The sequence below is a fragment of the Neopelma chrysocephalum genome, unplaced genomic scaffold, assembly GCF_003984885.1.
Source record: "Neopelma chrysocephalum unplaced genomic scaffold, ASM398488v2 Primary Assembly neopelma1_104, whole genome shotgun sequence".
In the NCBI taxonomy this organism is placed as follows: domain Eukaryota; kingdom Metazoa; phylum Chordata; class Aves; order Passeriformes; family Pipridae; genus Neopelma; species Neopelma chrysocephalum.
The window spans coordinates 703,691-847,869 of NW_020897768.1; the positions used below are offsets into that span (position 1 = coordinate 703,691).

Consider the following 144,179-nt stretch of genomic DNA (forward strand, 5'->3'; position numbering starts at 1 on the left):
AGAGTTCTGCTGGGATGCTTCTGATGCTTATCAAGCTTGTGTTTTTGTTCAAATTTAGATATTTTTGAGAAATATATTTAAAGCAAAATTATTTTTAAATTTGATTCACTACCTGACACATATTTATTTTAATATACTGAGTTTATCTCCTTGTTGAACAGCTGTTCATAAATGACTCTGCGGGTGAAAATCTGGGTTCAACCCGTCTGTCCTCATCCTCTTGGTTTCAGGAGGAAGAAATCAATGTTGATAAACCTGGCCAGGAGCTCTGCAAAACTAAATATACCAATAAATGCCTTTTAAGACGACAACATTAAAACAGATAGCTGACATGATTTGCCCAAGGGAGGTAAAAAGCAGAAAAGGGAATGGTTCCTGTTCTCCTGGTTCATGTGAGTTTGTCTGATTCCCAGCCATGTGTATGGCTTGGAATGGTATCACACATGATGACTCCTTTAACTCACACCTTGAGGACAAATTATGAAATTCAACAAGGACAGACAAAGGCAAATAACTTCTGACAGTGATCCTGGCTGAGGTCTGGCTGCCTGAGGGGCAGCTCTTCTGAGGAGACCCTGGGGGTCCTGGTGGGCAGTGAGACAAGCCTGTGCCAGCAGTGAGCCCTGGCAGATGGAATGACCAACAGCATCTGGGGCTGTGTTAACAGAGCATGGCCAGTGGATCAGGGACAGGTTTATTCCCCTCTGTTTAGCACTCATTAGATCACATCGACAACATGCATCCTGTATGGTGTCCCCCCCATAAAAAGCCAATCACTAATTGACTGGAGTGATTTGGGGAAAATGCACCAAGACTGTCAGTGCTGGAGCACTTGCCTTTAAGGAGAGGCTGAGAAAGATGGGCTTTTTCAGCCAGAAGACTGAAGTCCAGGAGAGACCTACAGGGAAGTTACTTGGGAGATAGAGTCAGGATTTTCACAGTGGGGTATCCTAGGAGCATGAGAGCAAATATGAAACGGGAGGTTTGGAGTGGATATAAGGAGAAACTTTGTCACCATAAGCACAGCCCAGCAGTAGAGCAGGTTGCCCAGAAAGAGGTTGTGCAGTCTCTCACCTCTGAGGTTTTCAGACTCACCTGAGTAAAGCCCTGAGTAACCTGTTCTGACCACAGCTGATCCTGGTTCGAGCAGGAGGCCTGACTAGAGACCCCCTGAGGTTCCTTCAGACATGAATTATCCTGTGATCCTATGACACTGACTTGACTATTTATACCTCAAGTTAACATTTCGTGCTGACAATAACTCTAGAAGTCAACTCACCCATATCATGCAGCATCCATGGTTTGTGCAGTATTCTTGAATGTTTAGTCACAAATTCAGACGAACAGAAGTGAAAATATAAACTTTAAAATATTAGTAGTATCTGTAAATTGTTCAAGAAAAAGAATGTTTTTCCAAAAGTTAGCATTAGAAAAATGCATAATTAACATTGATTTAATGTTCCTAATAAACAGTAACTTAAATAATTCCATTAGTAATATTTTAGGGGTACCCTTCTCATGTTACTTGGTACATCTATTGGGTCTCTGCTATAGAAAAACAACACTCTGTTGAAACCACAGTAAAAACACAAGTTTACTGACTGTGTTGGCAGAGTTCAGCAACATCCAGTTACAAAATACATCAGCGATTGCACCACATAATTGTAGGTGCAGTAGTGGTAATATCCATTTCTATAAATGCTCAACTATGTTGGCATTGTTTTTTATGACACACCATTTCTAACAATTTTGTTTGTGTCATTTTTTTTAATTGAAGCAACACGTATAACACGTATGGCAAAATCCTTATGGATAGTCCCAACTGATGCTTCAAGGGTAACATGGAACTTGTTTGACAGAAATTAATTTCATTCTCATGCAGTCCAAAGCTGCTTTTAACTCTGAGGTCCAGTTTCAGAGAAAATCCCTGCAGGATTTTGTAGCTGGCAGAAAAGGGCTTGAATTTGTGCATTTCTGTTAGTATTAATTTTATATTGCTCAGGCTTATAGTTCCAAAAAGCAACTGTTGCAGTCCTCTTCAGAGATACAGCCCATGATGCCATGAATAAGCAAAGGTGAACTCTCCTTGTTCAAATCTACCAGATGAGGATTCTGACATAGCCGATCCACAACTGTTCTTTTGTGACTCATTGAAACCCTTTGCTAAAAGCTATGACGAAAAGAGTGGCTCACTACTATATCTAGAACTAGAATGTATTCTCACACATCTGCTCAGTGTACCTGCGTGACTTTCAACCAAATCAGACCACAGTGGAACCCTATGCAATTCTGGTAATGACTGACCAGAAGCTGTTGATTCTGAATACATTTATATGTAAGCTGAGACACAGTAAATGAGAAACTCAACATCTTCATGTGATTACCTCTCATTGTCTTTCTCTTTTATTTTTGTGGGTGTTCCAGAAAGCTATTAACACTAGTATAAAGAGGGATTAATCCACAATAGTAGTGACTGAAATACAAGACTGCTTCTAAGCTAGGGCTTCTGCCTTTACGCTAGTAGCCCTATGTATTTCTTGTATCAGGCCGTTGCACACTCTACTGCTTAAATCTTTATCTCTTCTGATCTGACTCCAATGGTTATATTTATCTAATTTTTGTTGCTGTACAGTCAGGTGAATCAAGAAAATCAGTAGTGAATATATAATTTTGGCTAAGTATAGCTTTAAAATTAACCTGGTTCCAAAATGCTATTATTAGTCATAGGGGATTGTGTCATTTGGGAATGTAAAAATGAAAAGACTGAGTCTTAAAATTCTTATTATTTCAAGTGATTCACCTCAGAATCAAACTGACATTTGCATACAAATTAGTTCTTTTTTTTTATGTCCCCTTCCCAAAAATTTCAATGTCAATTCAAAGCACGACGATAAATTTGTAAAATAGTATGTTTGCTTCTTTTCCCCTTGCAAGAAGACAGCAGCTTGAAATATGTCTAAATTTAACTCCTTTCCTTACATGTAAGCTAGCATAATGACAAATTCACCTAAATGTGAATGATTAAGGGGATTCTCTGAATCTCAAAGAAAGGACATGGCACATTCTCTGTAGTATCTAAAGCCTAACATACTGCCCCTGTCACTTTATGCTGGGGCAGATCCTATACAAGTGTTGATTAATTAATAAGGGATAGATTTTTTTAGGTATCTATAATCCAAACCACCCAAATACAATAGTATTAAGTGGCCAAATCTATTCCTAACCTGTGTGGCCATGTCTTTATACATCCTTTTTTAAACACCCGATGCAGCTTCCCATGTATCAGAACACATATGGAGGTGAACAGTGGAATTTTAAACTGTGGGGAAAAAAACCCTATATAGTAGGGAACAGAATACACATTTCTACATACCAAAACCTTGTAAGAACAGTAGGAGAGTTTCATTTGCACTGATCTTCCATGGCAGATAAAGATCAGAAGGAGTGTTGGTATCTTACAGCTTTTGATCTATGTTCACTGAAGTAGTCTTGGAAGGGTTGGCAGCATATCCCTGGATATAAAACTGTGCAGAGGGATGCTCAGGAGTCATTGAAAACCACTGTAAGCCATTATTTTGATCAGCATACACAAAGTCTTACAGTCTTACATTTTTTAACAACTTGAACCAGATTTTGGCCTTGGATCCATTGGGATATAAATTGTGTCTGTTCATACAATCGTTTTGGAGACTTCAGTGTCAAGGTGGTTTTTTATTACTGATAATAGCCATATGCATATTACATTGGAGGACTTCATCAAAGCCATGAGGTGCACCAAAGGAAACTCTCTTTCCTGGTGTCATATATGTGACATGGTCTTCCCAGAGACACTGATAAAATGGGAAATTGCCTTGGGAAATGAGTCTGGAGAGATAAAATAAAAGTGAATGATGAAACAGGGACAAAAAGAAAGAAAAAAAGAATTTTCCCTTTGCTATTAGATACCTGTTGTGACTTTGTTCAAAGCAGCAGTCTTCTAGTAGTTCCTTAGACTTTAAAAAGTGATCTTTTTATCCAAGAGAAACATAAGCACCTCACAGCGAACCATACTTACATGGGAACTTACAGGCCCTTGCAGCATCACCAGCATTTCATTCTGCGTAAACAGTCAGCTATGCTGCAGATGACATGTAAAACTTGTAAATGTAAAGCAATCGAAGCCTGCACAAATATATGCACTGGTCGTGTGAATAGTCCTGTTAGCATCAGCTAAGTTTCCTGGGACTGGAGGTGTCAGAGAATGATGCCTGGGGCAGTGAAGTATAATAATTGTGTTTGCAATGGAGATGAAAACAGTAATGTTATGCCCACTGAAGTTCACACTCTCTTGAAAAAAGACATTCCTTAGCAAGAAACAGTTCAGAGAAATGGCAAGAGACTTATTTTTACTGAGAAGTTATAAAGAAAATTATAAAGGACATAAGAACCTGAAAATAATCAGAAGTTATAAATAAAGAACATATTTATTGGGGGTGTCAGATCTCCCAAGAGACCAGGTCTCATTTATCGGGGGTGTTAGATTTCCCAAGAGACCAGGTCTCCTAAGCTCTTGCTTCCTATTTCTGCTGACATGCTGGCAGCAACAAGGGCACAGAGAAGGTGCACCTTAGCCAAGCAGCTGTGTCCTTACACAGTTACTGTGTCTTTCGAGTCTCCTCCAGATAATGCTGGAGTTTCAATCCGCATAAACCACTTGTGAGATGTAGGCCAGGTGTATCAGCCTCACTCTCCACAGTTGAACTGCAAAAGTAAAATGGAGAAGCATATTCAACCTTCCCTAGTAACATGAGGAAAAAATGGTGGAAAAGGAAATTTAGACATTTTGCCAGAAGAATACAGCCAAAAGTACATATGGAAAAACATTACGGAGGAGAAGAAAAATTACATTCCTTGGCATGTTTAAAATCATTCATGCTGGTTTTACTGATAAAGCTATTTGTATGGAGCAGTCCTACATTGCTGCAAGGTGACAAAACGACCTAGTAATTTCTTTCCATTTGCATATTCTTTGACACTAATTTGTGCTACTTCTGACCAATTTTAGACATCATCAAAATATATTGCTTATTCTGAGACTGCAAGTAAGAACAGAACTGCAACCCAATCCTCTGATAACCCATTTGGTAATATGGAGTTTTGTGTGTGATTTTCCAATTGCTCATCTTCTGGACAGAAAGTGTTCCTTTCTAAAAGCTGCAATGGCTGCTAAGAATGGATAGCTCATACCACTATATGAAAACTAGACATCTGTTACGAAAAAAAACCTTCTGTTGCTGAATGTCTAGGAAACTCAGCTGCACATGTGTTTCCATACCCTGTATGAACTGTATCCATATCTAAGAATCAGGTAAAAAGGTGGCAAAGGGATTGACAGTAATAACTTTGGCTGCCCTTATGTTCCACTCTCTTTAGGTGACTTCTTATCCTTAAGGACACTGTAAAAGTGACAGGTGTAATCTGACCTAATAAAGCTCAGTTTGCAACAAACAGCTGTTTGAAAGGGCAGTATAGGGGTGTATGAATCAGACAGTCTCAGAATCAGACAACCCCAGATAAATAACCAACAGCAGTAAGAGCTAGTGGACCATTTCTCAGTTCTCATTTTTAATAGAAGTCTGTTCTTTCAGCAGCAGCCGATGGCTGATGGCAAACAAATCTCTGTGTGTCATGCAGATTCTTCCTGATTGTTTTTCTTTGTCTGAAATAGAGATAATTTCACATTCATCCTGTGTATTCTAAGAAAACAGAACTATTTACATTAAATTTTCTTAAAGTAATATAATAATTTTGTATAAATAGCACAAATGAAAGGTGAGTTCTCATTAAAGTATTAGAGCCTGCCCAAAGTTTTTTGGCAGCCTACATTATAACACATGGCAAGTTAAAATGTTTTTTCCTTGTGCTTGGTTTGTTCAGCATTTGCATTCCTACCTCAAATACACCGATTGCCTAGGGCTTTCCTCTGATGATGAGGACTCTTCAGCCATTTTAAGGATTTCTGTGGTGTCTGAAGACTTCCTACTTGAGGCCAGAAGTGAGAAAGCAGATATGAATTCCACACTCAAACCTTGGGGTTGAGAGGTGGCTAACCCATGGTGCAATTTCCTACTGTGTAAGAGAGGTTGGGCAGAATATGCAAACCCAGCCTGTGGCTGCTGCCTGAGAAGGCCTCCTTTGTAGTCTAAAAGCATATATAGGTTTAGTGCCACAGCAGTCTTTCCCAGAAAAGGACACATCATCAGTCAAAGAGATTGTATATTAGAAAGTAGACGAATTTGGCTTTATTTTTACATTGGCAAAGAAGATAAGACTGCAAAATCAACATGAAGAAAAGATTATTGCTTTCCAACCATCTGTTTTGTGTCATTCCTGCCACGCAAGGCACTCTAACCACAAAAGTCTGGATAAACTGTCTCTGATGACCTCCCACAGGTGAGACTGATACACTCTGCTCATGATGGGCACACTCATTTTTTTCTCTATGAATGATGTCATCAGGAGATGATTTCAGGAAAAAACAAGACCATAATTATTTTTAACAGAAATACAGTATTTTTGTCAAAAATTAAAAAGAGCTGTCTTCCTCAGTTTCTTGAGTAACAGCTGGTTTTAAAAATAATTACCTGAGTTCAGAATATATGATGTTATGAAAGAGAATAGACAAATACCAGATTAAAATACAAAAAAAAAATTGTGCAAAATCAATTTGCAATTTATTGTAGTTCTTCCAAAATATTTGTAGCGAATTGTGAACAGTACTGCACTAAGGTCCTAAAGAACCTCCAGCTTTAACATAGGAAAACATGGGATTAAAGACCAAATTAAGTAAGGGTGCTTATTTCTGTGGATTATGAAGACGAGATTTAGCTTGGAGATATGTGTTTGGGGACTGCAGAGTGAGGATCTGATAGACGAAAGCAGAAAAGATGTCTAGCAGGATAGAAGGAAGGAAGCAAAGCAGATAAAAGCAGAAAGAAAATTAAAGGATTGGGCAGAACAAAAAGAACAAGAGAAGGAAGATAAAAGCAGAGGTGAGGTGATGAGATATGCAAAATTCTACTCAGACACTTATAAAATTAAAACCACACCCTGATGTGTACAAAACTTACCCACACCTTCTTTTCACGCGCAGATCACTTATGCTACCTGATAGTCCCATAGATATGCACTCCATTTCACTAATATAAAGGCATATAAAATCCACATCCAACTAACTTCCAGTCTAAATCAGATACAACCCTCATCTGAGCAGCAATTTATATACACAGTGAACTTATTGCCATGAGACATCACATTGATTATTAGCAGGACTATACACCATCCTGAGGCCTGATGTGTAAATAGCTACACTTTGAGACCTCTAAAGTGTGTATGCTTCCTTCTTTATTTCCAGTCTAGTGCTACGCCTATTACTAAGAACCTAGGTGTCATTAAAAAATATAAGAGCACACTGCTGGTACCCAGAGTGACACACCATGTGGAAGTGTCATCCTGTGAGATCTCTGGGTGGTTAAAGAACTGCAGTGATAAAGCCAGGGAGTGGTGTTTGAGAGGCACTGCTTTCATGTACACTCAAGGCTGTAGATATTAATGTTTGGGTAAGGGTTTTCTTTTTGGTTCATTTGGTTGAGTGGTCAAACCGATCTTGCTCCAAGGGCCAGTTGGTGGCAGGATACCAACTGGAAAGAAATTACAAGAGTGAATTTATAGACTGAGGGGAGACCCCATACCAGTCAACAGCTTCCTCATGAGGGGAAGCAGAGGGGCAGACACTGAGCTCTTCTCTCTGGTGACCATTGACAGGACCAGAGCGCGGGAAAAGTCAACTACTAGAAGAAGCAGCCTTGAGCAAGAACTCGTCTTTCTGGCTGCATGGATGTGCACTAAAATCTGAAAAGGGATTTGAAAGCTTATATAAATGAGCATGGCGAATGTTAACACAGACACACGTTCATGTGGGTATACACAGTCATCTAAAAAGAGAGACATACATGCAAATATAATAGTTGAAAGGAGTGATAGCCACAGCAAAGTATATACATATTTTAATCCTAGGAGCATTTAATCAGATGCTTACAGCTCTGAGACCTCCATTTCTATTGTTAGTGAACATATAGTCTGCATCAGGGCGAGCTTGCACTGCAAAAATCTGTCTTGATCTACCATGCAATCTAATACAGAATAAGCTTGCATGAAAAGGTAATACCCCTCCCAAAAGATTCCTGCCTCATTTAGAATACCTATTTTCTGGCTGCTAGAGTAAGGAAAATAAAGTGTCAACAGAGATGGTCAGCTTCTCACAGTCTGTCATATTTCATGGGTCTAACCAATATAATGTTTAATTAATCTAACAAATCCTGTCACACTTGACCTGGGTTTGCATTTCTCTCCAAGCCATACAAATACAACAGTATCCTCAGTGTTGCTGTCCTGCTGACTCACTACCAAATAAAATTGTCCTGCTGGATGAGTTTGCAGAGGTCAGGTGAGGGTAGATGATTAGTTCTTTTCAGCCTTACTGACCCTTGGCTCCTTTCCACATTTTTTGCTACAGGGAGGGCTTAAGATATCATCAATCTGGTGTATGTCTTTCACGCACTGAAAACAAGCACGTTAAAGGTGTCAGTGCTCCATACTGCTGCTACGTCTTCCTCAGCTTTAGCGTTTTTCTAGCAATTACCAGGGGATGTCTATTGCACTGATTACAGGTACTGTCAAGCTGCTACTTCCCTTCATTATGTGCATTACTGCAACACCAGCGGCAAGGGCGATAACATCACATCCTTGTTCTCTCTCCTATCACCACATCCCAGATTTTTACAAGCAGTTTGGCATGCTTTTAAGTGATGGTGGCTAAATTCTGTAAGAGCTGCAGCAGTAGACATTAGGAGGAACAACTGCAGGAGCAAAAGAGCTCTTATTTTAATCTGTATCAGATACTGGCTTCCATGGACAGCCTCACTGCTTGTTTGGAAGCCTTGAATATGTCCAGAATGTCTATTTGGAGATCAAGAGAAAAACCATGGCGGGTAACTCCATCTCCAAGTAAATAAAAGATGTAGAACCATGAGATGTCTGTTCCAGAAATGCAAAATTGGTTTAATGACAACTACAGTAAAAAGTGTGGTACTAGAAGGTAGGAAGGGAGTGATTTTGTCATAAAATTCCTAAAAATTGCATATTAAGGTTCAAAAGTGACTTTGGACAATTTCAGATTCCGACAACTGTTCCTCTTCGAGGAAATAATTTTTTGAGGGCTTTGTGGTATCTTTTTAGTGATAGTAGTCATACCACTAAAAATGGAAAACTATTGGCAATGAAGCCTGTACTGTCATCCTGCATATCCAACAGGTTTCATTTAAATACTTGAGAACAGAAATTTATAGGTTTCTTTCAAGTAGCGTTTTGTATGTCTATTACCCCTTCCTTCTCTGTGCTGTCAGAAGATTTGACTACCATTGCATCACCTTGCTCAAGTAGTATCATGTTGCTGGGTTAGTATCTGCAATAGCATGTAAATTAAAAGCTGCATAAAAGGCTAATAAAGAAAATTACGCTGTCCATAGCGAAACAGTGTTCACTTTATCATGCTGTTAAAATGTTCGCATTTATGTGCCAACATCATGAGATCTGTGATTTCAGTGGAGGTCACCAACTGTTGGAATCCAGTATTTTTTACCTTTTTTGTACTCTTGTTTATGAATCAAAAGTTCAATAAGACTTATTGGTTTTGACAGCGTCTATGTCTATTTATCTTTTTTTAACTACCATACAGTTCTGCAATTCTCAAGTTTATTTCTGGTTGAACTAGATGGCTTTTTGTTTTTAAGGACAGTTATAGGTTTATTAAGCAGGCCTGTATAATACAAATGGCAGGGGAAAAATGTATATACAGAGGGTTTAAAATAACAGAACTTGACAGGCAACATTCATTTACTTGGTACATGTAATTTCTATCTAACTTGGATTCTACTTTAACAACAAATGAGAATCTCAGGTCTCCTCTTTCAAATACAGAAGAATTGCTATCAATGTAGATATTTGCCAATTTACTGTTTGGAAAAGTACTAAAGTAGATGACATTACATCTGAGGCAAAATATTATAATTTTAATTTAGTAATTTTCAGCTTAAATATATTATCAATGTATTAAACTTTCCTCCAAAACTTATGTACTTTTTAAGACAAAGAAGAATTCTATTTCTGAAGGCAGTGAGGTCTTCAAAACATTAATAAAGGCATTTAAAATCTTTATTATTTTCTATATTTGACTATAGCATTGCTCTAAATACTCTAATGTTTCCATTTGTTTTAAGTTCAATTTCTTTCCCTCATTCCAGTAAGTCATACAATGTGTCATAAAAAGTGTAGTATGTCCTGGAAGCCCTTGTTCAGAACTACGAAATTGTTAGTATTTAATTGGTGCTATCTGTGTTAAACCTCCTGTTGTTTGTATTTGAATTGTTACCGTGTTGTCTGTGTGATATTAGTGGCTGCAGGATAGAATTTCAGGTTAGGGATATATTTACACTGTTGGTTTTTCTGTGACTGAAAATGGTGCCAACATACCTGAGTGAGGCTGCAAAATCCACCAGGAAAGCCGAATAAACAGTTAAGTCAACCAACACACTGCTTCACGCTGCTGCACTGCACTGATAGCACCTGAGTGCCAATATCCATCTTGTCCATTTAAAATCAGTCTTTTGAGTCTGCAGCCAGCTTTCAGAGTGCACTTCATGTCCACCTCTAGAGGAAGTATAAATAGTTCAGGAACTAACATGCCCGTGAGCTTGGTAAAGTAACCAGTGATGTTCTTAGTGCAACAGCGATGGGCACTCCTGAGACTGCAGCCTCTCAAACAGCCTTAAGGTTCATCAAAAAAAAGAAGCAGAGGGAGCATTAGGCCATTTCATAGGTGTTAGACTGAAGCAGCAAATCCCTACTTACTGAGAATCAAACCAAACCAAACCAAAGCAGTAATTTATATTATATGACCTAACTTCAATGGGATTGATCTGATATTGATGCTGAGATTCACAGTCCTCAACAGACATCAGCTAGTATTCCAAATCAGTTATTACTTTATTTTGAATTGGGAATTAAACAATTCTGAATAAGCATATTCCAATTACATCGCCAGTCTTTTGAAATTGTAGTTTATAGGAGCCTTATTACCCTCAGCCATCTATCTCTGTGACTTTAATGAACATAGGCCTTCCTCCTTGACTTTTAATATTAAAAATTATGGATTTCCAGTGAACTATATTCTTTGTGTAAATAATATTTAATAGAGATTTTTCTTCTGACTTATTTCATACCAGTAAAAGCACAAAACTTAGAAAGCATGAATGGTGATTTCAGAGCCCAAGGAAAATGGTAGCTGGTTGTTTTCTGATTTCAGAGAAAAGCTATGCCTACTGTTGTCTGTGACAACTTTACATAATTCTATCAAAGAGCAGCATAAACTGGGAAATGCTCTGTCTGTCAGAAGCATTCTTTTCCTGTTCTATATTTCATACAAATTTCATTTGCAAATTAAACTTATTTCTTAACGGATTAGCAACACCCAAACACAATTTCAGCCTGACACAAGCAGTGAAAGCCGTGTGTGTTAATTCCAATTTAAAACTGAAACAAAATCACTTTTAGCCTCACACTGTCATTGGATAGGTCACCTATTTGCCTTTGTAGATATATGACATCTCACTCATCTATTATATCTAAAACAGTATGTCTTCTCACATCGTCTCAATGTGTCAGCAAAACAGCACTTTTTATCACTTTTATCATCACTTAAAAAGGGTTCTAAACTCCCAAAAACATCTAACATCCTTTGGACAATTTGTTCTTCAAGCATTTTAAGCTTTGATTAATATCTTTGAGGTTAGACAGGCTTCCACTTTAGAGATGTTTCTTCCAGCTTAAATTAAGCTTGTTTCTTATTTTGCAATATTGGGCAAAACAGAATTCAATCCTACTCAGTATTTACACAAGAGAGCACAAGCTGTGGAACAAGTGAGGCTTTGATTTCACCACTCTTAATACCAGATGTGCATGACCACATCCCTGAACAAGACAGACTTGTCCTGGATCACACAGGGGTACACTATCACACTGCAGAGGATGAATGGGCAGGCAGCCACAAGACATGATGCACTGATTTGGTCAGATTAATGTTTTTAATTTTGGCTTGAAGCCAACTACAGGAAGACAGCTGATAACTTATGGTGAATATCTACATTAAATTCCATGTCTCATTGGATCTATTTATTGAATAGTAGTGTCTTTTCATTACTATATCATTATAGTCAATTAAAGCAAAGTTTCACAAATCTCTGCTCTTAAGAACAGCCTTTCTTAGTGTTGACTTCCTTTGAACTTAATAGGAATGTTCATCTTGCTTCGGCAGGCAATATTGTCTTTATATCCTTGTGAGCTTGTAAGAACTGAGAAAACAAAAAGATCTCAAAATTTTGTATTTCAAAATAACAACTAATCAGCACTTCAACACTGCAAAATCATCACAAACAAATCTTTGAATAATTGTAAAACATTTGTATAATATTTGAATTTCCTTTTAATAGCAGCTCTATTTTAGCTTTCACCAGTACTGGTGAAAATAAAAGTATTTGCTCCAAGTGGGATAAAATATAAGGTTCTTATTTATGTGCACTGAGAATCTGAACCATTCTCCAAAACTCCTGAATTCCCAAAGAGTTCATTTGACAATAGGAAAAAGGCTACACAGATAATGGGCAGAGTCTGAATATAGCACCACCTGTTATGTGTTGACACTTACACACAGGCTCAGAGTTGTTTACTCATTGATGGAGATGTCAGTTGCTGGTAATGCATTATGTTATTTGAAACAGCCGAGCAGTAAGCTGGAATACTGGCCCTGAGTGACAAAACCTGTTGCCAATGTGAAATGCTTCTACAAGCCTGTGCTTGGCAGCTAGAGGTGAAATAGTCTTTCTATCAACACAATAAGAATGCAATGGAATTGTATATCTATAGATCTGTACAGTCTTATTTTAACTACATAAACCTGTGCCACAGTATATCTCAGAGACCTGATACAAGCGCAGAAATTTAAAGTAGTTGACACAGAGAGGGAATAATCCACATGGAAATTAAATCATCATTTTACTAAAGCCCTGTCAAAAGTCTTGGATTGCGATAATCAGCCCAGATCTCCAGGCCTGCGAACAATCCAAAGCGCAGAGGTGGCTCCAGTGGTTCTAAATATTTTTCCAAGTTCTATCTTGCTTAAAAATTACTGTACTTTGGCAAAAATTATTAAGAACAGGACAATGTTAAGTTCCAACAACCTGGTATTTCTGAAATAAACTCCAACTTCCGGCATGTCCTATATTTAACAGCCTGGACACAGTCAGTGTTTCTGACCCTGGCAAAGCATCAAGGCAGCTCTGATGGCTGTAAAAGATTCAATAGTCACTAAACACCCAAAAGTCTTCTGGTATTTTAAACAAGATACAAGAAATAACTCTGTTATTATGTGTCTAATATGCTAGTGTGACATTCCTTTTTTATTAACCCTTTCTGTACTGGACACTGAACTAGTGCTAGCACCAAACCTGGCCAAATCCTTGGTAATGGCTATTGCATCCCCCTATTGTGCAACAACTCAGATATGATCATTAGAATGTTAATAATACCACTGTTTCTTATCAGTTCTGAGAGTGGGTTTACCTTCACACTGATTTTCAGAGATAAAAGCAATTCAATAAGACTCTACAGAGGAGAGAGCTAAATTAGGCTGATTGCATAACATCATATAGGCTTAGCAACTCATTATTTAGAAACATATAAAATGAAGGATACCACAGGATATTTATGGAAAAAAGTATCACTCCCAACTTTTTTATGCATTGTCCCCAGTGTCCTCATGCCCATCTACATGCAGGACAGGGAGCTGGGGACAGGAACCAACCTTGCAAGACCTACATTAGGTCAAACAAATACAGCAGTTAACTTTGGGTGACACTGGAGCTATGCTATTATTAACCCAATTTAGGAGCACAGGTCTTAAGCTGAGATGTAGAAAGAGGTAAAGAAGACCTTTGTTTAATTTTTCACAAACATCATGCAATAGTGACAGCTTTTTCCACAAGGAAAATCAAGCTGTGCTGTAAAAAAAAAGGATGTAGGGATGGGTTCAGAGAAGAGCAATCCTTGAAATATAGCAACAAAATCCTTTCTTGAGATGGTATGCTTCAATATGGCCCCTGTCCTGGTAAGCTGCCAACAGCACCATGTAGTCAAGGCTATTTTGGAGAAGGAACAAATAAAAGGAGGACTACTTTATGTAGGAACACAATGCTATGTTACAAGGATAGAAAGAATGAGAAATTGTAACAAAAGTTTAAGTCAATGGTAGACATGCTAAATATCAAAACATTTAATGGAAAATACATGTAAGTGAAATAAAAATACAGAAGAAAGATACCAAATGCATGTTTATCAATCTAAGAGACCTTTAATCATGTACAATAAATATATGGAACGGTAAGACACAAAAAAGACAGGGATTTAACATGGTTACTAGTACAGAATTATAAGAAAAAAAAAGTAAGGAAAATAAAGGAAAGTAAAACTAGTAACACCTGAAAGTGATAAAACAAATTTGCTAAAGCACCATAGTAAGAAGACAGGGGGCTTCTTACTCTTGAAAGGAAATAAAGAAGCTTATAACTGACAGAAAATACTTTAACTCAAGGTTGCATTCAATTTCCAAATTCAGGAGATATTTCTTCTCCTTTTCAGTTACAAGAATATGTTTCTATCACTTTTGCTTGTAATAAAATTTTTTCTGTGAATAGATCTGTCATAGAGAGGATTGCTTCCAGGCAAATCATAAAAGCTGAAAAGGTCTTCTACAGCTGTATGGTGTTCACATCTCAAAATAACTGAGACTGTTCATGTGCTAACATAATTAAGGATGTCTTTCTCAACTTAAGTTTAGACAGGTTGGACAGTAGTTATCAACAGATCATCTCTTTCAGATCAGTTACTTTAAAGGCCCCAAAAGCAGTAAAACACGTACATTGTTATTAAGCTCCATACTAATTTATTCAGAAAGCATTCTCCATTTACCTGCAAATTTCCTCAGCAGTAATTTCCTGATATACGGCTTCAACTAAAAAAAAAACAACACCCAAACCCAAAAACCTCACCCAAAAACCTATATCTTCTTGGCTTTTTTCCCCCTTTCATTATTAGATTTCCAGTTCCTTAGTGTGACTACAGTTTACTATTTTGCACTTTAGAGGTGCCAGCAAGTATCTATCTACAAATCCTAGACTTTGGGCAGACCTTAAGAAAGCAGCTGAGATTATTACACAGGATGGAGCCCTACATAGGACATATGTAAGGAGCCTTACATGGGACACATATCCACTAAATATGAGTTGCAAGAAAATCACTCCTAAAGAATCATTCATAAGGAAATAAGAGACCTTGGTTTTGATTCACAGAAAATAATGGATTTTCAAATACCATGACAGAGTTGTTTTGCAGACTACCCGGGGACCTTCGTTATCTATCGTATGCACAAGTCCTGTTCTCACTACTGATACATTCAACACCAAAATAGAAGAATTAAGTATGGGCACTGAAAGAAGATAAACTTGACAGGGCTCTAAGCACTTGTAATGGTAGAGAGCAGCATGAGTTCCGGGACTTATGGAAAACTAGGATGCTGGACTACAGATACGCTGTTGTGAGGAGGAACAACAAAGCGGCATCAGTCATGATTAGGGTAAGCAGGCACAGATGTTTCTATGGGCAGCCTACTCTGCTAACAGAGTGAGACAAGTGAGCTGGCTCCCAAACAAGGTAACTACTGCCATTATGTTATTGTGTGTGAGCTAATTCATCCCTCTGAAAATTGGGGCTTGTTACTAGAGGTGTGTCACTATGCTGATATAAAGACACCACTTATCTGACAGCACAGGAACTGTGCTTGTGTTTCCTAATATGTATAGCATCACGTGAACGTTTCAGTTCAAGTGGTACTATCTTAGTATCTCCACTTCATACAAACATGTGCCCAAAAGTATAAGAGCATGATCCCTTCAAAAGTCTAGAAGAGAAGTGAAGCAAGGTCATTCCAGGAAGAGTAAAATTATTTTGGACAGAAAAAAATAGCCATTACGTGTTCAGCAATTTGCATTTTGAATGCAAAGCATGTCTCTTCAGTCTTAAATTTTCCCGTTAAAACATACCAGGGTTTTGCTTGCTTTGTTTGCTTGCTTGTTTTTTAAACCCCCAACTCTTCCTGGGAAAAATTCTACAAAACCAAGCAGTATAAAATGTAAACAACTTTCCCTTTGGAGGAAAAGGAACAGATCGAATTGTATCTGCTGTTTCATATACCATTGACAAGGCTTAGTCAAAACGTTGTGGGGTGATGGTGGAAATGATGAAGGATAAGAAATTAGATCTGTATTGATTGTAGTATGTTTTTTATATAGGAGTATTTAATGCAGACTGTAGTACATATGCATTCAAACTTAAATATGTATACTAGCATGAAAAGTCATTTAGTATCACAGAAATTCCAACACAACTAGGGTACAATATCTGAAACCTAATGCTCTCCAATGCGCACAAATACAGTAAAATACTGACCTTAATTCATGACAATCTTTCCTGCATTAACATCTTTATTTTTCATCTTAATAACTAATCTTAATTTGAAGAAGAGCTATATTCCAAGTATAAGCACCAGCAAATTTTGAATAAATGTGTTCATTTAGTTCAATTCATAAATTAATTACTGTTTTCTTATTAAATAAACCATCACTACCACCTAATTTTCTTTTTAAAAATCTTTCCTTTTCAATAAATATGCTATGCACCTAATTTTGTGTTACATTTGCTGTCTGGATATTTTGAGCTCCATATGGATTAGCTGTATTTTCAACCGTATTTCCATTTACTGTGATGCTCATTGGAGTAATCTGCTCAGTTTCACTGTGACAGCTCTCCTCAAAGTTGCCAGTCACTCATCTGTATTTCTCAGCATTCTGGTTAATACATGTCCAGAATGCATTCACTAACAAAATATATTCCAGTTGCTGTTATGAATTATAATACTGAATCAGCACTTTTATTTTACACTACACAGAATTAAAAATTCTAAGAATCTCCTTTCTCCCTATCTTCATATTTTCCACTCTCAAAAGCCAAGATCACCCTTACTGCCAGGCATTTTCAGAAATCTCTCAAGGCTTCTTCTATGGATAGTATGGTTCCTATGTGTCTGCTGAGAGCATGATGATCTCCACTGTGCTATTTTCTACCTGGCAATGGAGTAAGAAAAATTCAGTCAAACTCAAGCACTTCTTACCATAAATACTACTGATATTTGTTGTACCTGGCTTTCTGCAATGCCCAATTTGAAATTAAATCAAAACTTATAGGCATTGTATGGAGCTATGTGCATTTCTGCACTTAATTAGGCTATGGAGGAACATGCAACAATAATAAACAAACCCACTGAGGAAAGGAGAATGAAATTGTGGGTTTTTTTCAGGAATAGCAGGCTCTATCAGAAAACTGTAGGATGACAAAGAAGAGAGCAAAATTCTGACAGCGAAAACTACATTGCAAAGAAGGTATGTTAAAACAGTATGTATGTGCACATTCAGGTAAGGGGATAAGTGAGATTACACAGGTGGCTATTAAGTTATTTGCCTATAAACTAGCCCTCAAGGAATACTTCTACTCTTATCACATCTGCAATTACTTGTATTGATACTTCTCATTCATCCTTTTTCTCCCACTCTGTTTTACTTTCGACATAGGCAATAGTTTCCCAAACTCAGAACATGATTCTTTACAAGACACCTTCACAAATAAACTATTTCTGCTATGAATAATATAGCAATTAAAAGCCTAATGTTATTGCCAATTTGGAGGTTATTGGTCAAAAATCTAAGTGGTGTTGTTTACTTTTCTTCCAACTCCACTGTTCTTTTATTGCTTCCTACTACCAGGATATGCATAATAACAACTGGACATAACCTTGCATTTGTTGCTCTTCCTATGGGTGTGGACATGTTGCATACTGGTTCATGATGTAGAAGGTCACCAGCCCTTCATGTTTCTGAGGTCACCGGAAGCCTTCCTTACTCACGGCAGTCTATGCACCGTCTCCTCTGATGCACTCTGCTCGTGTCTCTGCTGTTTATTAACGTCTCGAATTAAAGCTGACTGAAGGAAGTTAAATTGGGAGAATTTTCTTTCATTTCACTGCAAATCACAGTAAAAGAAAACTGAGAGGACTAGAGCCAACAGAGAACCTAAGTACCTGAAAACCTGCTGATCTGAGCATCATGTGGGATGTGAGAGGAGGAATTCAAAGCTTCTGGATGTTGATCAGGTTTATGAGTTAGGGGTGAAGGTGCACAGGGGGGGTCAAGATCCTTGTATACACAGGCACAGAGCAACAGGCATCCTAGAGTTTTAAAATGGAAAAATAAGACCCTCTGGAGCCAGTTTAAATAACAGTTGACAAGAGCTTATTTGACAACCAGTTTTCAACACAGGAGCCTGAAATCTTGTGTTAGTCATCAAAGCCCCTTGTTAGAGTTGAAATCATATTGGCTCCTTCATTCAGGACTTCCTTAGGCTTTGATAAATTGAAAGGATAGCATTTACTTGATTTGGAGCAGATTTTTACGCTGTCTAACATTTTCAAGATAGTGTGCCTCATTCTAGCTTGCCATACATTTATGGTTCAGCATGACTGAACTTAGTATATTCTCTAGCTTGTAAACACCTTTTTTTTTCTGTATAAATGATTCCATTTAAAAACAAGTCCAATTCTTGGCAAGGACAAGTGCCAATTTCCATGTTCATAACCCAGCCATTTTACTCAATTACTCCTTAATCTATGTATTTTTTGCCCTTAGTTGAACTACCCTTATTCATTTACTAATTAAGTATAAGTAGATTAAGATCGCCACCTAAATGTTAATGTATTTGTTTGATCAAAATGAATTGCAAGCACATGACATCTCATAATTGATGAACACATGATGATAGCTCAAATCCACCTCTAGGCCTACATTGTGAAGGTTAACATTTCAGGTAGCTGAAGGGAATGGAGAGAATCCACAAACATTTGAATTTATGAGTATGTTTTAGCCAAGATACTGTTCAAGAACTACATTATTTCAGATTAACCATCACATACCATAGAGGACTCAAGGGGTTGAGTTGTTTCAAACAAGATTTAAGATAGACCTTAAGGACATTAACAGCTCGCTGAAGACTACAGTGTTGGGAGTGAACAGTTTCCATTATTCTTGCTGGTTTAACTCCAAAGCAAATTTAAGTATCAGAGTTATCCATTCCATTATTGATAATATTAGTAGACACAATCAGATAATAACATTATTTCATAATTTCAAGCTATTACTTCTCACTATTTTTCAGTTAATTCTCATATGAATTAGAAAACTTCCCCAGTTTCCTAGAGGTAACTTCTACAGTGCTCTTAAGTGTCAATAATATAAAAATTGTAAAACAAAAATTTTGATTATCACCAGCTTATTGCAGTTAAAAATTGAGGATTATAACCTAATACACAACAGAGAAACATAAAGGAAAATTGCATTTGAGCAAAACTCTGGTAAGGACTTCACCATTCTAAGGAAGTAAGCTCTGTCTGAATCACAGCTGTTCCAGGAAGGAAAATAAGGACAGATTCATAGTATCACAGAAAAACTAGGTTGGAAAGGGTTGCTGGAAGTCACCTAGTCCAACCTCCACCTCAAGGCAGTTTAACTGAAAAATTAATTGAGGATATCCAAGGCCTTGTTCAGTCATGTTTTGAAAATCTCCACAGAGGTGGATCCCTCATGCTGTCCGGGAAGCACATCCCAGTGCTTAACCACCCTCACAGAGAGGAATTTTTCCGGTGGCCAATTAGAATTTCTCTTGCTGCACCTTGTGATTGTTGTGTCTTGTTGTCTCATTGGCACAAAGAGCACTGCCTAAGTGGCATTACAATGCATCTCCTTCCTCCCACAAACTCACAGCAAGAATTTTTAAAAGCATTCTGTATTTTATCTGCTTGGGATTTCAATTATGTTTGGGTTTTCAGCACACTTTGGGGATGATAATGATGGGGATCCATCATCCCCAACTCACATATGCCTCTGCAAGAGCCAGTAGCTGAAGATGGGAGACCACAAACTCACACAAATATTTCAATCTAACCAATTACTGTCAGAGACATGATGTTACATCAGATGAATCTAGTATAGCTACTCCTGTATTTGTATGTTCTTCCTTTTCTGTAGTTGAAACATTTCCAGTTCAACTCAGAGCAATTGTTCACAATTTGTACTTGGATTTGAAGTTTGCTGTGTCTGTTTCAGATTTGGAGAAGCTTCAGTGACCACAAGCTTGTGTGCTATTAACAACAATATTAGCTGATTTGATGAAAGATATTACTTAAAAATCTGAATCATTGATATTCTTAGTTTATCATGGTCACTACTACACTAAGACATTAATTCTTAATTCTGAAGACAGCTTGATAAATGTAGAGTAAATTATGTTTGTTTCAGTAATTGTACCTGTAAATTAACAACTTCACACTGATTATAAAGCAACAAATTAATGAGAAAGCATTTGCTGAGCTCATGTGTGAATTCCAGCATTTGCTTTGTATCATTGAGCCAATAAACGTTCCCTAATGATAGGGCATTTGTGTTTTCTGGACAGGTATGTGAACATTTAAGAAAACCTTGTATTTGAGGGCAAAATATTTCTGGCACTTGTTTACCACTTTTACCACTGATAATAAGTTTCCTTGGCTGTAACTTCATTGGCAGTTTGTGAATCCACCCAGGAAAGAATAAACCTATAATTTCTAGTAGCTGGATTCAGACTTACAATGCTGATACTTTGGAACGTTAACATAACTTTCTTTGTTGTTCAGACCTCAATGTGATTTTATTATTCGATATTGGCTGCTATTGCCTGGTTTATTTTTCCCTTCTACTAGAATTACTGTTGAGGCTCAGAGACTTCCCAAAGGTGCTTTGAAACCTTGAATCCTCCCCAGATTGTAGCATTAGAGAAAGGTTACAAGAAAGATGAGCTTGGGTTTATAAAGTTCATGAGGACCATGAGCACACAAGCAAACACTAGGATAACATTAAAGGCTCCAAGTTACCAGCACTAGGAAGAAAACTAGCTTCTGGGATTGGAAGGAGACAAAGACCTTTCATCCTTTTGACAAGCTCACCTCCAAGAAGAAAGGTGAATACTAAGTCAAAAGTAGGTCCTTGTAAGTGCCAACATAGGCCTCAAAGTGGTTACAGCTTTGAAAATAAATCACGTGCAAATCAAGCAACAATTTGTTCCCCATAGCCCTATTTTATTTTCCTCTCTCTATAAATTTATTTACAGGACTAACCTTTTTTCTCAGTCAGAAGCAACCTAGGAGCTGTGAATTCTCCTTTTGATTGGAAGATCCTTATGGCTGTGTAGCAAGAGTCTACATGAACCCAGAATACTGGTTTTGGTGATGGCCTAAATGGAGGAGTTCAATCTGCAGTTCATTAAAACATTCAGATCAAATGACAGCAGACAGCTTGCCATTCCATAGTGGAAGTATTCTCCCTTCCTATGTGGAGCTGAACATTCATGGAATCTGTACTGAAGAGAAACAGTTTAAATAGGAAGGGGTATTTTCTAATGTGACAACAGCAAACTAGATTTTAATGTACTCAAAATCTTGGACCAACTGGTGTAAGGCTAGGTTTAATAATTTGATTCTTATACACAATGTGAATTTGTATATAATAGTTTCTATAATATTAAAAATATATACTTTAAAATTATTTCTGTAGGTTTACCTTTTACTAAATTAATATAAAATTTTCATTATTGATCTCTGCATTACCCCAAAGTATGTCTGGCTTAAAGACACAAGTATATTCATCCCTAATCTCTAAACCTTTAAGCCCTGACTCTGGATCACAAAATCCATGGTTAAGATTTTGTCATTCAAACTCCAGCAGTGCACCAGCCCTTGAGAAGATGCAATGAGGAGAACAGGCTAAGCCCAGTAAGGAAGATACCCCAGAAAGTTTAGTTTCTTGGAGAACAAGAAATAAAAGAATGTTCCAACCAACTGAAAAAATAGATGCATTTAATTTTTTGTGCAATTTTTGTGGTCAATTTTGTATTATTGTCTGCTTGTAGTAGTAGTACAATGAGTACTGTTTCCAAAGTAAGTCAAAGGTGGATGTTAAAGTAAGGGTAAGTGAGCAAAATAAAAATAATTACAAGAGTCACCCTCTCTGTGTCTTGGAAGTTGCAACAACAAAATGCATACCACCTGTGCAGAAAAATTTCTAGGAGTCTGAATCACAAGGACACAAAATTTCAGAAGACCTCTGAGGGTTTTAGGTAAGCTTGAAGAAGATACCTAACTGTGTAACTATAACTTGACAAGCCATGAAGAAAACGGTGAAACCTTTTAGTAGTTGTGCAGGCATCTTTCCCAAAGGCAGGGGCGGAACCATGTTTAAGGGCACACACAGATATCTAGTTGCCTGTAAGAAGACCAAGAGGAGCTACCTCTCTGATTCACAGAGAAGGAAGTTAATCAGAAGTAAGAAAACCACGCTCCTACAACTTTTTTATACATTGGCCTTAGCATGCTCTGAAGGAATACAAGAACAGCTGTGTGAAGGTAGAACACAGGTCTGTGTAGCCCTGTATTTGCCCTTCAACGACTAGCGGCACAAGCAGACATGTGGTAAAGAGGAAAGGGAGAGGAACGAAGCATAGGGATGGAGAATACTTTATCAACCTCCATGAGTTTGGAACTTCTTGTCTCAGAACCTCCTGAGAGAGAGGTATTATTCAAGGGTTGGACTTGATGATCTCAGAAGTCTTTTCCAACCTGGCTGATTCTATGATTCTATGATTCTATATTAAAGTGGACCTCAGAGGATTTTCCTTCTCTGTCTTCAGCCTTGTTGTACATCGGAGCTACACATCATGTGACGAACCACACTAGGAAGCCTCAGTCACCAACTCCATGCCACTCTGGAGGGTCCCAGCCTGCGTGATTCTTCCTCAGATGGCAACTGTTCACCTTTGATTATCCAGAGTGGCTGGAGAGCAGCCAGGCAGAAAGGGACTTGGGGGTGCTGATCGACAGGAGGCTGAACATGAGCCAGCAATGTGCTCAGGTAGCCAAGAAGGCCAATGGCATCCTGGCCTGTATCAGGAACAGTGTGGCCAGCAGGAGCAGGGAAGTGATCCTTCCCCTGTACTCTGCATTGGTGAGGCCACACCTTGAGTATTGTGTTCAGCTCTGGGCCCCTCAGTTCAGGAAGGACATTGAGGTGCTGGAGCGGGTCCAGAAAAGAGCAACGAGGCTGGTGAAGGGACTTGAGCACAAGTCCTATGAGGAGAGGCTGAGGGAGCTGGGGTTGTTTAGTCTGGAGAAGAGAAGGCTTAGAGGCGACCTCATCACTCTCTTCAACTACCTGAAGGGAGGTTATAGCCAGGCGGGGGTTGGTCTCTTCTCCCGGGCAACCAACAATAGGACAAGGGGACATGGGCTCAAGCTCTGCCAGGGGAGGTTTAGGTTAGATGTTAGGAAGAAATTCTTTACAGAGAGGGTTATCAGACATTGGAACGGCCTACCCAGAGAGGTGGTGGATTCACCATCCCTGGAGGTTTTTAAAAAGAGATTGGACGTGGCCCTTAGTGCCATGATATAGTAATTGGAGTTGGATCAGGGGTTGGACTTGATGATCTTGGAGGTCTCTTCCAACCCTACCTATTCTATGATTCTATGATTCTATGATCCCTCTAACCCTGCTATTTCACCCTATCTCTCAGCAATTTATATTGAGGGCAGAAAATAAAGACTAGGGGATTTTTATTTATTTGTGTCTTGAAAATAAGATGCTTTGCATAATTTCATTCATCTCTTACTATAAGTTCCTTACAGGAAACACTCAGATTCTCTCCACAATTGAAATTCCTGAAGTAATTTCAGTAGGCTTGCACAAGCTTTTCACACAAGACCTGACCCAGGACAAAATTCTACCACAACTACATATATATATATATATATATATGTATACACCCCTCCACACACATACCTGGTATATAGCCCAGGCCCACATATTTGGGTTAGGAACACTCTCTTCAAGGAAAAGATCTTAACTTTAATCCTTTGTATTTCAACTGCTGGCCATTTCTTGATAGAAGCTGTGAAGGTAATTGGTAAACTAACTGGTATTTGGACATTGCCAAGTATTTCCTTTATATCACTAGGACCAAATTAATTGATTTAATGATGATACCAAAAAAGTAGGTTGTGATTATTTAATTTGGAAAAGCAAGTACTCAGAGTAGGACACCTGTTTTTCCACACTAATTTGTACTTTTCTGTCTCGTTTTTCTCTCTGCTGTGTTTTGAAAGGTGTTGGGTTTGTATCAGTACTCATCAAGCTTTGTATAAATCACAGAATCACAGAACCTGCTGAGTTGGAAGGGATCCACAAGGATCATTGAGTCCAACCCCTGGCCCTGCACAGGACCACCCCCAAGAGTCACACCATGTGTCTAAGAGTATACTCCAAACACTTGAACTCTCTCAGCCTTGGTGCTGTGACCACTTTGCCGAGGAGCCTGTTCAGTGCCCAACCACCCTCTGGGTGAAGAAAGGGTGAAGAACCTTTTTCTAATATCCAACCTAAACCTCCCCTGACACAACTTCAGGTCATTCCCTCAGGTCCTGTTGCTGGTCATCACAGAGAAGAGATCAGTACCTGCAATCAGGTCTGATCAGACTGCAATGAGGTCTCCCCTCAGTCTCCTCCAGGCTGAACACATCAAGTGACCTCAGCCGCTCCTCATACGGCTTCCCCTCAAGGCCCTTCACCATCTTTGTTGCCCTCCTTTGGACACCCTCTAACAGCTTAATATCTTTCTTATATTGTGGTGCACACAATATTCAAGGTGAGGCCGCTCCAGAGCAGAGCAGAGCGGGACAATCCCCTTCCTCGACCAGCCAGCGATGCGTTGCCTGATGCCCCCCAGGACATGGTCTGGCCCTCCTGGTTGCCAGGGCACTGCTGACTCATATTCAACTTGCCATCGACCAGGACCCTACGTCCCTTTACACATCACTGCTTTCCAGCATCTCATTCCCCAGCCTGTACAAACATTGAGGATTGCCCTGTCCCAGGTACAGAATCCAGCACTTGCCCTTGTTAAACTTCATATGCAGTGCAGCTCCTTCTATATTCATATCTGTAACAGCACATTTTCTCTAATTTTAAGATTAGCGTGTAAAGTCTCTGTGCTTATGCTTTAGATTAGATGGCCACTGATTAGCAAATAGTATGAGTCTTCAGAACTGTACTCTTTCTTCTGTTTAAAATCTAATAAAAGTTCAATTCATAGATGTCATGAATTGTATAAATATCCACTGCTTCCAAATCAATGTTCCTTTAGTAAATCTAAATGAAATCTTAGTAAGCATGCAGTAGGAATATAAATAGTAATTCATATAAATATTTATCCTTAATAATAATTCATATCATAAACTTCCAGACTGCTGTCATTGTATATGTGATAATAATCTTCTATCTCCTGCTTGCATTCAGCTAGACCATACACAGCAAGATGATCTGTCAATACAAAAAGAAGTCTCAGAACTGGAAACTGATGTAAGTCACAGAGACAATCATCCATCAGCACCATCATCTGAGTACCCAGGTCACTTAAGACAATCATTCTCAAGATGGTGGTATCAAACATATTGAGTTGATTCTTTTATCCCACGAACAAGCTATGTCTACAGTAAGCACTTTTTCTGTAGTTTTGAGGCTTCATGAATCACATGGATTACAGTAAAATGATTCCAACCAATAGGATGCTTCAACTGGTCCCACCCAATGTTACATTTCCGATGGCAACAGGAAAGACTGTTTAGGCAAATGACAGCCTGGCCAGTTTCCGCAGTCTATTCCCCTCAAACTGTTGCAGTTCCATGACTCTAGGAATAAGGATGTTGAAGCACATATCCCTGCCTTATCCTTCTACAACCCAGTTTTGTACCTATTATTTAAGTATTTGTCTTACCACTTATTGAGCCTGCTCATACTAACTGCCTTGACCAACTCCTGCGGCTGCAAGACCCAGAAGTTTACTACCTGCCAGGTAAAAATGTTCTTTATTTTGACCGTTAACTGTGGATAGCTGGTTTCCAAAACACATTATCCAAGCTAGGTTTGGTCTGGTATAGCTGATGGGCTTCAGCTGATAAACTCAGGCAGCTCTCAACTGTGTAGAAGAATCTCCAATAGCATTTGTCATTCCATTTTTCTATTGTCAGTGCAAAGGTTTTCTTAGTATTTACAAAGACCTGTTTAAGCTTTCTTTTGTATCTTCTCATCACTGTGTTTATCTGTTAATTTTAAAGCTGGCAAGATAAATAGCCATGTACTGGCTATTTAAGGAGCACTTTGTTCTCTTTAGTAAAAACAGCAATAATAAAGCCCTATTATTACTGATACCAGTGTTCCTGGTTTATACTGTATTGGTCATTTGTATTAGATGTGTGTGTGCATGTTGCTTAAGATCTCAGTAATAGATTGGTTTCCCACTGAGCTCGGCACTGTAAAGGAACAGAAAAGAACCCCTTTTCTTGTAGGCATACTAATGTAGCAAAAATATCTAGGTCCTTTTTTTTTCATGATCTCCTTATTTAGAAAGCTATTACTGTTCTTATTACAGATTTTTGGTTATGCTAAGCCAGTACTCAACCACTGACTTCTCTAGAAGAAAGACACAGTAATACTTGTATATTTTATGGAATAAAAGTCCAATCAATTCAGTCCAGGTCAAAAGTGGTTTTGTGATCATTCATCTACCTTCTTACCCTTTCAAAAATAATTTTAGAGACTAGATCTGCTCTTTTAAAAATTTACATAGCCCCACCTCTTTGGACAAGTTTCCACAGAAACACATTCTTCTTCCTGACCACATATTTTCATGGGATAAAAAGTCCTGTGTACTAACTAACTATTAATTTCTATGTACATTTTAAAAGTTTGTTTTTAAAACAGTTTTTCCTCTGCATTTTTCATCAAAACAGGGAAATTCTTTTTGGGCACAAGAAGAGTCTAACCATTTAATCCAGATGCTCCTATGTCTGTAAAGGGTAGTCCCTGAGTATATCAACACCAGCTATTTCCTCTTGTGCATTCCATTACCTGAATTAACTGCACAGAAAAAGTCTCTCCCTGATGGTCATCAGACTTATACATTTATATACATATATTGTAATGATACTGCATATTTTTACTTTTTTTTTTCTTCTCAAGGAGCATCATCCAAAAGCCACAGTAGAAGCATACTTACCCTCACAAACAGGATGTATCTCACACTTACTGTTAGGCAGAAAGGTTAGGAAAATAGTTTGTGCTTAAAGCCGGACTGGATTAGTTATTGCTGATAAAAGGATAACTGTCAGGGTTACACTGCATTGTCTTAAACGGCTCAAGGAAAAGCTGGTTGCAGTTATGCACTACAGAGTATGACATGGACAAAGCCTATTTCTATCTACTGCCATTAATTTAAAATGACAAAAAACCCTCAGTGTGCTTGTTACGCACATGTGATGTGCTGATCTGTTGGTGGTTTCAAGAGCCTAGTAAAGAAATGATCGTGTTTTAGAAAAGCCCTCCAGAGAGTGCTGTCAAACGTTTCAAAAGGTGGGACTGCCACGATGGCATGCCGAGCATGGGGCGGCGAAGAGATCGACACGGGCTGCAAGACGGCCTCGGCAGCACCGCAGCCAGGATAGGGGTCTCTACCTTTAGGTCTGTTTCTCTCACCTGAGACATCAAGAGCAAAAGAAGAGCCTTTAAAGGCAATTAAGCTATGGAAAAAAGGCTCGTCCACATAGCCTAATTGGAAGGTCTGAAATGGGTATTGCTCCCTTGCCATGTCTTGCTCCACCGGAGTTAACCTGGAAACCGTGACTCGAGGCTGACGGGTTTATTTCTTCTTGAAGCCAACGTTTGCTTCGGGTTTAATCTCCCACGCACACCCCGCTCCCGGGGCCCCCGCGGGCTGCCGATGCCGCTGCTGCCGGCCGGCCCAGCGGGCAGGGCAGGGCTGGGCAGGGCAGGGCTGGGCTGGGGCGGGGGGTCCGCCAAGGCCCTGGGAAGGCGCTGCCCTCCGCTCCCGTGCGGGAGGGCCGGGCTTCCCCAGTTCAGACAAGTCCTTGCCCCGCTCCCGCGGCGGCGGGTTTGGTGCGACACCGTTCTGACATGTTGTAACTGGTTTCCACACCCACCGCGCCCGAGAGCGACGGGAAGTACCTGCGATGAGTCCTGCGCCGCCGTGACTCGCCGCCGCGATCGCAGCAGCCGGGTCGAGCCGCTCCGGAGGCGAGACCCCACCGCGGGGCACCGGCGCAGTAAGTGGGTGTGTCTTCCTTCAGTCTCCCCCGGGACGGGACGGGACGGGACGGGTGGGGGCAACGGCGGCGGCAGGGCAGCCCCCGCCCCGCCAATATCCCGCTGGTGGGCGCCGAGGGACGCTTGGAACGGGGACGCGGGGGTCGCGAAACGGAGGCGGTGGCGGGGCCGGTGCACGGGGGGAGCGGGCGGGGTGGGCGGCCCGCGGGCGCGGCTCCCGCGGCTCCCACGCCGCGCTCCCTCCCGGCGCCGCGTTGCGCAAGTGGCCCCCTGAGCGGCCGGGCTGGGGGAGGTACACGTGCGGTGTCTCCCAGCGGAGGGCCGGCTGTTTTGCCCGGAAAGTTAACTTTCTGGTTGAACAAAAAATCACAAAAAAAAAAAAAGAGGAAAGAAAAAAGCATTAGGAACGCTTGCGGTGTTGTTTTTCACTTGGATTTGATGTCCTTTGCATCCTCAGAAAATACTGTAATGTCATTCATAATGAAATAATTGTCACTGCTTAATGTAGGTAATTATTATTTATTCTTGATACAATTCTTTAATAGAAAGGGTGGTGGAAAGCGGCTGTCGTAAAACGCCTGTTTGTTCTGTTAAAGGCTGGTCATGCCAGGCCCTTAAGCCGTGGGGAGAGAGGCTCCTTGGCTGAGCCGTGGGCCAGAGGTAGTTAGGTGAATACCCCAGAAACCATACTTGATAGAGGGGCTTGCAGCAGGCTGTTCCCGAGGTTTAAATTTCCTTTAACAGGAGTGCCAAGGTTGAAACTTGATGCAGAAACTGTCAAAGCAATCACATTTCCATTGAAAAAGAGATACGGTCGTCCTGAGGAGAGCACCATGGCCAGGGCCTTGCCAAGGACCGGCTGTACGAGCCTGAGGTTAGAGCTGCTCCCCAAAGTTGCTGAATAGGATTTTTTCAAATCTTGTGAATATTAGTAAGGCAGGGAAGTTCCTTGTCTTTACAACTAGCTTGGAGGACTGTGATCCTGGAACCCATGTAGAATGTTGTGTCATTTTCTTTAGTGGACATTTGTCATCTGCTGCTTTTGTGAAGTCCAGGATACTCTCCATATCTTTCTACAGAAAGGCATGTTTTCTTCTTTGCCAAAGGAAAAGGGCTTTTCTTGCTGGGTTCCTGATAATGGCATTAGAAAGGTCTGAGCATCTTGTTAATAGAAGGACAAGATGATTACCTCAGTGCAGGACTCAGAATTTGTGTTCTTCAGCAAAAGTTTCAGTTTTAGCAGCTGCATTGGAGTTCAAATTCAGTTTAAGCCCTTTAATGGATCTTATTAAAAAAGTGATTGATCCCTGTGTCCAAGCAGAGAAGATGGCTGATATGCTGGGCTGGGATTAACAGCCAAGTCTATTTCTCAGAGGATGAACAACAACTTTACTGGTGCTGGTAAAATTTGTGATCATGTACATGAAATCTGCTAAAGATCTGCAAGCCTCCAAAGGTGGGCCACATTCTGCACAACCTTGCTAATATAATTGTTAACCTGAGGAGGACCTTTGAAGGCTCAATCTTATTATACAGAAATCATAATAGAGGGTTGAAGAGAACACCAAAAAATTTATTTAAGAATTTTATCTAAACCTCTGTCTCTCTATCCAAAATTATATTGTTTCATAGGTACAATTTCTGCAACATAGCTCTTACCTTATAAGGAGGAAAATACCTGTGTCAAGACATTGAGAGCTTTTCTCAAATAGACTTGAAGCCATTGTTTTTATTTGGGAGTTTTCTTTTGTTTCATACGAATATATCTCATGCTGATTTCCTTAATTTCAAAAACCAGGATTAAAATTTTTTTATTTGTCTCAAGTGTTCTGTGATTTGTTTCCATGCTGACAAATTTTACATCTACTTTCTTAAATAAATCTGCACTGCTTTAAGCTTCTTTTGTAAACAGCACTTGTTAATCAAACATCAACTTCAAAGATGTTCACTTTAAAATGATTATTCTTGTTAGGAAGATGCTGCACTGGAAGTCTCACCTTTCCAAGATTACATATGTTTATACTCTGCTTTCAGCATAAGTCTGAGCATAAGTTGCTATATTTGACCTATGCCACAATTAATTAATTAATTCATTAATTCATTATATTCAATGAAAAGTCAAGCAATTACAACTAGTATACTATTACGAAAACAAATCAAAGAACCAAAGCAAATAAAAGAAATGCAGGTGAGCCAGAACACACACACATGCAATCCTTCTTTGCCTTTTATTTGTTCATAACTTTCAATATTTGGTATTGCACAATGTTATATAGTAAGTATAGTCCTGTTCCCTTATATTATTTTCAAAGGAAAGAGTGAGAAGAAGAAAAAATGGATTTAGACAAGCTTTTGAAATAAACACTTAAGTCTTTCTCAAGTGTATATATTCAATCAGTAACAAAATTTCTATTTGAAAAGTATATCCATTCTAAAGTAGTAAGAGTTTTAGAAATATCTTTAATTTGCTTTTGTAAAAAGCATGTCATAATAAAACTGACTGTTCTACTAAACTGGTTAGAAAGTTACTTGTCCTGGAAGGCCCAAAAAGAGGATTGTATTGGATTCTCAGTAAAGTCGCCTGTAAGTGTTCAGACTCTTCAGAACAACTCAGCTAACTACATTTTGTATCTTGGTTGTTCTTCATTCTTGAAAAGCTGTTCCAGATGATTGGCTTCCCTGGGACACTGAAGTGACTGTTTTAATTTTACAGTATTCTAAGAGTTTAACTTCTGAATTGGGTATCTGTCACAGGAATACATGTAGTTCTCAGTTGGAGGGAGAGCAGTCAGATCCCTTTGGCTTGCTGCTTTCCAGTTCACCACAAAGAGCTACTCTGGAAGCAGCCAGGAACACTCCTTTCCCCCAGGCTCGAAAGCAATCCTATCTGGGAAGATCTACCTTGCTGCTTGGCTGAGAGACACGATTCAAATGGAATTATTTCATATAACATGCTGATGCCAGCCTCAGATCTGGATTTTTCTTTCTTTGTCTTTTTTTAACCTCAGTCTTCCCAAGTTCCTTATAAATCTTGATTTAATTGAACATTTAATTGATTTTTGAAGTATCAGTAATTATGGAGATCTCTATTTTCATTCCTTTAGGTTAATATAGCTAATTTACATTTCCTTTCAAAAAGATTTAAACTGTTCCCAGCAAACAGTGGAAAACAAATGCACTTTTTGCAAAAATATCTGAAAGGTCTTGATGGGAAGAGGGAATTGTGTTAAATTTATATGGCAGTAAATGAAATCAGAATGCCATATGACTGTTTTTTGCTATTATACTGCTATACTATTTATTTAGGTTTGTAGGGAAACCCAGCATTAATTTTCAAGCTATCCACTGTGAAAGCTTTTTCTAACTATTCTACCTTTGTTGGATCTTCTTCCTATTTCTGCAGGCTTTCACTTAAGCTTCATGCCCTGGAAGCTGAAACAGTGCTACCATGTATCATGTTTTTATTTTACATGGCCACGCTGATGCCTGAAATACCACCCCCCCCCCATTTTTGCGGACTTACTTGCCCAGTGCAGAAATCCAGTGCAGTTTAGGTTTTAGGTGAACGATGGAGTTGCTGTTTATTCTCCCTCTGTCTTAAATCCCACATTGTTACAGATGAAAATAAATTTCTCAGCCCTTGCTAAATGAAATTAAAAAAAATAAGAATAAATTTATCAAACATCAGCAGTAAACAACTTATTATTAATGTTTTGGAAAAAAAAAAAGTAAGATTAAAGCAGCCACTCCTTTTGGCAGAAGGAATGAACAGGGTGGAAACTAGACATCAAATTGCTGATTCAGAGTTTGATCCCAGATGTGGGAGGATAAATCTTTCTCGAGTTCCTCATAACTCACTGAAATGAGGTAGGCTGGTCCTGCTTGGGAGCAACAAATGGATTAGATCAGCATGGGAGAAGAGATACATAAGGAGAAGTACCTGATTGACTGTGGTTTCAAAGAAGCCAGAGAAAAGGGATGCATTGCAGAGAAAGTAATGCATCAAAAAGTAGGAAATTTAATTGGTTTCTGAAGTGTTTCTTTCAACACTACTCTGTCACTTGTTACAAAGAGGGTTTTGAAACACAACTTATGATAGCGTATTGGAACATGCATCAGGTATGTGTTGGTGTTACTGGTACAGATGTTCAGTGTATTATGAGCTCTGATGTAGGACTTCACCAAGTCACCTAATTATGTGTTTAGTTTTGTCTTATGTAAAAGCTCTTTATCTACCTCTTTAATATTCATTTGGCAATATTAGTCCCTGAGCCTTTTCAAAACATTTTTAAATTCTTGGAAGATGCTAGAAAAACTTAGAGCAACATTACTAGAAAAGTATTTTAGTTAATATCTGTGTGCGTCATAGATCTCTAGAAATATTCTGGTCGTTTTCTTACTTTTTTCTCTTTGCAGATACATTTCATCAGCTCATGAATGGGAGCTTAAGAGACTTTATACAAAACATATATGAAAATGGAAACTTCGTCTTTGCTGTCCTCCTTACATGAAGAATGCAGATCAGACAACTATATTGAACCACATTACAAGGAATGGTACCGAATAGCTATCGATGCTCTGATTGAAGGAGGTTTAGAAGCCTACAAAGAATTTCTTTCCAAAGAGAGATGCTCAGAGTTCCTAGCGGATGAGGAAATTGATTATATTTTGAACAATGTTCACAAACTTCCCCAAAACACAATTTATTCCTCTAACCATGCCATTGATGACACCTCTTCCTCGGGAACCTACTGGCCCATTGAATCAGATGTGGAAGCTCCAAATCTTGACTTAGGTTGGCCCTATCTGATGCCTGGAATTTCTGGTGGCACAAATATTGATCTGCTTTTTCATCCACCACGAGCACAGCCTTACACTATAAAGGAAACTATTCGGAAGATGATACGAGATGCAAGAAAGGTAAACATGAAAAATATTATTGGAAAAAAAGTGGCAATAATAATCTAGTTGTTGTTTAATTACAAGCTTTTATTATTATTATTTTTTTCCTAGCAAGAAAATATTATCTGTCTGCTCTCAATTCAAACAGAAAGATTTTCCCAAACTGATATCTGTTCTTTGGTGTCACATGCACCAATGTTACGAACCTTAGTTCAAAGGGAGCAGGTGTTAATTGGAGGGATTAATGAATATTACCATTATAATGAATAATTACTATTTTACTCTAATGCTGACCAGTGCATGAGAAATTTGTAGATAATCAGCACACTTTTTCTTTGACCTCAGTTGAATATATATATTATATATACCTCAAGTGATACAATTCTGTATAACTTCAGGATATATACTAAAGTTTCTGTCTTGCATCAGTGGGAACATGCGTTGGTTTGGTATGGCAGGCAGTTATTATGAGAAAACAACACTTTGATGTACATCCGACTCATGTACCTTGAGAGTCTCAGGTTTTGTGATTTTCGCCTGTCCTTGCAGAAGTTAGAGAGCTCAGAAGAAAAAAAAACTAGCCTTAGGCAACAAGGAAATAGTTTTCCTTGGGTACCTTACCTTCATTTCTGACTAACCACTAGAAATGTGGACACTTCTCCAAATGTACTTGTCTCCACTTGTCACCTTCAGATTCCTATGGCACACCCAGCTTACAATTCAGTGACAGGGTACTGTATGTACAAACCACCTTTTGCTTTCATTGTGTCAGTCTGAAACTTTTTAAGTTTTAAACTTTTAAGTTTAAAACAGTGTCAGTTAGAAAAAAGAAACACCAAAAACATATTATCATGCAGATCTGTTTAACACTGTGTCACTTTACTTCTAACAGATAGGACAGGACAAGGTTTCAGGAGTATTCCTAGTAAGTACGTCATGCTCTGATTTCTTCCCCATGAAATAAAATTGTATTCTGCATGACTATGAGCTTTAAAGCAGTAGGATGGGCTCTAGCTTGCATGCATCTGTAAACACGTCAGTGGCTGAAATATGCATGTAAATGTGTGCAGTAGAAAAGGCTGTAAAGGGCGGGGAAGGGAAGGACAGCGTCTTTTTACACTGTCTCTCCTATATTGAGATAAAGCATATAATTTGTTGTGGTAATAGAGTTATCGCTAGGCCTTTTACCCTGCAGTTTATAGTTTAGAATGACTGTATGCTCAAGGAAGAGTTAATTATTTTTCTCCCTCTTTGTCCATTTCAGAGTGAGAGTTGGTGCTTTCGGTTTTAGTATGTAGTGAGACTTGACTGTGCCTTGCCCAAAATACTTTTTTTCAACTGCAGCTCCTGACCTATCAATGGACCCACTGTAGGGGAAACCACAAAACCACAGTTGATTCTATTGCAAAGATTAGTTCAGTTTTGCTACAAGGTCTTGAAATGCCATGAAGAAAGACCATTTCCCATTAGTTGCCATGTTTTTTGTGACGATCTGCATGCAATCCAGTCCCTCCCAAATGTCTCTTTGGAAGGAAAGGTGGTGCTGATTAATACCACTTTAAGGAGTATGCCTCCTTTGAATGCAGATATAGAAAAAAAATTAGGTGTGATTCTTGCTTCACTTTGCAAAAAGATTGGAAACGTAGTATATTGGCTCCATGGTGTGTTTGTGGTGCTTCAGCTTTATAAAGAGGATATTTTGTGTGTGTCACTGTAAATCTGACAGACGAAAGGTTTGTTTAGTTGATCAGCACAACCTCAACATCAATAACTGTAACACTTGATACAATTATATAGGTTGATTGCTTCAGGGAGCCACAATTAAATCTAAAGACATAATGTTGTTCAGCCTCATCTGTCTGCAGATCCATAGAAAAGTTTAAAGGATTTCTAAGTAAGGTAAAATAAGGTATTTAAAACATGCTTACAGTAGGTAAACGCTTTGTAAACAGGCTAGCATACTTCTTTCAAACCACTTATAAAAAAGCAGTTATATTAAACAGGGTTCTTTGTTATGTAGTTGTGGAGATGTGTAGTCTTATGAAAATATTCGAAGGCAATAGGAAAACATTACACATGAAAAACAGAAACCCGGAAAGAATAAGTCGGCAAATCATGTTCAGCCACCACATCTCTAAGCAAAATCTATGGGAATTTCGGCAAGCTTATTTGTGAAAGTAAACAGGCTGTTGGAGGTGGGTATATTCATACCACCTAAACTTTAAGCACCAAACCTGAGTGCCTGAATTCAGGCACTGATTTCCCTGGGCTACTTGAACGCTCAGTGCAGTAGGAACCCAGTTCCTACAAGGGCAAAGCAGAGAATGTTTCTGTGGTGATTGACCCCATGAAGGAACACATTCGATACATATTTATATGTACAAACTATCCCAAAAATTCATGAAAGAGACTGAGCCAATATATAAGGATATATATATATCCTTATATAAAGATATATAAGGATAAGATGACACTATTACCCTTGACCTCTTTAGTGCTTGATGCATCACAGTGTCACTCCTTAAAATGATTATTACATATGTTAATTTTGACCTTAAGAAGATGTGTTGTAAACAACATTAAGCAACTTGCTTGCTGACAGTGATTTTTTCCTGACTAAAGAGGAAAATCATTTGTAAAGCCATGCTACAGTAGATTGAAACCAGCGACTATGAAAAAGTGGTGTAAGAAAATCTTCTCACGTGTTTCTTAAATACATAATCAGCATAAAAATTATGCACATCACCTTCATCGTAAAGTACAAGAGATATAACTATGGAATTTTTCTTACAGAAAAGGATCAATACTGTTAAGTTCTAGAAAAATGAGCTCACCATTTTAAGGAAATGAATCCTTTCTTATGATACATGTTTCTGAACTTCTGTTAGAGCAGGGAAACTGCATTGTATATAGCATGGCATTACATTGCCATCTATACTGCAGCACTTCTGTGGGATAGGTGTGATGTTAGCGGAGTGCCTTAGGTCAAACCAAGATGTCAACAAAATGGGTTTACAATTGGTGTAACTAGACCTCATCTCCAGATGATACAGCTTGCCAATCACCTGCCTCTGTCAACATAACCTGTGTTCATGCAAGGAGGCTGTTTGGCGTGACTGTGTCAACTGGGGAGACACGAGTCTTTTTCCCATGTTGATACAACCATGTGAGGAAAAAGGACTTCAAGGTCTGTCTGACCTTAATGATGGACAAACTTTTGCAAACAAGCCAGTTGCCTTGTTTCTCTTATGTTTTGGAATCTTCTACCTTTAATCATTGGCAGATTTCCGGCTTCTCTGAAGCTTGAGGTGCTCCTACAGGCTGACTCATCATGGCTGGGCTGTCTGAACAGCAACTGATAATGTTTAGCAGTTTTTACTGAGAAGATTATTCATCTGCGAAATGATATCAAGATAATTACTCACCTGTGTCAGGTTGATGTGAAACTTCCTTCTCTTACTATGAAGTAACACAGAGACTTCAATAATGAAGTGTCCTCTCTCTGTATGGCTTTTCATAAGAGTTGCCTCAAAACCGTCAGTTATGAGGCTTGTACATGTGTGCAAGAAATATCTTGCACTATTCTTCTCAGGTGTGATTGACAGGGTGAGACAACAGGGGAAGACAGGACAGAGCACCAAAGGGTCCTTCTGGCAGTGTGTTTTTCTCTTACTTCATTAACTGGATTCCCCTGTCGACCACAGAGACGTTCCTACACAGTTTTAGAGAGAATGCTCAGCTGAGTCTTTCAGGCTAATATCAAAATAAGGATCTGCTCTTTCGGGAGAGAAGTAAAACCTGTTTCTTAAAGAACTATGTTGTTTAGACAACCCAAGGATTGCTGGTTTGCAGCACAAGCTAGAAAACATTGAAAGACTTTCCTGACATACTTTTGGGATTTATGATGGATTGTGTGAAGTTACACACTATTCAGTAAATATGAAATACTTTTCACTGATTTTATTTTATTCAGATAGACAAGCAAGCTTAAGCCTGTGTTCATACAGTCAGGGATAGTTTTAAGACTTTTTAAAAAACATAATTGCTTTGAAGCTTAAATAAAAATTTAGGTGGTTATTTTATCATTTTGGAAAATTAAAAAAAGGCAGTTGTTTTTGCTGAATTACTCATGCTTGGTTTTTTAAATGTGAGAAAAGGTTGCAAAACTTGGACCCTTGGGGAAGAATTAAGTTATACGCTATAAACGAGTGTAACTTGTTATTAGTCGTGCTGAACACAGTGTAGGTAGGCACTTAGTAAGTCAAAAACGACTTCCTTTGAATTCTTGTGAGAGAGAGTTATGTACAAAATATAATGTCTGTGTTGTTTTCTAAAGCAGTGGACTGAGTGAAATAAACAAAAACAATTGACTCACTTTACAAATATATAAGGAAAATATTTAGTTTAGGGGGTTTTTAAATTTGTTTTGTGTTGTTTCAGGCAAGAGTGAGAGGTGTGTTACAGCATAAAATATTCACTATTAATTAACTATTAATCACTATTGATACATTATTAATAATCACTATTAATCACTATTAATAGTTCACTGTTAATCTCATTTGGTCATGTGTATAATACAGTAATAGTCTAGTACTGGCTGCAGTCTAGTATGAAAGAAAATCAAATTCTTTACATGCTTATATGAAGAACAATGTTTCTGTACAGAAAGAAACTTGTAGAATATGGGTGTGTTGAACAATCTTTTATTACTCTCTCAGCAATACTCTTTGCCAACTATTTTAAATGTAATTTGAACACAGACTGGAACAATGATAATGGATTCTGCTTATGGCAATGCTTGTCTTAGCTCATTAATTGCATCAGTAAGGGCAGAAGAGAGAGAGGGGCTGTACTTTTTTGTTCATAAAAGCCAGAGCAATCTGCTGAATTTGGGGAGAGGGAAGAGATAATGCAGTAGTTGTCCCACTCAGATATTTTCTATATTATCCATAGAGTGTTTGATAACAGGTATAATTTTTTTAAGCTGAGAATAACACAGAAATACTCAGTTTTCAGCCAAAGACACATAGGCAACATTTTCCGTGGCAAAATATTCCATCTCACTAGGATTTCAGCAGGTTCCTTTTGGTTCAGGTGCTCTGCTGAAGGGTCAATTCATCATTCACTTCCACTCAACTTCCGTTAAATGGCTTCCTGATAGTTGAAAACCAGTATGGCAGTCGTGTATGGTTCCCAGGTGAAACATAATTTTTAGTTTTTGATAGATTTATTTGAGAAAGTGAGGTCATGTCCCAGCTTTTCTAATCACACAGAGTATATGCCATGTGTTGGAAGAGGACACACGCCTTTCTCTTGATGCTATTGTTGTGTGACCCAGTATCAATTTTTTGTCATCACAAAGTAATGCTGCTCACAGCAAGTAATTATTTTAGGTATTTATCCTCTTGGATTTGCCTTTGGAGTCTTCACAATATTTTACTTGCTTGTCCCTTTCTCTCCCTGCTGTCCTGCTCCCTCCATGTAAGGATAGTCCCAGAGCAGTCACAACAGCACATTCACAGTGCAGGCAGAGAGGGCTGCCATCGATGGGACACATCTGCAAGCACTTTTGTAATCTGGAAAGCCTGGGACTTCTGGAAGTGCAATTCTTATACACAATTGCTCTAAACATGAAACCCACAATTTTTTGTGGTAGCCCTCCTGCTAGGTGGGAAGGATCCAATTCTGAAAAGCAGTTAGAGACTCGGGCTAGCCTGCGGAGTGGGAATTTTTGATAACATAATTTTTAATCTGTTGTGGTGATTTTTTTACTCACAGGCTTCTGTCTTTGCAAGACTTTTGACATCTTCAGTACTCCTACATTAAAAGATGTAATTAAATAATTTGTAGGTCACGAGTCATTATGTCACGAGTGTGCTAACGTGTTACCAAAATATCACACCTCCATCATGAATTTAAAAATGGAATAGGGAAAATTAAAGGCCAAATATTGCAGGCAGCTGTATTTCTTTATTAATGTCTGTCTCATTCACATATATATGAGAAGTAAGCATACACATATGCTTGGTAGCAATTCTTTTCATTAAAACATTTTCTCTCATTGACATAAATCTTTGTCAGTCAAAACAAAAGTGCTATTAAGAAGTCATTTACGGATTTTGCACGTTCAGTAGATTAAAGCGTTCTTTATCAAATTCAGCAATAACTTTGTACTACAATATGCTGAAGCAATTACAGATCAAAATATGTTATAAATACAAAACTGTTGATGTAAAATAATTTTGCCCTGGCAGAATGCTCCTTTCAGTGCCCAGAGTACTGTATTTGAGCCTTGTCCCTCTCCTTTTCTTGCTTGTAAAAAAACCCATGATAATGTTTAAGTGTTATTTTTGTTTGTCTGAATTCCTATCCTGAAGAGATCTCTGTTTTTCTAATTTTTTTTTCAGCCAGGAAACAATCTTGCCTGAAGAACTGTAGGCTTAATCACTTCACATTCATATTGCCATAAGCCTTTTATCATGACTTGCAGTTTTAGCACAGCTTTTGATCTCGTGATAGCTTTCCAATATAGCCAGTGATGCTCTGTGGGATGGGGACACATTGTGGGTGATTTTAACCTTTAAATTTGTTTGTTAGATATCAGAATTTGGAAACTAAAATATTATGCTGTCTTTGGTAGAATTTTAAATGAGCATAGCTTGATGTGCAGATACCTGTAATACTGCAACAATATTTGTGTATCACAAGGTGGTAGAAACTACATGGAAAGTGGAGAAGTGCTGACATGGAACAAAACAAAAAAGTTCAAAATTTCCCATTCTTCTGTTTGGAAGGAGTGGGCTTGAATGTCAATGAGTTACATGTATGAAGTTTCCTCATATATCAGATCTGAGTACAAGTATCTGCTTCACTTCAGAACAATTTCCTTAATGCTGCATTATTTTCCTTGAGGAATACTGCAAGTATTTCAGTACAGATGATAGAGGGGTCAAAGTACACTTTATTATTTACCTCTCTAAAAGAAGTGCAGGTCTTGCCATAGATAGCAGCGCAGTCATGCCTTTCCTTTTAGTCTGTCAATAAAGTATGTCTATAACCATTTTCTAATAAAGATACAATAAAATAACAGTAGAAGTTAAAATCCACTTTTTCAAAAATGCTGTCAGCATGCCTGAGACCTTAGAGGGCTTTTACTCATTAAAATCCTACTGTATTTACCTTTGGAAAGGAGGAAGCAGTGGCCGTCACAACAGTAACAGGGTGTAACTGTTGCTGAGCTTACTACTTTACAGTTGGATCTCCAGACATCCATAAAATGATTCACCTCAATAGAGCTGTTCAAAACAAATAACTGCAAGATCTGGCTGTGGCTTGCTTGATCAACAGTTCATAATTTTTCAGCATACAGTCCACTGGTCAGTTAGCCAGAAGTTATAGTAGTGTTATTTGCATTAAAAATACAGAAGTGGAAGCAACCAAACTAGCCATCTCTGCTTTCCTTGCCTTTGTTTGGCATCTCTTCCTATATCTTGGGTGTTTGTTTTCTGAAGCTGTAAACGTCATTATGTTTTACTGCATGTCTGCATATCATATAGGTTACTGGTGTCTTAATCTTCCTGATTGGTACCAGCCAGTACAGACTACAATATAAACAGTAGATTCAGAATTTATATACTCTCCTTTATCCTTAGCCAGCAAAGAACATGACCAAAGTGTGTGCAGTTTCATAGATGAGAATATTGAGCCACATTGAGTATTAAATGAATATAAATCACAATTCAAAAAAAAAGGTACAGTTATAAACAAAAAGCATAAGAGTATTACACATTAGCAAACAGTACGCAGAGCAAGTAGAGGCCAGTTTTTATTTTCTTGCCTCTCTGGTTTTGGTTGATAATAAAAATCACAGTCGTGCATTTAGAGTTATGAAAACAAATTTCTGATGAACATCAGTACTTCTCCAAAAAAGTTGCAAATCATAGATTTGTAGTGCTTACTTTTCAAAAATATTTGTAAAAGCATAAAGTTGTTTCTTATCTTCAGATAAGGAGGGTGTATCTTTAAGACAGACACAGGGTGTTCTCATACCTTATCTAAGAGCAGATTATCTTAACCAGTTCTGTCTCTTGGTCTGGAGTGTTTGTACTGACTGCCCAAAAGATGTAAAATGTGAGGGAACCAGAACAGATTCCTCAAAAATAGGATCCATGGTGACCCCTGCTTTCCCCAGCAAGGTGTGTGGGCATAAAGCTGCCTTCAGAGAACTTTTATCCAGGGATTTTTGCTAGCTGCAGCACCAGATCTCCTCAGGCCTTTTCACTTCTGCCAGTGATCCCGCTGTCAGAGATGAAGCTGGGTGATAGGATAATACGAGAAGTTATGCACCGTATCTCTTAGAGATGAAAAGAAAAGCTTTGATAACTGCTTCATCCACTAGCAATCAGGCTCAAAGAGTAGCACAGGATTGTGTGTTCAGGTAGCCAAATAGGTGTGCCTTCAGTTCAAACAGCAGATATAACAGCCTTATTTTCATGCTGTTTCCTGGGGCTGCAGGCACTCTTTGCCAAGCAGGGTGCACTTCAGCTCAATAAACTCCCTTTATGGCTTAAGAACTAGGTAAAGCACTGGACATCGCCTTCAAATTCAGGTGAATCTGAGTGGCATCAGCCCACAGAAAGTGTTGTAGTTAGTGTTTTACTGCTAGGCTTTTGATGCTCAGTAAGCCAGAAATAATAATGAAGATGAGATGAAATTAGCAGCACAGAAGAAAAGTATGATTCTCAGTGGGACCTTTCTCAAGAAATGCCCACTAAGGAACTAAGCCCTTTAAGCTGTTCAGAATTCGTTGCTAGTGAGCTGTACCTTCTGATCAGAGACATCAGAGGCAGCAAAGAGAAGTGACAGTGTCAAACCAGCAAATCTGATTTGCCTCAAATGCCAGCAAGATACTGCTTGTCAAAACAACAAGTTCTCCATCTAGCATGACAAAGCACATTAATATCTGAAGCTGTCTTCTGTTCTGATAATTTTTTGGCTCTGACTAATGGTGGATTAGCACAGGTAAGCAATAATCGCCTGAAAAGTCACTGTCAAGGGTGTGGGTTTCTTTTAAATAATAGACAAGTATATGTGGCAGCACAGTATATGTTTGATGGAGATCAGTAACCTGTCTGCTGAGGATGGGCCTAAAAATATAACCATCTACAGGTCTACCTCTTACAATAGTATGTACTCTTACAAGTCTACAGAAAGTTGCTTTGGAATGTTAACAAAAACTATATTATTTTGCACAAAGGATATACTTTTGAAATGAGAAAACTAAGCATAGAGATGAAACTGGAAATTATGACTGATTCTTCTATTTGTTTATTATTTGCTATCACCTTTTTCATGTTTTAGCATTACAAGAGAACCAGTAATATTATTATATTTTCATAATAGATTTTATGATGCACAATACGATTGCAGTATATCATCATCTATTCTGTTAATAAATTCTAGACTTACTGAATGTCAGTAAGCCACTTGTGCCAGAAATCTAATTAGTCAGGTGATTTGATTTCTTATGTGTAATTTTAATGTTGAAAGTGGAGTCCAGATCTGAAGTACTGTGATACAAGATTGCAGTCTACCATTACATGATTTCTGTCACGAGTAAAGGCTTAGTACTTTGTGTTGTCGTAAGAGGGGCTAAGCAGTGTCTTTGCAATGAGTTCTTGAGACGTCAGAAAGCTCTTCTGTGTAAATGTCAGAGCCTTGCAAAGCCAGGGCTCCAAGTGCTTTTTGGAGGAATAAAAAGGAAGGAAAATGTGTGCTGTTCTTGGGTGTTGGGAAAGAGGCATATCAGAAGAGCAGGGATCTCTGCTAGTCCTTTCAGTTGATTCCTATTGGAAACCAGTGTGGCAATTAAACCCTGTCTAGACCTTCTGAGGGGTCGTAGCACTCTGGAGCCTGCACCCAGGATGAAAGTGCTTGCAGTTTGAGATTACAGGACTCTTGCAGCATCATGTGGAAGGGGACAGCTTTAAGACATACACAGGTGGACCAGTATTCAAATCAGCTGAACTCTACTCTGTGGTGGTGTGCATCAATTAGAAGTAACTCCATGAGAATCCGTATCAAAGAGGTGGAAATAAGGCATGAAAGTTGTCCATACGGAGGTGACCATACTTACAGTATGATAGGAAACCTGTACATTTTTGGTTGTAGTTCCTTTTTCCTACCTTCCCTCTTTGCTCCCCCACTCCAGCTCTATTCCTTGGGCAGTCCTAGCTCCTCTGTTCTTTCTCCTTTCATTGTGCACCTCAGACAGGGGAGAGAGTTTGCTGCCTGCTCCAGACACTTCTGGCATCTTCCTGGAATGCAGTTCCAGATGTGACATCTGGGAATGTGATGTCCCTCATAAGTCGATAAGGAAAAGTGGCTGCCTTGGAGGATGCTAGTACACCTGAAGCCAATGCTTGCAGTACTGTTTGTGTCTTTTCCCTATCCTCTGTCACTCCCAGCAAGAACTTGTAAAACACCACCATGATGTTAGAAACACAGCTGTGCTTTTGAATTGCTAGTCAAATTGCTTAATTTTATTGCTAGGTTTCTGATTTTTGTTATAAATTGTACATCTAACAGATTAAATATTAGAGGATGTATATTTTCTGAATAGGACTGTCTTATTGATGTTGTTTGGCAACAATTATGAAGTTTAGAGATCTAGCACGTGTATCTCAGAAATGACAGTACACTATTTAATTACAACGACTTGTATACACAATTAATTTTCATCTCATTTTGTCAAATAATACATCTTGAAACTTGAAAAGAATTTTTTGGGGGATATTTAGTAAAGGGCAGAAAGACAAAAATACAATACCTGCTCAAAGAAGACACTTTTTTTCTTCTTCAATCAAAATTAGATCCCTAATCCTGAGAGGATTTAAACACTCTAATTTGTGTACATGAGAGGTTCCATTAACTTTACATGCATATGTGTTTGCAGGATTGATACCTAGGGATATGACCATATATCATTAAGAATATGATTTTAAATGTTTAATTAATCTCTTTCTCTTAAGTTGTGCCACAGTACACTTGTACTATGAAATGAGCTTCATCTTCTGTTGATTGTATCCACTGTGAGCAACTAAAAAAAGAATCATGTGTTTCCAAGCAGACTCCTGTATTTTTTTTATTCTAAATAAAAACTGTTGTATAACCGAATATCAGAAACCCAAGCAAAGCACTGAAACTGGTGGAAGGCTTTACCTTCCCCAGATGGTATTCCATCCCTCAGTCCTCCTTTACTGATCCCTGCAGTCAGGCCCAGGTCCTGCAGAAGCCTAACCCAAAGGAATGGATGCACATGTGAATGTTATAGAAGATAGGCTGGTCCCTTCAAAAGAAATACAAGAGTGAGACTAATTTATCATGTTGATACATAAAGAGTAAGAACAGATTTTGTCAATATAGAATATCTGTCAAAGAACATTTTTTTGAGTAATTTCCTATAAATGGCCTCAATCAAAATTATTGAGTCCTCTGCTAGCAAACCTTTACAATTTATACTGGGGATAAGGACTTTGTTGTGTCCTGCTACATTACACATGCTTAGTGAGTTTATATACACTGCAAGGAAAATTCCATGAAGTTTCTCAATTGTATTGTTAAGACTTTTGAAATTATTGCAAAATATATATTGGAAGCACACATGCACTTTTTCATGCATACTGGCATGCAAGTAAGAAAAATCAAAGAAAAAACTCTAAGTAGTGAACATCTGGAATTTAGTTACTGTGATAGAACTGTCCAAAAATAGTTTATGGATTTTGTTTTTTAAATGCTCCATATTCTTAAATTAAAACAAAAAAAAACAATTACCTTGAGAAATAGTTTCATGGACAGTTATGACATTATGTTGATACAAAGTGGTGTGTACACAGATAGACATACCTATTTTTACTTTTCTTAGTGGTGTTTCAAAGAATTCTAGGGATTGGAATTTCATAATCTGCTAAATTCTATGGAGAGACATTGCTCATACTATTGAGGAGGTTATTCGTTACATTTAATAATACAAAGTAGTCCTTTGAGATTCAAAGAAGAAAGCACTTCAGTTTAATGTGTTACTGTCTACTTCATAACCCATATGTCTATTTTTAAGATAATGGACTGCACATAAAAAAATACAGATAATTAGAAAAGGGAAAATACCTAATTTCTGAAGTGTGTTAGTAGTACTTTAATGCAGGCATTGAAGTTACAAAGCTGAGTACTGTATCTGAAAGCAGCATTAGAAGATGATATTTGACAGACTTTTTTCCATAGTGTTTACTTTGAAGATACCACAAAAAGCTAGGTGTTTGAAGATTTTTGGGGATTTCCAGCAAAGTACATTGACATTCTAGTAGCACACCTATATGGGGATTATCTGTTGTGGAAATATGATCCTGAATGAGAAACAAAAAACTGTGGCATTTTAATTCTAAATACAGACATTTTTCTGACTTTTTTAAAGAACTAACAGTAACATTGGCTGTATTTCAGTTCATCCTGATATTCATACAGGACTCTATAGTTTTAAAAACTCACATGAAACTTACTCAAAGCTGATTGCTGTCATACAGTTTGTATAGAGATTCGTAATATATGTAGTACATGTACAAGGAAACAGACATAGGTTTAAGCATAATTTTTCCTTGCTCAATAGGTCCATATTTGGGCAGACTCTGATCAGTCTTGGCTCAATGTGTGTCAAAAATTTTAGGAAGAAAAATCCCTGATATGGCACAAAAGGACACAAAGCTTCTTGTTGATACCTCTTGTGTCCTAACAGTGGAGATGTTACTGATAGTTATGCTAAATATTCTCCTGTTTGAGATTATGACAGAAATCACCTTGACCAGAGTTTAAGCTAAGTCTCTACTGAGGAGAAATTTGGAAGTATAGAAAACATTGTATATAGAAAGCATGTAGTAACATACAATTTAAACATAATCCAGTAATTTTTTTTCTGAATTAGTGACTTCCACTGACTGAACTACAGTAAAAATTCACTGAATTATATTTTTTATTTCAGCAGCTATGAATAAAGTCAGTAGCAATTGCAATGTAAGTAACATACATTGAGCTGTTCTGGTTTTGTTTTTAAATTGCTTGCCTGTGGCTCTGAATTGGATTTGAGCTTCAAACAGTAAAAATATAAAGTATCCCATTTGGTCAATTTTATGACTATAAAATATATAAACCACATAGGGGAAATCTCTTTACCTATTAAAAAAAGAAAAAAGGCAACATTAAATATTCTTACATAATCTGTATTAACATGTTACAAAATATTTATATAAATAAATAAGCAGACACACACTGAAATTTCATTTAAAAGCTTGCTGTCAGCAGCTGCCACAGTAAATATTGCACCACAAGGCTGAAATGCAGAACACCTGTGAATATGATGTATGCCAAAAATCTTTCATGGTAATTTTGAACATACTTGACTAAATTAATGCATTATTAAAATTGAGAATGATATTTCACTTAGGATATTTTAATTAATGTCAGAGTCGTGGTTGGCTCTTGAAGGTCAGCAGGTTGTCCAGAAAGGATTTTGATGTTAATCAGCTATACACTCTTTTTCTTTCCGTTCTCAAATTTGCTCAAAACCACAAAACCAAGACAATCTCATATTAAATGTTTCATTTGTTTTCAAGTTGTAAAATATTCCTCAGTGTTTCAGAGAACCATTCATCTGCAGTTTTTGCTTCCTTGGTTGGTTTTGGGTGCTTTGTGCCTGGGAATTTGAAGTGAATGACCCTTTGTGCTGTATCCAGTGAGAGTTCTTATGCTCCAGGTTCATTCCCCTCTAAATCCCAGTGTCAGGGCTTTAGTTTTGAACTCATTCATAAGACACATGATTTCCCCCCATGACTATCAGTAATTGGGATATTTTAATGAATGCCTTTTTTTTAGAAATCAGTCTTCTTTACTTCTTGATTATATGCTGTTTCTTGTACTGTGTTTATGTGTCCTCTTCATGAGCCCTGTCATTGCTTTCCTTTTCAGGTCTGATTTTCTAATTGATTTTATTGGAAGTTGTTTTGAAAGAGAGATGGGTAAACATGTGCCTGTAATCAATGTTTGTATCCTTTAGAAACTCACTTCATAGGGCTCTCCCTATTGCAGCTGTTTCCAGACTACAAAATCAGCAGAGGTTGATAAATAGAGATTCATAGGTTTTGATGTCAGAAGGGACCATTATGATAATGACATCTTACTCCCTGCACAGCACAAGCCTGACAGTGTTGCATCTTCAAAGAGCTGATAGTAAGAATTAATCTGACCTTAAAACACTCGAGTGCTAGTCTTACAGTCAATTGTTCTGGGTAACTAATTAATAATTGCTCAGGAGATCGGATTTTTTTTCAACAATCACTTTTCTCTCAGTGATGGAATTTGCTTGAGGAAACCTGTGTTGCAAGATCAGACGAAGCCTGCTTGAGCTTTCTGTTTGTGTATCTCATCACTCAACGTGATAGTCAGACAAAAGAGAAGGCGCAGAGAATTTTAAATGCAGGACTGGATGGTGAGGTGAGGCTTTGGCTGCTTCATAGCCACAGGGATTGCTTTCACAGGGACATTGGGCTGCTCAGCCTCTCTATAAATACAGGCCATTAGCCTGTGAGGATCTGTTCACATAGCAGGATTCAGTGCAGTGAGGAGATTCACGAGGAGCAAGGCATCTTCACCTTTGCGTGACTAGACTGTTTCCAGTAACAAAGTTAATTAGTAATGGGCTGACTCAGATGCCCTGCACAGGACAGCAGTGTGATACTCACATACACACCCTGTATATTTTCTGTTTCCCAGATAAAAATAGATGCAATATGTTACTCCTGCATTAATTAAATGGTTTGCGCTTTACAGATGAGAAGCTTTCTGTGTGCACTAAAGTGTTACTGTAAGTAATTTAAAAGGAATTTTAAAAGCTCCTTATTTTTTCTGGTAATTTTTCCAGAGTCTTTTATGACAGAGAAGTAGCAGAAGCAGACTTCAGTAAGTTTCTGTTCTTTTCGTTACTCCATGGATGATTTGGGAGGCCATAAATGGCATTAGTCTATTAAAAATATATTTTTATGCTAATATCTTCTAGAACTAGGTAATATGGGAGTGATTCACATGCTTTTCTAGTTTCATTTTTCTAGTTTCATGCATTTGTATCCATTCAAAGATCTTTTACATCTTTTATGTTATTATTTGTATGCTTTTATTTTTGCTGAATATAAAAGTTTTATTATTAAATACATTGGTATAGTTAAGACTTGGAGAACAAATTCCAAGTAGAACACAGACTCCTCATCTCTAAACATGAATATTAGCTCAAAGTGATTTGTGAAGACATATACATAGTTTGGGGTACTCATGTACTAGGGGTTACTGAACACAGTTCAAGAGCTTAAGTTGAAATCTGCCTTCTCAGGTGCTTCCAGTGGTTTAAAACTTAATATTTTGCATCAGCCTTTTGAATATTCCTTTCATCCATGAGATTGTTTGTTTGCTTTCGAAGACTCAAGCAAAAACATTTCACTAACATCCTAATATGAAAGAGAGTTATTTGCTTCCCGTGTTCTTATCTGCCCATGTTCTGATGTTACATTTTTCTCACAGTGTTCCCTCTATGCAACTGTGAGAAACAAGAAAATACCTTTTTTTGTTGTTCCCTTGAAGTAGTATTTCTGATGCAGGTTGCATTTCAGCAAATGCTGTCACCCCCATAAATGTCATGAAAGTTTTACCTGTTCCATGCTTGACTCTTGTTTCATAGCAAAATTGTTCCTGTGTCAGTTAAAATGATATATGCTGCATTTTTTATGATTGAAAAGCACCTGGAGTACCTTTTAATTACCAACTACTGATCACAGTTGGCCAAAAATTATAAAGTCTCTGAAAAATTCCTTCCTGACAGCTGTACCTCATATCTCTAGTGAGTGCACACTGCACCAACATCTGAAAGCAGATTCAGAATTACAAGGAAAGACTCTGAAGAACAGGAAAAGATATGCACCTTTTTAAGTGAGCAAGAAAAAAAGGAACAAGCTGTCCTGTTATTACATCTGAAACGAATGTTCTTTTTTCCCACTCATTTGTCAGAACAGTGCTGGTTTGAATCTTTTTATCTAAAGGAAAGAGGTAAATGTAAAAATATGTTTTTTTCAGTCAGCATGCGTGCACATGTGTGCAATCCTGTACATGCACATGTACACACTGTGCTACAGAAAGCATGGATTCTAGGCATGAACACGTGCACAGGATGCATAGCAGTCTGGTACAGAGAGCCTTATTGTCATGAATTTGGAGTAAGCAGGTTAGTCAAGCGAAGATCTTTCCTGAGATGAGAGAGGTACTTCATAAGAAAAAATATTTATTTGAAAGGCACTAGTTTGCACCAAAAAGCAACACTTCCCAAAGTGTTCTTGGAATAAAATGTTTACTTCTTCTCCACAGAGGTGTATTGCAGGTTCTCATCTCCATCCTTATTTCAAGCAACTAAAGTTATCTAGTATATTAAGCTGTTAGCATGTTTGGCACATTTTTGAAGAGCCAGTTTTCCAACAGAGCATGGCTTGGTGTAAATCCATGGCTGGTCTGGTCAGTTGTGTTTCTGCCTTTTAAAACCTTGATACCTCTTAGAAGGTTCTGCTTTTGATGGCAAAACACGTGAATTTTCCTCTCTACCCATCACGTTTGCTAGCATACATAGCCTTAAATTACATAGCTGTTCAACGCAGGAATGTTTTATGGCTGCAGGGGACTTACTGGCACAAATATGCAGCAAATCTCACAAAGGAGGCCACTGAAGAGCTGCAGTAGGTGCCTCTGACACTGATTTTCTTCTTTCTCCATTCTTAAATCCAGGTATCTGCTTTGATGTTTTGGAGGAAACTCCCTTGCCCTAGCAGGAACTTTGTATTTCTTGCTAATGTTCAGCATGCTTCCTGATTAGATCTCTTATTATCAATACCCAAATGGAGATTAGGTGTGTGTGTGGGCTGGCATGCAATGCACATCAGGAGGAATATTTTGTAGAAAGGGGAATGCTCTCACATACATGAAGCTGTTGTACAATTGAAGACTTGTGGTAACGTTTCTCTTCTATCTGCTTAGAAAACCCTGTTAACTTGCTGCGTTGGTCACTAGCTCAGTATAAAGGATTCAGCTTTGCACACTGATAACTCATTTATTTGAATAACTGTTCATTTTATTCATTTATGAATGATTGCTTCATTAGGAGTCCTATCCTTATGAGAAGGAGAAAAATGAGAGGAGCAAACCATAAGCGCAGGATGACAGGTGGAGGCTCCTCCCCAGATGTGTCCTAGAAGTGGCCTAGGACTGATTTAAGAAAATACACTGAATAAACTTTTAACCATTAAAAATAAACTTTTACATTTAAATAGAAAGACTAGTAGATATCAAAGATGGAGTATTATAACTATCTGATCAGACTTCATCGCAAAGATCAAATAATCTTTCCTGTGATTTTGCATAATTGCAGTATCAAATTGCAAATGATGAATTAATACTTCTGTGGCCTTGTGGAGGAGCTGTATGCCAATCAATGAAAGCTGACGCTAACTGCATTTACAAAAAAAGTAAAGTGTCACCAAGATAATTCTTACACCCTATGCCTTGTTATCTGACAAAGATGATTATTCAAGAATCAGGTCACATAGAGACAAAATATCAGTTGAGCAAAAACCTGGCAGAAAGAAATGTTTCTTTAAAATTTTTTAAACTTGTTTCTGTGAATTCCTTTTCTTTTCCATTGACTTGCAACTCCCTCAGATGCCTCACTGTCTATGGAATATTCACCCTTCAACAAGAACTATCAGATTTCTCTTAAAAACCTTTTGGAGGGTTTAAAAATTGAAATAATTTTTATAAACAATATTTTTAAAGCATAGCATTGGTACTAAAATTATAACTCTTTCAACTAGTAATAATTTTTCTAGTAATTCCTTTCTTGTTTTATTTTTTAAAATGCTGTATTTGATTCAGGAATTAAATTTTGTTTAATACCTTGTTTAGTTCCAATTCACTATTTGCTCCACTGGGCCTACAAGAATTGTAGCATTTCTTCATTTCTGTTTGCTTCACAGTAGGTTTGAGCAGGGTTTTTATAATTGCTTCCCTACTATTTCAAACATCTTGCTCCATATGTTAATGTGCATACAAATTTGAATTTGTTTTCTTCCTGAAAAGCTGCACATCATTACTTATTAAGTAGATTAATCTTTTCTTATCTTTAGGACATTCTGCCGATGCTTTCAGACTAGTCTGCAATTATTTTTTCATTTTTCATTTAATCTATAATAAATAATATAGTATGCCAGGGTAATGGATTTCACCTGAGGACCTCAACATGATTTGCAGAGAGCAATTAATTAATTAGTTTCAAAACCTGTCTTTAAAATAGGTGAAATTGAAATGCAGCCTGCCAGCACACAGTCATTAGCAATATGTTGCACAAGTAGCTGTGGCTGCTCTATGAGCAGGTGGTATAATCTGCTTCTCAAGAGTATCAGGGTAGGTTCCTCCTCAATTGGCAGCATGTTAAAAAAGAAATAAATAGTATAAATCATCTGTTTGGGTTGTTTACCTGGCATTCAGATGTAATTAAGTGCCATATGGATATATGGAGGTATGTATAATGTCTGTAATATGTTTTTCAGAATACTGATCTGACGTCATTGCTGTTGCTTTTTTCAGCAACACAAGTGTTACTATGGGTGTTTGTCCAGGCATGATATTTTTACTTATAAATGCTAAACAGGAAAAATTGTAAAGATTATATATAAGGTGAACAGAGAATCTGGCAGACCTAAGCCTTGTGGAAACTTCTCATTTTTCATCCTTTTCTGTTTATACTGGAGGATTGCTGGCTTTCCTTCATACTGTCCCATCATTGACCTGTGACCAGGAATTTTAGACAGCCTGAGTTCTGTATTTTTCTGGTTTACCCTAACCATATTACTGCTTGAGTTGACCTCCTTAAACAGGTTTAGCTACATCTATAAGGTTTGAAATCAGTGGCAATGAAGTAAATAGCATCTGTAGCAGGAAGCAAAAGCTTTATTGTGAGTATCATAACGGTATGGTCATAAAATGTGCAATAAAAAGTGGAATATTTTGAAGTTTGTACAAAATTGATAGGAACCTGTTTTAAGCCCACATTCAGTATCCAATGTCAGGTTTTTTTCCAATCTCAAATTTAAATGAATTTCAAGTTTCTCTCTTGAAAGAGGGAGGGAGGGACAGGAAGGGAGAAAGAAAGAATTAAGGGATTGAAGGGGGAGAGGGAAAGAAGAGAGGGAAGAGGGAAGTAAGGGGAAGATAGTGAGAGAAGGAAGAGAAGAAGGTAACAGAAATAGGCCTTAATAATCTGTAAATTATAGTGGGTTTGGTTGCACTTCTGTGACAGCAGTATGAAAATCTTTAGTATTATTTAGCTCTACAAGCTGCTAGAAATACTTGCAATCAAAATGTTTTCACTGGACAACTGCTTTAAACATCTGGCCATTAATCAGTCCTTAAGTGTGCATACTTTGTATCTGTTACTGACTCTTAATCACATGTATGAAGCTGAATACAAAACCTATAATTTTGAAAAGAATGAAATAAGCACTGTTTTGAAAGGCGTTTTCCCACTTACCTTTCCCTAAATATATGATTAGTCCTTATTTCTGTATTCATTGACTCTTGTGTCAATTTTCCTTTCAGAAGTCAGGCTGAGCAACCAACTTGGTCATCAAGCTGTTTTTTGAATATTGGGCATAAGTGTTATTTCCCTGACGCTCAAAAGTTTAATTAAAAATGACCAACAGCAAAATTATTTTTCTGTCTTAGGTGTAAACTATCCAGGTCTGCTACGTGCAAATATTACTCTATTGCAGTAGACTGTAATGTTCCTTCTTAACCTAAAGACAAGGAAATTATGCAACTTTTTTCCAAAGACTAATTGGAGGCTCTGTTGAGGACTGCTTTCTTCACTTTGGTATTGCTTTCTCTATATGATGAACTAGAGGAGGTTTTTAACCAGAATTGGTTCTAGTCTCAGTTGGGATTCTGTGGACATCCATCAATGTCTTCTGCAAGGACTTCCAATTTTTTTATTCCTCTTTTTCTTCTAAATTATAAACTTTCACTAGCAGAGTTTCATAGGATGGTGAAATTACCTTTTGGAAGGGGAAGTTTTGAGTGTCTATAGAGGACTAACCTTCAACAGTTAATGATATAATTAGGACTTGTTTCTCAGTATTAAGGTGATTAAGTCAGATGAATAATCAGGTCATGCTCATTGGTCTGTAGGCTTCCACTGATTTGAAATCTGGTGTTTGTTTTTTTTTTAATTGGGCACTGCCTACCAAAATAGATTTGTTTTTTCTTCTTCATGTTAGAAAATATTAGTCGTTATGATTTTGTGTTTACTTGATGCAAGGTCACCCTGGAATAAGATTCATGGACTTCACAATGTATGGCTTACAAGTCATCCACAACTGTATGTTTTTATTTTTCCACATACTAAAAATGTTTGATAGGCCTTCCTTTTGGACTGTGGTTACTATACTGCATATAGGCATTCCAAAATCCATCTTTCTGAATCATAAGCCACTCTGAAACACATCAAGTTTGTGTGCTGACTTGGATCCACCAAAAGTTTCATGTGCTTAGAAACTAAAAATAAGTGCTTCCTGCTTTTGAGACATTTAGATTTTGAGATTTTAGCTTATTTATAAAATACCAATATTAGATATTCAGCTTTTCCCATTTCATTTAGTTTCAAAAATGTGTTTATTATTAAGGTTTCAAAGATGACAAACAGTGCGCAGCTCTTGCATAAGCAAACTTAAAAGCAAAATTATCCTCCCCAGTCTAGAAAAGTTGGTCTGAATCATCTCTTCTTCCTATAGATCCACCTTTGACTAAGAGAATCTTTCGTTGTTTCCAGGTGTCTAATTAACATATGCCAGCAAAGTTATGTACTTGAAGAAATGTTGCTTTTTATATAGTTTAAAGTCTACAGCCTGTAAGTGTTCGTTAACATTGTGGTTTTCTATACATTTTCTAGTGTTTTTCAATATGTAAACTCCCAGGAAGTGGGGTTCAGTGTTGAAAATGTGTTCATACAGGATTCTTGAGGAAACCGAGTGGAGGAGCGAGAAGGCAGCCTGACTCAGACCTTCAGTCCATTCCTGATCTGAGAAACCCCACAAAATGTACTCTTAAAGGTGGCAAAACCCCAAAATATTTTCAAGAACTGTTGCCTAGATTAGCTGAAAGCTCAGACTTTTATTTTGACTCTTTGATAAGCAGCCAATTATTTTAAGATTTCTTGAAGGAAATCACAGAAAGAGCCTGCATGGCATATCAAAAAGTAAAACTTATTAAGAATTTAGTTCTAATTGCTGTTAGGACTTTTAAATAAAACAGTTAAGTCTTGTCACATTTTTGGGCATTGTTTGTTTTTGGGCAGTCACTAAATACTGCACACATGAAAAATGAGTGCTTCTACTTATAAACAAATTTAAACTAAAAAGTATAACATTACAATATTAATTCAAGTAGCCTAAACATTCCCTAAATATTAAGGGATCCCATGAGAACCCACATATTAAAGTTGTTAATACTCTTTTAAATAAATAAAAAAAAAACATTTCTGCAGCAACAAGTCTTTGAAATTCATCATAGAGAAAGCTGGAGGCTAGAGTAGTACCTTTTATTTTCATCATAAATTTCCAATGTGGTGTAGCTGAATATTAGGCTGTCAGAAATCCTAGCATTTCCTTTCTGTTTGCTTTCCTCAGGAACAGCTTGGCAGCTTCTCAAAATAACAGCTGAATATGAACGTTCTGAAGAGCTAAATACAAATATTAAAATCTTTCTACCCAACCAGCTGCAGCCCACATGGCACTAGGAATACAGCAATGATATCAATGGCAAAAGAAAAAAAAGGGCAGAGTAATATCCCTAATGCATTCCCTCCATCATCTGTGCTGCCTTATGTTCTTCTCTGTAGGACCTCTGCCCACTTCTGTTCTCAGTGACAGAACACAGCTTGCTTATTAAATACCAAAAGCAGTTTAGTTATTGATGGGAGCATTGCAAGCAGGAAGGAAAGTGTTAAGATTAAGTATTGTGAATTCTTGTTGTTTTAGTCATGCATAGTAGTTCTTTGCAGATTTAGGTAAATATTTTGTTGTCTATGGTGTGCCAGTTGCTGGGCAGCAGCTGTTTCTTTGCAGATCCTTTCTTTCAAGGATTAGGTTTATTAATGCTTCTTGGAAAGTCCCCATGAAGAATTCCTGGAATATCCCCTACCATCTTCTCTTGGCATGACTTGCTGAAACTCAGTTCTGCATGTGTGGAAGTAAAGCTTCAGAGGAATTATTGCCTCTGCTGCTGGCTGGCTGGAGATGGTGTCTCCTGTAATTTGGTCAGCTCAAACTGAGTTTTTGCTAATCCTTCAGCCAGAATAGCAACTACCAAACCCAAAGATAAGATCACATTTACTGAATTAATGTAGATCACTCCCATATGTTTTGCAGGATAAAATTTCCAGTTGCATGAATTTGGAGAGGTAACACAGAAGGCATCATTTTAAGATGATATGACTTAGTAGCTTGGCCTGCAACAGCTTTCTGCAAGGTAATGCAGAAGGGTACTGTACATTCACTTTTCAGAGGAAATGGTCTTATCTGCATTTCAGAGAACTTTACTTTTGTTTTGGTTTTAGCTTCACTTTTCAAAGAGCTAATCCTGATCTTCTGATCTGCTTTTTAAGACATGGCAAGCTACACAAAAATTGCCAAATTGAGCAAAAGGCAGAATTCTTGTGTAGTTGTTTAGAAGACTGTTCATTGTAAAAAATTTATCTTTGCAGTGTATTTCAAAGTAAAATTGTGTCCTTCTTCAGAGCTCCTGTTTTTACTATTGTATTATTTGCTGCCAGAATCAGAACATTTTCCCTCATTACTGATAGCTACAAAGTTCCTCTACCACACATCTTTTGTATGTGTTTCTTGAACAGAACAGATAAGCTTCACCATGTGGACCACAGTTAGACACAGTTCAACTGTATAGTGCCTTATGTGGTTACCTGCATTCTTAATTTTCTAAGAATAGATCCCACTGGTTTTCCTTGTTGTATTGCAGGAGATTTCTAGAATTTTAGTTTACCTTTTGTTTTCTGGGCAGTGAACTTTTTCATATGAATTTTTGTTGGTTTTGAATGTGTCTGACATTCTGTTGCAGAGAGAAGCTGTTGAGGTTATTGAAGTCTGCTAATGTTGAAGTTTTTATACCATTTAAACTTAGTTTTCACTTTAAAATTCTTAGGTTGTGCAGGTGGTATGTGACATAAAATGAGGCTTGGTGATCAGAACAGAAGGTGTGCCCAGTCTGAGGGACTCTGTTTTTCTATCCTCTGAATTAATGATGGAAATGTTTTGGAGCAGAATAAGGATAGTGAGGGTTAGGAGAGCTGATTCTGAGGTAATGTAGCTGCCTGTAATAGTGCCAGACTTCACCCTGTAGTTAATTAAATTGCTTTTAAAGAATGCAATAATGAAAGAACATTTCAAATTACACTGCATGGTTATTCTCTATTGCTCTGTGACTGTAGAGCCAAATTAAATAAATTAAATAAGATCGCAGGGAGTCAATTATGATGATAGTGCGAGTAGTGACAATACAACAAGTAGTGACATTAATTTCATGAAGTTGCATAGGTATAAATGGTCTCAGTATTTGTTCCATTACATTTCCATGGAAATTGTAGGAGAATGGATCATACTCAGATGTTTGATGGCTATTTCTATTATTGTATTAGGCTGTATTTACAGAGGAGGGCTCCCCTCAACATACTGCTCTTTGGCACTTTATTGCAAGACTTCTCATCTGTTACATTTGCTTTGTAAGATTCATCCAGCACAAAGGTGACCTGAGATATTCAGCTGCAACTCACAATGGTTTCAAAGTATATATTGCATTGGAAGGATGTGTTGAGCGAAACATTTCAGGGCTGTCTTCAATTTTGAAAATTAATATGAAATTAATGAACATTCCTCTGAGAAGCACTCTGCATGCCAGAAAGTAAGGATAACAGGAGATTTATTAGGATGCTGCTAATATGTGTTGCAGCAAGCATAAACTGGATCTAAATCTTCAACCATAAAAACCAGCATAACGTAATTAAAAAACACACAGTAACTTGTGGGACGTATTGTATAGCTTACTAGTGGGAAGGTTGTCTGCACTGATCACAAAATTTGTCTCTCCTTCTTTTATGGTGCCTGAAACCCACCCATTCAATTTGCTACCTGCCTCCTGTTTCTAATAGCAAGATAGGCAGTACCCTGTCTTCTTTCTGTGCGGTTGCAAGCACTAGCAATTACCTGCTCTCTGAGAAAGGCTAGATTCAGATAGCACTGAGCCTGTGCCACAAGGAGATTCTCCCCAAAACAGAGATTTGCAAAAAGGGATTTGCCTGGAGTACCAGAGGAAAGGTCAATGAAAATAGAATTAAATTTTTGTCTGAGATGCAGTTCTTTGGCCTTGGGGTGAGGAAGGGTGGTGGCATTCAAAAGCACTGCACAGCAATGTGGATTTTTGTCATATCATGCCCAAAGTAAACCTTGCGTAGGCTAAAAGAAAACAATATTCTTGCAGTGTAGGGTTGGTTTTTAGCATTATTCCTTACTAGGTTATTGGTATTGGTTTCTCTAGTAAAGCCTGGCCTAAGGAAGCAGTTTCATTAGAGGATTCCTGTATTTTTACTGTTTATAGCAAAGTTGTTAAATGGCACACACTGCAATGTATATTTTAAAGAATTATAATCAGTGCTCATGAAAGGAGTGGTAATACTAAGATAATGAAACTGTCAGTAGTTCACAGACTAGACGTACTGAGCCCTAGCAGAAAAGGCCTTTCATTACATCTGTGCCTGAATTTCAGTACACACCCATTAAAAGGTTGATTTTGATGTCCTAAAACTGCTATAAAGATTAAAATCCATTGATTTTTTTCTTACCAAAAATGGGAGAAGTAAAGCAGAAAAAATTCTTTATTTCTCAGTGTTCTTTATTTATAGCCTTTTTGTTTTCTTTAAGCCTCATAGCATAGTTTATAATTACTACCAAACATGGCAAAATTTGCTTGCATTGTGACAATGATGGGAGTGAAGATCTCTGAATCATTGACTTGCAGACTTGGTCAGTTGGAAGGGACCTCAGGGGTTATCCAGTCCAAGCTCCTGCTTAAAACATGGCTAGTGGTAGTATCTGGCCGGTTTGCTCAGGGCTTTATCTAGTTGAGTCTTGAAAACCACCAAGGATGGAAACTGTGCAACTGATCTGGGCAACCTGCTCTACTGCTGGACTGTCTTTGTGGGAATAAGGGGTTTTCCCTATATCGAGTCAGAACTGTTCTTGTTTTGGTTTGACCATTGTCTTTTCTCCTGCCATCACTGTGAAGAACCTGACTTTGTCTCCTCGAGAACCTCCCTAAGGTAAAAGCACCACAGGAACTGCTGCAAGATTCCCTGAAGCTGCCTTTGCTCCAGACTGAACAAACCCAGCTTCTACATTTACTCTTCACAGGGCAAGTGCTCCAGCTCTGAACATCTTGGTGGCCCTCCCCTGGACATGCTCAGGAGGTGTTTAGTTATAGGTGTAACTTTTGGGATTGGCAACTTCTTTCTAGATGAGCTTTTGAATAGAGTTAGTTTCTGAAGATGAGAACCATTTAAGCAAATGTAATGCAAACGAATGGGCCCAAACTAGCAAAAGCTGACCCTGTAACATGATAGATGCAACAAAACTCAGCATCAGTCTCCATTTTACAGTGTCATAATATCCAGTGTGTTGCCGTGTTTTCAGGTACTTATTCTCCTGATTTGAAAGAATAAGCAAGATTTTGCAGGATATTTGAGCTATAGCTGTTTGGTTTAACCTTCAAAACAAGTGTGTTTGTGTCTTTCGGGAACCTTTTCAGTAGTGTTTTGTGTAGGAGTGAGTCATTTCCCGAACCTGAAGATTATTAAAATCTTTTAAAGAATGAAAAGAGCATTGTGTTAGAATGATCTGATATGTGAGAGATAATGAGTTTTAAAATAGTGTTTTCCTCTCTAAGGTAAAAATTAAGTAAATCAGATTACTGAAAAATATGTTTTAGAATATTTGCATAAAAATTGTACTATTCAACAAAATTATACTTTCCTACCTATACTTAAATGTTTTTAAAATGCTAAAGTAGTGTGTGAAGCTTTACTTTTCTATTGCAAATCATAGTCTTAAGTGTCAGGATAGTAGTAAGAATAAGAACGTAAGGATGTACTGCCACCTTCATTTAAGTTGAACAAATTGTCAGCTTTATTAGAAGTAATTTTATGATTATTGACTTCAACAGATTTTCTTCTTCTTTAAGGATGTCATTGAAACCAAATTTTAATCTTAAAAAACATTCATCACTAAAAAAAAAAAGAGTTGGTAGATAAGATGAAAGTAGTGACAAAGATTATTTAAATTTCATTTTGGGGGAAGAAAACTAGCATAAAAACCTGTTTTCTGCACTGTCTTCACTTTTAGTTTGTCACTGAAATATGCTCTTCTATCTAATGCTGATCCAGGTGGTGGTAGTTCCCTCTTGCTGTGCATAGTTTCAGTGTTATGTGATATTATGCATAGCAGGTATCCTCTCCACCAGTTGTTTTCTCCTCTCTGAAAGTGTAAAATGCTTAATTATTCCCAAACAAGGGTCACTTTGGATCAAGGTGATAATCAGTTTGTCAAGGTTTGGAAAGTTCTCCCAGAATTCTGTTGCTTTCATCAGAAAACTGCTGTACCCAGCCATTGTTACTGGAATGGTTGGATGGCCAATCTATTTGCTACAAAAGCATGAGTGGTTGCTTTTGAAAAGACCTCTGCGTTTTGGAAAACAAATATGGTTTGGATACAAAATGACAATTTATAAGGAAGGCTCCTGTATGATACTGGAGCATTCTGCCCTGGGGAGATTTTCTTGACACAGGATAGTGTTGATATGCCCAAAAGAAACAGAATTTTTATTTTGTGAAATAGACAATTTGCTGACGTGTTTTATGCAATTTGAATTGTATCCATTTTTCTTCCTCACTGGAATTCCTTGTTAGGTGGCTTCTTCTTAGGAGTACCAGGGTGGAAAGTAGTTCTAAAATTGCAAAAAGAAATGTAAAAACAAAGCAGCAAAATCTTTTCTTCTAAAGGGATGCAGCAAGTAAATAATACTGCAGCTGTTGTTAGAGCTTTAATTAAGTAGGTACACATTGTGGAATACTTCTTTTGAAGTTACTTCCTAATCTTGGTTTCCTTAATTAATCAGAATTTGGGACCCTGAATGTTATATTGGCTTTTTCTTTTCCCAGTTGCAATACTCCCATCTGCTGCAAACGTATCGGGAAATGTGCACCCATAGCCCCAATTAAAAGGAGAAAAATAAAATATACCAAAAAAAGGAAGTTTAATACATTTAAAGGTCACAATATTCTCTGACATTTATGGAATACACTCTTTCTGAATCAAATTATGTAGTTTATGGTCAAGCAGCTCGTTTGGTTTATAGAAATCAGTGTACAGAAATTACCTTATCACTGTAAATGACTTCTTGCATATTGTAAGTATCATATGTTTATCATATGCATTGTTCAAATTTGGCACTCTCTTCCAACAATTGAGTCTAATTATGTTTGTGTTGAATAGATTAATTCAGTAATTTACTAAGCATAAGTGGGCAGGCTAATGAGGACATTCAACGAGAGTCATCTCTGGATTGCAGGGAATGCACAAATTGATGCCCAGCTGATTGTCAGATCATGGCTGTTGCTTTGCATGTATGTACTTAAATTCTGCTAAGGACTTTACAGCCAGCACAAGCTTCCAGATTCAAAATGTTCCAACTCGGATAGTGAAATCTACATTTTCTTGCATGACTACTTGGTGCTTTGCAGAATAACTTCAAATTTAATAAGCTAAATGGTTTAAGAACAATTCTACTAGTGAAGATAAAAAGGGTTCCCCTGTTCATTCCCAAGTTATGAAATATCTGCACAGTAGTGCAAATGCATTCCTCTCATACCACCAACTTACTGGCCTGCTTGCTTATGTATTTATTTCTCTCCTTCCCTTTTCATAAAGCTAGATATGACCATTCTAGTCAGTGTTGGGTTTTAGTTTTTATTACTAATCCTTGTGGGGATTTTTTCTGCATATCCAATTTATCAGTCTTTGCACATCCACAGATGCTGCAAACATATGAGTATCTTTGATATCTGCCACAGGAAAGTGAGACTGTACTGCGGATGTTGAATATTTCATGTATTCATATCAGTGTACGCTAATGAATCCACTCAGGATTTTTCTCTTACTTTTAAGTTGATCCAGAATGTAATGAACACCCATTTCTTGAAGATCTGAAGAAAAGGAAAGGTTAGGAAGAAATTAGGGAGTTCAGAGGGAGGGCGACACAGGTAATGAGACAGAGACTATTTGAGAACAGACTTTATTTTTTGTTCTTTTTACCTACCACACTGATCTGTGTTGGCAGTTTTCTTCTGAGACACAAGTGAAACAAGACAGGTGAATAAACAGGGTTGCCATGTTCAGTTAACACTGTGTATCTCAGAAACAAGACTAAGCAGAAGGTGCAGTCTTAAAGTGATGGGGTCCTTAGAGTCAAGATAAACTTTTGTGCTTTTCAGTGTTTAGATAAAGAAATACATTCTGTACTGTTAAAAAAAACACATTTAGGTTTTATTTTCAAAATGTTGGTAAAACAAATGAGGTTGAACATAGGCATATTACCTAAGATTTTTGAAAGAATTGAATTCTTTCATGCTATTCATTTCCTCTCTAACTGATGGATTTGTAAAGAGTCTGTTTATTGCCAGGTGACATGTTATGATAAGGCGAAGTTCTTTCCTTTTTACTACTTCAGGAGATGTTGTGAGCTTTTCTAATGACATTGTTATTTTCCTTTTATTTTATGTTAAGTCAGATCTCATTCATATTTGTAGTGTTTTAAATACGTTTGGCATAAGTGAAACTTTCAGTTCTAGGCAGATAGGATTCAAAAAGGTAATTCATACAACTGACGGGAGACATGACTTTTACCTGGGTGGGTGCAACAGCATTTACCAAATTTTGTGAATGAGGTAAATGTTTCAGTTCCAGAATAAAATGAGTGATTCCAGCATTAAAGTTGAGGTACAGGTAGTTTAAAGGTTAATGAAAATGGTAAAACCTGCTTTGATACCTGTGAAAGACATTACTTGGTTTGAATTTGCACCTAAGACATCTCACTTGAACTTTTCATGAAGACTCTAGTGGATAAAAATACTATCTTTAATACTATCTTCCTCTGTTATTTCCTTTAACGTTTGAAAACTAGTTCTTTCCGAATTGCTAATCATATGTCAACAGTACAACATCTCCATATGTATCTCCAAAATACCATTAGAGGGACATTGCTTCTCCCAGTCAGACATTATCCCCATGGATTGAAGGGTGTCAGTAGCTGGCATTCAGCACTCTAATCTTGAACCAAGCTCTTCACCAGCTGAGGAAGTTTACTCCCAGTAAGAGTGCTGAATCAGTTCCAACCCTGAAGTCCTCAACTCCTCCAGCTCTTCAGTGTCTGCTTACTGGATACTTCAGGCTCTCGAGCCATTAGCTTTAGAGAAAATTATGAAAGATTAAGAAGCCCCTTATACAAAAACTTTATCTGAATTTTTTTTTTATCCACACTGCAGTTATATTTTGATGGTTTAGTTTTTTTCCACTGTACCTGTATTGCTGTTTTTCCATTCCTTTCTCTTTCACTGGGTTTTTTTTCCTCATATAACCAGTCGCTACATACACTCACATCATGGTTTAACCCCAGCTGGCAGCTGAGGTCTTCACACCCACTTGCTCACTCACCCCCTCAGTGGGATGGAGGAGAGAATTGAAAAGAAGTAAAACCTTGTGTGTGGAGATAAGAACAGTTTATTAATTGAAGCAAAGTAAAATATAATCATAATGTAAGGATACTATTGATGATTATAACAATAATTGTTATTAAAAGGAGAGAGAGAGAGAAACAACACCCAAGAAAACAAGTGATGCACATTACAACTACTCACCACTCGCTGACCAATGCCCAGCCAGTTCCTGAGCAGCGATTGTCCCCTTACAACCAACTCCCCCCAGTTTATTTGCTGACCATGACATTCTGTGGTGTGGAATATGCCTTTGTCCAGTTTGGATTAGCTGTGCTGGCTGTGTGCCCTCCTGGCTTCTTGTGCACCTGCTCACTGGCAGAGCATGGGAAACTGAGAAGTCCTTCACTTGGGTAAGCACTACTAAGCAACAACCAAAGCACCAGTTTGTTATTAACATTATTCTTGTGGTAAATCCAAAACGCAACACTCTACCAGCTGTACCAAAGCAAAATTAACTCAATTCCAACCAAAACCAAGACAACCCACAACACAATGTTATGCCAGACTTTAGTACTTGTGAGTAATGTCACACAAGCGATCACTTGACTTCTCAAAAAAATCCCATGGTTTTGAAAAGCTTTCCATGTTAAGTGGTACCACATGGAGAGTAGAACTTTTTAATGCGTAAAAAAGATTAGAGTGTTAGCTTCTCAGTGCAACCTTCAGTGAAGAGTTCTACATATGTGTTTATACAATACAATAATTTGTGTATTTTCTGTTTTATTCAGGTCATTGCCATTGTTATGGATATGTTTACAGATGTGGATATTTTTAGAGAAATTGTGGAGGCATCTGCTAGAGGGATCGCAGTGTATCTTCTGCTTGATGAGTCAAACTTCAGTCACTTTCTGAAGATGACAGAGAAACAAGGCTGTCAAGTTCAGAGGCTCAGGGTAAGGCTTCCTGTTGCATGAACATTCACTTTATTCCTCCGCAACCCACTGAAAAGTGACTGTTTTGAAAAAGTGATTATCACATACTGATTTTTCAAATTAACAATCAGGTATAAGTAGGTAAGCTCTCAGCAGAACTTTCTCTACAGATATTTTTTCTTTAGAAAGCATCTTTTTCATATTATTTATAAAATAATTTTCCATTATTGTGTATTTAGAAATACTGCATGTTTGAAAAACTAAGCCTTTTTTCTTTCTCTTAAAGTTACCTGCAAATAAAGTCATAAAACTTATATAAATTACTAAATTGTGTAGTTCATTTTATGATCTTTTTCTTTAAGACTATGCATTAAAATACTTTAAGAGGTCCAAGATTCTATTTTATTAGTGTTTTCTTGAAAATCCGTATTATTGTATCTGTGAACTATATCTTAGAGAGTATTACTTTTAGACATTAAATATGTAATTTTGTCCTCTAAGAGAGATAACAACGTGACTAACGTTTACATTTTTCACAAGATGTCCTGCACTGCCCTAATATTTAACAGGGATTAGAACACAAACTATGAGCTGCACTGAACTGACATAAATGCTTCATAAATACTTCTAGATTTACTCTACTGCTAATAGTACTGAAAAAGTTCCAAAGATGTTGTCAGTCTCTTTGCAAAGCTCTGAGCACTGCCTTGGCTGAACTTCTGTATAGTTCCATTTGCATTTCCTTGCTTCTGTAACTAGTTAAGCCATGTTCATGCCAGGCAAAAATATTATAAAAGCTCTTCTTAGCAGCACCTATTTTAAGAACCCAGTCCAAAAGTCAGATAGAGTTGTGGTGTATTTGTAAGGATAAAGAGGACTTTTTAGTAGGGAGCAAACCTGTATTTTATACCAGTTTTTACTCTGAAGTCTTGACTTTAGTCCTTAAAAGTATCTCCACTCAGAAAAACAGTGCTTCTTTCTTGTGTATGAGTGTGTGGGATTGCTCTGTGGTGGCATAATGTATAGAGCTGTGGCACCTTCTGGAAAGAAATACCAAAACCATGTTGTCGTTCTATAAACACTAGTCTTGATTGCCTTATGAAGTCAGTATTTGGCAATATTTACGTACTCTGGAACTTGAGATACCACCATTTGCTGATTACTTGGGTTAATTATGCTGTAGAGGTTGCAAAGTATGGTCTATGTCTATATATGGAATGGGTTTTGTCCTTCCAAAACAAAAGAAATTACAACCATGCATTTCAAGTGTTATCTCAAAAATGTCATAGTATGCATTTTCAAATTAATTCCATGAATTTGTATCTACAGCTTTTTCAAAAATTTAACTTCTTTTGAGTGGATTCAAGGTTGTCTTTTTAATACAGTTTTGTAGACCTATAGGTATTTATGCTGTGGTTGAAAGAATTAATATGCATACATTAGAGTGTATTTTATATGGATTAGTCTGGAATCAAGAGGTTTGGACTTGACCTCTTCAGTGACATTGTATTTTATATGTTTCTGTTTTGTAATAGTGGGAGAAATAAAATACATCTTCACTCTGCAAGGTTTACTTAGCATGCTTTGAGTTTTATCAGAAAATAAAACATATATGCCAAAGAGCTAAGCAGTAATCCTGTTGTGTGCTGCATTTCCAGTTTAGCTTGTAATAAAGCTGTTCAAATTAATGGTCTCATCCAAGTGCTACTCCCAGTGACTTTTACTCTGAGAATAGCAGCTTACTACTCCTGCAGTAACTGCTGCACCTTTCTAGAGGATAAAGAAAAACTGGAGATGACTATAAAGAACAGTCAGTACTTCAGAGATGTTTTCTCCCTTTCCTTTTTTCCCATCACCTCAAGGTTCAGTAAAAAAAGGTTCAGAAAAAAAATAACATCTGCAACTTTTTGTACTCTTGCCTTTCGGTCTTCTCCTTCTGTTTAGTGAAGGCAAGAAAAGGACAGAATTGTGTGGATCTATTTGTTTTCCTGAAGATGTAGCACCAGCAGCATCAGTCTTATTATTCTCTAGCATGATTTGGTTCAGTCTTAGAGTATGGCTGATGCTTCTTAGGCTATACACTCATGATGAGTTTTTGTAAAGCTTTTCTGACCCTACACCTTCTCTCTCTCTTTTTCTCTCCCTTTGAATCAGTAAAAAATGAGATGCAATGATGAGCGAAACTATATTTTTTAATTCACATCTGCAATTAAGTAGTCTTTTGTATGGAAAAAAGAGAGGATTTTATTCGTAAATCTGCATTAAATGTCTGCACAGCCAGTTTTTCTCATCTGTAGTCTGACTTCATATCAGGGCGTGTTTCCCTCTTTATTGAAAGATGTAATTGAAGAAATGGATAGACTATATTTTCTGTAATTATTTTGTGAATTCCATATAGGAGAATGTGAAATCAGAGGTTCTCCAGGAGCTTTTTTAGTCTTTCCTATAGCATGTTTTCTTGTGGGTTGTTTACTTAATGTTCACCTTAACATTACCAGTGGAACTCAGATAAATAATTATCTTCCTATACTTTCCCATTTCTCTTTCCCTGGTTTCATTTGTTTTCTGACTGTGTTGTATTTATCCTTAGTAATTACTGCTTTTTTTTTTCTCTACCTAATATTCTTTTTATTAACTTTGTCACTGCTCTGACTTGGTCGGTCAGCAATTCCTTTGCATTGAAGATGAAGAGTTGTTACAGATTCAGACTTTTTTTCAGGTGATTTTTCAGAAACTAATAACTAAGTTTTTTGCGGGTTTTTTTTTCTGCTACTGACAGGTGCTGCAGCAAACTGTGAAACAGATTTGAACTGCAAGACAACAGTCCCCAGAGCCATCAGAATGCTCAGTGTATTTTGGATTAGAAATGAAAAACCAATGTTGTAGGCAGTGGTGTTGCCTACAACAAGAAGTCAACCTAGCTCCTGACAAAGATCTGACACAGATCTTTGTGTTGTATTTGATATGAAGTGAGATGTGGCAGAGGCTCTATGCTCTTCAGAAACCTGTTTTTACTCCTCTGTCAATATTGAAAAATCATTTTGCTACAGAAGAGTATTGAAAGCAATTTGGCAAGAACTGTTTATCTCCTGATACTCCTCTCAGTATTTTTAATGAATTGCAGGAAAGAGAAAATACAACCACTGATGAATTGATTTTACTTTCCTTTTGTGAAGTCTGCTTCCAGATATGTATGTTTAAATGCATAGTGGGAGCTGCTCTTGAGACCTACTTGCAGCCTGTTTTTTCTCACCAGTGTTATCAAAATTATCAAAAGTTTTCCAGTACTTCGACATCTGAGTCAAGTTTGGTTACTGAATAGTCATGTGCAGCATGATATTGTATCTGTGAGCAAACTTCTGTGGCAAGCGCCAGACTCCAGTCAAGTCTTGAGTGGTTATTGAATCAGATTCAGACAGAAGCAAACTTGAAAACTACTTAGCGTTTGTACAGTACATATATATTTTTATATATATAGATGGTTAATAGCTCCTTTTTAAACTGGCAGCTTTCACAAGTGGAGTCCCCTGGGGATCAATACTGGGTCCAAGTCTGTTTAATATCCTCATAAGTGATCTGGAAGATGGGATTTAGTATACAGTGACAAATTTTACTAGTGATACCAAACTGAGTGGATATGTGGACACTTCAGAAGGGAGATCCACCCTGCAGGAGGACCTGGATTAGCTTTAAGGGTGGTCTAACAAGAACCTTATGAAGTTCGACAAGGACGAGGGTGAGGTCTTGCGCCTGGGAGAACATAATCCAGGAGTGCTGCACAGGCTGGGATAGACCCAGCTGGGGAGTGGCTCTGTGGAAAGGGACCTGGGGCTCCATGGACAACAAGCTTAATGTGAGCGAGCAGTGTGCTGCTCCAGCAAAGAAAGCGAGCAGGATGCAGGGCTGCATCAATGAGGGCATCACCAGCAGAGATAAAAAACTCAGTATCCCATTCTACCAACAACTGTCAGGCCACACTTGGAATACTGTGTTCAGTTTTGGTCCCACTACTTAAAAAACATGTGGACTGGGTGGAGAGGGTCTAGAGAAGGGCCACAGAGATTATCCAAACTCTGGGAAGCTGCCAGATGAGGAAAGGCTGAGAGAATTTAGTTATTTCAGCCTTAAGAAGAGAAGGGGAGACCTTATCACCATTTTCCAGTATGGAAAGGCTAGCTACAAAGAGGATGGAGGCACCTTTTTTTACAAGGAGTCACATGGAAAAGACAAGGGGTATTGGGAACCAGTTACTCCTGGAGAGATTCCAGTTGAACACGAGAAAATTTTGTCACAATGAGAACAGTCAGCCATTGAAATAATCTCCCCAGGGTAATCTCCCCAGGGTAGTGGTGGATTTCTCAGCTGGACACTTCTAAGATTCAGCTGGACAGGTGTTGCGCCGTCTTGTCCAAACTCTGCTTTTGCCAAGAAAGGTTGGATCAGATGATCCTTGAGATATTCTGTGATTCTGTGACCTGTTATATCTTAGAGAAGAGAGGCCCAGGATAATAAATAATATTAGCAATGAGGAACAATGTGAAAAATTTGACTATTTTTCCTTTAAAACAGTTAGCTAAATATTAGGTAGGCATGCATTTTCTTCTTTGTACATATTCTTCACAGCAAATACAGGGTCTGTAATTGAACACTGACAAAAACAGTGTCTACAAATAAAAAGTGCTGAAATGAAATAAGTACTCACTGTATTTATTTGTCATATTGGAGAGTTTTTACTGATGAAAATAAATGTATAATGGGGGTTATGTGACTCTCTCTGAGATTATAGTGTACAGTTGTACATAAAAAGAGGTTAGAGCTTGTTTCCCATTCATCGTTTGGGTGTCATTTAACTGGATAGACCTGATGACTATCCTGAAACTGCAGCCACTGGATGTTTTAAATATTCCCGAGTGTCCTACAACCTCCTTTTGGATGAGAGAGAAGAACTTCTTGTTTGGCTTCAAAAACCTCCATTCATAAATAAATTACTGCTTTACCCACAATTATGCAGTGGTGAGTGACACAGTACAGTAAGCAGGAGAGTCCTATAGCCTGAAGATGAAACCAGATAGGAAGGTGAAGCCCAGCATTTCATACCAAATGGGGCTTGTAATTCAGTATGTGGGTATTTATTGCTTCTGATCCTAAGTGGAATGCATTGTAACAATATATCCTCAAAGATGGTTTGTATTTTGTGTGATTATTCAAAGTATGCATTCCTGGCACATAATTAGAGGTTTTGAAGCTGGTGAAGAATGCCAGATGAACTGTGGAGGAAAACGTAGTGTTATGTGAGGAAGGTGAGCATGATCTTTGCCACGTGTCATGTTCTCATCTGGTACCTACCAAGGGAGGAAAAGAGTGCAGGATAGAAGCATCAGGATAGAAAAGCTGCAGGAGGAAAAATACTGAAGAGAAGGAAAGCAAAACGGAGAACAGAGAAAGCATTGACTACAATTTATAAAAACAACAACAACAAGAATTTAATGTAAATTTTACTCCTTTTTTAGATATGCCTACTTGAAATTATATTTCAATTTATGAGTACCTAAGGCAAAACTTTATTTTTTTTCATATAGTATGGTAATTTGCAAGCCATTAGCCTTGGTTGTGCCTCCAGCGTTCCAGATTCCCAAGTGATATCCTGTCCAATACCTATCAGACCTTGTCTCAATAAGATTTGATGTGTTCAACTGACATACCTTTAGGCCAGTGTTACTTGTTATGATTATTCGAAAACGTATAAGTTGACTCTCAAGTTACCTTTTCAAACTATAATGTCATAAATATGATTCAATATAATTAAATATAAATCTGACATACACATACAATTATGTGGTGTATAGAATTGGGTAAACCAAAGTAAATGCAAATTTCATTACTAACTAATGAAATTATTTTATAGTAAATAAGGCTTTACTATTGTGGTTATCTTTAGAATGGGTAAATTCCAGTATTTTCTTATCTTCTTTTTCAGGAATTACTTTTTCCACAGTATTTATCTTTAGAATAAAAGTTTTTTATTTAATTAGTTAAAGCTCGAATAGCTGCTGAGCTTGAATAGCTGCTGGAGAAAAAACTTATTTTCTTCAATGGGCTTGTCTTGTTCAAAGTTAACAAAAACACTCTGGTAAAGTGGGAAAACTGACTTTCGTTGGTAAGAAAACATCTAATTGGAATGCAGAAAACTTGAAAGACACAATGCTAGATTGTCAAAAGTGATTAGCAGGTAGGGATGCAAACTTACATTAACCTCCCATTCAGTAGTGCAAATTGGGTTGTTACTTATTTGTTGTAGCTGTTTCTGAAAATAGACCTAAGCGTTCACTACCTGTATTTTCACTTTTAAAATTTTGACCTTCTAAAATTCTACAACACTTCTACATCCTACTTCTTTTATTTATCTAATTAAGAGATAAACTTTGTTTTTAGCACATTTGCAAGACATTTAGTTCACAAACAAAAGTAATTCTTAAATGCTGTCTTTGTACATTTTAACTGAGTTGCATTTGTGTTCAAACACAGCTTGACAAAAATGCTAAGTAAAAGCTCACAAAATGGTGAATAAAATTTAAAGAACTTGAATAGCTTGAGTTAAACCATAAGATACCAACACTGAAATATATACTGATTTAGAAAGTGTTATCTGGAAATGTGCTTTCATTTCATGGATGTTGTCTCCTAATTTTTTGAATTTTCTGTTTGGAAAGATGAAATTAATTGGATTGTAGTGGACATTATTCTTAAAACTCCTACAACCTTTATCTACTAGAACTTCATATGTTTTAGGTACATGTACAAGTGCTCCCATAGACAATGAAGTTATGTAACTGTATTGCAAACTCAGTCATACTTTGTAGACTGGAATCTTAAATGCTCTTGTAAGTCTAAACATCTCTACAGCTTCCTGAGGATGGGAAGTGGAGAAGGAGATGCTGGTCTCTTCCTCCTGGTATCCGGTGACAGGACATGTGGGAATGGTTCAAAGCTGCACCACAGGAAGTTTAGGAAGTTGGACATCAGGAAGCATTTCTTTAAGGAGAGAGTTGTCTAACACTGGAACAGGCTTCCTGGAGGGGTGGCCAATGCCCCAAGCCTGTCAGTGTTTAGGAGACATTTGGACAATGCCCTTAATAATTTGCTTTAACCTTTGGTCAGCCCTGAATTCGTCAGGCAGTTGGACTAGATGATCGTTGCAGGCCCTTCCCATCTGAAATAGTCCTATTTATTTCATCCTCCTTATTTTGCTGAATTTACCGTGTACATGATGTTTTCCATTTGCTTCATTAACAGCCCTAATTCACCTATACCTGACCTTTACAGAGCATGTCTGCTGTGATTTGCAACCTATCCTTGTAGCAGTCCTGTGAAGCAAGACATTCCTCTGTATTCACAAGTCTTACATTGCACCATTTCCATATATACAGACTATGTAATAATCATATAGATTCTGTTTTCTTACTGCCAATGCTAATCTATGGATTTCACTCCCACTGGAGTACTTGTAAATTACCACAATCAGTGTTGCTAGAAAAAAATATGGCAAGGCTAGAAACTAAAGTAAATATTGTGATCATTCACAGCTATATTCCAAGCTGTTTTCATGTCTTGTGAAGCATTTTGTGTCTCGCAGCCACATGACGTAGATGCTGTAGGTTGGTTTGCATTGAATATAAATTTTAATTTTTCTATAAGCACCTTTATGTACTAATTTCTTATTTTTCTACATCTCCATGAGAATTTTTTGAAAATTATTGTTAGTACATTCCATAAGGTGTAGTAATACTTCTTTCAATTTTTTTATTTCTATGGGCTTAAAGAAACAAGTGACAGGAGAGAGAAAGAAAAAAAGAATACACTGACTTAGCTGAATCAGTTTCATCAGTAGCCTGGGATAAAAATTAACCTCATTTTTGAGATAAAGTGGAAAATTTCCCAAGTGCCATTTACTGAGTTCACATGAGTAAAACATAAAGCTTAATAGAATTAAAAATTAACTGCTGCATAGAGTTCATGCTACCTATGCATGTTGTGTTAGCATCTCTGAATTTAGATGGTGAAACTTTGAGGGATTCTGGCACCACGTGACACCCTTCTCAGAGTGGGGTATATGTGTTTGTAGACAGCAGCCTTGTTCAATTAAACTAAAAGTAATCCTGGGTCTTCAGGTGTTGTCTATGATTGGCTGAGATACTTGGAAATCTTATAAATATGTACAGCAGATGATGGAAAGAATTTTTTTTACAACTCAAAACTTCTTCCTCTTGTTGAAGACTTCTTGTGCCAGAACCTCATTTCTGGAAGTGGTGGGTATGGAAAAGTGGAATTTACTTTTCTATGGCATATGGAATCTCATCAGCCTTGAAGACAAAGCAGTGACTTGCCATTTTGAGTCCCTAGGCAGGAAGTTGGATCAGAGTTTACTTCCCTGCAGAGTTTATTAATATGTAATAATGTAACTTTTCTACTACTATGTAATAATGTAACTTTTCTACTACCTTTCCTCTGAATTTCATCCCCCTAGGTGCTAATATGGACTACAGTAGACCAAGTAAAGTATTTTGATTGTCTTTTTCAGAACATGAGGGTGCGGACAGTGAAAGGACAAGATTATTATTCTAAAACGGGAGCAAAATTCCATGGAAAAATGGAACAAAAATTTATTCTTGTTGACTGTAAGAAAGTTGTATATGGTTCCTACAGGTAAGATCAATTATTGAAGTGTCCATAGCAAACCTGTCATCTCAGCATTACTGCTATAGCAAAATTGGTCTTTTTCCTATTTGTAAAATTCTTGCAGGGAAGCACATGGGTTCATTTGATTATCTTTTCTGTAATTTAACAGGTTATCAAAGATACTTATTGCTAACTAGCCTAACAGGTCCTCTCTTCATTTTTCACAAAAAAGAAATAAGGCACGTAGGTTTTGCTGAACCTGAAGACTTGCTAAAAAGGGAGGAAAATCCTGATTTGTCTCATATTGCCTGAATTGTTCTTGTTTAACATTTGCTTCAGAAAAGGCCACCAAAATTGTTTTATAAGCTAGCTTGGATAGTTCCTCCACATAATAATCTTCTAAAGATTAACTGTGTGGCACTTAATGGTGGTCAAATTCAGAATTGCCCAAGTCTCTCTTTATGTTTGACTTTCTTTATTCTGCATTACATTTTATTTCCAGTGTATGTGTGCAAAGCATAGGCTAGAAGAATTTACAGCTTTGCAGAGCTGGAAAAAACTATGTTAAAGCAGGGACAGTTTTAACTCACACATTATTAAATATTTTCCTTCTTTTCATGGTACACTTTTCTTCTTTGGCCTACTGAATTAGTTTCTGCTAGCACAGTGTCTGGGTACCAGATCCACAGCCACTGCCTTTCATAGATTTCCACCACTGTAAGCTTTTGAAAATATGACTTTTTATTTCCTCTGAGATTCGTACAACCCCACATTCAGACTGACATGTATAAACGATATTGGGGTAGGTGACAAGTTCATAAATTAATCAGTGTAAGACAGTGCAGGGAGAGTCTTGACATCTATACACAGAGTTAAGGTCTCTGAGAATGCAATAGTTTTTCTCATTTCATTTTGAAAAACAGCACTGCTTTAAGGCCTTGTAACACAGGCGCTGGAATCATCAATTTCTGTAGAAATTAAGCTTGTTTTTTAAAATAATATAGTTATTTATAACAGGAAATATGAGACATTCTGAGCTGTCACTCTGAAGTCAATTTAAAGTTTAGGGTTTTGTCTCAAAGATTATGTATTATTTTTAATTGTGAAAATCAATAGAAAAAAACTTAAGCAGCATGATTTCAGTTAATCTCAACACACTATTACTTCCTGAGAAATACAAAAATAGCCAAAAAAAATTACAGCAGCAAGCTATTTTTGTCAATACAACAAAGCTATTTTCTAATATCCAGATAAAAAACGCAAATAAAATAAGTCCGTTGATTTAATTTTTTTTCTAGCTTTTTTCATAAAATTAGGATTTCTTTGTTGTAATCTACAAATTGCATGCTTTACACACCATGATATTAGTTTTGTTGCAACATCCTTAATTTAATTAATAAATTAATACATTAATGTATTAATAAATTAATACATATTAATTTATTTTATTTCATTTTATAGCTGTAAAATACTTACAGCTACTTAGCTTTGAGCATGTGTTCAGTCTTTTACAACAGAGGAAAATTTGCTTCATCAAAGCATTATTATTGCAATAAAAGAAATATTCATATCCAATCCAATGTGCATAGTAGAAAATGTAAACTTTTTAATGATTCTGAGCTTCATCTTTTTGAAAATACGTTGAGAATGAAGTACATTAAAAACTGCTGAAGCAGTCCTGTATATTTTTTCAGATGTATTTTTTGTTTCACAACATAACCACACAGTAACATTCTCTGACTGAAGACTAAATATAGTGGGTATAATTAATCCTGCCTTAGTCTTTGTAGAGGTGATTTTTTCCATTAGGTATTAATACTTCCCTGTTCTACATTTGTGAATACTTTCTTAGAATACTTTTTATAAGGGCAGTTATAAGGGTAGTTATAGACTCATTTCTGCTCCCACTGAAAGCAGTGGAAAGTTTCCAGCTGAGTTTTATTGGTATTAGATTAGACCTTCTGAGTCTAAATTACATGAATCATTCCCAAAATTTATTTATTTATGTATTTAGAAAGTATTTTTACAAACCCTAGGTTTGTGCAAAAGCTTCCATAGCAAGAAGCACTAGTGTAATACTTTAGTTCAAAAGAACTGCCTCTAATGGTCGTTTGTTCTTCTTTCAGCTTTATGTGGTCATTTGAAAAAACCAACCTCAGTATGGTTCAAGTTATCACAGGACAGCTTGTGGAATCTTTCGATGAAGAGTTCAGGACACTGTATGCCCGTTCTTCTGTTCCTAGCTCATTTGCTCCAGAACTAGTGCGGGTAAATAGTCGCAGGACACTCTGGGATAATGATACATACCAACACTCAGTGTCTTCTTTGGCTTCAGTTTCTAGCCAAAGAAACCTTTTTGGCAGGCAAGACAAGGTTCACAAGATAGATCCTGTTTGTTGGAAAACTCGTGGAAGATATGCAGTAAATGAAATAGATAAATATGGCTTGAGAAATCAAGCCTATAATAAGCAACCATTTCATCCAGGTTTTAATGTGCAAAATCCAATCCAGCAGTATCAACCCAGTGAAAAAAATGAGCACTGGAAGAGACATAGTTATGCTGGGGAAAAGCCAGAAAGGACACCTTACCTGTTGCTCAACAGAGCTATTAACAGAGCCAACAATCCCTCAAATACTTGGAAAATGCCATCTGATAGCCTTAGTATTGTTTCTTCGTTACGAGGAGGATATGCAAATAACTACAATATACCCCAGCAAAGTTTTGCTGATCAGTTTTCACGACCGAAAGTAAATCTTGCAGAAAGAAATTCAATTGTGCGGAGGTCTTTTAACGGGACAGATAATCATATCCGCCATCTGCAGCAAAGGATGCCAACCCTCGAACACACAACAAAGTCATTCCTACGTAACTGGCGAATAAAGTCATATTTGAATGATCAAACAGATTATCCTGTAGAGTCTAATGGGTCAGCTGTGGGTGACAGATATGATAGCTATGACACAGCTGAAAATATGAAAGCTCATGCGCTGTATTCTCATTCTCGCTTGCGATCGTCGTTGGTGTTTCAGCCAACTTTACCTGAACAGCAGGAAGTAAGCAGCTGTGCAAGTTCTTCAAATTCAACTATAATTGGGTCAGAGGGAAGTGCAACACCTAAAGGGACATCTAATCATGCTCCGAGTGTGGAAAATGGAACGGATAATATTTCAGAAAACCTTAGCCCAAACTTCCCTCTTAAATCAGATGCATCAAAAAACCACAGAATTCATATTGCAGACAGCACAAAGCCTCCTGTAAATTCAAATGCAGCTGGTGACACATCACTTTATTTGTACACAACACTGTGTACAGACAAACATTCAGAAAATCTGAAGAACCTTCAGAATGAAAATGTGCTCAAAAGGAGAAGTTTTCCCATGTTTAATTCAAAGTCCATATTGGACCCTGGTGCCAACAAACATGCATCCAATTATGTTTACAGCACGTTGACTAGGCATAGACTTAAGCAGCCAGTTGGTCCAAAACTTCCAGAAGACATGCTGAAGAGTGCTAAAAGTTTGCATAGTGTGACCAATCACTTGCCACAGGAGGAAAAGAACCTGAAAGGAGAGCTGAAGAGCCCAACTACTAGCAAGGCAATCTCTATGGCGGTTCTCACTGAAGCGAGCAAGGAGGAGTCTAGTAAGGATTGCACATCAAAGAAAGAAAGTAAGAGTTCCCCAAGTTTTCTAAAGAAAGGATCCCAGAAATTGCGGTCACTTCTTAATCTCACACCAGATAAGAAGGAAAACTTGTCAAAAAACAAAGGTCCTGCCTTTTACAGGATGTGTAGTAGTTCTGACACGTTGGTTTCTGAAGATGAGAATCAAAAACCAAAGATTTCTGAAAATAAGACAGATTCTTCCCCAAGGAGAAAAAGAAACACATCAGCAAATTCTCAAGGGAGCTTGAACAGAAGTAAAGAAGATGTCACTGGTAGCCCCACAAAGTCTCCAAAGTCTCCAAAGTCACCAAAATCTCAAAAACCTCCATCTGATGAAAGCAATAAAATGTGTCCTCTCTTGTGTCCCCTGGAAAGTAAGTTCATCGAAACTGCAGGAGATGCATCTACCCCAAGATTTAACACAGAACAGATTCAGTATCAAGATATGAAGGAAATCTCCACAAATACTGCTTCTGAAAGTGCTCCTGTTTCTGCACTTCAAAGAGCAAGTTCAGTGACACCACAGCTGGCAAGTTCAAAACCCCAAGAGGAGCTGAGATCTCGTTTGAGTGAAAGGCGTGTTTATAGCCGCTTTGAGCCATTCTGTAAGATGGAAAATGCTAGCCAACCTGCAGGAAATGCAGCCAACAGCAGTTCACATCTATCAGATATCAAAAGCAAGACCTTAGGGAATAATTATGGCAGGAGTAATCACATGACCAGCTACAACTCAACTGCTTACCATCCATTGCAGCCTAATGAAAATAAGCTGAGAGGATTTATGCAAAAGTTTGGGAATTTCCTACACAAAAGCAAGTAAAACTTCTGTTGGTTATATTGAAATACGGCAAGACTAGCAAAGCTGGACGTAATCTTAACTGGACAAAGACTAGTGGCCAACTTTTGTACAGCTTACTTGGGTTTCTTCTTGGGTTTAGGACATTGGAATGAATGTACATATTTTTAAAAATAATTATCCTAGAATTGTTATACTTTAATCTTTACAGAAATTCTGTGTCCAGAAGTTGCCTCAAGGAAGTTGTTTATAGTGTTTTTAATGTAAGATTAATTTTATGTTTTCATATGAAGAAAATACATTCCAGCATATTGTAAGATTAAGCATAGGGCAAAAAAGATTCAGTATGTTTTTAAACTTCAGATAATACTGTTTCCAAAGATTTGCTCTATAAAATAGGATAGCACTAGGAATAGAAAATTGTATTTTTTCAGCATTTATGTACACTTTCAAATGATAAACACAATGTTAATGCATTGTATGTTACTTAACTTTAATTTTTGAAAACCTCTTTTAGGTTTCATCTTGTTAATAATTTACCCCATAGCATCTACTGAACTGTTTGAGCAGCAGATGGATCTGTCTTACTTTGTTGAATTTTCCTTGTAATATGATATTTTTCTGAAGTATTTGGCATACAGATCTGAAAGTGACCCTAATCTGAGCTTTCACAGACTTGTTTACATGGTTAAACTAGTGTGAATGTAGAATGAACGTTAAAAAAAACTATTTATAAAAAAGGTGCCTTGAACATAACTTGCAACTAGTTTAAATTTCAGTGGGTTGATTGCATTTGTATAACATGCCAGTATTCTGTAGTGTATTCTAAAAAAAAGCTTTTTTGTTATGTTTTTCTATTTGGTGTTAAAAAAAAATTGTCTGTGGACTTCCATTTCTCAGGTAAGTTTTTGAGTTTCACACGCAACAACCTGTTTTAAATGTTGCCAGATATATTTGCAACTATGGCTTTAATACCTTATTTTTTTAATAAGATGAAAATTCTTAGATTAGGTGTACAAGGGAGATTACAAGATCAGTCCTGCAATGCAGCCTTATGTCAGGATGAGTATTACGGGCCATGAGCAATTAGGCAGCTTGAACTGAGATTCATAAAAGTAACCACAGCAAACAATAAGGCACCTTTGCTAAGCCGAAGAAAGTATCAGTGAAGGGGATAGTAGCAAATGTTTAACTTCAGTGAAGGTATTTAGACTCCTAACTGCAGTCTGAGGGACACATTTTGTTTATCCGAGCCTCTGTATCATAACAAATTTCCCAATAATAGGTGACTTGCTTACAAAAAACACAGGCATGGGGTTGTGTTTAGGCAGCAGCATGGAATCCACTTCTCGTCTGCAGTGTGCATCCAGGGCTTACGCCCTCCTGGATGTGGAGTTTGTGTCTTAGAAGGACTCCATAACCATTTACCTGCCAAATATTCTGTGACAGTTTTGTTCCAAATTCAGAATTTTGGGAAATTTCACTGCTGAAGGCTCAGAATTCTTATACAGGGTCTTTGTGTTCCGGGAGCATGTTTTAGGAGACAATTTCACTCTTAGATCTGAAAGGTCCCACAGTGTTTTATGTAAGAGGTCTTGGTTTCGTTCGTTAGAAAGAAATACCAAAAGGGCATTTCATGCATCGGCTGGGTGAAGTTCATTTGTCTTATTTGCCTGTGGGCCTGAGAAGAGATTCTATATGTAAATCTACTTCTCACTGAGAAACTGCTCTGGTTCTTATGGAGTCACTGTAGTTATTGATTTCAGTAAAGCAGTGTCAGCTTTTTATTCAAACTGTTTCTCGGACAACTTTATTAGGCTGATGCATCATAGCAGTAACTGTTTCACTGTGGGGATGTATTTATTTTTGAGGCTGACAGTCCTGTGTCTCGATCTTCTGCTGGAAGTTTAGGTCTCCCCTTTACCTGTGATCACAGAAAAGATTGTATGAATTTCTTAATGAACACTGGCGACTTTGTTCACTCCTTGATGAAATGCTGTAGTTAGTATTTTTCCCAGATGAACATTTGTACTTACATATGCTGTCCCAATCAAGGTAACATTTTCAGCCCCAAGACAAGGAGTGTCTTAGTACTCCAGGCATGGTTCCAACGTAGGCACAACATACTTCCACGCCAATGCAGCCAACAGCAATGCCCTACTGTACTTTTTAAAACTCTTAATATTTTCTAACTGGGCAGACAACTACCCAGGATAATACCTGAAGTGACAGTGCAGGTGGTGCTAAAAATGGTGGGCGTAGGTTTTAGGAGGATCTTTAGTTTTCCCTCATACTCTTACAATCTCTGACATACGCTTGTAGGCAGAACTATATTTGAGGAGGAAATGAGAGGTAGAACAAGGGTCTTGGGGCAAGTTTTGAAGTGACAGTGCTTTCCATTTTGTAATAAACTTTGGGAAATCTATACTGATGCAGTTTGGAAATATTTTACTGTATTTTTCAAAAGAGATTGCTAATTAGAGAATGCTGAAATGGCAGATATTTTAATTTACCAAGTCATCTATGTTTATTTATGATGTTGCTATTTTGTACCTGCACAGAAGGTTTAAGAGCCTTCAGTGAAGAGGCTGCTCATAGACTTGATAATGTAAAAAAAAAATCTCAGTGGAACTAGCTTTTTTTTTTCATTTTCAGAGATCCCACATAGGAATGTTGCTTGATCCGAGGTTAATTGAAATTAATTCCACAGACCTCAGGGGAAGTAGGATCAGACACTTAATGTGCTGACATCACTATTTTTAGAAATGTTACAAGACCCAGTGGTGCTTCGGGAGCACAAGGCTCTGTCTGACACAGAGGAGGTGTGTAATGCCCTGCCAGCCATTACAGCTTTGAAGATTGGGAAGGACACTGGGGAGGTTCACAGGTGCTGCAAGGACCAAGTGTTCATTTGTTCCCTCCAGAATGTGTGTTAAAGGTGGGAAAGTGCTCACCCGGTATTGTCTGATTTGCCTCCTGTCTCTGTGGAAACCCAGTTGTCCACAAAAAAAAAGCAAATATAAGGGAAAAAAAGGATACTTGCATCAGCAAAGAAGAAGGATGTGCGGATTTCTAGAGGGAAATGTAGGGTTCATATTTTTGAATGTCTTTTTCCCAAAGCTTGTCTTGATGTTTCTGCTTTTCCAAGGAGATGCATTTTATTCAGTGTACCCTAAATGTGCTTTGCACATTGCAGGTTTTACACCCTGCACAGAGCCAATGCACTCCCAGTTTTGTAAGACTGTGAAGTAATGACTGTTGCGGTGCGTGATGGACATTTGGCCATATGGCTTGGGAGTTGTGAAACCCATAAATAATGTCATGTCATTTCCACATTAAATAAAACTCCCTATAGCACCATAATAGATCTCTGAGGGTGGCTGTGCAAAAGCTGATCAGAGTTATACAATGCTGAGAGTGGCCCTCGGGAGCACCATCGGTAGTAGAGGGCAGTGCAGTTAGGAGATCCAGGCTCTTCATGCAGTGCCCCTTCAATGCGTCATAAATAAACCACCCCTACATGCAGTTATAATACCCAGTGGATAAATTGCGTCGTTTCTTCAGCCTCATAATAAACTGCTTTTCCTGCCTCTCAGATTTCAAAATTGTTGATTGTTCTCTTATTAATTACCCTACACTGCACTCTTTATTCATGCTAACAAACATGAATTAGATGTGAAGAAAGATTATAAATTAAGAAAAAGTACGTTTCCAGCTGTCTAATAAATGAGGATAGTAGTATTTGTTACAAACCTTGAGAGAAACAAAAAGCTTGTCAGGCAATAGGTGTTCATGCATAGCTGAAAAATTATTCAGAGAAAACAACAGTTTGATCATTTTTCAGCTTTCTGAAGAGTGTTTGAAAATGTGATTTATAAGACATCATAAGAAAAATAATACTAAAATCTGTTGCAAGACAATGTAAAAATAAAATTTAAATTGGCTCTACTAAGCTGTATGATAAATACATTTTTTTTCATTTGTGGGTAAGCTGTAAAACCAATAAGTAGCTTTGCAACTGTGTAGGGAGATCAGTACGGTTACTGTGGTACTTACTGTAATTTATTCTTCATATCAATCTTGTGCAGCACAGTATGGTATTTGGGGTTTTTTTAGTTTGTTTTCATTTAAGTCAGAAGAGTTAGAGCAACATAAAGGTGCAGTAGTTCACAGGTAATTGAAGCATGTTCCTCCAATTTTGTCTTCACTTGCTTAAGTACATATTCCATTAGCACCCCAGTGACAAGAGAGGAGATTGGAATGCTCAAAAGACCATCTTGCCAATTCACTCCTTATCTCAGAGGTGCTTACAGATAGATGTGTGGGTACTTTTCTTTAGGGTCTGAAATTTTTCATAATTTTCAACTCTAAGAGTTACAGTTAGGTCTACATTTTTCACATTTTGACGTGATGCCAAAGATGTTGCATGTTCTGAGAATGCTTTTCTGTATTGAGAAACAGGATGGAAGAAAACATTTGCTCTTGGAGAGCTCAGAACAGAGCTACTTTGCTGTTAAGCAAAGCTAGTAGTTCTGAGTTTTGTTTTAGTGATGCTGATGAGTTAGTGATTAAACTTGTGCTCCAGACCTTTCACCAGTTCTGTTGCCCTTCTCTGGACACACTCCGGCACCTCAATGTCTTTCTTGTAGTGAGAAGCTCAAAATTGAACACAGTGTTTGAAGTGTGGCCTCACCAGTGCGAAGTTCAGGAGGATGATCACTGCCCTGGTTCTGCAGGCACAGTATTACTGATCCAGCCTGTCCAGATCCTTTTGCAGAGCCTTCCTACCCTCCAGCAGATTAGCACTCCCAGCCAACTTGGTGTCATCTGCAAACTGACTGAGGGTGCGCTTGATCCCCTCATCCACATCATCAGTAAAGATATTAAACAGGACTGGCCCCAACACTGAACCTTGGGGAACACAATTGTGACTGACAACCAGTGGGAATTCCATTCACCATCCAGACATTTTTTTACCCAACAAACAGTGCACCCATCCAAGCCATGACCAGCCAGTTTCTTCAGGAGAACGCTGTGGGAAATGATGTCAAAGGCTTTACTAAAGTCCAGGCAGACAACATGCATAGCCCTTCTCTCATCCACTAAGCACGCCACCTTGTCAGAAGGAAACCAGGTTCAAGCAGAACCTGCCTTTCCTAAAGCCATGCTGACTGGACCTGATCCCATCTGTCCTGTGCATGCTGTGTGATGGCACTCAAGACTATCTGTTCTATAACCTTGCCCACCACCAAGGTCAGATTGACAGGTCTGTAGTTTCATGGATCCTCCTCTTGCTCTTTCTTGTAGATGGAAATCATATTTACCAACTTCCAGTCACCTGCAACCTCCCCAGTTAGCTGGTAGATGATTGAAAGGGACTTGGTGAGCACTCCTACCAGCTCCCTCTACGCTTGGGTGGATCGCATCCGGCCCCATGGACTTGTGTGTTTCCAAGGGGTGGAGCAGGTAGTTCACCATTTCCCTTTGGATTATGAAGGTTTCGTTCTGCTTCCTGTCTTTCAGATCAGGGGGCTGGGTACCTGGAGAGCAATTGGTCTTACTAGTAAAGACTGAGGCAAAGAAGGCATTAAGTACCTCATCCTTTTCCTCATCCTCTGTAACTGTTTCCACTCACATCAAAGAAAGGATGGAGATTCTCCTCAGAATGCTGGTGTATTATAGAAAGCTTTTTTATTGTTTTTTATGGCGGTGGCAAGATCAATTTTCAGATGGGCTTTGGCCTTTCTAATTTTCTCCCTGCATAGCCTCACATCCTTGTACTCCTGCTGAGTTGCCTGCACCTTCTTTAAAAAGACATAAAATCTTTTTTTATATATATATTTTTGCAGACTTTTATAAAATATGTTTGTATATTTCTAGATGAGGATCTGGTTTACTAAAAATGACTTGACATCCCTTCAGAAGAAGCTTCTGTGAAGTCCATGCATCTTTCTAGCACCATATATACTAACATTATCTAAAAATTAAATGGGTAAGTGCAGAAGATAGTTGAAGGGAAAAAAATAATTTCTGATGAAAGGGCCATAATTCATGCTTATTTTGATAGTGTTGCTTCCATATGTAAATGCAGCTGGGAAAAAATGGCTTCTTTTCTTTCCAGAATACGTAACATTTATGACAATTGAAGTAGAAATATTTGAAAGACTAAGCACCAGTGGCAATATTTTATTGTGTTTGAGAAATGACTGCAGCTAATTAATTAGTATTCAAACACAGGACTCTTACATGTCTATTGTACATTGCCTTTCTTGCCTCATTTAGCAATCAACATTGTCAAAATTCAGACTGATTGTCTACAGCTTCCTAAGCTCTTGAATATTGCTCTGAAAAACTGTTTCAATGAGGCATTAAAAACATGCTTAGCTTTATAAACCAGGCAGTCCCAGGATAAAGCATACCAGGCATACATGTTTTGTTAGGTTTTGGTATAAAATAATGACAGTGTAATCCTAGCTGGTGTATTTTGGGTAACTGGTGACTTATACAGTTTTGAGTCATGTTTGATTTTGACCCATTGCGACACCACATTTGGACATCGTATCTGATAGCGTTTCTTTCAAATGTCACATATACTGGTGTTAAAATATCATTATTCTGATTTCAGAGTTTAGATCAATCTTCTTTACAGCAGGGTTTGTGGATCCCTGATGATCTGTAAGATTTCAAAAGGGACATGAATGTGGTTCAAATTACTAATAAAACAACCAGACAAAACTAAGAAGCATTTGAAAATATTTCCACATACAGCAAAGGAAACAAGTAAAATCGGAGGACAAAGTCAGAAGTGAATATTCATAATGTACATTTTACCGGTTGAAAGCAAAAGCTGGTGCACCAACACTGCAGGAAAAATAATAATCAGGTGCTCTTTGAATAAAAAAATCTGAGACACTGATCAAGATGATGCAAAAGAAGCATGAGAGATGCTACAAACACACAAGACCCAGAATGGATATTCCTAGGTAACTTTGGGGGATAGAGAGCATGGGAAAGGAATTCCATCAAGTTGTTTTCAATACTGACAAACGTAAAAAGACTGTGCTGGTTTCATTTAAAACTACTTGATATGTAAATCCTTTTTTCCTAAAATGGAATTCCTGGATTACATAGCAGCTATGTTACGGATATACTGTGTATGTACAGATACAACCCAAAAATTGTCTTGAAATAATTTATTACATTTATTTTTTACCAAATAAATTGTTTCTTTTAAAGCTCAGCTCACTTCTGTGTTTGTTTTTTCACTGGCTCATACTGTTATTACATTTCTCATTTCAAAATTTAGAATATCTTTTAAAAAACGCTGACATCAGAAATGTTGAGTGAAATCTTGTAAACTGTGGTCTCAAAGCTGCTTTGTGGCAGCACCACTGTTTGCAGAACTGCTGCACCTTCTGTGGGATCAACAGTCCACACAAACCACAATGAAAGGACCAAAGCCAACACCACTAATCTAAAATTTCTGGAATAAAATATTGGTATAATATAATGAAGGTAAGTTGGAGTCAAAAATGAAGCAGGGTTAGGGTGCACAGTGTTAGTGTACTATGTTTACTTTCAAAGCCTTGTATCACTTCCTTGCTCAGATATTTTGTGTTTGTTTGCCTTCTGATTAATTCTGGCTTGCTAGTGGTTTCAGGTTTAATAGTCTTTTCTTTTTCCTCCTCTTTCCTATTTACATGAAACTTCCTTCAGAAATCTGTTTGCCTACCTCTTGCATTGTAATTGCTATTGAAAAAATAATTTCCATCACATGGATTGCAAGAATTATCTTCAGATAACTCCATATATGAGTACACGCTACTACAGAATAGTTCATGAGAATTAGATTTTGAGTCCTGAATATTTGGTCAGTGCCTTTGAAAAACCCATATAAAACGTAGTAGCCCTTCTGAACATGGTCTATATTTAGTCATAATGGAGGAAGAAAATGAAGAGGAAAAGAGGAAGTTTACACTTTTAAGTGCAAAAGGTAAAGGTTATAAAACATTGAGGTGGTTGCTCATTTACCACATATGAGAACTTCAATGGTTGATGTTGTGGCGTGGTGTCTGCAGGCACCTATGCACATACCTGTGTGCGTAATACTGAGGCTCCTACTTGTACAGGAACTTCTACTTACATAGTAATTTAAGTAAAATTCATCTTGGTTAATTGAGCTCAAGTCTTTTCTCAGTTCCCACACACAAAAGTCATTATAATAATTACTACCTCATCTCCTTTCCTTCATGTTTTCCTCACTAGGACAAACCTAAATTTGCCCTGCCAGCAACTCTGCGTGCAACATTTCATCATTGCTAGCTAAATATTAAAAAAAACCCAACAAACAAACAAAACAAAACAAAACAAAAACAAAAACAAAAAACCACCAAACTTTTCATTTTTGGGACATATCAATTGGATTGAGAAGGAAGCTATACCTGTAGCCTAAAGAAGACGACTGATGAATGTGTGAGTAGGCGATTTCTGGCAAGAAAGTATTTGCATGCCATTCATTAGTGAAAGTTAGAATGTACCACTTTTGACAAAACTTTGTTGAAAACTATAGTTAGAGCTATGGCAGAATTACTTGATTCTCCAGGAGTTGCTCGTAGCTGAGTTAGAGCTGTCATCCCCTTTTGGCAGACAGGAAGCTGAAGGGTTTGCTGCTCTTGCGCATGGGTAGTAACTGTGGGTACAGGCATGGGTGTCTCCTCATTTTACCTCTGTTCAGTTCTATTGCCTTGAGTTTACCAATAATATGGTGACTTAGTCCATTTCCAGGTATGCAAATTGGGTCTTGTTCGGTACAAGACCCAAACTAAAATGTTGCTGAAATCTGCATCCATAGGTTGGACTCAGTGATCTCTTCCAACCTAACTTGTTCTGTGATTCTGTGATTCTATTCAGTGACTGTAAAATTGCAGGTCTTTGTATATATTAAATGGCTTTTCCCTATGTATCTCAAAAATTACAAACTTCCACACTGTATTTATGACACCCAGCTATTTTTTATCTTGAAGTTATGGCTAGTGGTATTTGAAGCACTATATTCTGATAAATATCAGTAAGTAGTCAACACTTAAAAAACAAAAATTATTAACCATTACTCTGTGTGTGTGCAATGGCCAGTTTCAAACCTGTTAGCCACAGTCTGCACAGTTGTTCTGTTCAACTTGTTCATCAAAATAAAAATATCTCTGTGCTTTCTAAGTGGTACAGGCAGTTGGCTTTTAAGTCTGTTTAAGTGCACGTATGCCTACATCAAAGTAATGCAGAGGACTCAGCCTGTAAGTGGATAAGTCAATGAGGCAGCCAGGCCAGGCCAGGCCAGGCCAGGCATCCTTGGAGTCAGGATGCTCTCAGAAACTCCTCATGATTGTTCCCCTAATTAAAAGCATTACAGGAATCAGTACAGGCCAAAGGGAAGCAGGTGGTTGCCATATACTTACACTGATAAGCCTGTTAGCCACAGAAGTGCTGTAAAGGTGTTGTGCACACAACCCCTGTGAACAGAGATTCATATCCTCTGTTCTCTGATCAGGGCAAGTGTTTGGGGAAAAAATGCACAAGAACTGGAGGAGAAGAGATCTGAGAAGATCAGAAGCCTGTTTGACAGCAGATTTTGTTCTCATGCTGCACATAAAGAGCCTTTAGGAGGACATCTGTCACTGGTTACTTGACACTTAAATAACCTGCTGGGTTATAGTTACTTCATTGACACCCATCTCAGGCTCAGATAGTCCCTGCACTGCAAATTCTTAGTGGTGGAGGAGTATTCTGGAGAAATGTCGCTGTATACAACCACTTTTCAGCCAAATAACTCACAGTGGAGTCTCTCTGCTGTTGTCCAAGGGATCATGCCATCGTCCTTTGATGCTTCAAATGATTGGGCAGAGACAGGACCACAAATCACAGATCTAGAATAGTGTCCTCACTTGCCGGGAAGACATCAGCTGCAAAAGAAAGTGTGTCTCGCTCTGCAGATTTCGAGGATGGATATTCTGCTAATCAACTGGTTTTGAACTAAATTCCCTTATGTTTTCTTCATACACAATTTTGCCTGAAGCATTTTTGTCCTTTTTTTTCCCCACCCACAACACAGATGTGGTCATAGAGAAAAAAAGCAATGAAAGTGAGAGTAAACCAGAAGGCACCTTTGTGTCTCATACTTGCTCAAACTTTTTTTCTAACAGGACTTCTGCACTACCTATTGGTTTTATCTCCACTAAAATCCTGTGGGCTCAGGTTGCACCTCTTACCCCTCTGTGAAGTATTTTTCCTGAGAAGTATTATTTGTTACAGAGCTAATATTTTTATGGTTATATATGTATATATATATACACACATACACACACACACACTTATTTTCCAGCATAATCAGCTCTAAGGAGAACAAGTTTATTCAACAATTATCTATAATTCAGAAGAGATGACTTTCTCAGTACATAAAAATTTACAGTCTATAATCTTTAGGTTAACAGGTAATATTTTATTCAGTCAACAAGCCAGTAATTTGTTTGGATTATTTTTTAGATCAATTATTTATAACAATGTTAATCTCGTGACGTTGAGAGATTAATAATAAATGAAGTTGAGAGCTGACAGTTTGAATTCAAACAATTTGTTCACCTGCATTTCCTTAAGCAAGCACTATTGTATGTTTCCTTTCTTTTGTAAAAAAAAAAATGAATTTTTTTACTTTTAATTCTTTATTTCCCAAGAACAAAAATGTTTTACTAATTAATATATCCTCTTCCTTTGAATTTTAAATAACTCCCTCCATGGGAGTTATTTAAACTCAAACCATGACTGCCTAGGGTTCCAAAATTATAGAAACACAAGAGACGTGACTTTCCAAATTTTATCTACCTCAAGTTTCAAGAAGTATACCATGAAGCATATTTTAGCATGTTCCTTCATAAGTAATGGAATACCTTTTTCCTTATGCTGAGAAACAAGAGCCACTATGCCCTTGAGCTCTTTGGAAAAATTTTGAATGTGAGAGGAATTGTGGGTCAAAGCATTCATATCATAATACTTGTGTGCACATCTATAAATCTCTAAATGGGAAAAAGAATCATAGACAAGAAAGAAATATTAGTCACTCCATTTGCTTGAGGCAGCCAAAATGTACATTGGTAGATTTTAATTCCCTGCCAGCAGCAAGCCAAATGGGCAGTGCTTTGTAAGTGACAAACAAAACAAAGTGACAACTAAAAATCTTGTAAGGCCCAGGCTAGCATTTCACACAGAGTGACATGCTTATCTGTGCCTTTAGTCTTTAAACATGAATCTCAGAAAATTACAAAAGCTACACCCCTCAGTTATTTACGTGAGCAGAGACACAAGTTTACCCATGCTGAGCAGCACTGAGGTGAGGTAGAGGCTGTCCTGGCTCAGCGCACACTGCAGGGGGAATCTCACCTGGCATTTTTAGTATTTTCCAGCAACTGTGTGATCTCCTGTCCAAATGCTCTGTCGGTATCCCCTATCCTCCCCGTGATTGTTTTTATTTGTTTATTTTGAGTGTGGAGCTAAAATCTAGAGGTAGAAGACTTGTATCCTGGTCTGGCTCACAAACCGTCAGGTTAAATAGTAAGAAAATCCAGTACCAAAACCTTTTCTCTTGATGCTGATGAGTGATCACACCAGGCTTCAGAGAGATTGCTGTTACTGGCGGGGAGGCTGTTCTTGAAACTGAAACATCTTCCTGAATATCACAAAAAGGGAAAAAGCAAAACAGTCTTGCCCATCAATATTTTTTATGTCCCTTTTCATGTGGAAGAAGACTCTTGTGTCAGGGAGAAGCGCTGAGGAGGCCAGAGCAGGAACCAGTGGTGTGATTTGTCACTTCTCCATTGAGAAGCACACAAAGTGACACAAAACCGTAAGAAGCAGGAATCTGACCTCGTCAGTACAATGAGTTAATAGCTCTATTCCTGCAAGCATTTCTGAGAAGTCTCAAGCAGGTCTGGTCTGTGGTGTTCTTTGTCTGGTGAAAATTTCACACACACAATCATAATAAAAGAACTTGTCTTCAGTTTTCCCTCATTTCCCAAAAGAAATATCTTCTCTCTCTACTCTTCCAGCCATTTATGGGTACAGCATAGCAACAGCATCAATGCTTAATTTCCAGAGAAATATGCAAGCCAATTTTGCAGGTATAATGAGGTAGCTAAAGTATCTGAAGTACCATAGTTCTCAGCCTACTCAGATATCTCTCTTCTTTAGTATTGGCAAAAGTATAGACACAACCATTGAAGAGATGACAAAACGCATTTAAACCATCCCCAGTTTCTGAGGTTCAGTATCAATGTATCAATGTGATATCAGTCTTTGTATGATAACTGGCTATAGTATAGTATTAAACAAATAGTACTTAATACTGATTTGTTTGATCTGACAAGGTAGTAAAATGCTTCAGAATAAAGAGCATATTAATAAACAGCTCTGGTTTTGCAAATGGTTTCTTACTGACCTCCAAGTTAGAATAGAGTGTTCTTTGAGGTTTCCTTTTGCAAGTAATCAATTATAGAAAATGATACTTAGTAAACATGTAATTAATTTGCTTTCATTATGGTGATGATGCAGGCATAAAAGGATGATCACCAGAAAAAAGAATACAGAAGACAGCAACCTGATGACAGAGTTTTTCAAACATATTTCTGTTTTGGTTTTAGTTTGGTTTGTTGGGGTTTTTTTATGCACATGATGCATGTTTCCTGTATAGATGAAAAACTACAAACCAATCATAAAGTAAAAGTAGTGTAAATGAATGGATTCTCCTTGCTGTAAAACATAGTCAGTAACGTATTCATTACTTCCAGCTAATACTAGAGCCCATGGCTGCTACATCTAAATAACACTGAGGCAATTTCCATGCTGATTTACACCTAAGAGAGGGCAGTCCCAAGACCTGATTTTCAGGGTCAGCAATGTTTTTAAATTAAGTATTGGACTAACACTTTGGAGATTAATATTCAACAGCTCTTCCACAGATTTCTTACACAGCCAGCTGAGACTTGATTTCTAAACATGCCATCCAAACCCATTTTTCTATCTTTAGTTTGTACTCTAAGCTAAAATAAAGAAACAGAGCTGGATGCAAAGATCAAAAGGCAGGATTTCTCCTTCCACTGACTTAATTTCTCAATCAACAGACGCCTCTTTTTTGTCCTTACCTGTTTCACTACCTGTTTGCTTGTCCTCAATGGTGATGCTCCTTTGGGGATAATCCAGAGGTCTCCCTCAGCTTCATGCAAACTTTCTGTATCAGCCAGGGACATAAACAGACCAACAGAGATGGACTAACCAGATACCCTGAATGTAATAAATGGAGGAAAGTTTAACAGAATCTTTAAAGGCAGAGATATGAGAAAGGTCGTGATTGTCTCTCTGCCAGCAAGATCTGGGCCCCTTAGGGGTGACTAAAGCAGACATTAGGTGGTCAGAAAACTGTAATACTGACGTGGCTGCAGTGACTTTGCAGTCAGACAGAAACCAGGATGACTTTTGAGGCTTAAAAATTTAGATCAAAGAATAAAATGGGTGTTATGCTGGAGGTACTTTAGCTGATCTGGTTTCTGGTCTATTTTTGCTCTTTCCAGTACACAGTAACTATACTGCAAGAAGAAAAGGAAAAAAAAACAACTCTCTTCCATGTACCTGTCTACATCATACCAGGGACAAGATGAATGCTCGGGACAAGTTGCAGTACTCCCCCTGTGCCCATGGTACAGCTGGCTGCTGCAGTCTCATTTCCTTTCTGTCTAGCCAGTACGAGATCCTAAACTGCTCTTTAATGTATCCATTTTTTAATTTTCTGGGTTATACACATTATAACCTTCAGTACAGAGTGATGACTAAGTTTCTACTGCTTCATCATTTGGCAGAACTACTTCTATAGCTTACAACTAGGTTTATTTGAATAGGTTGAGTCTAAGTTTACATGTTTGTGCAAAAGACAGGAACAACTGCTGTGTAAATTGGTCATTGTAATTTACAGCACTTGCAGCAGTATAGTTCTGAATAAATATTTATCGCTTTTTGAAATTTTACCTAAGAAGGCTTGTACATGACTTGTTCTGCAATCATTGTATTTGTTTCAATGGTGGTGCTTAATTAGCATGTTTGATTTTACTTTAAGAAATCTACCATGGCAATAAAGGAGTAATTCTTAGTTTGGTTCTTTTTAAAGTAACATTACTTTTAATTTGGAGGATTAATTCCACTCTGTTTTTCTTTTTTTCCCTCAGAATTTTCTGTCAATATAAGAAAATGAGCTGACAAATGCTAGGGATCCATGTGTCTGCTTCTCCTCATGGCACTGAGAGCAAAGTCAATGTCATGCTGTAGGGAGGAGGCAGGCTTTTGGTGATTGCCATGGAACTGAGCAGGATGATAGCAGCTAGTGAATAAATCACCCAGAAAGGAGGCTAGAAGATATACACACTTTCTGCAGTCAGGAAGAGTTTCACCATACTCCTTTATCAGCCACATGTTCTCTCACTGGCCACAGATAAAGGCAGATTTCTCTGTGGAATGGCTCCCCGGTGAGCCAAATTCAAGGTACACTTGTAAACAACTGGTGAAGAGGCTGAGACCTGAATAGTGAGGAGGGTTGAGCTGTGTCTGCGTACAGACGTCTCACTGGGAGACATGGCATGGGGACTAGGGCTGGTAACCCTGCCCAGGGACACCAGCACCTCTGGCCCCTGGAAGCCACAGCTTGTCTCCTCATTGACATCCGCATGAAAGATGTAAAATTAATCCCCATGCCTCTGCCAGTAGGAGTTTTAAGGAAGATTTTGTTTCTCATGGTTCTTCCTTGTTTTCATTTTGCTCCTCCAGAGTGAGCTATTCCTATGAAATTTTAGACATGAAAATATTTAGAAAAAAATTCCAAAGCAGCTTGACCACTGCATTCAGTCATTCTGGAAGTGGATATTCCAGCCAAACCAGTTCAAAAAGTGATCACTGGCTTTCAAATAAGGCTGCACATACAAAAGGGTAAACATAAACAACTGCCGAACATGATTGACTGGAATGCCTTTGTAAGTATCATGTTGAAATGATCCCATCTCTTTTCTGTTGTCCTGTGATTTTGGGTACTTTCCAACAGTTGACTGTTGCATGACCTTCCAGCATCATCGTGGTTCTGCTGAAGCTTTGGAAGCTGCACTTCAGTACAGTGTGGTGTGTCCCATTCCCACTCCTGAAACTCCCAGCTTTGGGCATATCCCTGGCATGTGATACAGGAGTCACAAAGGCTTTATGCAGGGTGAGTAGAGGGAAACCTCAGTTAGCCCCTTCCTGCATGAAGCCTGAAGCTGTACATGCTGCTGCATATGGAGCTGTTGCTATTCTTCTTATGTGGCAGCCTGTCTTCCTTGAGGAGAGTATCCTCAAGGGATGCACAGTATTTATTTAGCAGTTTTTATTTATTTATTTATTGTAACCTTTGGGTTTGCAAGCTGCACTGTACATTTTATAACTTTGTTTGATCTTCTGCAACTATGTCGACATAAGTCATCTCTGCGGGTACAAGTCTGCTCTGGGGTCTTATCTTAACAGATTCAATGTTTCCTGATTTAGTTTAGCATTATTCAGCTTGTGACCTGGGAATTGCTGTTGCTCCACAGAACATCACAGATGTTCCACAAAGTGATTGCAGACCCTCTGTCTCCCCCTGCCTCCCAGAAAATCCCACAAAAAAAAACCTCCTATGCAGTCAGGTACAAAATGAAGCAAAATGAGTGAAATCAAATAATAAATGAGTACTCAAAGTTTACACTGTTGTTCTGTGTTGGAAATAATAGCTTTGTGCCAGAACTGTATGAATTAGTCCTTTCTTTTTCTATCCAAATAGTAGGTGGCCCTTTAATTAAATAACTTAGTTGACATGTCAGTTAAATGAAATTAATTCACATTTAGTTTTAGATGGTTTGAAAGGCTTTTTCCACCTTATTTATATTCCAACCACAATAAAGTACCAATTTGGACAGCTAAAATTTCTAAGTAGTGCTTTTTTCAACAATGTAGCTTGCTAATGCCAAATATGCTAATAAAAAGATTTGTCATGAGTTTGTGAGATAATAGATAAAACATTCAGAAAATTCCTTTAATTTTATCTCTAATGTTTCTGTAATTGCCAGCTGTGATACTGCAGCTGCATTAAACTTTGTTTTCTGAAATAGAAGGAAATGATTGCTCCGTTTCCACTTCATGTTAAAAACATCCTGTGGAAAAATGTCTTAGAATAAGTTTTAGGTGATGTGAAGGATGTGTGTTGTGCACTTATCCCAAAGAATACTTTTGCTTTAAGCTAGTGTTTTATCAAAATGCCCTCACAGAAAACTCCCAGTTAGCCCAGATGCAGCAACTTCTCCTAAACCTGGTAGTAGAGCCTGGGGATCCTTCCTTCCCCCTGTGGCCTCAGAGCAGGTCAAGTCAAGGAGATGGTCTCATGAAGTGGAGACCATCAGCAGTTGAGAACATCTTCCTCTATGAAACAAACCAGCATGTACTTGTTCCCTGAAAGCAGTTGATAGTACAGTCCTTGAGGGGGGCTGCTGTGTTAGTCCACGGTGTTAGTTGGAGAGCGGGTCGGCTTGCGAGGCTCCCATCTGCAAACCCCAGCCCATTCCTCCCTGCATCCCAGCCTCTCCCGTGGCCCAGGATCGGCCTGTCCCTTTGCTCCCTCAATCTGTTTTAGTCACCTGATGTCTTTGAATTCACTTTAAAGGTCTCCTGTTAAAAATTCTTATCCAGTAGATGAGGCTTCCTGTTGTTTTAGGCGGGAAAACTGCCTCAAGTAATGGTCCTGCTCCTGTCTTGATGCTTCATTCAACAGATGGCTGCATGTTCCTGCATCTCCTTGCCTCCTAACTGTGTGAGTAACCCTTCAGAACCTCTTACAAGCATGCAGGAAAGAAGACAAATAGTGAAAACAAAGTGTTTTATTATACTTAAATGTGCAGCTACTGTGCAAAGTTTGCCAGGCATTGTTTGTGAATATTGCATATTAATGATTACCACAGGATCTGGAGAAAACTGCTTCTTCTCTCACTAGTTTCACATCTGAATAAATCCACTGGCCTTCACAGTGATTTTCCTGCATTCCAGTGCTGTGAGATTGGACAGAAGTCTCTTGTGCCTTTGTCCCTTACAGAAAATTTACTGTTACCATTGTGTTAGTCAGGATCACCTGCACTGAAGTCATTGCTCACAGCCATAATCCATAAATATTCTTTTACTGCTGTTAATGTTGTTATTTTGCATGAAGTTGTAATTATTTAATACCCACTATTAAAATCCTACTTAGTATTCTCAAGGTATGACTGTCAAATGTGTGTTAGTGAGGTGGTTTTACAGGAGTAAAGCTGAGATGCCTTAGAGCTATCAACATGTGAATCTTACCAATACCTCGAAGGACTCAATAGGGCCAACAGACAAATTTTAGGCCTTAGACATCTGTTTTGTCTACAAATTGTGAACTGAGGATTTCCTCTGTGTTCCTTTCTCTCACAGAGAGAGTACTTGCTTCTGTTTCAGTTTGATCGCTTTCCAGATTGGGTGTTTGTGGGGGGTGCAGAGACCAGAGCTCCAGTGATCTAGCTTTTAGTTTATAGGTTCCTCCCTGAATTACAGCTAACCTAGATACCCTCTTGCTTCCTTCTCAGTTACGGATATCTCAACCCTAGGGAAAATATGACTCATTGTGAGCTGGGAGTATTCATTTTATCACATCCGTTTGGGAAATTTTGTGTACTCTGTAATAGCAGCTTCATGTTTCTGAACACAGATTCAGTACATGCTTTGATCTTTTTTATAAAGTGCTGCACTGATTTATATTGAATCACAGTATTTCTCTCAAAAACACCTGTTTCAGATCTCAACTACAAATATCACTAAAGTCTAATAAATAACTACTCTACAAGATAAACTCTCAAGAGAATGTGAACTATATCAAAGTGAAATTGATCAATTGTTTTCTAAAATTTCTTCTCTGAATCTACCCTGAAATGACCTAATAAATTTCTATATTCACAACTGAAAGTGGCACCTGGAACTGTCCTTAGCACAAAACCTATAGCTTTAAGGAGGGGAAAAATCTATGCCCACAGTAATGATGCCGACACAGTTGCAGAAAAGGTTTGACTGCAGAGAAAAAAATAAAATTGTTTTCACTAGAATGACATTTTTATTCATCTACTCTGAACTTTCTTAGACTATCCTCAGAGAAGGCACACCCAATATGGACTGTGAAGTCTGTAAGCCAAGCCTCTTGATTATGGGCATGGCTATCCATTTAAGCATACTCCCTGTTGACTCACCTGAAAGTGCAGCTTACAGAATGGCTGGAAAGGCTCATATTCATTGGAGCAAGGTGAACATGCAGAATTTCTCTGGGGTGATTGTCTTGCACGCTGCACACCTACCTAATAACAAAGAAGTGGAAGTCATTCAGGGATGAATGTATTCTAAAGCTGCATCTCCATAGAAATAGATGTAAGATTAGGGCAGAATGAACAGGCCTTCAATTAAGCCATGAGGTATGAAAGCTGACCTAAGTTATCTCTTTGCAGAGATACTTCTCAGGCATGTTTAGTGCTGTAGATGAAAGAAGTGTAATTCATTGGCACACATGTATCTCTCCCTACCTGTGAGCCTGATCTGCTGAAGAAGGGAGTTAATTTTCTGACATCACAGGAAAACACAAATTCCTTCATGAATATTAAAAGTTTTAGTCCCTACTACAGGTCTTCCTGAATTTAGCAGTTGCTATTTTCTTGACTGTGTTCATCCTCAGTTCTACCTCAGAAAGGAATGTGTAAACATCATCCTTAATCATAATTAAATTGTTCCAAACTGCATTATTCCCAACTTAGAGAAAGCTGCACTCTAAGTAGTAACCAATTAGAGGCAGGTTTGCTCTCTCTGGTATGTAGCTCATTCCAGCTCTGCCAATAGAAAGAAAAGACAGAGCGCATACAGCAGCAAGACTTCTGAAACAATGCAGATAGAGACTGAACAGTTCTTCATTTTTTTAATTAACCCATCAGCCTATGAAACTCAAGCCAAGGTGAGTCATGACAATAACCCAAAGAGATCAGCCATAACATTGCCTGTCTTACTGAGAATAGAATCATGGTGACTTTTAAAGTGAAATCTCTGAAAGGGTGGATACTGTCGGATGCTGAACACTGCATACCATTATACAGAATCACAGAATCACAGAATATGCTAACTTGGAAGGGACCTACAAGGATCATCAAGTCCAACTCCTGGAACTGCACAGGACCATCCCCAAGAGTCACACCATGCACCTGAGAGCATTGTCCAAATACTCCTGGAACTCTACCAGGCTTGGTGCTGTGACCACTTCCCTGGGGAGCCTGTTCCAGTGCCCAATCACCCTCTGGGTGAAGAACCTTTTTCTAATAACTAACCTAAACCTCTCCTGACACAACTTCATGCCATTCCCATGGGTGTTCATGCCACTGAAATGACATACAACTTGTTCGTTAAGCCATTTGTCAGATAATTTTAAAAATGAGCAAGCTAACATGAATTAAAAAATCTTAATATATAATTTTTTTCTTTTAAAAATTTCACCTTGTCCAGATACAGAAGTTGTGGAGGTTAACAAGGGAGGAGTAGGAAGAGATGTCTTTTCAGCTTCATATATCTTCCTCTTTATCCATCCTAAAGCCTTTGAATGCAAACACTGAGTCTGCTCTTATGCTAGACAACCATCATTATGCCTTTGAAGGGGTGATTTTGGGTAGATGCTGGCAGAAAAGCTGCTGACTTTGCCTGTGCTTGATCCCTTTTTTTACAAAGAGAAATATTAGATGTGTGATGGGCTGCCAAATGTTCTCAGATTCTCACGTTCCACAGACCTCTGGAGTTGAGTCCATCTCCATACATACCTATAGATTTGTGTGCAAAAAGACTGTGTGAGGTCAGGAGATATTAAATGGAATATGGTCTAATCCTGGCTTGTCTGTGAGACATATCCTTTATCTATGTGTGCCTCTTTTTGTTTATGGTCTAACTCTGACTCTGCAGATACTACTACAGTCAAAGCAGATAACTGAAATCTTTTGTAGCAGGCTAAAGTCCTAAACTCCTTTACTTGTTTTGTTATACTATGCTCGTCTCAGTAAGCTCCTTCTTTACCCATTCTTCAATATTTCCTTTCTTCCAAAAAGATAGCTAGATGAATCAAAATACCCTTTCAATAGAAAATAGCTAGAGTTTAATTTGATCACCACTTTAAACAAGGTTCTTTCTATAACATAGTATGCTAACAGATGCATTCAAATAGCATGCCATCAACTTCGAGAAATGCCACGGTCCGTGGGGGAGGGGTGTGGGACTGCGACACTGCACAAAGGGGTCCGAGCAAGGTCTGAGGTGCAATGGCGGTTTATTGAAAGTGTGCAGGGTTTATATAAGCTCTGGTGTAGAAAGGGCCATAAAATGGGGTGGAGCATGAGACAGACAACCAGGGGCACGAATAGGAGTAGGGACTCAGGGGAAGAGGGAGGAACTGGGGAGGAACTGGGGAAGGAGGACCAATGGTAGCTCTCTCCTCACTGCAGCTTCTTCAGCCAATCACAGGGAGAAGCAGGGAAACAGGGAACAGGCATGCCTGGGCGTGCCTGGGCAGTTACAACTCTAGGGGTAACATACAATGCACATATTTAAAACCACATAAGAACGGTAAAGTCCATTCAATTGCTGTATATCTTTTTCCATGCCTGGAACCGTTTCCACTCTGATTCTTGCTCCTCTACAAAGAAAGATCTAGACAAAATCAAGAGATGCTTTTAATACTTGTCTGTATTAGAACACATATGTGCTAGTATGTGTAGGGTGGGCCGAAAGAAAGGAAACACTGATTCTTAGCAGAAAAGTATATGCATTGAAATAACAATTGTTCTCTTACTGTAGTCTGGAAATCAGTTTCAGAATCAGAACAGTAGAGAAGTATCTAACAGTCATCTGATGGGTTAGAAGGACATTTCATGATTTCCATACACCAACTTCATTGCCATGAAATAAGAGAGATGTGAATTCTCTTCAAACAGTAATTTAAATTCATGTGGCAGTTTTCACAAAGACTGAAGAGTCTGAAGATCTGTATTTTGCCAACTCAGATGTTCACTGATGCAGAAAAGATACGTCACAAAGTGGTGAATGGGTCTTACTTGAATCGCTTAGCTAATCATCACCAATGCAGTAAGGAGAAAGACTCTTTATGCCAATACACATCAGTGAAATTTGTCAAAAAATATTTTAAATCCTCTGCTATTCCAGAAGAAGTCTGTAGGTCAGAATACAACAGAATCTCTCTTCAAAAGTATGAAGGTTTTCAATCCATCTAATATGTGACTTTTTGTTATCTGTCTTATGATATCTTACTTGACAAACAGCATTTTGGTTACAACACATGCCATTTGGGTCTGCTGTTGGAATGTGCATATAGTGTACTATTTCTACTGTGTAGCACTGTCCTGTCCCACAGACTGTCTAGCAAGGAAGGGCTTTTGGTGTTGTTGTTGACTCCTGAAAGTTTTGCTCAAATAGTCTCATATTAGGTTAGTGTTTTATGGCCTAGAGACTGGAGATAGCTTGCAAAGCCTTTTTTGTGTTCCTAATCATTGTGATCGCTCTAGTCTACTGTTATATTTTCCCTTAAATATGTTAAAAAATCTAATGTCACATTGGACAATACATAAGAATAATATTCTTTCTCAATAGTGAATCAACAGAGGAGAATGATGTATCATCTTTCATGATAACAGAATATAATTTTCTTGTGAAAAATAGATACATTTACTACTTCACTTGGACACCATTTTTTGCAGTTTCTTACCTGACACAGGTTATAAGAAAGTCTGTTCCAATAATCCTTAAAGAAAAAATACAATCATTTTGAAAACACAAAGTTTATTCTGAAACTGAGTTAAGTGACTGCTTGTGCAAGCACAGTGGAGCATTCCAGCTAGAAATGATTGAGCCAGCTCCAGGACTGGAAGAATGACAGATGCATGAAGGCAGTATGCACCAGTCTTACTGAAATATATTTACTTGCTGGGGTACAGCGTGGAGCAAATGCAGCTATAGAAATTTTTGAGATGTAATTTTACATCCATGCTGCCCTATGTGTATGTTTCTATAACAAACACTTAGGGCTAATCTGGGGCTTTTTATATACTATTTTCACTAAGGCACTTATGAAAATGTTACAGTTTGAGCTGGATCACCACTGTATTTATTGTGAAGCCGTCGGCTTATCTCCTATCTGTACCTCTGAAGCCATTGTCTTTCACCTCAATGAAGATGAGCTTTTGTTGACATCCGGTTCTTTTTCCCTATCAGGGTCAGGTCTTAGATCTTTGTATCCTATTTGGACTTCCTTGTGGTTTCTCTCTGTCTGTATGTGGGCAGCATGTTCCTGTTTTGTGTGCTTCATAGGGAATAATAACATCAGAGGAGTCAGTGCTTGTAAAACCAAATTAAGGTGTGGGTGCAAGTAGGTTCCCATCATCCCTGTGTACACATATTGGTGTCATAGTGGCACTTCCAGCCTCTTCCTTTCTGCCTCCAGGATCCAGTCTTTCTACATCTTTCCATCCTTTATTTGATTGCAGTCTACATTATTTTATTACTAGGGTCAAGTCTAACTAGAACTTACCGCACCATGGGAACTTGAAAGAAGCCAACAAGCTTCATATACCTCTCAGAACACTAATCTACAGCTTGGCCACTGATGCTAATAGGAAGCCTGGAGGGTGTAAGTTGTTTTGTGATTCCAGTTTGGTACTAAGTACATTTGAATATATTGGCATGTACTGTGATGCGTTAGTTCATACGCTTAAGAACAGCATCCTACAACTCGTAAAAACTGCTGTCACTAATTATCACAGTTCTTGCTGTCTTGATTTAGCTCTCAGAGGTTGGTAATTGTGACCCTGTAGTTCTTGACTGTGAAACTGTAGGGGACTATCACAACTTTTTCTAAAAAACAGGCTGTGATTTCTCAGGTCTGAAAAGTTTTCCTCTATGAGCAACCAAAGTATTCTTCACATGTCTTGAGTTTTTTCCTGTACAGGTGTTCATGACAAAGTGCAAGGTGGTTGTCTGATTCCTTTCAGGTATTATTTTGTCTCTAGGCATGAAATATGCATCCATTAAATGTTGTTACCTCTTAAATCTGCTAGTATTAGTCTAGATCCTCTTAAAGATACAGTCTTCTACACACAGTGCACCAGTTTGCTGGTAGAAGAAAGTGAGTTCATGTGATTATTATGTCTTAGGTTTTGGCCAGCTCTAGAGTTTGAACTATTTTACTGTGTGTAGTATCCCCATCTTTTTTGTGTTGCTTGGAGTTGCTCATCATAGGTGCAAATACAATGCAGTGAATTAATTAATGTCTTTCATGGTGTCTTCTAATGTATAGAGTTAGACTTCATATTCAGGTCCTTGTATTCAGCAAAGGTTATCTAGGATCTCTTTGTTTCTCCTTTATTAATTTGTCACTTAGTTGTCTGTCTTCATTGTGAACTGGTGGAACTGTCCTATTCCAAACAGCGCAGTCATGAGCACGTCTTCTATCAGAACATAACTTCTCTCTGTGCCTGTCACAGTTAGAAAGTCCCTCTTTTATTAAAAAAATTTTAAAAAGAAATTAAAAATTGGAAGGACCAAAAAAATTCAGAAAATATTTTCATGCTCACCTAAAAGATTTATTATTTTTTCATTGGATACAATATGGTTTTGTTGCCTCCTAGTCCTGGATTTTTTCACTTTTGACCTTATAAATTTTTTGTTTTATCAGCATCATAATTTTGACCATGGCTTCAATCTTTTCTTGCCAATTCTCTTTAACATTTGGAGGCAAAGCTCACTTTCTCTCAACAGACTGTCCTAGTAGCTAGACTAATATACCTCACAAAAAACCCTTATTATCAAGGCCTTTTATTATCAAGTTTTTATCCCTGATTTTCAATGTGGATACCAGATTGCCCAACTCTGCAGCGTATCTACTGTCTCTGCTGACTCTTGGTTTTAATTTTAAAAGATAAGGCAAAACAGCCACCCAATTACCTCTCTACAATCTCTCTCATCAAACATTTTAAACACTACTACAGTGTTCTGAACATCATTCTTGAGACTTTAAAGGTATTATTTACTTTTCTAAAACTTAATTTTCTGATATCTATCTTCCACAGGTATATCTGTGTTCCAAAGTGACTTCTAGCTCATAAAATTGTGTGACATTTTAATTTACAAAACCACTATTCCCAGTGGTCTTGGTCCCTGTAAGCTGTCTATTTTCTCTGCTTTTCATACCTCTCTGGCTTCCGCATGGATCACATATTATTTTTTGCAGGTCTAGCTAAACTGAATGATGCCTAATAGCTAGGTAGTAGCACAGGAAGAATCATTTTCACTAGGAAAACACGTGTTTTATTTAAAAGTGAATTTGCTACAGCTTCAGTTCAAGTACAGTCATGAAGAAAAGCCTCTGAATATCTTCTTACCTTTGCCTCCATTAGGATTTTGATGCTCCAGTTCACAGAGGCTGCAGTAATATCAAAGCCACTTGGCTCTATATTCTTGGGATACTATGGCCGGATGGTCCAATGATCCAGGACATGAGTTTTGTGTTTATTACTTTCTATCATCAATTGACATGCAAGTCTTGTTATGAAGTAATTGTAGTTTAATTAGCATTTATTTTCAGCTGCTCTCAGCTGTAGATTTGACTATGGGCTTGGTTTCTTAGCTAAGCCTTCAACCTGCCCTGACACTCCTGAGTGGAAACTGGTTCCATGGCAGCTCTGTCAAAGCACAGAGACAAAGTGTCTCTTTATGTAAATAGTTTGAACTCCAGTGAATGCAATACACTGATGAGATTTTAATCCTTTAGGCACATGTTTTTTTCTGAAAAATAACCTTAAATTAAATTTAAATTAAAATGGCAAAGAAAACATCTGGGCATACATAAGCATAGACCTTTTGAGGTGATGTAACCATTAGGGTACAACTTGGAAGAGTTTTTCTCAGCTGTGCTACCAGGTCTGTGAGATGGTATTAACTGCATATGCAGTGTTTGAGAACCTGGCCAAGACTTCAATAGTGATTTTGCCAGAGGAGGATGACAAGATGTGGCCTATGTAGGTATTCTTTAAATACTTATGTAATGCTCCTTATTTTAGTCTGCTTTATGCTCAGTCACATGCCAAAAAATAGAATACGCAGTTTTATTATGCACGGGATATTTTCATTTTTGATGAGTAACTTTTTGGAGGACTCCACAGTATATAAACTAGAGAGTTGTTAGGGAATGTGGCTGTCAGTCAGTATCACGTATTTGCAATACCTAGGCATGCCTGGAGGAGTAAATACATTGAAATAGTGAAAGGGAGCCTGATTTTCACATGATTCTGTTTTGGGGCATAATATCATTCAACTAGGAGGTCTGAAAATGAAGTATGACTCTTACAGGGAAATTCTATGGCTTGTGGCCTCAGTTTTCAGATATCAACCTGGTCTGGTTTTAAAGCAGATATGTTAACAAATATATTGTGTAGAGGACATTGGTCTGAATGAGCAGGATCAAGGACCAGATTATAGTGATAATTAGTGCTCAAAAAATATTAAAATCACCTATTTTTTCAGTGGTTTCCAGATTGAGAGTAAGATACAGAATAAAATAAAAATATACCTTTTTCAGATAATTCTTGCTTAATTAAAAGGAGAGAGAAAAGTCGATATCATATGCATAGACCCTTTATGCAGGTCCACAGTAGAAAAGAGGTATACCAATAAGGAAGTAATTGTAGGAACAGTGCCATAGAGTTTTATATGCAACAACATAAGGGAACAAACATTAATTAAATACTTAAAAATCATCTCAAGAATTAAATTAAATAATTTAAAACCATCATAAGATATTGCAATAAATTAATCCCATTAAAATCATAAGCAATGCAGACAGGCCAGATGCCAGACTTAAAGATCCAGCAGCATCTGTTCGGCTTAACTTTAGATGTGTTTGTTTCATGAGTCCAAAAGCATAGACAGAAGCCCAGTAACCCAGAGGAAAGGGTCTGATCTTCCCTTCTGCAATGACTCTGCTTTGCTGACTTGCCTTAGCAGTTTCACTACTACCTTATCTTCCACATAACCAAGATCTTTTTCCCAAATGATAGTTGACAGAGCTATAGCTGGTGCACTGGCCACCAGCCACCTCTTCATCCTCTTCCTCTTTTTAAACCTAAGAAGTTTTCTTTATGTATGGTGGTTTTATTTTTTTTAAATGTTCTTAGACTCTGGTCACATCTGTTGTAAGTCTTTCATATTTCTGTCCAGTGTGAAGAGGTTTTGGCTCTTCCTTTTCCACTTTCATCCTGTCATTGTTTTGATATGCATCCTGCATTTCTTTATTTGGTCTCTTCACCCCAAAATATGGGTGTGCAGAGTGGACTGAATTGCTGATTGTCACCACAAATGAGGCTGTGAAAATTAAATGACTCAGTATACTGATTGGTACTGAATTGCATAGACAGACACAGACCTATGTATGTGCTTATGACTTGACTGAAGTTTCACTAGAGCTCTGAAAGAGGAATATCCTTTTCCTAATGTTGTGTAACCTTCCCAGAAATAGAATATATAGATGTGAATGGCACTGTTGTATTTGTTCCTGTGGGTTTTTTTGCTAGGTTTTGCTAGATTTGTATTTGTTTGCATGTAAATAAAACTGCAAGGTTTGCTTTGCTCTTGTGTCTATACTCAGCTCGTAATGGTACCTTGTTTTGTAGGTTCTATTTTCAAATTCCTCCCTTTCAGCACTGTGGCATCTCTTCCTTTATAAACACTGAAGAGATCTTATCTAGACTGTATGTTCAGTCTCTGTCCTGGGGCCAGAAGTCCTTTGTCTATCCTTCATGAGTACTAGGGGGAAGAAAACTGAACATTAATCTTCCAAGATGCTCAACTGGGTACCTGGCAGTGCTTGCTGAATCTTATGTCTAGTGATCATCACTGTTTCTGACTGCAGAGAAGGAAAAAATGGCTCTGTAAACTTTGTCCTGATTTATACTCACAAAAGATTGTGCTTGCAAAATGAGACCAAGCTTTTTTTTTTCTTTTTAATTCTGTAAAATGTGTTCTTTAGGAAAGTATAAAATTTCAGGTAATACTAATCATGAAATTCAAGAGAAGGCAATTATGTTTGTCATGTTACCTGCTTTCCTCCATCCCACAAGCCATGATACAAGAGACAAGTACTTTAGCTCCATCTAGGAGGCAAAAAGACTATTACTCTATCTACTTAAAACCAGATCCCACAGGCTTTTCTCATTTATAAACGGCATTTTAAGGGCTCTAATGAATTAGTCTTGCTATATCTCCCCGAGTCAGACTGCCATTTCTGCCATCGCTTTTGTGAATGAAATTCTGCAATGCGGAGAGCGCAATTTTGTCCAGTGTAGCAGCAGCAAAGTTTACATTTTAAATAGCTCAGTTCAGATAATGGAGATAATAGAAAATAAAAAAATATTTAGGCCAAAGGAATTTCATGCCTGAAAAAAGATTAAATCGATTCTTATTATCTTATTGAAAGGGAAAGACCCATTTTAATGGAAACAGTGAATAAAGAATAGGAACTACATTTGGCCCTGAATACCTTATTCAAGGTCAAAAGTCAAGCATAGAGACAGGGGCTGACTGTGAAACACCTTCTCTCACTGTACCCAGCAGGTAATCCACTTCTTCACAATCAATAGGAGTCTTTCAAAGGATCATAGAACCATAGAATAGTTTGGATTGGAAGAGACCTTAAAGATCATCTAGTTCAAACTGAGCAAATTCTCTGTTACAAAGAGATCATATTTTCCGTTTTTATTAAGTTTATTTTAGAACTGTAGTGTCAGTAGAAAGAAATAGTAGGTTTTTACCCGCCTGATGTAGTAGTTATGTTGGAACATAAATGTCTTCTGACCATCAACATCCTGTTTTCATTTTTTGCATTACAGTTTATCAGTCTAGTCAGTCTATTATGAAACTAGTCTCCCTCTTTTATGGTAGTCTTCCTGCTTGCTTCTTCATACACACTTTCTGGCTACAAATATGGTCTGTTCCTTATACAACTAATTAAGTGTTCATCCTTCATAATTTTTTCGTGCTTAGCAAACCCTTCATTTTGCAACTTCTGAGCTTTAATAAAGACCACTGAGCATCTCCAGCTCTTTCCACTTTAGATCTTTAGAGAGCTAATCCAAATTGCACAAAGTTTTTCTGCAAGCCTAAGAGCATGTCTGCAGTTTTCTGATGTCTTAATAAATACATAACTTCTAACATTAAACTCAGAGGCTGAAATAGGAATGTTACTACTTGCTGCCTAGTGCATTTTGTAGAACAGTTCAGTTAAGACTACCAAATTTATTATCATCCTTTATATCATGCTTTCTGTATACACACACACAGTGTCAAAATGTAATTCCCAAATTAAACAAGGATTTAAGGACCTGTCTAATTTTAAGAACTGTCACTGTTTCCTTGCTTTTCTCTTTTTAAGCATCCCATTGCCCTGAAACTACAGTGCTTTGGAAGCTCTGAAGAAACTTTGCTTATCTTCGGTTTGTTGGATCATGCAACTGCAGAGTACTTCCACTACACCTTAGTATTCTCACTATATAGTTCTACTCTGCTATCAATTACCTCACTCAATTTGAAGTAGCTATTTATGACTAGGAATGATGACAGGGTCACTGGAACTGGTCTTTCAAGTTTTGATCTCTTCTCTGTCTCATGACCATTCTAAGGCTCCACACCATTACTTCATTTTCATAATGGCTTCTTTTCACCCCTATGTGGAATGAAGAACATGCAGGAAAGTTAATTGTCTCATATTAATAAACCCAAAATTTGGATGTAAATGTTAAGAAAACATTAATCTGGAATAATAAAACTGATTTCTTTGAAATTCTTCCAAATTTTACAGTGACACGAGATAACAGTACAAGTGTAAATTCCACTGGAGGAAGCAAAAGCACATTGGATAATGGACCTTTAGTATCATTCTTCTAGATGGACTTCAGAAGATAAAAGAAGATTAAACAAGATGCATCTAGAGAACCATGATTGTAAATATAGTTTATATTCTAGAGACTGTGGTTGCTTTGAATGCAATATATGTAGGACATGGCTGATAGAGCCGATACACTGAATAAATAAAATGCATATGAATTCCTCGGGCATTGTTCTTTGCAGCAGCCAAAGTGAGTGAATTCAGAAACATTTCAGAAGATTCTAATCACTGCATTTATGTGGACAATGAAGGTTTAAAGATCCTGTAGGGTTTAGATCAAACCTATGTTCTAAACTCCCTTCATGCAACTTAATCTATTTGTGGTCTGGAGGTTAAACTCTTCATTATAAAATATGCAAAGGCATTTTATTATCATTATTTTTTACAATCCTACATCTTTGCAGAATGAAAGTACCCAGATGAAATCCATTGTTAAATTTTGTTTTCAATCAGAAAATTGCAGACAACACCATATAACCACACAATTAAATTTCTTCTCACTGTAACCATTAAAATTTATATCGATGTTGGAACAATAAGCCTCTTCACAGCAATTTATAAAAAAAGTGAGAAGTACTGCTCTGATACACTTTTCATTACAAAATATACAATTACAAAAGGAGTAGGAGAGATTTAACTATCCCTCTTGGTTTACCTGTCAAGTATTTTATTTATTCACAAAAAATAGTAAATAGGGGCCTTACTTTAAAGTTTTCAGCTCACTAGTACCTAGAGAATAAAAAGGGCTTGTTAGTAAAAATGTGACTATATGGCTTTGTTGTCTTCCCTAATTTGCTTTTTTCTCCAAGACTGGTGCAAATATCATGTTTTTGTTGGTTTTTGACTTACTTGCTACAGAGGTTGACATTTTTACAAGTTTTATTATACACTTTTAATATTAGTATCCTTAAAAATACAAGTATACAAACAGACTAAAATGCTCTTACATTTTGAGTAAATAGCCACTTTTTTCTTTCTCAAAATTGCCATTTTACTTGTTGGTTCAGAAGATTAAATCTATCTATGTAAATACAGCTCTCATACTTTTCTATGAAGGAGAGAGTTATGAAAAATTAGTCGAGGCCAAATGAAATATTCTAGCCAGGATCAACCTATGATTAAATATGTGCAGAAACAGTCAAATAGTATAAAACCAGATAAATTTTATTTTATATTTAGTGAGGATTTTTTTCCTTAGTCAGTAAATCTTTCAGGATTTCAGATTTGCATTTCCAAATAACTATCCTTTGACTTGTCACGTTTGCTGTAAAAATGCATGATATAGCCAGCAAGGATGCCAACCTGATAAACAGAGATATTAAGAATGAACAAATCATAATAAACTCAAGGATACAGGACATATGCTGGGAAATCACTTTTCCGATGATGCCATGACATTTAAATTCTTTTCTGATGATGCCATGACATTTAAATTCATGCAGTAATATCTCACATGTAACTATCTATATGCTCAAAATGACGCAGTTTACTGGAACAGAATTACCAAGTATAACGATTTCCTCAGTGGAGTACTGTATTTTTAAAACCATAGTTATATCTATTCCATTAATGTAAAATCATCTTATTTTGGAACATTCACATAAACATATTTTTTTCCACCTGGGATTTTTTGCATTTCTTAGACTTGATTGAGTTTACAAGATACATTTCAATAATTTTTCGAAACAGTGTGTGCTAAGGTTCAGTTGTCTCCATGATATAACTCTGAAATCTTCACTGAAAATATTCAGCAAAATATTTGAAGATTTAATTCAAAGATATTAGAGGGTATTATGCAGATGTTTCAATACCAGAACTATTTTTGAAATTCAGTGTTTTTCATTCAGTTGCATGCAGCCATGATTTCCATGATCTCTTTGTTTTCATTGGCATAGAAGATCCTAGGATATTTTCCACAGGAAAAGTCAGGTGAAACTCATTTCAGTGTTCATCAGTATTCATGCAAGCATTGAAGCAATCTGCTTCCAGGAGAACATATCTCGTCAGAGTGTTCATTTTCTTTTGCTTATTCTTATGGGAGAAATGCTGGGTCATATTCTGTCTCCTCTGTGACAGTTACAGTGGAAAATTAGAATCACAAGGTGTATTTGCTCTTCATCTTCTGCTACTTAAAAGATCAGCTATCTATTAAAGAAGGAATCTGAAGTCTGTTAGCAATTTTTAACATGAGGGAAATACAGACAGAACAGAAAGGATGACTACACCAAGTCATCTAACTCTGCGTTATGTTATCACTAATGGCCATTGGGAGATGCCCAGATAACCAGGACATCAGGAACATTCAGCACCCTACAGTTCAAGAATTTCTTGATGAAGAGGTGGATATGTATTTAATGAACCTTCATTGAATCCTTATTCCTTGGACGTTCTAACAGCTTTATTTTGAGTTATATGAAATTTAGCAATTGCATCTTTTCATCTCTTTCACACAGAGACTTTCACAGCTTACAGCTGCACTGATAAGAACTACCTTCTTTTTGGGACAGGCCAGCCACCCTCTAGTTTTGTTTGATCACCCATATTCTTTTGTCAGAAGACATTGTAAGCAAATTTTTTTTGTTCGTATTTTAATCTCTCATATGAGTCCGGTTGTTCCACCTAATCCACCTTTCTCCCAGTCACTTCTGTTGAGTCCTAAGGCCTGGTCTGGGTGCTCTAAAAAGCAGCCTGAAGGTGGAAAAAGTAAATACAGCATCTGTAAGGAGATACTCACTGTTGGTGTTGTAGGAGTATGCAAATCTTTGTAATATCAGAAGAGTTAAAGTGATAGGAAGTAAACTGCAACACCCCTCCACTCCAGCTGGTAGTTGAGAGTGGATGATGAGAAAACACACACTGTGTCTGTTGGAGGAACAGTTTCCTATTCCACACTCATTCTGTGTTCTGGGCTGATTGTATTTGCCAGCTGCTCTTTTCATGCAATAACAATAAATTTAATTTTAAAAGATGCTATTTAGTATATTATTATTATCCCTAGCTTTTATCCCCCTTTTCTCTTTTTCCTCTTCCTCATTTACCTCAGCTAACAAGCTATGATGTCAAGAACTAATATCCAAAATCAATGTTTGCTTGTATCTCAATCAGTTGTGTGTTTTCAATGCTCTAAAGATTGGCAGTTTTAAAGAAACTCTAGTGTACCGAATCAGTATTGCTTGCAGCAAAGTACTGTATCACTTCATATGAAAATTAACTTTAAATCCACTGATCCCAAATGGCAAACAGCAGCAATCTTCTTCCTGGTGGGAATTCTAGTATGAATGCTAATTACTACTCTAAGAACTAATAGCTGCTGATTCCACATGGATCTGCATATTTTTACCTTATTTTGCAAGTCGTAAGAGCAGATTTAATGAATTGAGTCTTGTGAATGATTTTAAGGGCCTAAGAAAAAACTTATTTCTTATGAATGTTGACAATTTTCATGCTCTATGCGCAAGTTTCCCCAGCTTTTCAAATAAAAAAATCCATGATTTTTAAGGTGTTATAGCAGAGGAGAAAGGAACATGACCTGGAGGTTTTTATGTTTTCCATGTTCCCTTGACACTCACCCATTAGAAAAGGATAGGGAATGATGACCTTGTTTCTGCCTCCACAGCTGAGTGGAATGAAAATGAAAAGTTTCCATAGTTCACAGACAAAATGTAATTTGCTCTCATAAAAAAAAGGTTGTATAAGAGACCTAGCTAAGTCAGAGCCAGGAAATACAGAGGTTGGACAAGTCTCTTAATTTTTAATTAAACATTCCATTACACAATGGCATGAAGTGCCAAAACCAATCTGTTTCTCAGACTGACTAAATTACTTCTAAAGTTCCTGGTTATTTGGTCATGAACCCATCTCCACAATTCATTATCTGGATAAACTACTTCCTTTAATGCATTTAAGTATAATATCTTGTTACTAGGGGCTTTCTTCCATATACTTGTCTGACTTTATATAAGCAAATTTAAACATAACAGGTGTATGGTGAGATAGGAGCTACCTGTTCCTCTATCAGAAAGCCTTTTGGTAGTGGTGAAGTGTCACTGTCCTTGCTGAAAACCACATTTCAGACATCTTTAATGAAACCTACTGTCAATAGAAAAGATCTAATGCGCCTGCAGATGACTTAAGACTTGCATTATAGAGGACATCACTGTAAGCCCATATGTGTTCCCCAGTTATGGTATAGTGACTTCTTTGTTAAATGGATTGCTTCAGTTGGCTCTAAAGAGTCCAAGACTCAGTTTGTTTTAAATATTGTTTTAAATATTTAAATTTGTTTTAAATAAGAGCTTTGGGGTTTAGTTTCCTCTTTCACTCTTCTACCCCCACATTACTTTTCTGTATCTGCAACCTAATTTCTTGAGAGCAGTGGAATGGACACCATAAAGTCCTAATTGTGAGGCAAAGATGGAGTCCAGCATCACTACGCATAACTTGACCTGTTGTGAGGTTGTTCCCATCTCTTGTCCTGTAACAGGAGCATAGCATTCAGAGTGATCTTATTAATGATACTTATTGCAAAACTGCTCATGATTTGCCAATTTCTATGGATACCTCATTAAATCCTTTTCTTCCTTCTACTCAACCTCCTCAGAACTGCATGCAACGCCTACATGTTCCTGAAAATTAAGTTCTAAGTAATATTCTCAAAGGTGCGCACGAAGTATGTGAGTTCTGTTTGGAGTTCTATTTCATTTGGAACAGAACGCCCCGAAAGGTCATGCAATCTCCATCCATGGAGCTTTTCAAGATCTGGCTGAAATAAGGTCACGAGCAACTTGTTCAGACCTCAGTCAACCTTACGGAAGATAGGACTATAGGCTCCTGAGATCTCTCCAACCTGACTTATCCTACTGTGTTCTACTACATCAACTCTATTTAATCTATAAGCTTCTGAAGCCTCTAACACCTAAAATAAAATATGAGATATATCCCAACCAAGACTATTTATTTATACAATTGCATCTCACTTAGTCTTAATCTTTCTGCTGAAATAATGTAATTATGATTCATCTACCCATGTCGGCTAATAGCAAATAGTCTGGTGTACAGAACATGCTTCTTATCACCTAAAGAGTTTCTGTAAGAGCTTTAGGAGACATGATTCTGTTCAATATTCCCATTTAGATATCTGGGTGTGCTGTATGTGTTGAAGTTTCCATTGCAGCCAGTGGAGTGAGTTGGTTGAATAAGCATTATGGGCAGAATTCAGCTGTCTCTATGTAGTCCCCTAGTGCCAGTTCAAACACACCAGGAAGTGCAAGATACCTACTGAGAGACACAGATTATATGAGACCTGTATCTCTCTGGAAAAGCAACTGGAAACCAGATATTGTACTGTACATCAACTGAAATGATGCTTGACATCAGTATCTAGACAGTTGAATTTCATTGAAGGTCTCTGCTGAAGGATTAACTGCTTTCTCTACAACTCTACCTCCATGGACCCTAACGAGGAATGAGACACTTGATGGCCTATAGGCACCTATTAATTTTGATATCTTCATCTTAGATTGAATCCCTGCATAGACAATCACCTCAAGCTAATTTTCATATTTATCATAGTTGATGAAGTACATCTTTGTCTGGGATGAGCATGTAAAGTATACACTGATTAGTCTTTGGGGATGGTAGACAGAAATAACTGCATAGACATGTTAATATGTTCGGCTTTTATTTTGTGATTTATAAGCCACAGGAAATTAGTGTCTTGGAATGAGTTTGGAAGGATTAAAAGCAAATTTAAAAGTTGGGGAGTTGGGGGACTTCAAGAAAATATATCTGGGGAAGGGGATTTGTACAAATGAAAAGTAGCCTTGAAGCACTATAGATTTTAATTTGACATCTCTGGTGATTTCTTTCATTTTACCAGATTGTCAAATAATAAGTGGAAATGATGTGCTCATCACTTCTTTTGGAAACTTCTGGGGCAGACAGGTGAGATGGTTTTCTGACTTTGTTACGAGCATCTAAACATCCCAAAGGATTTGATGCTTACATTTCTGGGCAGGCATGTTTTTCTCACATTTTCCAGACAACTGCAGTTTATGTCCTCACATATATGGTCTGTGAAAGGCATCACTTCTTCAGAACTGACCAACTGGTGGCAAGAACGCCACATCCCCTTTTCCAGAGTCTGCTTACCCCTTATTTCGCCAAATCCTTTACCCTTTTTCTGCTCATTTGCATTCTGCTCATTTCTGCACATCCAGTATCCCAGGAATTATTTTATTTATAAAGCAACTAAAGTGAAATAATATTTCACTTTTTGTTTTGATATGACATAATGGACTCTATTCTTATAAAATCTCTGCTTAGTCTTCTGCTTCTTTTTCTTGTTTCTGGGCTTCATCTACTATCAAAAATTGATGTATTGGTATGTTTTTATCAAACAGGTTCTTAAGCCATTTCTCATGTATTTTATGATGTCATATTAGTATATAAGCACTTACAGAATGGAACTAAGGCAAAAGGGACATCCGGGTAGCACTAGCATTATGTTCACTGCACATATTTCCCTCCTAATAAGGCTGCCGTCCAGAAAAACCTTTTAAGTTTGGGTCCTCTGCTTGCAATGAGAGAATTCAAATCCAAAGCCACACTGGATATTTTTATAGCACTGTAATTTAGTAGAGCTGTGTTGATGCTCTTAGTTTTGTGTTACTGAGATACCCTGTCTACATCTATACATGCAGTTATTTCTTTAAACAGGCTAGAGCACAGATGCAAGCACTAACTTCCTCACCATTAATTTCTCAGCATTAGCCCTGGCATGGCTGGGCATAACAGCAGTGTCGCAGACCCAGCTCAGGAGTTAATACATGCTGTAGGTCCATCCCAGTGTGGTTCAGATGTGTCCACTTCCTGGATTTGTGGAGATAATAACTAAACTACATGTGTCAGCTGGCCTTCAGTGCATGCAATGTCAGTGAATCCACGTTATTTACCTCTAGGTTTGCCAAAACTGCTTCACCAGGAACCTCAACTAACAGATTGCTAGTGATGTCAATAATGTCTAGCACAGCCACAATGCGCTGGGAGCTTATGAGAGGCTTAGGCATGGACAACCAGAAATATTTGTTAGTTCAGAAGAGAAGAGAGAGAGGTTTGGGAATTACATTTCATAACTCCTCTTTAAATTATTGTTAATTATTCTCTTTTATTGTTGTCTAATCTTCTTGGTAATCATTAAAGTGTTGGTTTTAACTCTCCTTTTCACAATCACAGGAGGAGTATTTTCAGCTGCCTGCCAACAGCCGGCCACAACAACTCTGCAAAAGCATTCCGTCAGTTTGGGGAGGAGGGGTCACTTTTAACATACAACCTGAGTATTTATCTTTTGGCTATGTATGCAGTGGGAGATAAGGGGGAGGTTTTTAGTCTGAGAAGTTCTTTTGTCCAAAGACTAATGTGAATGAGAGTGATAGGAGGAAATTCAGAATAAGCCTATAATGACTCCAAACCAAAAGTGTCTGAAACAGGCTAGAATTAGCCCCTGCAGTGCTAACACTAACAGTTGTATAGCTCCAAGGCAGGACTTGTCTTGCTCTGGTAGCTCCAGAGGCACTGGCCCACGTTTGGCTCCCGTCCAAGATCTGGGCATAGACCATGACAGGACATGCACTGAGGACCCTGACCCTGATGTGTCATGTCCTTATACCAGGGCAGCTTAGCACAGAGAAACTCAGGTGGTGCCATGGGACCACATGGTGATCTGCGCAGGCTTGCTCTGAACACTGACTACAGGATTGCTCCCAGGGGGGGATCAATGGCTGGCTTTTAAAATTAAATTCAATATCTCTGCAAGAGCTTAACATTCCCCCACCTCTTCTGATGAACTGTTCCAATGTTTAATTTTCATTTTCAGGGAAGTGGCCTGACTTCATCTTCGAGCAACCATGTTATCTCATGCTCTTTTCCGCCGGTCTGAAATACCTTTCTATTTCCTACACCAGGAATTACAAGGACCTATTACTTGTTATGGACAAATAACCCCCATAGCTTCTCTTTGACTAGCTGGATAGAGTGTGCATTTCAAGCTTTACATCATAAGGCTCCCTTTATTTTTTATGATTCTGCCCAGTTTTAAGACTGTCCTTTGAACCTGAACTGTGAGTATACAGTTAGTCAGTCTGTGCTAGTCAGTTATATGCAAAGTTGCTGTTGCTGGTCCTGATACTCCATTCTACCCTTTTAATCACATCTAAATGTTAGATATATATGAGCAGATGTCTTCCAGAGGGTTTTTTTCCATTTTTAAAGATTAATTCCTAGTGTATAACTCATTAAACTATATGACATTCACAGAGGTTTCCAGCTCCTTTCTTTAGGATCATTAAGTGTAATTTGTCTGGGTCACATGATGTCATGGCCTGAAACTGTTTCATCATGCCAGATCACTTTTACTGTTCATAAAAACACAATAAATAAAAATTTTTTTTCTACATATAAATGTAAAGTCTTTTATGCTTCACATGTTGCACTAGTCTACAGACTTGCTTTTTCCTTTTTTAATTTTTTTTTAATGCTTCCTTTTTCCATGTTGCCTACTAGGATTTATTTTCTTTGCTGGGCCTTTTCAGCCTCTTTTTCTACCTCTGTATTAATAAATTAAGTAGCATGGTAAAAGGGACAGGCATGGCAAATCAACTGTGTAAACTATTTAGTTGTTATAACCGTACCTGGCAGCCTCAACCAATAATACTTCCTCAAGCACTTCCCAAAGTTTGGGATTTAGTCTAGTATGAACCTCCTTTTCAGAGGATGGAGACTTTTAATAAATAGCATGCATGTGTTGGCCTTTGAATCTCAAAACTGTTTAGTTTGCAAGTTTAGAGGCATGCTTAAATATGTAAATTAAAATAATCTCCTATTTTTTTAATGTGGATATTAAATACAAAGTTAGAAGTGATGACTATTTTGGTAAGAACTAAACTTTTAAAAGCTAATAAGTTCACACAAAGTAAAAAGATGCAAGATATAAGATAAGTACCTTTCACATTGAGATCACTAAAGCCATGACCAGTGGTCTTCCATACTTTTTGAGGAGAGACAAGACTCATTTTAATCTTAGTATGACTGTAACACAATGCCACATACACTGTAAATCCTTTTCAGCAGGCTACTCTACATTCAACTACTTCCCAATCTATTATTATTACAGGATTATTTTGCCCCAGGAGCAGAACTTTGCACTTCTTTCTGTTGAATTTTGTGAGTCTTCTCTTAGCTCTGTCCTCAAGCTTCTCAAATCTCCTCTGGATTGAAGCCCTTCAGTTCAGCTCTTCACCCTTAATTTATCAGCACCTGCTAAACTAATTACAATCATGTTGATGAAGCAGGGTTTGCAGGCTACCTGTTCATTATTTCCTTCTTGTCTTTCAAGTAACTAGAAATAGATTGCAAGGAAACAAACTCTAAGGTCTTTCCAGGAACTGGGGTGATGCTGATCAACCTATTGTTCCCAGGGTGCTTCCTACTTCTCATGAAGGTAAGCATTATTTCAGACTTTTTCCAGCTGGCAGGGAATTTCTCCATTGTCATCTACTTTCTGCAGATGACAGTCAACCTCTTCATAACACTATGCCATTTCAACACCTTTGAATGAATCTCATACAGCTCCATGTGTCTCACTACTTTCAGCTTCTCTAAGTAGCACCTAACCTGTTGCTTCCCACTGCCAGTTGTCCTTCTCTATCTCAGCAAGTCTGCACAAATACCAAGCTGTGTGGTGCAGTTGACATGCCAGGGGGACCTGGACAAACTCAAGAAGTGGGCCAAGTGCAAGGTGCCACACCTGGGTTGGGACAACCTCTGGTATCAGTAAAGGTTGAGGAATGAAGGGATTGAGAGCAGCCCTGCTGAGAAGGGATGGAGAACAGTCATGCTGAAAAGGACTTGGGGGTGTTGGTGTATGAGAGGCTGAACATGAGCTGGCATTGTGCACTCACAGCCTAGAAGACCAACTGTATCTTGGGCTGCATCAAAAGCAGAATGGCCAGCAGATCAAGTTATGTGATTCTGCCCCTCTACTCCACTCTGGCAAAACCCCACCCGGAATACTGCATCCATCACTGGAGTTCTTAGCACAGGAAAGACATGGACCTATTGGAGCGATTCCAGAGGAGACCATGAAGATGATCAGCAGGGCTGGAGCACCTCTCCTATGGAGACAAGCTGAGAGAGATGGGGATATTCAGCCTGAAGCAGAGAAGGCTCTGGGGAGACTTTATTGTGGCATTTCAGTAATTAAAGGGTACTTATAAGAAAGATTGGAACAGACTTTTTAGGAGGATCTGTTGCAATAAGACAAGGGGAAATGGTTTTAAATTAGAAAGGGTAGATTTAGACTAGATATAAGGAAGAAATTTTTCACAGTGAGGGTGGTGAAACATTGGAACAGATTGCCCAGAGGGGTGGTAGATGTCCCATCTCTGGAAACATTCAAGGCAGGTTGGATGAGGCTCTGAGCAACCCGATCTAGTTGAAGATGACCCTGCCCACTGCAGGGGTGTGGACTAGATGACCTTTAAAGGTCCCTTCTAACCCAAACTATTTTATACATTATGATTCTGTTTTCTCAGACTGTACATGAGAAAGGCTAGAAGCCAATTATTTGAAGAATGAGACCAAAAAAAAAAGTACTGAGCACTTTAGCCCTTTCTGTATCATTCATTACTAAATCTTTTTCCCCATCCAAAAAGGTGCCACATTTTCCCTGAATGCCCTCTTATTACTAGCACACCAGTGGATTACTTTCTTCTTATCCTTTATGTATCTGGCTAGCTTTATCTTCTTGCTTTTCTCCCAGATATCTGAGTTGTGCTTTTATGACCCTCCTTTGATGCCTCTCCATTTCTTTCCACTTCTTGTATGCTGCTGGGGCTATGTCCAGTCTGTACTCTTACTTATTCAGAGGGAAAGATGAATAAGTGTTTGGTCATCTCAATGAAGGATTTTGACCCCTGTATGCCAATATCTCAAATAACCTCCAAATTATGCATATTTTTTTGAGCCTTGAATAGCTGTAGCTGACAATAAAAGTGCTCCTTTCCATGAAGACTAGATTTGTGAAAATCATCTTCTTTGGCCCTTCTGGCATTGGTGCAGACACCCAAGAAAGCAGTCAGTCCAGGAGATTACATGCCCTTTCTCCAAAGGCAGCTATCAAGAGATATCCAGGGTAAGGCTCAGTAATCTGGGAGGAATGTAATTCAATGCTGATGCATTTTTGGCATGATAAAAGTAATAGAAAAATTAATACTAGATTTCCAATATCCTTCTGAATGTAGCACTGGTGTTAGTGATATCAAATACAATCACCTCCACTTAATACTCTAATTTTGTCTACTGTTATAACCAGTGTTTTTATCATTTCACTAGTGTGATCTATGGGCCAAATATTAGCAACTCCAATAGTGATGTTTTTTTCTTTATCAATGAAAGTCCATATGCAATTAAAAACATAAAATGTTGTCATATATTTTCTGTCTTCATATTTCCTTTCAGATTTTCGTGGCTATCTTAATGTATTTCATAACTGATGTGTTTAGCAGGAGTTAATAGAAAAGCAGTTTCTATGTGTTTGTGAGGAAATGCCATCAAATGGAAAGAGAAAAGGAATGACAAAAAGTACGTAATGTTCTGTTGTTAGATCTCTCTAAATTAGTTTGGTGAAGGAAGGAAGAAAGAACAGCAATTTCTGTACTGATTAATTTCTAGTCACTAGAAGTAGAATTGCCATCAGTGCTTCCACACAAGGCTAACATAATTTTAAGTGCTATGGTAGTCATATGTTGTAATGTTATTCATCAAAGGAAAATGGCATTTCAGTTGACCACAGAACTCAAAAAACCTTCAGAGAAAATCACAGATCTATGGGTGTTTTGTTTGTTTTTAATTTTTATTTTTCCATTCTCTGTGAACTCAACCCAATTTGTAGAGTAAGAGCCTCAGGTTATAGTTACCTTCATGACTGGCTCTTTGACTCAGCACTCAAATATATAAAATAAGTTTAAAATAAGGTAATCAAACTTGTTTTCATCCTTCCTTGCCAAAACAATACCTCCATACTTGCCAAGGACAATAAATGTGGTCCAGTCCCTGACCTTCTTTCAGTGGTCCAGTTCCCTTCAGGCATTTTCCAGAAAAAAATTCTGGAGGTTTAGGGTTACGTTTCTAGGCAACCTGTTCCAGGGTTTCATCACCCTCACAGTAAAAACCTTTTTTCTGTGTTTAAGTGGAATTTCCTTTATTTCCATTTGTGCTCATTGTTTGTTGTCCTTTCAGTGAACCCAGTGAAAAGAGCCTGACTCCCTCTTCTTACACCATCCTATCAGCTTTTTATATATCCCATCACACTGATGAGCTTTCTCTTCTCTAAACAGTCCTGGCTCTCTCAGCCTCTCCTCATATATCAGATGTTCTATCCCTTAACCATATTCATCGTCCTGAACTTGACCTGCTCCAGTATGTCCATGTCTCTCTTGTACCAGAGAGGCCAGGACTGGACACAGTACTTCAGATTTTACCTCACCAGAGCTGGCTTGATGAGAGAGCACTCTATCCCATTCGCGCTTGCAAGAAACGTGGGTAGAGCCGCGCTTGCAAGAAACGTGGGTAGAGCCCTTCCCAAATCTTCGTTCGCGAAGCCTAGCCATGAAGACTATCCCATTGTCCAGGTCATAAATGACAATGTTGACCAATACTGGCCCTGGCATTGACCCCTGGAGTACACCACTAGTGACTGGCCTCAAACTGGACATCATGTTGCTGATCAAACCACTTTGAGCCAAACAGCTCGTCTCCATTACATAGTCCAAACTTCACAAGTTTCTAGAGGAGGATGTTACGGAAGTGTGGGATATCTTCTTAAAAACAATATAAGCAACATCCACTGATCTGTCCTCATCTACTGAGCTGGTATTTGATTGCAGGCTACCAAGTTTGTCAGTAGGGATCTCTCCTTTGTAAATACATTGTGACTAGACTTTAACCAGCTTCTTGTATTTCATATGTTTGAAAATGTCTGCTCTGTCATACTTCCAAGGAATTGAGGTGAAGCTGCCCAGCCTGTAGTTCCCCAGATTTTTCCTCTTGTCCTTTTTGAAGATAGGAGCTACATTTGCTCCCTTCCAGTCCCCAGTACTTTCTCCTGATTGACCTTTCAAAGGCAATTTTGACTGGTCTTATCATTGGCCAGCTTCCAAGTAAATATGGTTGCATCACATGAGACCCCATTGACTTGTATATGTCAAGTTTGTTTAAATATTCCCTAACCTGGTCCTCCTTCTCCAAGGATGTCTTCTTTGCTCCTGATTTTCCCACTGGTCTTCAGGACCTGGAGTAATTGAGGGCAGGCCTTACGAACAGAGATTTATACAGTCAGTAGTGCTGCTCAGATTCAGCTCCCCAGTTTCATATGCCTACAGCCTGATTTTCTAGAGTGTTGAGAACTGGCAGTTCCACAAGTTTTAAACTGAAGTTTTGATACTTATTAGTTTTTTCACTCTGAAATTCCGTAATCTTTGCCAAAAGCGTTAATGTTCCTGCCTACTGTTCTCAGTTAAACAACGACTTTCATGCTTCCAGGATTCTGGTGCTTTACACCTCATCCTGAAGTGCTAAAGAGCTCTGCTGAAGAACACCGACCATCAAATACACACCCGGCTTTACTTTTCATGTAACAGCCCCTGCAAACCAAAAAGGTGCACTCTATACCTGTGCATCTGCAACTACTGATAAATTACAGAATTTTATAAGGAAACAAATAACAAAGAAAGAAGACAAGATTCATATATTTATTACAAGATCAACTCTTGAAGGTTTGGTCCCACAGTTCATCCTACATCATTAGGCTGCATTCACAAAAGAATGCAGGTTGGAGGTGATTGCTGTATTCTGTACATCTCCTCTCACATGGGTTTTAATTCTGGGTTAGACAGCTAAAGAGAGTCTAGTGTTCCTAAATGAGGTGCTTAAAATTTGGCAGGATGAACATGGGACTTTCTCTTCCATTTTTTAAATATTGTAGCAAAAGGTGGCTCGAGACGCTAAGAAAGGTAGCTAGCATGACACCTGGCTCTCTGGTGTGTTGTGTCTGGACAATGGGAAAATATTTCTCTGAATTAAAGTAGAAGTGAATGAGAGTAAAAAGTATACTTCTATGTGATCACTTAATCTGTGTAATAATTCCTTGCAGGAGTATATTAATAAACCCAGAACAACAGTGAATGAATCTTATAAAAAGTAGGAACTTACTTACCTTTTCCTATTCTGTTTTGGTGATAATTTCTTACCATAACTCTTCAGTATATACTACATTGAGAGAATATTTATTTTTGATTAAACAAGCATTTTGGAATTTGAGTCCAACATTATCTTAATTAAAGGTTGACATTTCCATTTTCCATAAAAACTTTCTGTAATTAGATCTATTGTAGAAATAATTACTTTCCCTTTTTACTTATGTATATGAAACTGTATAATTATTTCTAAATATAAAAATTATGTGAACTAATGCTTCTTGGAAATGTTAAGGACTTTATTCCAAAAGTAATTTTGAATGCACGTAAGTTATAGAGTACCTTAATATTGATATTTGTTTATCAAATAACTTCCAAAAGGGAGGGTAATTATCTCCTGGAGTAACTGAAGATTTAAAGATCAAGAACTTATATTACAAAATTGACTGTGCTTATTGTTAAAAGTTGTTAATAGTGGCCACCACCTCCAGCAGGTCTGTCCCATTGCTTGCTCCTGCCTGACCACCAGCACCCAACCTGGTGCCCCAGAGTCCTGAGGTCTCTGCCCAGGCTGAGGGATGTGGCTGCCCCTTTCCCTTTTCAGGTCCATCCAATAGGGAAGCTGAACACTTGTCCCAGATGCACAGGACACACACAGGACATGGACATGGCTGGCTGTGTGAAGATGCTGTGCCTTCAGCTGCACCTACACATAGGACTCACATCAGAGAGAAGCACAGAGAGCAGCGTCCCTTCCTTCCCTGGGGCTGGCAGAGACTGATGGTCACTTGTGTGGTGTGGAAGTTTGGACCTGGCTTCCCACCAACTCTCTAAGACTATAGCAAAAGCCTTTCCCCTCCCTTCCCCTTTAGGTAAAGGAAAAAACTATAGAAACTGAGAGAAACCGAAACCTACTGAATTATATCAAAATATATCTATTTTTACATATATCACAGTTATATACAGTGAGAATACTGTGTACATATAAACAAAGGAACCCCAAACAACCCCCAAAAAGGGGAAGGGAAAGGGAAAAGGGACAAAAAGGGACAAAAAACAAAACAGATATGCACAATCGAAACCCGGGAACTAGCAAAATAAAGAACTAGCAAATTGAAATCTCAATACTTCCCTTGAGAAAAGCAGGATTGCGCCAAACACCGCCAGCACCCTCCACCTCCTGCACGGCAAACAACAAGCCTGATCAGGCCTCAACTCCCAGATGCGCGAGACCAACCGCAGGGACCTGCTGTCTCCCAAGCTCACCAGAAGAGAAGAGAGTGTCAGTCCCCCCTCCCCTCAAATGTATAGGTCTGTTTACGTAAAGGAATAGGTGGAATACTTCCTTGGTCACTTCCCTAGTTCCTTCCTGGTTACCAGGAAGGCCTAAGCTAAACTACTACATGTGGGCACACACAAATCACCGTCCAGGCTCACAAGCACAGTTGCAGATTCCCTGAGTACAGCATGGCCCTTCTGTCCATTTGATGCCCCTGCCAGAACCCCAGATTCTCTTACCCACCATGATTTGCCAGCTGGTCTAGCTCACTGCTTGCTGCAAAATGACCTACACGCTCACATGCTCATTGCACAGACATCCCATGCCCACCCATCCCCATGGACTCTCTACCTGCCTGATGTTCTTGGGGGTGATAAGGACACTTGCCCTCCCACCCCAAGTGGCACCAGAGGTGAGCTGTGAACCATGGTCCTGTTCCAGCCAGTGCTGAGCCTCTCACTTACCCAACCTACACCAGATCCCTTGTAGCTGTCACTCAGACCTTGCCTTCACCCACGTGGGACAGAGGTGAGATCCTGCAGAGAGCTGGTTACTAAAGTATGTAATAAAAAGACAGGACGAACTGTAATGATCAGCAGCAGGGCTCTATCAGATAAGCATGTTAGCAGTGCCATTTTACATGCAACCAACCCCTTTTATACCCTTTTCTACAGTTTCCCCCTTCATTCCTCCCTGCTCCCCCTTCCTCCGCATATTCCCTCATCAGTGTGCATAGCTCCATCGACCCCCTTCCATTTTCATTCATCTTCAGGTCTGCAAAGTCCAGGTTTTCTTGCAATTTCTTGATAACCCACTAACTACTGTAACTGGACAGGTTTGTTTCTCATCTTTGTCTCCATTATATTTGTCTGTCAGGTTTGTGACTTTATGTTCTTGTTTATGGCTCCCTTCTATTCTTATTTTCCTTTTTGCATTGAAAAAGTCCTTGACCGTACACCCTGAAAGGAGAAGATGCTCTCTCCTTCCATACATCCTTGGAGTTTATTCCATGGGTTGGCTGGACCATGTGTCTATTCCCTACAGGCTTCAAAAGGGAAGAGTTCAGAGTATTTAGTCAGAGTTTAATTCTGCCACAAGGTATAATATTAATTATAATAGCAAAATATGTATTTAATCCACTACTGCCAAGTGTTCTTGGTGTTTAGAGACATAAGGAATTTCCTGACTTGAAGAGCTTATGGTCTTTAGATACAAGGTAATTAGAAGAAAGGCTCCCTTCACTGAATAGGGGTTAATCTTTCTAGAGGCATCCTATCCTCAGTGAATGAAGAAGTGCCTTCAGAAGGCTACTCAGACTTACTCTTAACTCCCCTGCAGGAAATCCTTTCTCTTTCTGGAGAAGAAACTTTGCAAGATTAACCTTGCAAGAGACATTGCCAATGCTACCAGGCCAGTGTCAGTTACCTTTGGGGAAAAACAAAATAAAACAAAACAAAAACAAACAAACAAAATGAAAAATACAAAACCCCTTTTTACTCTTCTTCCATGCTCCTCATTTTTATTCCATTCCAGGCCACACCCTGAGTGGAGGGCTGTGGGACTGGATATGAAGGAGAAAGCAATGCACCAGGAGAAAGGTGAGGAAGAAGAAAATTGTGGGAAGAGAAATGAAATAAAAGAGAAGCGATGCCTAGTATTTGAGATGTCAAAACTCCCAGAACTAAACAGTACCAGGGACCTAATCTGGGTTCTGGAAGGGTCTGTTTAAACTGATTGTAGAATGTGCATCATCATATAACCTTAGCTACAGCCTTCATCAGCAGATACTTCCATATCTGTCAGTCTCCATGGTGTGGTTTCTCTCCTGAGGGAAGCAGGGTTTAGAGCACACTGGTGTATGATTCACTTCTAATCAGCAGAGACACAACTTGAGAGTAATCTCAGGCTTCCCCCGTTACACATACCTTGATTCAATCTCAGAAGGGATGTCTCTATACTAGATAGGAAATTAACATGACTAATCTCCTCATGTAGTTCCCTAAACTGCAGTCAGGCATCATGAAAGTTGCCTTCCAAATTCTAAATAAAAACATATTTTCTATTTGTCATCTTTTGAAGCAGATGTTGTGGTGTGATTATGAGTTCATATTCAATATACTGATGATTCTGCAGTACTTGCTTTCAAACAAGTCTGGAGTCTTTAAATAATTCACACCTCTGCTGATATTTCTCAAATTAAATCAGGTTAAGGAAAACTGATGGTTGAGCTACAGAAGTTACACTTGACTACATCTGTTGCTGTTAAGAAATATTGGTGAAAAAATCAATTGTACCTCCCTGCTATATTTGTCAATAAAAGTTCTAATATCAAGAAAAGTGCTTGTTACAAATTAATATTTCATTTTTCTTACTAGTCATTCATTCTCACAAGGGATAAGTGTTATACATTTAAACTACAGACTTTTTTTTCATAATCGACATTTAAGTACCTGTGTCTACAGTCAAAATTAAATTCCAAAACGCTGCTTTGAGTACCCAAACTGAACAATGCTTGAATTTATCAGGAGCCTCTGTCACTTTGGCTATATAAGTGTCTAGGTTTTTTTGGCTTGGGGCATGCTGCTAGTTTTTTTTCAATATCAGACACTCAGTGCCATCTTTCCATTAGGATCCATCCAGAAAAACAGTGAATGAAAGCTTATATCTACTGCGGAGTCCCATATGGCTTGCAATTAAAGAATATTCCTTAACACATGTTCACATTATTCAGCTTCTCCAATAACAAATTTCCTCACATTTTCTCTTAAACTGGTGCTGAGGAATTGCTTTTACTCAACAAGGAATCAGGAACTTTTGCCCTCTTTAGAATGAAAGATTATAACTGAGCTTCTTTTTGCCAGAATATTGTCTTAGAGAAGGAGTTTGCTCTCCTCCAGTAAGTTGGGCCATTGAGGCAAAATAATTCATGTCCTAGTGTATCACAGAGCAGAGGAGCATAATGATGTAGCCTACTGCTTCGGCTCATCTAATATATGGAAACCATGCCCTTCATCATGAAGCTGTTTGACAGCTCTTCAAAGTGTCTAGGCTGTGGTTCCTCAGTAGATGAAGGATGAATCTACATTAGTGATTTCACTCATATCGAGAAAACACCTTGCAAGAAAATCTCTGAAGCTTCCTTGTTGACTATGCTTTGATTCACATCATGCATACACAAAAAATTTATTTTGACTGGAACTGAACTGGAAGGGGTGGTCATCATATGCTCCAAGCACTAGTGAGCATTCAGTCACAGAGACTAAACCATTCTATTCCTATGAAAAGCCCTCCAAAACATTTAATAGTGTGTTACATCCTCAGTACTTATTTTCCTTATTGAATTTGGGTCTTACGGATTCCCCAGATGCAATGTAGATAGATCAAAAATCTTCAGTCTTCTCTGTGGACCAAGAAAATGCCTTCCCAGGATATTTTTTCGTGAGGATGTAGGCAGCAGCATTAAAATTCCCCTGACTCATGTGGACAAAGTGGTTTAAATGCTAATGATTGCAACAAAATAGAGGCGCTTTATATTTCTTGTGAATGTAGAATTCTCATAAGATTAGGAAATACAGTTCTAATTCTTAATTAATTTGGAGAAAAAGTTTTGACAGAAAGTATTTAACCAGTTGTATCTCTGAAAGAAACAGTTGTTCCACAACAGTCCAAGAATACTGAGTGTACCAATTTTGGGATCAGTATTTTGAACAATCAAACACAGCTATCACACGCATTTTAAATACTACATTGCACTTATTTTCTTTCCCTCATATTTTTGATTACATCACTGGATGAGAGGTAATTGATTTTTGTTCAGTCAGATTAAACTAAGTCTCCCAGAATGGTGTTTATAGGGACTGTGATCCCAAGTGTGATGTGGATTTGTAAGTGGGAGCACAAACAAATGCTATCCTGTGTCCTTCCTTGAAGTAAGTTTTGTTATCATATGACTTGCTTCATTTTTCAGGTTTTAATTATATACTTCTAATTGATAAAATTTTGTGTACAGAGAAGAGCATAAAACAGGACTGTAAGGGATTTTCAAAGGTTGCCTGGTCCAATACCATCCATGATCATTTACTCTCTTGCCCTTCTCTGGTAAGATTGCTTATCTTTTTTTATAAGCATTCTGAGGTGGAGATTTCATATCTACTGAAATATTTATTCCAGTGCTTCTGTAGCCTTACATGTTAGAGCATTTTCTCTAGTATCTGAATCTTCTTTGCTATAGCTTAAAGTCATTGTTCCTTGTTCTATCCTGAGTATGAAAGATTAGAAAAATAGATGTTTCTCTTCTTTTCTTTGCAGGTGATTTTTGTGTACTTGAATGCTCTTATAAAGTCTTCTCTAATCTACTTTTCTTCAGCCAGAGTAACTTCTAAAATCTTTCTTTGGAGGTCACATGTGCTAGCCCTTTTAATTGTTTTGCAGTTCTTAGGCTCTTCCCAAATCCATAATTTCTTTAAACTATGATGCTCAAGAACTGAGTGCATCTCTCCAGCTGGCATCTTGCCAGTAATGAAGGGAACAGGTCAATGATTTTTCATGTCGCTTTTGTTTGTAATACTAGGCTAAAATTTTGCCTTTTCTCACAGTAAGGGTGGGATATTTGTTTATTTTTTGCTCATAACTTCCAGGCCCTTTTTTTCAAGATCTGAGGCTAGTTAGTGTGCTGTTTACTATTTCTTTTCTAAAAAATAGAAATAAATTCTTCACTGAATAACATTCTATTTATTTTGGGTTATTTCTTTATATTGTTGAGATTATTTTTAATTTTGATCCTCACTGCCAAAACTGTAGGCTTCCCTCTGTCTGAAAATGTTTCCACCAGTATTTCTTAAGTCCTAGGAGAGAAACATGATCAGTGGGCTAATAAGCTTGACAGACTAGGAGACAAACCCTGTTGATGCTGCTGTCCCGTGGGGCTACAGGGAGAAAGCAATATTCTTTAGATGGAGGAAGCAAAGGAGAAGCCTCTCATTCCAGTTTGAATAATGATCCATATTTAATAAGGTTGGTTCTACTCTTACCACCTTTTCAAATAATGATTTTTTTTCTTTACTTAAAGTCACCTGGAACCAGGAGAAATTGTAAATTTCTGTTTTGCCTAAACCTACATCTCAGAGCTCCAGGGAGGTAATTGACCCCAAGGGGAGACAAATTTCAGAAGCACATCCATGCTGGCTTTGGCGGGCATAGAGTTAGTTTTCTTCACATCTGGCATGGGGCTACACTTTGGATTTCTGTTGAAAACAGTGTTGACAACACAGGAATGTTTTGTTACTGATGAGCAACACTTACACAACATCAAGACCTTTTCTGTCCCTCACATCACTCCACCAGTGAGGAAGTGCAAGGGGGCACGTGAGAAGTTGAGAGGGGATGGAATCCTCTCTCAGACTTAGTTCTTGGAAAGTACTCAGAGCTTCAGTAATGATGTGATGATAGACACTAAACTTAAACTGAGTCATCACAAGATAATTCAAATCAATAGAAAATAAATAAACAGAAGGATAAAACTAAAGCTTTTTTTTTTTCAAGGAGGAACATGTAGTTTGAGTCTATGTTAGGAACCTTTAACAACTTGTAAAGTGCTTTGAGTTCCATTCTTTCTTTTCATACCATCAGTCACAGGTTTCTGTCCCTTGCCTCTTCACCTCTTCAGAGAAGTTGGAGATACTATTACTTGTGCCTCTAAGTTGGTAATTTACTTTGCTTTATACGGGATCTGTAAAATGGCACTATTAGGAAAAAATATTTTTTTTGGTGTTAGAAGACTCACTGAAGTCAGCTGGGGTCATTGCTTAGAGGCTTAGCTGTAACATGACATAGAGAACATCTTTTAAGCTGAATATAAAACTTTGTGGTGCTTGCAGCTCACATCAAGAAGAAAACACGTTGAGACTCCATGCCTCCACAAAAGAAAAGCCATTTCATACAGCATATAGGAAATAAATAAAAGCCTAAAAGAATGAAGGAGAAAATAGAATGTAGTGAAGACAGCTGAGCTACATATTTCAAACTACAGTGAAACCATAAAATGTTTATCCAAAAGCCATAAAACCCAAATCAAACAGGAAAGAAGTAGGACTAGTCCTACATCAGGAATGAGGAAGATAATCTACTAAGATGCTTAGACACAGGAATATTTTCTTGGCTTTCAGCAATCTGGGTTTTTTAAGTATTGGTCTGTTCCTGGGAATAAGGCTACAGAAATAGAAATATTGAATTTGAGGAACAAACTCCAGAGTGCTGTATTGTGTAATCTCTAAACCCTGAAAAAAAAGTAGCAAGTGAAATTAGAACTTTCATAGTTATGATTTAATAAATCACTTATGCTGGGATTTCTGATGCACAACCACAGTATAAGGCACATTCATTTAATGTCAAATTTTTAGATCGAGATTTAAAGGAAAGACAGGCTTCAGTGCGTATGGTTAGAATTAAGCAAGTCCCGAAGCCACAAACTCTAAAATTTGCCTACTCAAGATCCTGACCAGAATTCTATGTCACGAGCCCATCTTTAATTGAAATTGATCTCAACAAGGGTTTGGAAGGCCAGTGTGGCTAATTAAGGAATAGGAAGCACAAAGTGCTCACAAACCAAAAACTGTTCAGTAGAGAAAGGAGGAGGTGTGACCACATAGAAGATATAAGCAATCTTAGGAACAGACAAGTAAAAAGGAATCTTTTAAAAAGGATAGGTTAACAATATTTCAAAGCTTTAAAACATATTGGCTATGATTAGTGTGCCCTGGGACAATGGTTTAGAGCCCTGTAGGCATTTGAAGTTACAAAACACTTTATAAAATATTCTGAGACTTTTTTTTATTCCTGTTGGTTAGTTTTTCAATATTTTAGATTTTATGTCAGGTTTCTGGATCTATTAAGCCCTTTTCTGATCACTTTCCAACTAGGTCACACAAGAGATTAAAGATGAGATGAATAACTAGCTCTTCACCCCACCATACTTCTAAACATGCGCCCGTGAATGATTTTGATCCTGTAGGAAACCAATTGACTAGGAATGTGCCAAGTGAAGCTGGAAAGCTCTGAACTGCAAGATTTCTAGGTGTTTTTTGGGTATAAATATCTACATTCTACATTAAAGTTACACAAGGGTATAAAATGCAATTTGTAGTGTTACATAGTTTGGTTTTAAAATAGCAAGCATCAAATGCTCACCATGAGCTGATCAGGGATATGTAGTAAAAAAAGTCAGAACTATCAAATATATTGAGATAAGAAAATACTAAGTAATATTAATGTTTTCAGACTTGGAATACATTTCTTCCTCATTGTACAAAGTCTAAATTCCCCAGAAACTCCTATAATCCCTCAGATCATTCATTTCAGTCTAGTTTGGCAGCTCTTAGATGTCTGAAAAGGACTTTGAAGCAGTTACTATATCAAGTTCTTTTTATCTGGTGATAGATGACTGTATTATGTGTTTCCAGATATAATTCAAAGCAGTTCCCTAGCAATAATGATGGATTAGAGGATGTGCTAAACTGTAATGATATGTGTCTTATATTGTGCCAGCATTAAATAGTCAAGGTTCAGTGGACCCCCAACTGCTCTTCCTCTCTAGCCATGCTTTCTTGTTAATGTATGCAAAAAGCCTGCTACAAAGTAGTCTAGTTTAATCAAAGCTAAGAGTTTTCTCTGAAATTATCTTAGTCAAATTTCCACTTTTTATCTCGTGCATATGCCAGTTATGATGGTCTTCCATTCCTTTATTTTCTAGAATAAGGAAATCTTTTTAAAACTGAAGGCTAGTATAACAAATGCCAAAAATGGCAGTTTTTCCATTTCTTCAGAAAAAAGCATTATTTACAAACATTGTATTTTCATATATTGCAGATGACTGTTTAAAGTATGGAGTATATCTTTGCTGTTTCTCATTCTTATGATGTTAACTGCAGTAATTTATTCCATTAAGGATATATGAGACAAGTATTAAAGGAATTAGTTGAAAATATTAATTTCATACTTTTCCAAATATTCTCAAGGTTTATCCAGTGTCATCCTTTAGTAATAACTGTTACTGACAGATTGTAATATCTTTGGCAGCCACACTGTTTCTTCTGTAAGGAAGTACTGACAGCCTTTCTGTAACAAAATACTGACAGGAACTTTGATAGACAGCTACAGCCCTATACACACATGTGGACATCTGATAGACCTAAACAGGACATGAATAAAGCATTTACACAATATCATTCTCAGAGTACCTTCAAATTTTTATAGTATAACTATAAAGGAAGGAAATTCTTCTCAGAGCAGGCAGTGCATCTTAAAAATATAATAGGATTAAATGACAAAATTATGGAACAAAACACAAAGTGCTATTGAATACAAATAATCTAGCTCAAGAACTGCTAGAAGCTGGGAGATTATCTGTGAGAAGTATCTTTACATGATGGTTGTATTCTAATACTCTTCCTGGGCATCTGCTGCTAGCAACTGAGGAAGAAAATCATAGCTGAGGGACCTTTAGGTTGCCTCAGCACTGTTGTTTTGCTTCCACTGTACTGTGCAGACCTTAGCTGAGGCATTTAGTCACATGTACGTAATGTGATGTATATATAATGTAAGGTCACTTTATTGCAGGCAACCAGTAGTGTGCTAGCTACAGGTATCAACTATGGAACTTAACAAAATACATGAGCCTCTGTCAACCAAATTAGATGATCCATCAGTGTTAGCTGTATCCAAGGAGGGACCAGCTGTAATCCAGTGAGGTCAGAATGCCACTCTAAAACAATTTGGTACTGATAAAATTTTCTTGTACTCACATAATTCATTCTATTGGCTTTCCTAGGGTATCTGGATGTAAAAGAAAACAGAATTTGATTCTTGCTTTCATTTTTGAGTTGGGTTCCACATCTGTGCTCTTTGAGATATTATGCCATAAAACACAACCACAAAGTCCAAGTTGTACACACCAGGGAATTCTTACAACCATAAAAACAGATTTTGCCCTAAGGAGGGATGATGTATTACTAACATGGACAAGACTTGCCAAGCTATGGATAAATAAAATAGAAATTTTTGCATAAAAATACATGTTAAATATGAAAAAAGCCAGGAAAATTAAAATGGAAAGAAAGATAATGATAACTTTTTTTTCTTTTGGTTTCATTAAACATACAGTTAGACAGTTTGCCAATTTAAAAGTTTCAAATAACATAATACACATCAGAGAACATTGGTTTGTTCTCAAAAAATGCCAGATATTTACTAACTTTTTATAATGTACCATGCTTCTGAAAACATCAAAGAAGGCAAATATATGTATATTGAGGATATTGGTTTTTTGGGTGTTTTGTTGTTGTTGTGGTGGTTTGGTTTTGTTTTGCTGGTTTTTTACATTATATGGGCCTAATTCCCTGCCACCTGCCTCTCAGGGTTTCCTTTAACTACTGTGCTAATGACACACTTTTGGGAAATATATTCTGAAACAAATATTGCAGTTGGCACAGAACCAATTATTTCTCCTCCAGTACTTCGTATGAACAGCAGCTGTTTCTCAATATGAAAATTGAAGTGGCTAAACACAAAGTGTTGCATCTGCTAAGCAGATCTCTAAAAAAAAAATAATCGAAGGTTTGCAGGCATGTAATGTTTCAAATATTTACCCAAGTGTTCATTTTGCACCTATTTTATTTTCTGTTCCTTGCACGTTTGTTTTTTTTTTTAAGAAGTAATTTTTCATTGTAGATCATACTTTACTTTCAGGGAATTGTCAGATCAAAGATCCATTCAAATGCATTATCAGTCATGAAAATGTTTCAATTTGTACAACATATTCAAATTATTAACCATTTTCTCCACCTGCTTATGGTAAAAGTGATTTCATGATTCAGGAGTAGTACAAGTTAACTATAGGCAACAACAAAAGAGATGAAAACCTCTCAGATGTGGATACTCACTTTTGTTCTCAGTAATTCTGCACTTGGTTTTGCTTTTCTAGCAATTAAATTTGTTGATGAAATATTTTCTAAATAAAACCTAGATAAAATACTGAGAAGAACAGACTGAAAATTCTTATATCAATATTAAAAATACCAGCACACTAATTAGGAAGAAAGACATGCAACACCTTGTAATCTATCAAAACAATTTTTAGCCTCCATGTTTTAACAACATAAAGTCAAGGGACAAGTCACCAGCTAGGAGTGTGCTGTACACATTATTTTGCTTTTTAAAGAATTAATAGATGTAAAATCACCAGAGTCTATTAAGTTTGTTTATTAATGATAAGACATACAATTATCTTGTATAGTATTTTGTCTTGTATGTTGATTAAAATTTTCTGAAATAGCAGACTTCACCCACATTTAAAAAACAGAATAGTATTGCAATAAACAAGTATGTCTAATGCTATATTGTCAGCTGTAACTGGCCAAATTCAAAATGTGAGTAGTAGTAGAATGAAAACGGAGGAAAAAATATTTGCCTGTAGTAGTTTAGAGTCTTAGTTTAACAATATAAAAATAAAATTAGGCCTGATTTCAAAGATTAAATTTATTTTCAATTACATTTAATGTGCAGCTTGTAGCTCTTAAATTCAAAGATCCAAATCTCACAGACTTACCTAAAAGATAAATCTTTTAAATGTATATATATAAAGAGTTAACAGAAGAAATATTAGATTGCTGTCTATGAATTAAACTGAAGAAGAGAATACACCTGTCCTGCACAGGACGGAAAACCAGATATTTGTAAGGTGGATTCAGAGGTACATTCTCTTCTGTACTTTAATATGTTATTAAACTTCCCCTAACTGAGAATTGGCTAGAAAGTCTAGAAAGTTCCAGCTATATTTTTGAGAAAGATCTGAGTTATGTGTGTCAGGTTCAGGTTGGGGTCTAATGATTACAGTTCACAAAGTTCAAGATACACGGCACACAGCAAGCCTTTATTTTTACTGGCCACCTATTCAAGCCTTACGCTAGGGTAAAAAACCTTCTTTCTACCTATCTTTAAGCAATTAAGAAAGACACTAAAACTTGAAAACACAGGTTCTTCAATTTCATTCTCTGGTCAGGGAAAGCTTCCAGAGAAGCCTGTCTCTAGAGTCTTTTCTGCCTTGCTATCTCTCTCCACTGTGACCCTAGGAGGACAATGATCCTGACTTGGATGTCTCAGCATCTAAATTATTTTGGATAAATGTGATGGTCATGCCATAGCTAAAGCATACATCAAGGGAAGACCATCTATTAAACTGTATTTAGCATCTGTGTTCTATCTTTAGAGACATGTGGGTTAACTAATTCTGCTGCACTTACTTTCTGCTGCACCTTTCTGCGGGTATCTCACATTCAGTGTGGAGCCAAAGGAATTGCTGACCTACTTGCCCAGAGGATTTCTTGTTAATCCTTACAAAGTTGGGACTGTGTAAGCAATGAGCCATTCAATTTCTGATTACTGGGAATCCTAGTAATATTAACTTTTAAGACAGAGAGAAATCAGGAGAGTTTTGTGATAATGAACTCTTCGTAGCCCCCATGCATTCTCCAGGCTTTGTTCTTATTCTTACTCCCCCAATGGCAGATGCCTAAGTGGCCTTCAGGGTCAGACAGGTTTCCCAGGTCTGTTTGCAGAGAGCTTGTGAAGCTGGTTCATAGCTAATAATTTGTGAGCATAGCAACCACAAAATGATGGAGTTTTCATGTTTGGGTCAAGTTAGGAAGGGTGCTATATTTCTCCTTCTCTCTCTCTTTCTTTACTTCTTCTTCTTCTCTTAATCACCTTTCTTAATATTTTGGGTAACTTGGGACTGAATGGGTTGGATTTTGCTAAACTGTATGGGTTAGCATGTGCTAAGTCATGGCTTTGTGGCATGCTTTATTTTAGTTGAACATTACCCTTTAAACTTTTCATGTTCTCTTATTTTTTAGAGTTTGCCAGTAAAAGTAGCCTCTGAGGAAATGTGTGCAGCTTTTCTTCTATGCGCTGTCTCTCAAGGTGATAGAAGAACCAAGGGCTCTTCTAAAAAATTTGACAGGTGAATTTTTTAGAGCCTTGTGTATTTTTAAAGTAAAACTCCTTTGGTGACCTCGTAGCTCAAGACTTTGGGTCTTACATTTTCTTACATGATGACTAATCACAGGAAAATATGAGAGGCATATGGACATTTCTTGCACTAAAAGGTGAATGGGTCTTTGATTAACAGACAATCATAAACTCATTTTAAACAAAACATGTCTAGTTCAGCCTTCTTCTGTCTTAAATACATGCATCAAGAAAAACTCTCTCACAGATTGACATCTATAAAAAATTCACAAGACAACTTCTAAAAAATTTAGTCAAATACGAGAGCCAGGACAGAGATGAACTACACGTTGTGATTGGTTGCAACTGAAGAGACATTAAGACTCTTTGGAAGAATGCACTAATTAAGATCTAATTATAAAGTTAGATCCTTGAGATCAGGAAATCTTTTTTCCTCCAACAGAAGCACTTTAACTATCAACTACTTTAACTACTATTTTCAGATGCTACTTACATATTCACAGAGGATCTGAAAAGTAATTTTTCTGTATGTCAGTACAAATGGAAGATAAGGCCAGTTCCTAGACAGAAAAGTTTAAAAATAAATCTACATTGGAGATATGCTAAAAATTTTGTCAGGTTACATCTGTGTTGGCAAAGTAACAATGTCCAGGTTCAATTTCCAGTCCCAAGGAGAACTGGCATGATTTGGCTATTTCTGTATTGTTAAGCTGACTCCAAGACAGGATGATTCTTTATTCATAGACTCTATTGGAAATATTCCTTTGTCTGTGCTACCTACTGAACTATTGCCCAGTATTGTTTAGCAGAGGAATTATGTAGTAAAACCATGGGCTCGGGCATTGGCACTGATGACAGTTTGAATAGTTTTTGTCACAGAGAGTTTAGGTGAGATCTTTTTTTAATTTTTTAACCAATAGTTTGTTGTTCTAAGCCTGTATCCTAATGTATAGAAGAGCTTTTATTTTCAAATGAAATGGAGTAATGTTGGGTCTGAAATGTGCCTGCCATCAGCACACTGGAAACATTTCAGCTTCTTCTCAGATAGAAACACTTTGTAAGCTTCCCATGAGTTGATGGTACTTCCTTAAATCTTCATCCGTACTCTATCCAAGTATCTATAATCCAGGGAGACATATTATTGCCTAACACAGAAGCTCTGTGGGTTGTATATTTCTGCAGTCAGGCTAATATATTGGATTCCTTTGGATTCCTTGCCCTTTTTTTTTTTAACCTTTGTTGCCTCTTTTATAAATAATCACTCATAAAATAAAAAGAAAAATAGAGGGTTCTTTTTCTTATTCGCTCCGAATAACATAAGCTTGTCACTTGTACCCACGCAAGTATGCTCATTTTTCAGGCTCTGTAGGCTTGTCTTTAAGGGAAGGTGAGGTGAGGGGGAGTAAATCTAAGTGTGCTAAATGTAGTATGTACATACTTCTAGTGACTAGATCTATCTGCTTTATGTTGAAGATGTGACTGTTAACTCTGATGCCTTTCTAAAAGTGAAGAAATATTGGGGAAAATAAATCTTTAATGGTTTAAATAAATCTAAAATTGAGCAATTTTTTCTTTGTTGATGCTTTTGTTTGATTGGTGGGTTGGGTTGGGTTTTTTTTGCTTTGCCCCCTAAGGCATTTCCCATTAATTTTATCACCTAAAGTTTTATACCCCAGAAAGAAGTACATTACTGGAATGAGCATCTGTGCCGGTGCTTGATAAGGCGAGACCTCCCACGGCTGATTTATTTAGCTCACATCTTTGTAAGAAGTAAACTAGAATCCTTCAACTAATTTGATAACAGGTCCCTTGTTTCCTGTGAGCAATATAAATAAAAAAAAATGTGGATTATCCCACAGATTATAGTACTCCTTCCTTATAATTGAAAACACTGACAAACTAGTATTTTTCAAGTTGTTCCCTAGAAACTTTGTACCATCTCTTGTGTCACTGAAGAAAAATTTCTGGAATGCTTGGGTAGGAATCAAACCCAATTGTCTTTAAGTCAAAACATTTAGAAGGTTTCCTGATTTTTAAAGAAATATTTTAAGGAAAGGTAATTCTTTGTGCTTAACTAGACTCACCGACACATTCCTGTAATTCTAGTTTCTGGCTTTGAGCAAGACTTGAAGCTATAAGCAAGTGAAAGAATTTAGAATGGCCCTAAGCTATCTCTTGCTTTAAGAACATTCCTAGACTACTCTCTAAGAAATCCTTGAGTTATAGTATATACTGTCTAGTCATGCTCATGCATCCATGGAATTATTCGTGTGATGTTGCACCACATGCCTTTGTTCAAACACAAATAATGCTTTGTGTTTCATTCAGAATGACGTCAAACTTCCAGAAACCTCTAACTGACAGGAGCTGTACACATTCATACTATACCTGGGGTTATGTTAGTGAATTGAAATTCAGTTTGGACATGGGTGTCCTGACTAAAGAGTAAAATAGTTAAGTAGTATCTATGCAATTGCTGGAGAATTATTTCTGGAATACTAATATATTAGTTTAGACATAGCCTCACTTTCATGATAAATACCACTTGTTTACTCAGATGGAAGCTCCCAGGAAGGGCTGTGAGCTGTTGGCAATGGTACTTGGCTGCCTGCCTTGAAGCACAGTGGTTTTCTGTACCAGCACTTATGATGTGTTACATTTAAACATCACCCCTGCGAGCACCTTACCTAGACATAGCTAAGTGACTCCTCCGTGTTCCAAGGAGCCAAACCGAGCTTGGGAGAAAACTTAATAGGTGCTGATTAAGAGTAGCATCTGCTCAAGCCTCTCCAGCAGCCTCTCCTGTGTGTAACCCTCAACATGTATCCAGTACAGGGAAAGGAGGTTTTGATTAACAGTTGAAATAACACGGCACAGTCATAACTCTGCTGTGATCCACTGCTTCAAGGAAAGAATATACTTTCAGATGTAAGGAATATCAGATGTAAAGAATATATTAAATTGCTCAGGCTTGCTGATGCCTTTTTTTTTAATGGGCCACATTGCCACGCTGGTCACAGTCCTGTAGTTCTGAGGTGCAAAGGTTTGGTGTATAGGATATAAGGTTTGGAATCAGGAGACGTAAGTTTGATTTCCAGCAGTGTGAATGATTCTCGTTGGGTCATTAGAAAGGTCTGCACATCTGTATTTTCCTGTTTGCCCTCCCACATTTTTCTTTCGTGTCTGTTCCCACAGTAACTTTTTCAGAGATGACCAATTTTCTTTTAATTCTGTTTCTTTATGTTTTCTAGGCTACTATGGGGTTTTTTTAAGGGCTGCATTTTGGACTAAGAACAAGGCAGTTTGTTCTAATTTTCAAGGGCTATGATTTATTACCTGCACTGCCTAATTTCTTTTAACGGAAAACTCAGTCCAAACATAACGCATATAGTACTTGTCACATAAAACATCAAAGGCACTTCTCTTCCTAGTAAAATCCATCCTAAGTAAGTAAACAGTGTATGTTCCAGCAGGAAATAAATATTGACACAGAGATCTGTGATATGGATGATGGGACCTACAGCTGGAATCCACAGGAGAGGTAACCAACAGCTCCCTGCTTACTTCTCAGCTCCTTGTAGGCAATGGCTTAACGATTATCAACGCAAGATCTTAGTGCTGCTGGGTCACCTGGCAGTACTAGCTGCACCCAGATGAAAAATAAGGATATGAATATATGAATGTAGTTCTGATGATTCTGTGATTCTATGTAGTGGGTTATTTATTAAAGTTTTATGCTAGCTCTGAAAAACTGGTGATTCCTGACCTAGTTCAAAAACTCTTCAAACAATTATGAACACATTTGAACTAGCAGTGTTTGTACAGGTTGAGCCTTTCACAGCATGTGACTATGACCATTTTTGTCTCGTCCAGTCCTGAAAGCAGATTTGCCATCGTGTTGAGCCAAACAAAAAGGAAATATATAGAAGAATGGGCTACCTGGGGGACTATAGAGATATTGTCTACGCATGTAGGGGTGGAGTTAGCAAAGCCAAAGATTACCTGGAGCTGAAACTGGTAAGGTCTATTAATGATAATAACAGTTTCCTAATGTACAGCAGCAGAAGAGGAAAAACAGAAAAATGTGGATTTGCTGCTCAATGTGCTCACCCAATGGCAAAGGACACAGAAAAGGCAAAAGTATTCAATGACATTTTTTTTTAGTTTTTTCTGGCAAGGTCTGCTCTAAGGTCTCTTGCTTCTAGTACCAGAGGCTGTGAGAATGACAGTACTTACAGCAGAGGAAGATACAGCCAAGGAATTCTTAAACAAATTCAATTATTTGGGATGGGATGAATCCAGTGATGTAAAAGGAACCAGCTAATTTCATTGACATTGACTGACTAATTTCATTTCTCTGTTATCTTTAAAAAGTCACGACAATCAGGGAAGATTTCTGCTGACTACAAAAATGAAAAATGTCACACCCATCTTCAAGAAGTGCAACAAGGAGGATCCAGGGACAAATGCACAAGCCAGGAACCTTCCTCTGATGACACCAGTTGACGTGGCATGGCTCGTGTCAGCAGAGACAAACTCTTTTCTTGGAAAATGAGTCGTCTTGAAAAATGTATCTTGGAAATGGTTTCTGCCCTAGTGTAGGTTTTGCTTAGTTACTGTATAGATATAACCAGGACCAGCAGAGATGTAGTCAAGGAGACACAAAGCTGAGAGCAAAGTAGTGTTGATGTAGTTAGCCTGTGACTCACTAACTCAGGACCAGAGAATGGACCCTGGCCCTGTTTAAGTAAAATTACAGATGTATTAATTACTTCACTTATTAGTTAAACACATGCATAGGCACTATGGGGGCAAGCACATAGACAAACAGGTTGTAAATGCTTTGCTCATCTGAAGTCAACTTCTACTCTAAGCAGGAGAACTTTTCTGAAGCTGGTCAACAACTATTTAACAGAACAGATGGAGCAGAGGTAAACAACTGAAATGTGATACCGTTGCTCTGTGCTACATCCCTATATGTGTACTGTATTTTCCAGAAGCCTATTCAGACAACAGTTCATACTAAAATGAAAATTATATTATTTGAGTACTGCAATTTTGAGTACTTTGTTAATCTTTAGTAACTAAAGTTTGATTTATTACTGCTTAATAAATGTTTGTCTTATGATAAAAATACAAAGAGAAGACAGCAGAGATAATGCTAAGTTTTTCAAAATTTATATAAATTCTAATACAAAGTGAAACTTCCTCAGCATTCAAGTTCGGTATTGGTGCTTAAATGTAATTTTTTTTTAACTTTATTTTTAACTGGCATTGAATGACTGTTCAGCAAAACATTATTCGCAGAGTAAATCTGAAATTTAGGTTCAAAAACTGGTCACTAGGAGAGTTTCAGAATATTCATTTATTGTATAATAATAGAATATGCTGCAGCTTATAGACCAGCAAAGAAGTTGTGTTTCTTAGGGCATGGGGAATGGCAATATTTGAAGAAAACAAATAATCAACAAACCATTTATGTAGGAAATGCACATCTTCAACTGCAGATTGAAAAAAAAGGTATTGAAAGTCACAAAATAATACAGTACAACCCAACCCTGTAATGCTGCTTGCAATGTCACCGACAGTAAAAGGAGGCATTTTGCTGCTAGGTGAAGCATATTCCCTCTTAACTGTATTCCTTCTCACAGAGTAGAAAAATATGATCTGACTAACCTGTCTCTAGTACAGTGAGGAAAAAGTTTGTGGATAATGAATGAAATACTAGTTTCCTAGGAGATGGATTGATGTACAGGAGGCAGTGTGAACATTTCTCTGAGCATTTCTTGCTATCCTGTGTGCTCTCAACCGACAATTTGCTTGGTTAATGGATCTGGAAGTAGGAAACTTGTTTCTATGCAAATAGAAATGTCTTGAATTACTGAAAGGCGATTTAGGACAGTTTCCAGTTTACTTTGCTAGCCTCTCATATTCTCTGTAAAAGGAGAGCTGAGTGAGACCCAAGCACAGACTTTAGGAATGTGTGTATTACTACAAGTCTGTGAGGTTATTTTGCCTGCATACACCACACCGGCACAATTTTGGGGGGTTTAATCTGCACATCTGATTTGAAATTTTTATGTTCTGAGGTGTACATTTATTCAGCTTTTGCACTGATGCTTCATCAGAAGGTGAAATCTGTTCTCCTAATTATCCCAGAGGTTAAAATGTTATATTCAAGAAGGAATATACTTTCCCTAAATTGTTTTGAAGATGATAATGTAACTTGCAAAACACTCAGTTCAGCTGTAATCATCCATCTTTACTGTTATTTTGTGACAAAAGGAGATGTATAGTTTATCTGGGGACAATTGTTTACTTACAGTAAGTTGGATTTGTGGAGAAAAGAAATTTATCTCATTTTAAGGTGCGTCTTATTATGTTATTAATGGATTTCATAGTGTGTTAACTTATAGGCAACAGGATTTCCATGCGAAACTTCATAAATCTCACCTAATTTCTAACACAAGAAATCTAAGCCAAACCTTTAATTGCAATTAGCAGTCACAAGCCTGGATATTCTTGTAGTCTTTGTTGATTATGAGACCTTCTAAAAGCTAGCTGGATTTTTTGCCCTTATTAGCTCCACAGTCCATTTTTACCTCGTTGGAAGAAAAGCTGTTGGATCTATTCTTTATTTCCCACTACTAATTTCATTCAGTGATTCCCTCTTGTGTCATAAGTTAGAGCTGAAACACATCGTTTGCCTTCCTCTTGCTGTTCATTTTTGACACATTTTTACTGATGCTCTTTCCAATTTGTTTCCTGTGGTAAAATATTCTAATTCTTCAAAGACATTCTCATTGTGTTTATCATTCTCACCATCTTTTTACGAAGATCTTCAAAACCTGCAGTGTGCTCATTGAGTGATAAATTCACTAGCACTTCCAATACGATTATTGATGAAACACCACCACTGATCTATTTAATGGTACTGTATTATTGCATTATTCTCCAAACCGTCCTTTCTCCTTGCACATATATATTAATTAGAGACCTTTGATGAACTTTAACAACAAAGTAACTAATAATTTGGGAACACTTATAACAGTTTGTTTTTTATTGTAGATTCTCCATGTCATGGTCCAGCTCATTCTTTTTCCCTGTCAAGAACATCGGAAAATGAAGGAACAGTTTATAAGTCCTGTAGCAAAATGCATATATCTTCACACAGATTATAAACCAACTCTGTTTAGGTATTGTAGATGTGAGTAGATATACTGGAGCCAGAATAATTTGTGGTTATTTTTACACAAAATGTGTTATTTTTACACAAAATGAATAAGCAAATTTACAGAAAGGAACAGCTAAAGGAAGGGACAGATTTTTCAAGTTCTGACATTTAGTTTGGACTTAGTGGACATAGTCAGGGCACCAGTGCCAGGATTTATGTAACTCATATAAATGTAGGTGTTCACCTTGCCATCCTTCACCTCCTTCACTTATAGCGCCTGAAATTTATGTTTTTACAGACATCCATAGTAAGGATGTTCTGTGAACTCAATTTACAGATGAGTACCTAGAAGCTGGGTTTAAGTGATGACTGAGTTTTCTATAAGTGGTTGCAACCAACTGACTATGAAATGTATAAACATACAGAATCCTCATAAAGTTCATTAAATATAATTCTGTTTGTAGTGAAAATGCTAATAGATCAGCTGTGCTTCACAAAAGTGGCCTTTAGACCTAAAGTTTTGAAATCCAGAGGAATAAGTCACTAAAGAAACACTTAAGAACATCCAAGGAAGTTTAAGCATTTAAAGGGGCAGGAAACTTGGAAGGAAAAAAGTGAACTACGTTTTTTCAAATAATACTTTCCCAAGCTCTGTTCATGCTTTGCCATGACATATTTAGATCTTTAGTTGAAGATCTTGGTTAATCATGATCCAGCTGAACTTAAATTGAGAAAAGGCTGCCTCGTTTGCAAGCTATTCTATAACATCAAATGAAAAATGTGCAGCCAATATAATTACATTTTAGAAGAGGAAATAATTAACTGTATCACAGACTGAAAGTCTTTTTTATAGCTTGAAATCCTGCAAAAGTGGATTATTTATCTTCCACAATCACTGGAAGAATTGCATAGACTGGGATATCCCCACCTTAGCCTTACTGAAAAAACCTAAGGTTGCAGGTCTGCTGCCGTCTCCAGGTCCATCCTCATCAGTCAATGCATATTTAAGCACTACCTCACACTTTCAGCTTTACAGAAAAATAGGTGTCCCTTTCTGTGCTGGCCCCCCAAATGTAGCTGTAATGTGAGAGATTATAATAATTTGTTTACACATACGACTGAGAGCTTGTGCGTTGCTTATAAACACAAGAAAAAGCAATGAAAGTTCCTGTGTGGTGGGTTTCTAGTCTGATGGTCCCAATCAGCAGTGATGTCTGCATTGTCATACATCTGAGCCCATTCAGACTCCTGCCAACCCCAATGAGCTGCTGTACAATAGGTGGGTAAGTCTACATGTGCTTGGGCACAGGTCTGATCCTTCCACAAGTGCCTTTACCATTAGCAAAGATGATCCTTACATGACTTCTTCCTTTACCCTCCCATAGATAATAGACTCATCCTGCAAAGTGCACATTCATCTTTACTTTAAGTAATAGATACAAAAAGATTTTAATAGTTGACAGAAATACAGTTATCTGAGGCTCTAAAGTTGTCAAGTGGCAAAAGGAAGAGAAAAATCTGCCCATAATAATAGGGACTGCTATTCTCAGACTTGAGAACTGAAGCTAGATGTGACTCCTAAATGCAAGGTGACTTGCACGCGTTTAATTCACTAAAAGGCTCATTTTATATTCACGCTAGGTTAATTTCTGCAGTATAATGTTGATCTGTGCATAGACTTTTTAACATTTCCTTTTCTTTTTGGCATTTTTGGGCATTTTATTTTATTATATTTTCTTCTTTTTGCAAGCTGAATTATTGGTTTATGATGTTTAACAGAGTAAATATTTGAGCCAGCCACTGTCTAATAGGAGAACGGATAATGGATAATGAATAATGCATAGTATATTGATAAGAGCCTTTAATGCAGAGCCAGTCAAGCTAAGACTTACTGAAATAGGCAACTGACAATAAGAGATGAACACAGAAAGCAATATCCAATATCTAAGGAGGTGTAGAAGACCACTGAGGGTTCTAGTTTTAGTAATTCTGCAGCAGAGACAAATTCTGTTATTTATTTATTTTTGGCCCAGTATCATCTTACAGCCTGAACAATCAAGTTCTTCACTCTGACTTGGTGTTTCACACTTCTCTCTAACAATATCCCTAGTAAATGTACATTTTATAGATGCAGTGGCAAACTGCAGAACAAAAACAAATCAGTGCGGTCTATGCTGGTGAAACGGTGCACTTTCACTCCATAGACTTTAGAGCACAAGTCTAATGAGGAGCAGCTGAGGGAGCTGGGTTCTTTAATCTGAAGAAAAGGAGGTTCAGGGTGAATGTTACTACTCTCTACAACTACCTGAAAAGACATTTTAGACAGGTGGGGATCAGTCCCTTCTCCCTTCTCAAGCAACAGGACAAGAGGAAACTGTCTCAAGTTGCACCAAGGGAGGTTTAGATTGGATATTAGGGAAAAATTCTTTACTGAAAGGGTGAGAAAGCATTGGAACAAGCTGCATGATAGAATCACCGTGCCTGGAAGTGTTAAAAAAATGTGATGTTTAGGGACATGGTTTACCTGGTGCGCTTGACAGTACTGGGTTAACGGTTGGACTTGAAGATCTTGGAGGTCTTTTCAAACCTTAACAATTCTATAATTCTATGACAAATTGTGTAAGAAATTATTTGTTTTCTTCAGAAATTGAATTCCATTATATCTTCAATTTCTGATGCAGATGTTTTTCTATCACAAGAAGCCTTATAACAATCAGGAAAATTACTGCAAAGTTCTGCATGTTACAGTGAAAAGTAGTGTATAGCCACTTAAAAGCTCTTGATAGCACTTCATTGAATGAGTGAGAAAAATATTCATGCAGCAGTTCATTAAAAACAGAAGGAAAGTAAGCTCTTCCCCATTACCTAACTGAAACATTTTATTAAGAAAAAAAAAAACCAC

General features: G+C 37.7%; 1 protein-coding gene across 1 annotated transcript; it reads left to right on the plus strand.

Moving 5' to 3' along the window:
* The first annotated feature begins 28,419 nt into the window (after window positions 1-28,419).
* On the plus strand, window positions 28,420-77,672 carry FAM83B (family with sequence similarity 83 member B). Its single transcript, XM_027696031.1, has 5 exons — window positions 28,420-28,515; window positions 32,925-33,428; window positions 64,158-64,322; window positions 72,880-73,004; window positions 75,104-77,672. Exons 2-5 carry the CDS (start codon window positions 32,979-32,981, stop codon window positions 77,460-77,462), a joined length of 3,099 nt encoding a protein of 1,032 aa, XP_027551832.1. The 5' UTR covers window positions 28,420-28,515; window positions 32,925-32,978; the 3' UTR covers window positions 77,463-77,672.
* The last annotated feature ends 66,507 nt before the right edge of the window (window positions 77,673-144,179 follow it).

Excerpts from the sequence above, each read along its gene's own strand:
- FAM83B (XM_027696031.1), top strand. The coding sequence starts at position 32,979 with ATGAAAATGGAAACTTCGTCTTTGCTGTCCTCCTTACATGAAGAATGC. Across the intron at positions 33,429-64,157 it reads TGATACGAGATGCAAGAAAG|GTCATTGCCATTGTTATGGA; the intron begins GTAAACATGAAA and ends TGTTTTATTCAG. Across the intron at positions 73,005-75,103 it reads GTTGTATATGGTTCCTACAG|CTTTATGTGGTCATTTGAAA; the intron begins GTAAGATCAATT and ends TTCTTCTTTCAG.